The sequence below is a fragment of the Microcaecilia unicolor genome, chromosome 11, assembly GCF_901765095.1.
Source record: "Microcaecilia unicolor chromosome 11, aMicUni1.1, whole genome shotgun sequence".
Lineage (NCBI taxonomy): Eukaryota > Metazoa > Chordata > Amphibia > Gymnophiona > Siphonopidae > Microcaecilia > Microcaecilia unicolor.
The window spans coordinates 51,826-196,004 of NC_044041.1; the positions used below are offsets into that span (position 1 = coordinate 51,826).

The 144,179-nt window shown below is 44.8% G+C and overlaps 2 protein-coding genes across 9 annotated transcripts; one reads left to right on the forward strand and one right to left on the reverse strand.

Moving 5' to 3' along the window:
• The first annotated feature begins 1,814 nt into the window (after positions 1 to 1,814).
• On the forward strand, positions 1,815 to 12,316 carry LOC115480812 (leucine-zipper-like transcriptional regulator 1). Its single transcript, XM_030219735.1, has 3 exons — positions 1,815 to 1,922; positions 3,287 to 3,367; positions 10,786 to 12,316. The coding sequence occupies exons 1-3, from the start codon at positions 1,893 to 1,895 to the stop codon at positions 10,900 to 10,902; spliced, it is 228 nt and encodes a 75-aa protein (XP_030075595.1). The 5' UTR covers positions 1,815 to 1,892; the 3' UTR covers positions 10,903 to 12,316.
• Positions 12,317 to 41,681: 29,365 nt separating this feature from the next.
• Positions 41,682 to 82,102, reverse strand: LOC115480475 (mitotic-spindle organizing protein 2B-like). Of its 8 annotated transcripts, none has more exons than XM_030219182.1 (5): positions 82,026 to 82,102; positions 79,926 to 80,205; positions 74,652 to 74,797; positions 59,870 to 60,061; positions 41,682 to 42,414 (listed from the first exon to the last, which is right to left on the reverse strand). In XM_030219182.1, exons 2-5 carry the CDS (start codon positions 80,177 to 80,179, stop codon positions 42,254 to 42,256), a joined length of 753 nt encoding a protein of 250 aa, XP_030075042.1. In that variant the 5' UTR covers positions 80,180 to 80,205; positions 82,026 to 82,102; the 3' UTR covers positions 41,682 to 42,253. The 8 variants fall into 8 exon arrangements, with proteins under 8 accessions (XP_030075042.1, XP_030075044.1, XP_030075041.1 ...); XM_030219184.1 differs by having other exon boundaries at positions 82,082 to 82,096; XM_030219181.1 differs by having other exon boundaries at positions 82,034 to 82,092.
• Positions 82,103 to 144,179: the final 62,077 nt, after the last annotated feature.

Sequence of the window (144,179 nt, forward strand, 5' to 3'; positions counted from 1 at the left end):
TGCACCTTATTTTGTGAAGTTACATTGGCTCCCTATTGAGGCAAAGTTGTTGTTCACGATGGGATGTCTGTTACTTAAGTTTGCTTATGAATTGATCCACAATATATGCTTTCTTTAGTACACTACTCAATCATTGAACCATTTAATAATACCCTGTTTATCTTTCCTAGTCCTCGGGGATCACCTCTTTTTAATAAGTATGTGTTTAGGAAATGATTTATTATAGTTTATATTTTAAGACTATGTTTTTTGTTAATGCAAATTGTTTTAGTTATTTATAACTGTATTTGACCAACTTTGTCACATCCTAGATTTTATCTTTTCTAGCTTCAACCCACTATGAACTATGATAATGGTATAGTGGACCATAAGAGACCTAACTATAACTGTAGTGTGTGCCCACGAACATACATTCAAAGGTAAAAGCTAATGGAACTGTATGTGATGGAGTTTACTTCATAGTATGGATGCCTGGTAGAGCTGTACGTTCATGGAGTATAATCGTAGTATGGATGCCTGATGGAGATGTATTCCCATGGAGTTTATTTGTAGTATGGATGCCTGGTGGAGCTACATGTCCATGGAGTTTAATTGTAGTATGGATGCCTGGTAGAGCTATATGTCCATGGAGTTTAATTGTAGTATGGATGCCTTGTAGAGCTGTATGTTCATGGAGTTTAATTGTAGTATGGATGCCTGGTGGAGCTACATGTCCAGGAGTTTATTGTAGTATGGATGCCCTGGTGGAACTGTATGTTCATGGAGTATAATCGTAGTATGGATGCCTGGTGGAACTGTATGTTCATGGAGTATAATCGTAGTATGGATGCCTGGTGGAACTGTATGTTCATGGAGTATAATCGTAGTATGGATGCCTGGTGGAACTGTATGTTCATGGAGTTTAATTGTAGTATGGATGCCTGGTGGAACTGTATGTTCATGGAGTATAATCGTAGTATGGATGCCTGGTGGAACTGTATGTTCATGGAGTATAATCGTAGTATGGATGCCTGATGGAGATGTATTCCCATGGAGTTTAATTGTAGTATGGATGCCTGGTGGAACTGTATGTTCATGGAGTATAATCGTAGTATGGATGCCTGATGGAGATGTATTCCCATGGAGTTTAATTGTAGTATGGATGCCTGGTGGAACTGTATGTTCATGGAGTATAATCGTAGTATGGATGCCTGATGGAGATGTATTCCCATGGAGTTTAATTGTAGTATGGATGCCTGGTGGAACTGTATGTTCATGGAGTATAATCGTAGTATGGATGCCTGATGGAGATGTATTCCCATGGAGTTTAATTGTAGTATGGATGCCTGGTGGAACTGTATGTTCATGGAGTATAATCGTAGTATGGATGCCTGATGGAGATGTATTCCCATGGAGTTTAATTGTAGTATGGATGCCTGGTGGAACTGTATGTTCATGGAGTATAATCGTAGTATGGATGCCTGATGGAGATGTATTCCCATGGAGTTTAATTGTAGTATGGATGCCTGGTGGAACTGTATGTTCATGGAGTATAATCGTAGTATGGATGCCTGATGGAGATGTATTCCCATGGAGTTTAATTGTAGTATGGATGCCTGGTGGAACTGTATGTTCATGGAGTATAATCGTAGTATGGATGCCTGATGGAGATGTATTCCCATGGAGTTTAATTGTAGTATGGATGCCTGGTGGAACTGTATGTTCATGGAGTATAATCGTAGTATGGATGCCTAATGGAGATGTATTCCCATGGAGTTTATTTGTAGTATGGATACCTGCCGAACTTTATTAGTTTTCCATAACTTTTTCTGCCTAGCTATCTCTTCTCGGCTCCATATTATTACGGATTCTTCAACAACCGGCTGCAGGCTTACTGCAAGCAAAACCTGGAGATGAATGTTACAGTGGAAAATGTTCTACAGGTAAATTGCTGGCTCTGCCATATAGATGATACGGGTTCCGTTTCAAACGCTGATGACTGATCTGCTGGGAGTAAGATTGTTTTATGGCATTTTGAAGGTGAATAGGTTCTGCTCTTCAAATGATACATAGTGACCAAATGAAGAGTAGGATTGACTGGAGTAAATAACCAGGGTGCATGGAATAGAAATTCCACTTGCAGGAACTCTGAACTGTTAACGTCCCAGAGGAAAGATGGCGCTGAAGGGACACAGAGGCAAATCAGAGTGTCGTCTTGATAGCACTGAGGGCAAGAGGGGTGGACCTCAGGAGAATATTTTCTAGGTGAGGGAAGTATGGGGGCTGGTAGAGGAAATGGGTGTCCAGGGATGGATGTGGAAATCAGGGATTGAAGAGAACCGAGTATGACTTCATGTAACTGAATGCCGTGATTTAGCTGTAGCCACTGGAATTAAATGGTTGCAGCTGGGTGAGATTCAGAAAGGAGGGTGTTGGGTATACCTGCAAGAAAGCACTGGTCACATGTGGAAAGACGGGGCAGAGGGAGGGAGAGGAAAAAAACAAGGCAGGTGGAGTGAAGAGGAGAGGGCACTGACAGGGTTTTCCAGCTGGGAAGAGAGGTAAAAAGGAGCAGAGAAGGGGGTTGGGGAGGGGGGACCTAGCAGGTAATGGGGCAGCATCTGGAAAGAGAGGTTTGGTGCAGGGGCTGATGCAGACAAAAAAGATGAATGAGAGTACACCAGGCATTTGGAGGGGAGGAATTGAGGCTCCAGCGGGGAGGTCACAGTGTGACGAGAGTTTCCTCCGCTGAGTTAGGGAAGTGAGAAGGTGGTGGAGGCATCAGCTGAGACCAGAGTAACTGGTGGGGGCTGGGGTGGCAGCGGCCAGGTACGGTGTGCCCGCTGCACTAAGAGGGAAGGGGAGGTTGGTTTGTACCACTGTGGGATCATATTTGGAAATCCAGAAATTTGATGTGTTTCAGCAAAAATCAATTTTCCCTCAATGCTGCAGCACCTTGAAAAAGATGGACAGATTAAGTGAACTGTGCAGTTATTATCTGCTGTTGGCTTGTGTTTGAATTTTAGTAAAATAGAGGAAGCTTCCTTTCTTGCCAGGGGGTGGGATGGCAGCTCTTACTGTCCACATCATTTATAGAAATTAATTCTATGCTGAAGAGTGTGTACAACTTTGTTGATGGATTTCCAGGGGCTGGCGGTTTGGATGAGGAGTTTGTTAACCTTCTTTCCTTGCAGATCTTTTCAGTATCCTTTTTTTTTTGGGGGGGGGGGGGGGTTGGGGGGAGGCAGGAGTGCATGTGGCCAGCATGGTATGCACAAAAGCCTGATTCAGCTTTTCTGTCCCCTAGATATTAGAAGCTGCTGATAAGACTCAGGCCCTGGACATGAAGAAACACTGCCTACACATTATTGTACACCAGTTTGCCAAGGTTGGTTGGATCTTTTATGGGGCTCTGAGTGTCTGCTGTCCTTTTTCCCTGCCATGGCTGGCACAGACCTAAGCTCCTTCTCGCTCTGGTTCTGCTTGTGCCATGGTACTGAGGGTTGTCCATATCCAGCTGTGCCTTTCTCCTGTGGAAGAGTTTTCTGTTATTTAGTGCCAACAGTCGGTAATAATCCGAGCTTACCTTTCGTCTTTCGCCTTTATGTGCTTTATAATTACATGTGTGCAGCCACCTCTGGAATGAATAGCTTGGCAGCATATTTCTAACACACACAACATTGCATTGCTGGGTACAGAGCTTTGGCCCTTGTTTCCCTGCTGTTTGTAAAGTCAGAGGGACTGCAAACCGGACCAGGCTGGCGCTGACCATGAACTCGTATTCATCAGACTCCTACATGGAGTTAGGAAGCGCCTCAGACATGTACTGATCTATCATATGTTACTATCTAAACTATAAACCCCCCAGAAAGGCGGACTGGACCGTGCATTTTTGGACTGAGTTCCATTGCTCATACATGTCTAGTCTTGGAAATCTTTTTTTTCTCCCACTCCACATGTGTTTCAGAGCACAGGCACTTACGTTTCTGTCTTATGTACATTCCAGAGATGGCAAAGTTAGTTCAACCCATCTTTGCAAGAACTGTTTACTAATCAAAATCTGTTAGCTACTCCGAACTGGAGTCTCAGTGGGTTCTGATACTACCTATCTTTTAAATGATCAACAAAAACCAAAACTTAGGGCATCTGATGAGGGGACCCAGGCGATCTGGAAAGCTTATGATGTGCACCATCTTCTTAACTGGGACGAATCGCAGCCAACTAACTCAGCAGCTCTCTGCAGGACCGGTCTGGCTTTACTTGAGCCGTTTCTAGTGTGATTGTGTGTCTGGCTTTACCCTACATGCAGTCATTTTCACCAGTCCTCTGCTGCACCTGCATAGAAGCTGTCTTACAGTCTTACCAGCAGGCTTCATGTCACATGGACAGTTTAATCTGGTGCTCATTTTGTCCCATTGCATCCAGGGTCTTGTGATTTTAATTTTCTTAGAACAATTTGAAATGGAAGACCAAAAATAAAATGGGCAGAACCAGGACTAGATGAGCAGGGGCCGTGGGTAGCCCTGTCCACATACTGGCTGTAACTTGCAGGTTTAGACAGCTGATGTGGTGACAGGGACCTGGACGCTGGTGTCTGGGAAAGGAGGTTGTCTTCCTTTTTGTAACATCCAGGCCACATTTGGGAAGGAAAATCCACAAACCAAAAAAAGAAAAGGCAGAGCTCTCTTGTCAGCTACAGCTCTGAGGCAGCCCTAGGTTAAAATGTAACTAGGACAGGGATAAGCTGGGAGCACATTGTAAAGGGAACACTCTTCTGTTCACTACAGATAAGAAACTTTTTTACTTTCAGGAAGGTTTGAGGAGGAGGGATTAGAGTTAAATGCAGCAGCACAGCTAGCTTCCAGGATCTTTATCCATCCAAGACTCTTTGTCATCATCTTCACTCTGCACGAGACTACTACTCTATACTACTTAGCATTTCTATAGCGCTGCCAGGGTTACGCAGCGCTGTACAAGTTTAAACATGGGGGAAGGACAGTCCCTAGCTCAAGAGAGCTTAATCGAAAGGTAAAAACTATGTAGTCAGTGTAGGTATCAGGAATGGGGAAGGTGGTTAGGCACAAAAGCAGGGCAGAAGAGATGGGCCTTGAGACCCCGACGCAGGCCGTTTCCCCGAAACACGGACCGTGTCGGGTCTGTTTAATAAAAGTACTGAATTGATGCCTATTATTGAAGGCTGCTTGTGCGTTTTTGCTACTTTGCTCTGTGGATGTGCTTTGGATTCCCTCTCCTCCTTCTAATAGTGAGGAATAGCTGGCCTGTGTGGGTGCTTTGCATGCCTGGCTCTAACTTAAACCTTTCCCCCCCAATTCTGAGCCAAACATCAGTGTCGTTATTGCATTACAAGCTGGGAGACTGAAATAATAATCCACGTACCCTATTTCTATCATGGCATACACAAATATAACTCATTTGGAGACATTCCTGCTGAGAATTGGTTCACAAAGCCAATGAATATTGATTTTCACTGACATTGAAAATTAGTAAAGTCTATTTCCATAACATCTCTCCAGACCGGCACAGATGGCTTATTCACTCCTACCAGCAGATGGAGACTGAGAGAACACTGAACTTGAAGCAGGCAATAAGAGTGGGCTGTACAGTCCCGAGTCCCCTGATAGTCCAGTCTGTTCTCAGTCTCAGCAGATGGTAACAGGGTAAGTCTTTGCAGTCCACTTTGTTCCCCTTAAATTGAAACAAAATATGTATGGTTAGGTAGGTGAGGCCACGGCAAGAGGTTTCGTATTAAAAAAAAAAAAGCAAGTGAGCACCTTTGACACCAATTCGTGCTGGCAGGATTAGGGCTGAGTCCCGTGAGGGTCCTCTGGAGCCTTGGGGGTGCTGCATCCAGATGTCTGAGTCCTTCCTTCCATTCCCCCTCATGGTGCTCTTATTTGGGGGCTGCCTTGCCTGTTTTACATCGACCTTACTTTGCTGTCAGAAGGTCAGGGATCATCAGCTGGTGGAAGAATCTGTTCCTTCTCCATCACAGACGTTTGGAAAGCTTCAGCTGCTTTCAGTTCATATGTTCACGACCCATTACTCCCTCTGTCAAGAATTGTGTTTAGATAACTACCTTGCAAAATGCAGTATAACTCCAGTTGTGCATGTTTTCAGTTTCCTGTTCGTCGTCCAGTGAACTTGTAGTTCAGTTGATTATCTCATAAAATTGCATTGCTAATGCCACTTGTTTTGTCAGATGTTTTTTGTGTGTCCTGATATGTTTTTGTTCTCGTACTTACGCTTGGTGTCACCTGTGATGCTTATCTGGCTTGTCACGATAAAAGCTGGGTAACAGGGGTGGCAAGGATTAATGTTGACCACTAAGGGGTGGGGGGTGGTGGGGAGGGTTTGCACATGCCCAGAGAGGCGCATCTGTTAGGTGCCATCACCTGTGTGTGGCTGGACTTCTCCTGCTGTTTACTGAGAATCCTCTGTTACAGGTAAGCAGGTGGCTGTGTTATTTGGCATTAGCTCACACTTTTTTCAGTAGAAGCTCAAGGTGCGTTACGTTCAGGTACACACTAGGTGTTTCCCTGGAAGGCTCACAATCTAAGCTCATACCTTGAGACACAGAGGAGGGTTAAATGAGCTGCCCAAGAGTACACAGCAGCGGCGGATTTGAACTGGGCTGGAACTCTTAACATTAATTTTTCTAAGCTGCACGGATTGAACAAATTCAGATCAATTTCAGCTTACAAAAATAATAGAGGCAAACCTAGATCTTTACAAACATCCAACAATCAGCAAGAAATTTCTGATAAAGCCAGGTTTTTTAAAGATTTCCAACAATTGAATAATTGAGTTTGCGACGTACATACAGCAGTAGGATATGGCACCATTGGCTGCTTGATACACAAACAGTGGCAAAGTTTGATTTATAGATAACACCTTTAGATGAAGGAAATTGAAGACAGAGATAATGTCTGCAGTTTTTAACACAATTCTTCCCACATCATTATAATTAAAGATGGACAGTTTCCTTAGACACAATAGAAATATATATATATATATTTTTAACCCTTAGGAACAGCTGCTGACATGTCTCTCAGGTCCTTTGGAGTCATCTCTTTGTGGGTCGTAGCCCTTATTACCAGCTCCCTGACCTGTCTTGCTAATTCAGAGGCTCATAGCATGTCTCCTAACTGCCTCTCTCCCATGAAGAGCTACTTTTCCTAGGTCACAAGTCGCAGCTCTCAGCCTTTCAGTTGTGGAAACAAATCCTTACATCATTTAACCGAAAGGGTAGCTTCAGGGTGAGGCTGGAGTTAGCTTTGGCCAGTTTATAAGAGGTAAGCTTATCAATAGAAATCAAACAAAATAAAACACGGAAAAGAAAATAAGATGATACCTTTTTTATTGGACATAACTTAATACATTTCTTGATTAGCTTTCGAAGGTTGCCCTTCTTCCTCAGATCGGGAAATAAGCAAATGTGCTAGCTGACAGTGTATATAAGTGAAAACATTCAAGCATTACTATGACAGTCTGACAGGGTGGGGAGGATGGGGGTGGGTCGGAGGTATGCATGGGGACATCAAAGCATATCATTGATATTCTAACAGGATGGGTGTGGATAGGTGAGGGGTTCCTAGCCCATTATAAACCATAAAGCTGTATGTCTCTGTTGATCACCCCACCCCTCACCTATCCACACCCATCCTGTTAGAATATCAATGATATGCTTTGATGTCCCCATGCATACCTCCTACCCACCCCCATCCTCCCACCCTGTCAGACTGTCATAGTAATGCTTGAATGTTTCACTTATATACACTGTCAGCTAGCACATTTGCTTATTTCCCATCTGAGGAAGAAGGGCAACCTTCGAAAGCTAATCAAGAAATGTATTAAGTTATGTCCAATAAAAAAGGTATCATCTTATTTTCTTTTCCATGTTTTATTTTGTTTGATTTCTATTGATAACCTTAAGAGTGGACTAACACAGCTACCACACTCCTCTACTTAAGAGGTAAGCTGAAAGCAGGCAAAACCACACATTCCTTCTCACTTGCAGCAGATGAATCCAGGAGCTAGTGGGTTAAGTCCGCCTACCAGCAAGTGAAGATAGAGATAAACAAACTAAAGGCAGTGATGCCAGACGGCCAGCTCCTTCCTCAGGTAGTATGTCTCTATCTCAGCAGGTGGTGGACGGCTTTTTCTCCAGCTCCTGGGCCCAAGGCCTCTGAGGGTGCTCCTGGGCCGGTGGCCAGTTTGAGCCATGGGTGGCGGACTGATAATGTCCCCTTTGGCAGCATACACAGTTTCTGGGTCCCTGCTGCACCTCAAATTCCCTCTGAACAGGCTTTTGCTGTTCCTTTCTGCCTCCTCACTAAAAAAAAAAAGAGAACCATAGAATTTATTTAAAAGAGAAACAGACAAGCACAGGGAAGTTTGTTTTTGCTGAGAGCAGGTTTTTGTTATTGCTGTCCGAGTCCTGTTTTCTGTTGCCTGCTTGTCTGAGCCTGCCTCAAACTGGAGTCGGAGAGTTTTTATTTCCTTCGGCTCAGCTGTCAGTTCCCGTGCTTTCCCAGTCCAGGGTAAGTCCTGCTGGGTTCCTGTTCGGGGATGGGCGATGGCAGCGGAGGCGGTAAAACGCTGTTCCCGATGCGGGAAACGGCGTTCAGCGGCAGGCCTTTGCAGCAAGGTGTGCACTGATTTGGCGGGACTTGGTGGAGCAGTGAGCCCCACCCAAAAGCGTGCTTTCCCGCCCAGAGCCTGGCGACTCTCGCGCCATCTTGCGATCGGTTGCGGAGCTGGCTCCGGTAGCGGTTTTGGGCAAAGCTTCTCCACTGGTAGGGGAGTTGGGAGGGGGCCGTCAGGCACTGTGGGCGATGGTGCAGGTGCCATGGCTGCGAAATCCTCCGTTGCGGGGGTAACCAAGAGATTCTGGGGTTTTCCCCATAGGATTTCTCCTCCCTTCAAAAGCCTAGGCTTTCTTTGGGGTCTGAGGAGGGGTCCTGCATACGGTCACCTGCTTCCTCCATGGTGGCTCTCTCAGAGTAGCAGATGAATCCAGGATCCCTCCCTAGTTCAGCCGACGGTTTTTTCATTTTCCGCGCAGTGTGGCTATTTTTTCTTTCCGTGTTCTCTTTTGCAGAGTTCAGACAGATATGGGAACACGGAAAGGATTCCAATTTCTGGATCAAGTTGCAGTTATTTCAAAGTTCTTATTTGGTTCTCTGTTTTTCATAGTGAGGATGGTTTCTGGTTGTTATTGGTTCATATTTTTGGCCTTGGCAAATGCTTATGAATGACGTATTAACTTGAGGAAGGAGCTGGCTGTCTGGCATCACTGCCTTTAGTTTGTTTATCTCTGTCTCCACCTGCTGGTAGGCAGACTTAACCCACTAGTTCCTGGATTCATCTGCTGCGTTAAAGGAAAGTAAATTATCAGGTAAGACATAATTTTATCTTCTGTGCCTCTGCAGAAGAGCAGACCAGGTTAACACAGTGTACAATTGAGAATTAGCCTTGTTCCTGATAGAGATTAGGAGTCTGTGTCCTGCATAATCCCAGATGCCTCCCAGGTAGGTGATTTGTGGGGAGCTGTCATTTGTCAGCCTCTTTGCATTGTATCAGATACCTGCAAAGCTGCAAGCAGGGTGCCTACCAGCAAGAGTTCTGATTGGGTTTTATTCCTGCTTCACCTTGGTTTACTGTTATCGGTAAATGAATACAGTGGGACAAATCCAAAGGCATCCATAACTTAATCTCCAGAAGTCATGCATATTTACTGAGCGTATTCTGAAAACCCAACTGACCAGGTGAGGGTTGAAATGCCACTGGCACAGGGGTGTCCAACTTCGGCCGTTTTACCAGGTCAGGTTTTCAGGATTTCCACAATGAATATGCAAATAGATCTGATGCATATTCACTGGGGAAATCCTGAAAACCCGACTGGATTGCAGCCCTGGAGGACCGAGGTTGGACAACCCTGTGGGGCTACAGATACATGCACTGCTTTTTTAGTATGCAAATTCCTCTCATGCATATTCATTGTGGATATCCTGAAAACCTGACTGGCCAGGTGCTCCCTGAGGACTGGGTTGAAAACCAGTGCCCTGAGGAGTTCTTGTGATCAGACCAGGTGAATACACTGTAAACCTGGAAGCCTCCTGAGAGGTTTGCGCCATCGTGACGGTTTCCTGGCGCTGCTTCTCTTTCTCATACCCCGACAACGGCCACTGCTTCAAGTACTCGGTTATTGTAAATTATCTGGGGAAGGGACTAACCATGTTTGTGTGCTGGTTTCATTGTAAAATGCCCAGGTTCCTATATAATAAATGAAGAGGGTCTCTCTCTTCCCTGACTCCCTCCATTTCTCACCTGATTGCCTTCCTCTCTGCTTTGCGCAGTGTTTGTCTGGGCTGCGCTTGCTGTCTGTGCAGGACCTGTGGGTGGCTGTAGTAGGGTTTACGTACCTTAAATTACTTTGTGATTCCCTGAAGAGACAGAAGAATAAGTCTTTACTATTATCTGGACCATTAGCTGGTACTTTTTCTGTAACTGGGTTTTGTAATTAACAGCATGACCCAGTGGTCATTCCTGACTGTTCCTTTTCTGTCTCTCTATCTCATTTTGACTAAGCCTGACTCTGGTTTTCTGAATCTCCTTTCATGAAGGCAAGTCTGCACCTGAATAGAAACCAGCAGGCCAGAGCTGGTTGTCATTTTTGGGTAGGATGGAGTGTGTTTGGAAAAACGCTAGGTTTTGTTGTTTGACTTTTCATTTATAGCCACATTAATCCCCACTCCTCATTGTTTCCTGTTTTTCCCTCTTAAGGTGTCCAAGTTACCAAACCTGCGCTTCCTGAGTCAGCCCCTCCTCCTTGACATCATCGAATCCTTGGCCAATCATATGACAGACAAGCAGTGTGCGGAGCTGGCCTCGGACATATAAAGAGCAGTGGCTGCTTCTTTCCATCCCAAGCATTTCCCAAAATCCAACCCTTCCTTCTTAGCGAGTGCTGGAAACGGCTTCTGGCTGACTGTGGTGGCTCATCTCTCCTAGCCAGTTGCCTGCTTAGACCTTCTGTACTGCCTCCCTTCCCTCCTCCCTGCCAGGAGCCTTCGATGATGGGAGATCAGAGGGAAAATGGGAGTCTTAGTGCCTGTGATTGAGTCAGTGGGAGGAAATAAAAGCACGTTAAACTTATGAAACACAGCAACCAAAGCAAACGCTTTTACTGTTCAAGTACAGAACAGCTCTCGTCTACAGTCCCAGTGGAAATTTAATGTCAAATGGCAGCCAAAAATCATTAATGCAGTTCAAGTAAATTCTTCCACAGAATATGGGTTTCAGATGAATGTTTGAAGTCAGAATAATATCCCTATTATCACCCTATCCTTTCTCACAGACATTGAATCGGGGTTGGGTCGGTGAATGAGAAGAGGAGCTGGAAGGCCTGAACCCATTCAGGTGTTGTCACTGGAAAAGCAAAATCTGCTCAAAATTGCGAGGCATGGCCTGTGTTTTTTTACCCTTACACATGAGGAGTGATTACATAAGATGATGATGATGACGACATGTGAATGGCTGATTTCTTAAGAATATAAATGCCAGGCTGGGTCACACCAGTGGTCTGTCGAGCTTAGTGTATCAACTGTAGCAGCGACCAGTTGAGGTACTTGAAAATACCAAGTGGACAGAACCATTCCCTATTGCTCCCAGAAGTAAGAGGTAATGATCCCTAAGTTGGCTGGATTCATAAATTACATGTAATGTTCCTCCAGTGCCAATCTTCGTAGCTTTCTTCAACTTGTGTCCTTAAAATTCACACTGATCTTACAATAGGGACGGAGCTCACCCAAGAGCAAAGGGAACCAAATGAACAAGGTCAGAGACTGAAGTATGTAACTTGGACCCCTGATTTATGGGCTGTCAACTCATAACTCAGTGACAGGATGAGGACAAGAGCCCTCAAACCATAGAGTTGTGTCTCTTGAGTGTGGTGTAAGCCATAATCTACTACATTAAGAACTCATGATACCCTATGGCCTAACTTTGATCATCCTATATACACGTATATATAAAGCATCACAACCATATCACGACAGGGGTTGCAACACTCGCCCCAGACATACATTCCTCTATTTTGAAGTATGACTGAATGGCACATGTTTACAATGGAAGAATTAATTCTCCAGCTTAGGCAGATAGCAGACCCTTTCCACGATGTGTGGCCGAGTCTGTCCTGTTTGCTTAAAAATGATTCAAATGGTCTAATCAATATTTAAATAGAATATTTAACATTATTTCTGTAATTTATTTATGTGAACTAATAAATAAAGTAAAGTACACATCATGCAAATTATTTTATTTCTTTCAGTAGGTTTTTAACAAGTAATGGAATTTTTTTAATATTCAGCTGGTGGTGGTCAGCGGGGTTTTTTTGCCGCTGTTGGTGTTATGTTTGGATATTCAATGCTGGCCAAGTCCTGTCCAGGCACTGGAATTGAATCTGGTTAAGTGTGACCTTCAGCACTCACCTGCCTAAATGAAACCAGATACAGATAGGAACGAGTTTCATGTGGTCTGATTTGTTCAGTTAACTTAGGTTGTAAAATGCTGAAGATCAGCACTTCTAGCAAACTCAGCAAAGGTGACACCAAAACAGAAAAGGCTTTAACAATGTACAGAACACACAAATTTTAATTAAAAGATCCAAAGACCAAAACACGAATCGTCCTCTAAAACTTTATTCAAGTTACATAAACAGTGACTTCTGTTTTAGAAATAACAAGTGTACTTTGGGAAGGTCTGTCTACCTTTCGTACTGGATGTAAGTAAAGTGTTGGAGGACATCCATTTAGAAGACTCCTGAAGCAGGCCGTTGTGGTCAAACACGATTCGTGTTTCGGTCTTTGGATGCTTTGCGTTCTGTATAACTTTCTGAGAATTTCTGAGAAAAGAGGACATTTCTCTGGTAAGTGAACACTATTTTGCTTTGTGCTTTGGGAACTTAAAGATTGGGGTTTAAAGGAGGAATTGTAGGTTAGTGATAGAATAAAAATATAAAAAAGCAAATTTTATCAACTAATCTCCATAGTCTTTTCCCCTTAGTTATAAAACTTGAACTTTGTACCACAACATTAACAGATAGAATCTAACAGGCACTGCAGGATCTAGTTTAGTCTTCCCACCCACCTCTAGGACAACTCTTCATTTATAGTCAGTTATTGTAATTAGGGTAACAAGCAAGGAGTGCTCTTACAGAGTTTTAAATACATTTCATTACCATCTAAGAAGGAAACACTAAATAAATCATACAATATACTATATAAACTAAAAGACATTTTCATATAAGGCTAATATCCTTAATACTTTAGCAAGTTTTAAATTATTGAAAAACTCAAAAATACTAAGATGGAGTCAGCAGTCCAGCAGTGACGGGTGCTGTCCAGTCTTTTGCATTGAGTGTCATATGTATGATTATCTCCCAGTTGGTGAGATGTCATATGTCTGTGCCTGATGCAAAGAGCTCCTAGCTTTCAGGGAACGTGTCCATTCTCTTGAGGCTAGAGTAGCAGACTTGGTGGAGCTGAGGGAGACCTATAGGGATGTTGTAGAGAAATCCCACCTCTAGTGTGGTAGCCCCTGTGCTACCTTGGAGGAGAGAGATCTCCCAAGTGCTGCCCAGGAGGGAAGGGTTAGGACAGCTGTTATAGTTGGTGATTCGATCATTAGGCATATAGATAGCTGGGTGGCTGGTGGACGTGAGTGAGGATCGCCTGGTGACTTGCCTGCCTGGTGCGAAGGTGGTGGACCTCACACGTCACCTAGATAGGATTTTAGATAGTGCTGGGGAGGAGCCAGCTGTCTGGGTACATGTGGATACCAATGACATAGGAAAATGTGGGAGAGAAGTTCTGGAATCCAGATTTAGGCTCTTAGGTAGAAAGCTCAAATCCAGGACCTATAGGGTAGCATTTTCTGAAGTGCTACCTGTTCCACACGCAGGGCCCAAGAGACAGGCAGAGCACCAGAATCTCAATGCGTGGCTGAGACAATGGTGCAGGGAGGATGATTTTAGATTTGTTAGGAACTGGGCAACATTCTGGGGAAGGGGGAACCTATTCCGGAAGGATGGGCTCCACCTTAACCAGGGTGGGACCAGGCTGCTGGCATCGGCATTTAAAAAGGAGATAGAGCAACTTTTAAACTAGAAACAGGGGGAAGGCCGACAGTCGCTCAAAAGCACATGGTTCGGGATAACGTATCTTTCAAAGATATTACCAAAACAGGGAAGATAGGGTATCCCGATAGGTTGCAAAAGAGACCATGGTAGATATGTGTTCTTAAATAAAAATCAGACAAAAGATTGCAAATTAATACTGTCAAGTACTGAGCATGATGTAAATAGGAACAACAAACATAGTTTGAAATGTCTATAGGCGAATGCCAAAAGCCTAAGCAATAAGATGGGAGAGTTAGAATATATTGCACTAAATTAAAAATTAGATATAATAGGCATCACTGGGACCTGGTGGAAGGAGGATAACCAGTGGGACACTGTCATACCGGGGTACAAATTATATCGTAGTGATAGGGTGGATCGAATTGGTGGAGGGGGTAGCATTGTATATTAACGAGAGCCTTGAATCAAATAGATTGAAAAATCTGCAGGAAACAAAACACTTCTTGGAATCACTATGGATTGAAATTCCACGTGTAAAGGGGAAAAGGATAATGATAGGAGTGTACTACAATCCGCCTGTCCAGGATGAACAGACGGATGTAGAAATGTTAAAGGTAATTAGGGAAGCAAACTGGGCAACACAATAATAATGGGTGATTCCAATTACCCCGATATTGACTGGGTAAATGTAACATCGGGGCATGCTAGGGAGGTAAAATGTCTTGACAAAATCAAGGACTGCTTTATGGAGCAGCTGGTACAGGAGCCGACGAGAGAAGGAAATATTCTAGACCTAGTCCTTAGTGGAGCGCATGATCTGGTGCGGGAGGTAATGGTGGTGGGGCCACTTGATAACAGTGATCACAATATGATCAAATTTCATATTAGCTTTGAAGTAAGTATACACAGGAAATTAAATATGTTAGCGTTTAACTTTAAAAACAGGAGACTATGATAAAATGAGAAGAACGGTAAAAAAAAAACTTAAAGGAGCGGCTTCGAGGGTCAAAAATTTACATCAGGTGTGAATGCTGTTCAAAAACACCATCCTGGAAGCCCAGGCCAAATATATTCTGCATATTAAAAAAGGAGGACGGAAGACCAAATGACAGCCGGTGTGGTTAAAAAGTGAGGTGAAGGAAGCTATCAGAGCTAAAGAAAATCCTTCAGAAAATGGAAAAAGGAACCAACTGAAAATAATAAGCAACAGCTTAAAGAATGTCAAGTCAAATGCAAAGGAGTGGCCTAGTGGTTAGGGTGGTGGACTTTGGTCCTGAGGAACTGAGTTTGATTCCCACTTCAGGCACAGGCAGCTCCTTGTGACTCTGGGCAAGTCACTTAACCCTCCATTGCCCTATGTAAGCCGCATTGAGCCTGCCATGAGTGGGAAAGCGCAGGGTACAAATGTAACAAAAATAAAATAGATACTATTGGAGATTCTACATGGAATGTTGCTACTATTGGAGATTCTACACGGAATGTTGCTATTCCGCTAGCAACATTCCATGTAGAAGGCTGCGCAGGCTTCTGTTTCTGTGAGTCTGACGTCCTGCACGTACGTGCAGGACGTCAGACTCACAGAAGCCTGCGCGGCCACATTGGTGATCTGCAAGGGCCGACTTCTACATGGAATGTTGCTAGTGGAATAGCAACATTCCATGTAGAATCTCAAATAGTAGCAACAGTGGAGGAGTGGCCTAGTGGTTAGGGTGGTGGACTTTGGTCCTGAGGAACTGAGTTTGATTCCCACTTCAGGCACAGGCAGCTCCTTGTGACTCTGGGCAAGTCACTTAATCCTCCATTGCCCCATGTAAGCCACATTGAGCCTGCCATGAGTGGGAAAGCACACGGGGTACAAATGTAGCTAAAATAAATAAGGAAGGCAAAGAGGGACTTTGAAAAAAGATTGCATTGGAGGCAAAGACACATAGTAAAAAACTTTTTAGGTATATTAAAAGTAGGAAGCCGGCAAAAGAATTGGTTGGACCGCTAGATGACCAAGGAGTAAAAGGGGCGATCAGGGAAGCCAAAGCTGTAGCGGACAGATTAAATTAACTCTTTGCTCCACTGAGGAGTATTTGAGAGAGATACCGGTGCCAAAAATGGTATTCAAAGCTGACAAGTCAGAGAAACTTAATGAAATCTCTATAGACCTAGAGGATGTAATGGGGCAATTTAACAAATTGAAGAGTAGCAAATCTCCTGGACCGGATGGTATTCATCCCAGAGTACTGATATAACCGAAAACTGAACTCGCATTACTATTGTTAGTAATATTTCATTTATCCTTAAAATCGAGCGTGGTACCGGAAGATTGGAGGGTGGCCAATGTAACGTCGATTTTAAAAAAAGGTTCCAGAGGAGATCAGGGAAATTATAGACCGGTGAGTCTGACATCGGTGCCAGGCAAAATGGTAGAGACTATTATTAAGAACAAAATTACAGAGCATATTCATAAGCATGGATTAATGAGACAAAGCCAACATGGATTTAGTGAAGGGAAATCTTGCCTCACCAATCTACTACATTTCTTTGAAGGGGTGAACAAACATGGATAAAGGTGAGCCGGTTGATATTGTGTATCTGGATTTTCAGAAGGCGTTTGACAAAGTACCTCATGAAAGATGCCAGAGGAAATTGGAGAGTCATGGGATAGGAGGTAGTGTTCTATTGTGGATTAAAAACTGGTTAAAAGATAGAAAACAGAGAGTAGGGTTAAACGGTCAGTATTCTCAATGGAGAAGGGTAGTTAGTGGGGTTCCCAGGGCTCTGTGCTGGGGCCGCTGCTTTTTAACATATTTATAAATGACCTAGAGATGGGAGTAACTAGTGAGGTAATTAAATTTGCTGACGACACAAAGTTATTGAAAGTAGTTAAATAGCAAGAGGATTGTGAAAAATTACAAGAGGACCTTACAAGACTGGGCGTCTAAATGGCAGATGACATTTAATGTGATCAAGTGCAAAGTGATGCATGTGGGAAAGAGGAACCCGAATTATAGCTATGTAATGCCAGGTTCCATGTTAGGAGTCACCGTCCAAGAAAGGGATCTAGGTGTCATTGTTCATGATACGTTGAAACCTTCTGCTCAGTGTGCTGTGGTGGCTTAGAAAGCAAATAGAATGGTAGGTATTATTAGGAAAAGAATGGAAAACAAAAATGAGGACATTATAATGCCTTTGTATTGATCCATGGTGCGACCGCACCTCAAATATTGTGTTCAATTCTGGTTGCCACATCTCAAAAAAGATATAGAGGAATTAGAAAAGGTGCAGAGAAGGGCTACGAAAATGATAAAGGGGATGGGACAACTTCCCTATGAGGAAAGGCTAAAGCGGCTAGGGCTCTTCTGTTTGGAGAAAAGGCGACTGAGGGGCGATATGATAGAGGTCTATAAAATAATGAGTGGAGTTGACCGGGTGGATGTGAAGCGTCTGTTTACGCTTTCCAAAAATACTAGGACTAGGGGGCATGCGATGAAGCTACAAAGTAGTAAATTTAAAACGAATCGGAGAAAATATTTCTTCACTCAACATGTAATTAAACTCTGAAATTCGTTGCCAGAAGATGTGATAAAGGCGGTTAGCTTAGCAGAGTTTAAAAAAGGTTTGGATGGCTTCCTAAAGGAAAAGTCCATAGACCATTATTAAATGGACTTGGGGAAAATCCACTATTTCTGGGATAAGCAGTATAAAATGTTTTGTACTTTTTTGGGATCTTGCCAGGTATTTGTGACCTGGATTGGCCACTGTTGGAAACAGGATGCTGGGCTTGATGGACCTTTGGTCTTTCCCAGTATGGCAAATGTACTTATGTACTTGGGATTCTGAATGGAATCTTGCTACTCTTTGGGGTTCTACATGGAATGTTGCTACACTTTGAAATTCTGCATGGAATCTTGTTATTCTTTAGAATTCTAGAATTGCTATTCTTTGCAATTCTACATGGAATGTTGCTTCTCTTTGGGTTTCTGCCAGGTATTTGTGACCTGGATTGGCCACTGTTGGAAACAGGATGCTGGGCTTGATGGACCTTTGGTCTGTCCCAGTATGGTAATACTTATGTACTTATCATTTAGCCTTTTCTTTTTTGGTGTCACCTTTGCTGTGTTTGCTTATATTGCTTTTTGCAAGAGAGTTTGTTCTTCTGTTTTTTGTTGAAGATTGGCACTTAACCATATCCGTGCTGACTACGGCTTTAGTGGTTAGTACGGGTGTTCAGCAGCGATAACCAGTTATCAACAGATCTCCCTGCACAAGCACTGTAAATACTGATTCCTAAATTATGTATATAGTTCAGTAGCAACAGTGAGAATCCTGAGCATTTAATCTAATGTAATAGTCTGAAATACAGTGATCATTGTATTAGTTTCTGGTGAAACATCATTCAAGGTGCTTATCTTAAAGCACCAATGAAACATCCCTGTTTCAAGACAAATGTAAAAGTTGTTTATTGGATAAACACTGGAAAAGCACCAGTTTTCTTAGTGCTCACCCCTGGCTTCTCTTCTGTTCTCCACTACTTTTCAACACTAATAACACTTAAGTGATGCATTTAATTCAACTGGAAAAGGTACCCAGCAATGGAAAAGAAACACCTAATGAAAGCCCTATTGATGAGCAGGCCTGACTGTGTAGAACAGCATGTTATGTTTGCCAGTGGGTCCTTGTAACATTGTCCTGGGGTATATGTGCATAAAAGCTGGACATCTACTTTTCTGTGATATGCTGTGGATGGAGAATAGGAGGTATGGAGAGAAGATGGAACAAAATAAAAGGATCGAAATTAAGAAAAAGGGGATACAGCACAAGCACTGGCAAGTTGGATGCAAAGCATTGATAAGGAAAGCTAAAAGAATTTGAAGCTAAGAACATAAGAATAGCCATACTGGGTCAAACCAAGTGTCCATCTAGCATAGTATCCTGCTTTCAACAGTGGCTAGTCCAGGTCACAAGTATCTGGCAGAAACCCAGTTCGTACCAACATACCAAGCTACCAATCCCGGGGCAATCAGTGCTCCCATCTCCATCTCAATAACAGACTATGGACTTTTCCTCCAGGAACTAGGCCAAACCTTTTTTAGAGTGGAGGAGTGGCCTGGTGGTTAGGATGGTGGACTTTGGTCCTGGGGAACTGAGGAACTGAGTTCGATTCCCACTTCAGGCAGCTCCTTGTGACTCTGGGCAAGTCACTTAACCCTCCATTGCCCCATGTAAGCCGCATTGAGCCTGCCATGAGTGGGAAAGCGCAGGGTACAAATGTAACAAAAATAAAATAGTTACTATTGGAGATTCTACATGGAATGTTGCTACTATTGGAGATTCTACATGGAATGTTGCTATTCCACTAGCATCATTCCATGTAGAAGGCTGCGCAGGCTTCTGTTTCTGTGAGTCTGACGTCCTGCACATACGTGCAGGACGTCAGACTCGCAGAAGTCTGCGCGGCCACATTGGTGATCTGCAAGGGCCGACTTCTACATGGAATGTTGCTAGTGGAATAGCAACATTCCATGTAGAATCTCAAATAGTAGCAACAGTGGAGGAGTGGCCTAGTGGTTAGGGTGGTGGACTTTGGAACTGAGGAACTGAGTTTGATTCCCACTTCAGGCACAGGCAGCTCCTTGTGACTCTGGGCAAGTCACTTAACCCTCCATTGCGCCATGTAAGCCGCATTGAGCCTCCCATGAGTGGGAAAGTGTGGGGTACAAATGTAACAAAAAAAAATCCCAGATCCGCTAACCATTGTTGCCACATCCGCCGACAGCGAGTTCCAGATATTATTGTTTGAGTGAAAAAATATTTCCTCCTATTTGCTTTAAAAGTATTTCCATGTAATTTCATTGAGTGTCCCCTGGTCTTTGTACTTTTTGAAAGAGTGAAAAATTGATTCACTTTTAGCCCTTCTGTACCTCTCAGGACCTGATTTAGAGGCAACAAAAGTTTCAGGAAGTCATGAGGGAGTTCATTACATCATTAGATGATCGCAGGGTAAAAGGGGAGTCAGGGGTAGGTTAGATGAATTCTTTGCTTCTGTGTTTACTGAGGAAAATGTAGGGGAGCCTGCCCATACCAGGAATGGTATTTAATGATGAATATTTGGAAGAACTGAAGCAAAGCTCGGTGACCTGGAATATGTAAGTACAGTAACCCCCAATTCTAGAAAGTTGCATGCCAACATTTCTGACTAGCATGGAAATTTATACATGCAACATACAGAATGTCAGTTGTGCACAGATTAATTAGATGCTAATTGGCCTTAACTATTGGTGCCAATTGGCAGTTACATGTTCATATTCAGGAGGATATCTGTGCCCCAACCCATGAATTGCTTTCTCACGAATAGCAGGGGTTCTTGAAACACTGAGTACAGCAGTAGGAATTCCCAGACTGGAGGGGAGGGAAGGTTACAGATGCCCAGGAAACTTTTCAGGGGCAGGGTTAGTGAAGAGAGAAGTCCTGAGGAAGATGATCTTCCCTGGATCCACCGCCAGTATGTAATGGCTTTCAGCAGGTTCAAGGGGATGGAGTTCCTAACGAGACCCGAAAGGCTGGATGAGCACTTGGCAAGGCTTTTACACTAGAGTGCGTCAGCATCTGGGGTGCTGGTGCCTGCCATACCTCTAGCTTCTGCCCCGACAGGCCCTCATCCTTCGATGAGGTCTCTGATACCGGTACTGCATGCAGCTCTGGTGTTGACAGCTGCCCACGCTGGCTCCCCCTCAACATCGGTGGAGGAAGCTTCGTCAGAGTTGAGGATGGAACTGACAACCCATCTTGAGGATATGGTTCCTCTGTATCGAGGCAGGCTCGGTCTCGGCCCTCCCATGAGGACTTCTTTGTTGACACTGATGAGGATCCACAACACTTCTTGGAGAAAGAGTCCTATGGTAAGTTGCTTGTGCTCTACCAGTCCTGTTGCTAAACGGAGGATTTCGGTTTCCATCATTACCTTTCTGGAACTGATTATACTAAAGAATAGAATTAAACCCCTGCATTTGATCCAAGGTCCCTTCCCACAGAATCATGCCTTGCTCATAAGAATATAAGCATTTCCATACTGGGACAGACTGAAGGTCCATCAAGCCCAGTATCCTGTTTCCAACAGTGATCAATCCAAGTCACTAGTACCTGCCAAAATCCCAAAAGAGTAAAACAGATTTAATTATGCTTATCCTAGCAATAAGCAGTGGATTTCCCCAAGTCCATCCATCTTAATAATGGCTTATGGACTTTTCTTTTAGGAAAGTATCCAAACCTTTTTTAAAATCCTGCTAAGCTAACTGCTTTACTACATGCTCAGGCATGAGGAGTTAATTTTTGCTTCTTCTGTTTCTGGACGTTAGCCAGAGAAGTCCCCTAGATTTCTGCTGTCTGGGGTTTTAACTGAGTGACACATTCAGCATTGCTGGGGTTTCTCAAGATACGATGGAAGGGTAAAAGTTAAACTTTTACCTGTCGCTGAACTTTAAAAGTTCATTAGCATTTGTCCCTGAAATAAAGTCAACAAACCTAAATAATGAACTGTTGTGTAGGACTAGGAATTTGTCTGCAGAGTCAATTCATTACCTGCACTGAAGTTAAACTCTGTCCTGTATTACTAATGTAAGTCCTGCCTCAGGGTGGCCAGTGGGCTACTGCACAGCAAACATTTTTGGCTCAGTCTCTCTTGGGGTCATTGGGTTTGTCTTCAGACTCTGAATTGTTCAGATTATTCTAGTCCAGTACAGTCGGTACATTTTTATCTAACTTGCTGGAAGGCGGATGGCATGACGACACCAGAAAGAGGAGTGAAGAGCATGTGCAGGGCAGTTCCGAACGTTCAGGGCGTCTGTTTGGAGCCTTTTCTCTAAATAATGCCCCTGGGTGTATGGCTTGTGCTAGCCATAGGCCTGGTGTAAATGCTCACATGCATGTGGAACTTAAGTCAGGTGCATAAGGGTACATCCTTGCCCATTTTCTGCCAATGTACATGTTATCAAAGATAACATCATCATTTCACGGTATAGTAATAATGAAAAACACCATCACTTAGTGTGTAAAATCCACTTACACAGTTGTTGTTATTTACATGGGTCCTTGTTCACATATGCAAGTCCTGAAACCAGAAGCGACCCCACTTCTTCACCTACCCAATTGCAGAAACATAACCTACAAATCTATCTACATGGCCGAATTTAACTACCTGGGTTGCAAATGGTGGAATTCAATACCAAAGATCACAAGAAGCATCATGAGCTATCTCCACACCCATCCTGTTAGAGTATCAATGATATGCTTTGACCTCCGACCCACCCCCATCCTCCCACCCTGTCAGACTGTCATAGTAATGCTTGAATGTCTTCATTGGGCTCCTGTAATTCCTCTCAGTCAGATTTTTTTACAATTTTGCATGTTGGTGACATAGTTTGGAATGTTCTCTGTGGGATTTTTGGGAATTAGCTTCAGTCATGTTTCCTTTCAGAGGCTTTATATAATCATCTTCCCTATTTTTTTGGCATTATTGCTGGTGCCACATTAGCAGCTAGAGGCGACCAAATTTCATGTTTGGTTTTGGTTCCGGTGCTGAAACTAGCTCAAAATCCTCCTTCTGCCTGGTTACATCTCAGTCAGATTGGGTTTGACCCCTTTGAATAATCTGAACACTTGTATTAGCGAACATGTTAAACACCCCCAGTCCCAGCGCAATTCTTCGGGGAATTCCATCTCCACTGGGAAAACTGACCATTTACACCTACTTAGTGGTGGATAGACTTATACGGATAGTGGAGGGCAGACTTATACGATCTGTGCCAGAGCCGGTGATGGGAGGAGGGAAATACTGCTGGGCAGACTTGTACGGTCTGTGCCCTGAATAAGGCAGGTACAAATCAAGGTAAGGTATACACATATGAGTTTATCTTGTTGGGCAGACTGGATGGACCATGCAGGTCTTTTTCTGCCCTCATCTACTATGTTACTATGTTCATATTTCCTGTCTTTTTGCAGCTCTCAATAAGATATTGTCCCTGATCCCATGACTTTTTAATTTGTCTCAGGAGTTTCTCCTGAGGGCCTTTGTGAAATATTTTCTGAAAATATAGATAAGGGAGTCGATATTTAGCATTCCTGCCTGGTTAAGTCTCAGGAGCACTAAACAACAGACCGCCACAGAATATTAGACTCCGTGGGTGCTCAGCGTCCCCAGTATTCAGCGAGCTACTACTACTACTTAACATTTCTAGAGCGCTACTAGGGTTGCGCAGCGCTGTACAATTTAACAAAGAGAGACAGTCCCTGCTCAAAGAGCTTACAATCTAATAGACAAGTGAACGGTCGGTCCGATAGGGGCAGTCAAATTGGGGCAGTCTGGATTCACTGAACGGTAAGGGTTAGGTGCCAAACGCAGCATTGAAGAGGTGGGCTTTAAGCAAAGACTTGAAGATGGGCAGGGAGGGGGCTTGGCGTAAGGGCTCAGGAAGGTTGTTCCAAGCATAGGGTGAGGCGAGGCAGAATGAGCGGAGCCTGGAGTTGGCGGTGGTGGAGAAGGGTACTGAGAGGAGGGATTTATCCTGTGAACGGAGGTTATGGGCGGGAACGTAAGGGGAGATGAGGATAGAAAGATAGTGAGGGGCAGCAGACTGAGTGCATTTGTAGGTAAGAAGGAGAAGCTTGAATTGAATGCGGTATCTGATCGGAAGCCAGTGAAGTGACTTGAGGAGAGCTCCGTCACTGTGTCCAGGGAAGGCTAATTTGTGTTGGGTTTGGAAGCTCAAATCATTTGGAAATGTTGGCGCTTATGCTTTAAGCGCTGGGGCACTCTCTGGTTGGAACTATCTTGGGAATCACTGGGCCAGACCTGGAAGTAATCTGGACACCAGAATAACCTCAGACTATGCCTGGAGTCCCTCACAGTGAGACTATTCTTGAACTAGGAGCCCTGAACAGATGCCCCTGCCCCAATCTAACACTGCGCTAGGACTAGCCCTGTCTACCCCACACCAGTGGCATAGCCAAGGGTGGGCTTGGGTGGGCCCAGGCCCACCCACTTTGAGCTCAGGCCCACCAGTAGCAGCACACCTATGATGTGGCCGGCAGAGATTCCCAAGCTGAAAACTCCCAACAACTGTCCCTCCTGCATACCTTATAAATAGCAGATCTTCGCCTGCAGGAAGCAGTGACTGATACATACTGTTTACACCGGCCCCACAGCCTTCCCTCTGATGTATTCCTGCCTATGCGGAAACAGGAAGCTACATCAGTGGTAAGGATGTGGGGCCTACATGAGTAGTGTGTATTAGTTGCGCCACACTGAAAATCTGAAATTTAAAAGGTGTGCAGGAGAGGAGGGATATTTGAGAGACCATATGGCATGCAGGCGAGAGGAGAGACCAAATCACCTATGGGATGGGGTGGGGTTCTTCTGCCCACCCATCTTGGGCCCAGGCCCACCCAAAATTGGGTGTCTGGCTACGCCCCTGCCCCACACAGACACCCCCTAGAATCATCAGGGGGACACGTCTCTTTCATGGCTATTTCTTTTTCATATTCACACTTGTGAGGGTATTGGGAGTTTATTTTCTACAGTACCTGCTGTAAAAAGGCTTTAGAGCATGCGGAAAAGTATTAGTTATAACTCTTCAAAGCCTGCGTGCTCCGAGCTCTCATATCATCAGTTCTGATGTATTGCAGCAGGCTAACAATGCTGGCACTAAAGGGTTAATTTTGCCCTCCTCCTCCTCCTCGGGGTGCAGGTGCCAGGCTCCTCCAGCAGAGGGAGCAGGCAGGCCTCCCAGTCTGTCTGAGTACATCAGGTGGACTCACAGCTGAGCCTGGGGTGAGTCAGGCTGCTTCACCGGTGCTGCCCCTCAAAAGAGCTCAGAGGGCTGGAGCTGATGTGGCCATGAGAGGAAAAAGCTGCTTTGGGCACAGGCTGCTGGCAGGTAAGTGGTCCTTACACCGAGGGCAGACGCTCACTTACTGCCCTTTCAAAGTGCTGGAAAGACGTGGAGTGACTTCAGCACATTCTGCCAGTGTCTGGAGCTGTACCTAGAGGGGCAAAGACTGCTCCCAGCACATTGATGCTGGTGGGTGGGGCAGGGGGAGCCGGTGGGCAGAACTGTACCTCTGTATGGTCCTGTTTCTGAGCTCAGTGGGACCCAGAGAGACATGATCACTGGCAGCCACAGTCAACATTGCTTGGGTCCAGGTCACAGGAGCCAGATCTGTGGGTGCTCAGCACCAGAAGTGTAGCCCGGTTTTGATGTCGGGGGGGGGGGGGGGGGGGAGAGGGAGAGCTCTTTTGGAAAATAGGCGCCAGTGTGAGGCTGAAGGGTCGATCCACATAGGCGCTGTTTCATTCAAAATCTGTTTGGGGGGAAGCGTCTACTTCCCTTGCGCTGCTGTCCCCCCCCCCCCCCCCCCCACCTATGACTCTGCTACAGAGCAAGCTTCTTCACTGTGTCCAGGGAGGGGTAATTTCTACTGTCTTTGGCACCCCAATCATTTTGAAATGTTGACGCCTATGGTCGAGGTCGTGAGGCTCAGACTGATCCAGAATTTGCTCAGTTGCATTGATGGACTTTTTTCTAACACAAGCAGGACCTCGTAAGAGGGACAAAACCAGAAGTGACCGACCTGGAGCTATGAACCGTGTAACTGTGTGACGGAGCTCCACCCCCCCCCCCCCCGCCCCCCCATGTCCTAGTCATTCCCTGGCTGATATGAAAGATAAATTATTACAGAAGCTAAGAAGAGTTTTCCCCCTCTGCATGACAGGAACAAGAAACCCCATCAGGAGGGTAATGCAGGGCTTCCCAAGAAATGGGTCTGGGGTTTATAAAGCTATCCAGAATGAATATACATGAGAACATTTGCATATAGTGCATCGTCCATGAGTCCGGTAGATTTCATTGTGGCTATGCCCGGGACAGGTGTGTGAAGTGCTGGAATAAAGCTAAATCCCTTTGCACTGCCTCACCTGCCCCCTTCCCATGACCTTTGACCCTATCCATGCCGTTCCCTGCTCTACTCCTTATCATCTCTCTTTCTTTCCTTTCTGCTCTCTTCACTTACTGTCATTTTCTGTTTGTAGACTTCCTAGCACTGGCTTTGTGTTACTTAGTGCTACATCAGACTCCTGCTGTAAAGAAAACTAAGCTGAAGAGGAAAGTCAGACGGGACGACCTGCTCCAGCCTCGCTTTTACCCTCTCCCTCCACTTTATAGCAAAGATGCCAAGTTTCCCACATTTTAGGCCAGTTCTCGATTTGTAAGAACCCCACCCTGATATCAAGGGGCAGAATCAGAATAAGGTACCTACTTTATGAAATAGCGCCTCCCCATGGTGCCCTGTTATAAATGTGTCCTCAAAACGTGTTCAAGTTGTAATTTATGTGATGGGAAAGCTGTGCCTGGAGACTGAATTTTAAGCCCTTTTCCTTTGTGCTTGGTGATCATTGTTTGATATCATTCATATACACAAAAAAACATCACATCAATAATGATGAAATCCCCAAGTAATATCTTATTTTAACATGTACTGCAAGTAGAGGGTATGTAGGGGTGAGGACAGGAGGTTGGAAGGACGCTGGGCCCAGGCTCCGGATGCCCATATCTGTCAACATCTCTGCTGGGGGCACGGCAGCAGGAGTGGCAGGTGAACGAATTTAGAACCTAGGACCTGCCAATGTCTTCCTGTTTGCTGGAGCTCTGAGCCGAGTCCTCCCTGACTGCCGCAGAAGTGAAGGTGAAAAAGCGCTGGACCCGTTTACCTTGCAGAATTTAATACATGAATTATAGCTCTGTACTTTTGGCACAATCACAACTGCAGGGCCTGACTAGAGGAAGACACCTGGTCACTTTCATTTCTCCATATCTAGGCTTTTCTCTAGGAGACTGGTCTTTACATATGGAAACAGCTGTAGCCCGTCCCTGTGCAGTAGCACAACTGCCTCCTTTCACACCATCACAAGTAGGGTTACCACACGGCTCCAGAAAAAGGAGGACAAATTGAAAGCAATAGAAGTAAAACCCAGACTGGCTCAATCTGTCCTCCTTTTTCTGGAACCAAATATGGATAAATAATAGCCTGATGGTCCTCAAAAAGACTAAATCAGGTTATTGTGTATAGGAGGAAAGCTAAAAGCAGCTTGAGCAGGACTTCTTCATCATCGGCTTTAAGACGGCATTAAAAAACCTCCTTTTACATTCCTCCTGTTATTCAGTGTTATGGAAAGGTCCTGTGCTGTGCTCTAACAGTATCGTTATAGAACTCTATCCACAAGAAAAATCTAACAGGCTACTTAGCTTCGAGTCATCCTTTTTTGCTCTCAGCTCTTCACTCCTCGCTCTCAATTCAACTGACAGACCGTAACCAACGGTGGGCAGCGTTTCGTCGCCTGCATCAGGGTTCTCTGGTCATATTTTGAGTGGAGAGAAAGCCTCACTGAATACTACTACTTATCATTTCTATAGCGCTACTAGACACACGCAGCGCTGTTTTAGGAAGCCATCCAAACCTTTCTTAAACCCCATAAATTATTTGCCCAAGCCATCTTTTATCTTTTTTTTTTTTTTTGTTCCTGTAAAAGACTAACATTGACCCTCTAGAAAGTACACCTTACTTCCCCCTCCCCCCTCTGCCAATCAACCTTGCTTCACTGGGACCACAGCATGGACAGAGACATCCAATGCCCATCATGCTTGTTCACCTTGAATCAGGAGCATATCTAATTGCAAGTAAGAATGATTTTCCCCAGAAGGACAAAAATCCTTTTGTGATATGTTTTTCCATCTCCACACCCCTCTTTTTCAAACTATTCCATTTCCTTAGAAGAGGATTAAAAAAACTATGCTGTCCCAGTAAAAATAGGTCTTACCTCTCTTCTGTTTCACTGGCTCATTAATGCTTCCAATCACAAAAATCCCCAGACACTCTTCAGGTATCCATCGCTCCCAAACCGAAATGCACAAATCACCTAAGTGATCAAAATAAAATAAAATCATAAAATATGTGAAAAGAAGGATCCTCAGAAAATTTGCTAAATCAAGTGACCACATTTTAATCGCTGGTACCCTCTTAATTATTATTATTATTACATTTGTATCCCACATTATCCCACCTTTTTGCAGGCTCAATGTGGCTTACAATTCATCGTGGATACTGGAAATAGAAAAGAAAGTACATTTGGATTTACAGCAAGTTTTGGTTACATGATGGTGAAGTACATGATAATGTTAGAGTCAAAGGCATTAGGTACAAGAAGGTGTGAGAGCAAAAGACATTAAAGAACATTCCTGGATATCTTGAAGAAAGTAGAGTTACGCGTGTTGTTCATTATGATATATTTTGTCGAAGAGATAAGTCTTCAGGAGTTTGCGGAAAGTGGTCACTTCGTAGACCGATTTCAGGTTACGAGGCAGTGAGTTCCAGAGCTGTGTACTTGTGTAGGAAAAGGTTGATGCATGCATAGATCTGTATTTCAAGCCTTTGCATTTGGGAGAATGAAGATTGAGGAACGTGCGGGAGGATTGTTTTGCATTTCTTAATACACTGTCCACTGATTAATGTGTACCTCAACTGTGTCCAAATTAACTGTGCTTCACAAAAATGATCTGTGCATTATAAACATCGTTATACACTTCTCTTTCTGATCACTCAGAAAAGCTGTACAATTAAGCCACTCCCAGTTTGGCATAAACGTTTCAGTGTCATTCACAGTCTAACGTCCAGAGCTACCCTCCTTCTGGGTCTTACGCTAATTACATCTCGATTCAATTTTAATTTGTCGTAACCTAGACCTCCTTTTGTATCTTTCCCTTATAATACTCCCCCCATAAAAGTATATCATTTTTTATTGTACGCTACTTAGGCCATCTTATTTTATAGCAGAATATCTAATAAGCTAAGCTATAGACCAAAACCTAAACATATACTGGCTTGCATTTTTGAGTATTCCCAAATCCCATGAAGACCCAACTTCACACCATTTCTTGGTTCTGCTGTGCTGAGGTAATTTTATCTTGTTCTTTCCCTCCCCATCCCACTAGCTTGCAGGCCTGACTTTGAGGCCTTTGTATAGCGCATTGCAGTAATCAACTATATTAACCGTTAGCTTAATGCTCTCTGGCTTTTATTTATCTATTTATGTATGTATTTTACTTATTTGGATTTATTAGCTGCCGTTATGATGAGATTGACACAATGTAGTGAACAGACGGTTCAGTTTAACGTCTTACTTCCAAATCAGACAGTATCACCACCTTTATCTACCTCTTAGACCACGATAAATCACTTCTACTTCTCTTATGCGACTTATTGGCTGCATTTGACTTTGTTGACCATTTCCTCCTACTTCAGAGACTCCAACAGAAAGGAACATCAGAGACGGTTTATAATTGGTTTAATTTTTACATATCTAATAGTACTCTGGGAAGATACCTTTCAGCCCCCTTTATAATCAAGTCTGGTGTGCCACAAGGATCTATATTTGCTCCTCTCGTCTTCAATATATTTCAGGCCCCACCTCTTGACTCTTACACAATCTTTTGACCTGACAACATACAAATTCTTAGCCCTTTAGACATCCACTGTCTTAACAATGAACTCAAGGATTGCTAACTGGTTATGTAGCAATTACTTAAAGCTTAATCTAAATAAATTCAGAGTTCTTCTGACATCTGAACAAGGAAATTCATTCTTCTCAACTTCACTTTCAAGTTTCTGGCTCCCAAGTTCCCATTGTTCCTTCACTTGAGATCCTCGGAGTCACATTGTTAGGCTGTGCCCTTACTTCCAGGTTCAGATCTCCTCAGTTGTGCAATGATGTTTCTTTAAATTATGAATGACAGGCTTACTTAATCTTCGCTCAAAATTTTAGTCAATTTCCTAGTCCTCAATTACCTAGAATATTGCAATGCGCAATTCAAAGGTCTCAAAGTCAAGGGTATATGACGTCTGCAACTCATACAAAGCATGGCTATTAAACTTGTCACCGGGGTTGTAAGCTACAATCACATCACCCCTCTACTAAAAGCAGCCCACTGGCTTCCTCTCTCCCACAGGATTACTTACAAAATCATATTGCTAGTATTAAAGATCCATAACTATAGGTTGTCCACTCTTTTTCTCACACCTACTGGTACCTTAATGCCCAGCCCAAACCCTTAGGTTCTCACAACAAAATTCCCTGGTAATCCCCACTTTCAGACAAATAAGATGCAATACTACTCAATACTGCATTTATACCGTCACCGGACCCAGCTTCTGGAATGCATCACTACCCCACTTATGTCTGGAGACTTCCTTCTGGAATTTATTTATTTATTTATTGCATTTGTATCCCACATTTTTCCACCTTTTTGCAGGCTCAATGTGGCTTACATTATGCCGTAATGGCGATCGCCATTTCCGGAATGAGAAATACAAAGTGATATTGCATTAAAGTTCATATTTGCATTAAAGACTCATATTTGGAAAAACTAAATATGAAAGTGCAAAACCCTTAAGAGAGAAACTTCACTGGCTCCCACTTAAGGAATGCATTGCGTTCAAGATCTGCACGATTGTTCACAAAATCATTCACGCAGATGCCCCAATCTACATGCTAAACCTCGTGGACCTACCCCCTCAGAAACGCCACAAGATCATCCTGCAAATTTCTCAACCTGCACTTCCCCAGCTGTAAAGGACTAAAATACAAGCTGATGCATGCCACTACCTTCTCTTACATGAGCACGCAGTTATGGAATGCACTACCTACAGGACTGAAAACAATCGACAAAACAACTATCTTCCACAAATCTCTGAAGACATATTTCTTCAACAAAGCCTACAATGAGAACCGATAACCTCACTAATCCACCTCACCAACCCATTCAGTTATGAAAGCCCACCTTCTATAACTACCCTAATCACTCCCTTCCTTCTTCTCTCTTCCCTTACTTAATCTCTGCACAATACTAACCGTGGGAAAATGTGGGATACAAATGCAATAAATAAATACATGATAGAGTAAATTATAGAGTAAGGTAGATAGTTCATTTCCGGCGTGAGAAATAAAGTGGTAGTGCGTTAATGTTCATTAGTGACATAGTGACTGAAGCAGTCAAGTGGAGAGAGTTCGGTTTTATCTAGTTCTGGAAGAGTTTCGTTGTCTGGTATTTAGGATGGATCATTGTGTTATGCCTTTTTGAACAGGTTGTTTTTTAGCAATTTTCGGAAGATTGCTAGGTCGTGCATTGTTTTTATGGCATTTGGTAATGCATTCCATAGTTGCGTGCTAATGTAGGAGAAGCTGGATACATATGTTGATTTATATTTAAGTCCTTTGCAACTGGGGTAGTGGAGATTCAGGAATGTGTGTGCTGACCTTTTTGTGTTCCTGGTTGGTAAGTCTATGAGGTCTGACATATAGACTGGGGCCTCGCCGTGAATGATTTTATGGACCAGGGTACAGATGCATCACTACCCCACTTACATCTGGAGACTTCCTTCTGGAATGCATCACTACCCCACTTATATCTGGAGACGTCCTTCAAAAAATTCAAAGCTGGGCTAAAAATCTTCCTTTTTAGTGATGCCTTCACTGAATACTACTGACCAATTGCAGACAGAATTCTTTTCTCCTACTTTGTGCTTTGCTGTTACTTTCCCATAATATGACTATAGTCCTTTTTTCCACTTTTCTAACTGTTGCACCTACTAAGATTACTATTCAGCCCTCTGTCTGTCCAACCCTACCTCTCTCCCCTATCCTCTGGAATGAAACCTTGTAAATTGCTCAGATGACTCCTTGATGGACAGAATTACAAATGCTCAATAAACCTGAAACCTAACATAAAACTTGTAATTATGTTAGAAGCATTACAATAGTAACATGACCAACTATAAATACAATCAAAGAGGTAAATTCGGAAATGGCAAATTAAACCTAGAATTAGGACTAACAAAATACAGTTTCAGAAAGATACACATTCAACAGCACTGTAGAACAATCATCTAACAGAAATATGATAAATGTAATTGAATTACAAACGATACCATAATAGACGTCAAGGAAAAACCTTCAAATAACATAGATATAATGCAATGCCAAAATAATGCAAATGAAACACCTAATAAGCACACATTAGAAACATTCAAATAACAGATATAATATGATGTCAGCATAATACCAATGAAACACTTAATAGACATTAGAACATTTTAAATAACAGAGATATAATATAATACATCGTGGTCAACATTCTTTAGTCACCTTATTTTCTAACTCCTCTTACTCTCTTACCTATCTATATGTTCCATCTTTGCTTATACCCTACACTGTCAATTAAAGTGTTCTATTACATATTGTGTTGACATTGTAAGTAGTAACTATGCTATACTTTGTATTGTTACTTGAATATTTTTACTGCTGTAATTGTCTATTGCTCATGTTTGATTTATTCTTACTGTACACCGTGTTGAGTGAATTCCTTCAAAAAGGCAGTAAATAAATCCTAATAAATAAATACATACATACATCATACCAATGGAACACATAATAAGCAGATATTAGAACATTAGAATAACATAGATATAACACGATGTCAGCATAATACTAACGAAACACCTAATAGACAATAGAACATTCAGATTGAAGATATAATATAATACCATCATAATACCAATGGAACACCTAATAAGCAGACATTAGAACATTAGAATAACATAGATAACAGGCTAATTCTGTTCATACAATACAATGAGATATATTACTGTGTAGCTGATGGACCAAGTGCAGATATAGAGAGGTCAAGAAGGGTAGAGCAGAGTTAACTGGCTGAACTCAAGGCAAATTACGTGTACAGTTAAAGAAGATATGAGGAACTGGTCTAAGTTACCGGGTGTGTAGCCAGCTAGTGTAGGTGTGGAGGGAGTGGATAGTCAGTCATCATGTGTGTTAAAGGCTTGGGAGAAGAGCCAGGCTTTCACCTGCTTCCTGAAGTAGAGGTAGTCTCGAGTTAGACGTAGCCCCTCTGGGAGTGAGTTCCAGAGTGCGGGGGCTTTTCTTCTAGGCACCTCTGAAGACACAGGTTTTCATAACTGAAAAGGAGACATGACATGTTAGGGGTTTTTTTTATATCTAATTTTGCTTGTTTTATCTGATTTTTCAGCCTTGCTCAGTGAAATGGTAATTTTGGCCATGCCAAAACTCTCTGCTACAACAAGAATACATTCACTGTTACCTGAATCAGCAGCTATGTCTGTAGTCAATCCAAAAATACCATTACCCTCAACGGAACCTGCAACTGTGCCCACAGGAGATCTAAAAAGACTGTTACCCACAGCGGAACCTGCAACTGTGCCCATGGAAGATCTAAAAACCCTGCTACCCACAGCTAGCCCTTTGCATATGACATCCAGATCCTCCAGAGATAACGAGACTGACTGGCCCAGACCAGCAAGACCTTCTGAAGTGGAGATCTTAGCTATTGTCATGGGATCCTTGATTCTCACTTTTTTAATCAGTAAGTTAATTTGATTCATCGTTATATACTGCAATATTCATTACATGTGGCATAGCATTAGCGTGCTCCTTCTCTGCAGAGCTTACATCATACACATGTTCCTGCCTGGGTTTCCTCAGGAAGCCATCATATGTGGCTTTCCTCCCTATTCCTTCCCATCTGGTTCTCTGCAGGGAGCCATCAGGCACAGCTGCTCTCCTTACTGCCTCCTGTTACTGTGCTCCTTAACCCTCTCCTAGACCCACATCCTGCTGGTTGCGTTATCAAGATTAATACAATTAATATGAATGAGATAAATTTGCATATAGTAACATATGGGTTTCTAAAGCCTCCAGGGGAGGGCTGACATTGCCCACAGTTGGAAACTGGATACTGGTCTTTATGGACCTTCAGTCTGGCAAAACTTATGTTCTTATGATCACTGTCCTGTCAGGCTCCCTTCAGGATATTATCCTGCAGAGCTTCACTAGTCCCTCTGTTCTATCCATTCCTGACTTGTTTTCATCTGGCTGTAATTAAGAACTTGTGCAGGGCCTCCGGTATGCTCCCTGCTTTCTTCCCTCCTATGTGGAGGAGTAGCCTAATGGTTAGTGCAGTGAGTTGAGAACCAGGGAAACTAGGCTTAATTCCAACTGCAGCTCCTTGTGACCCTGGGCAAGTCACTTAACCCTTCATTGCCCCTGGCACAAATTAGTGCCTTTATCAAATATGTATTTAAAATTTGTTTATTAACTTGGGAAGTTGTACAAATGCAATATAGAATGGAACAGTAAAACAACAATTATGTTTACAGAACAACACTCCAAGCACATTTCTACACGTAAAACTTTCCCTCCAATGCTACTCCAACTGCATCTGTAAACTCCAGTGCCTCCTCTTCTATTAAGTTCCCAAATGCTGCTTGTAAACTATCAAAACGTAGAAGCAATGAAAGTAAAACAGGATCAGAAGACATGAATTGTGTTCTTAAACTCCCCAGTCAAACTGGTCTGTATTTAATATGTAAACCGCTTTGAAAGGCGGTTTATCAAACCCCATCCCATCCTCTTCGGTCAAGGCACAGGAAAGAGCAGAGGCGATTCTGAAAGACAAAATGACTGAACACAAGAACAAACTGAGCTTGATGGATCAGAGCCAACATGGCATTAGCAAAGGGAAAACTTGCTTAACCGATTTGAAGGGGGTTAATAAACATGTGGATAAGGGTGAACCGGTTGGTATCAGGATTTTCAGAAGTCTTGAGAAAACGTCTCATGAGAAGGAAATTAAGAAGTACCCAGATTGGTTGAAAGACAGAAAACAGAGAGTAGAGGGTTAAATGACCAGTTATGTCACTGGAGGAAGGTGAGTAGTGAAGCACCACAGAAAACCAGAACTGGAACCTGCGTTTTAACATATTTTACTCTTGGGGGGGGGGGACTTCTTTTCTGTAAAGAACCTCAGATTGGTGGGGCTGAGGGATACCTAGGAAGCTGGTGCAGAAATAATTTCAGCGCAGTCTGTAGCTAAAACTGTATTAAGTCTCCTCCAAATCCCCTTCCAGTGGCACAGAGACTAAGGGGCTCATTTTCAAAGCACTTAGCCTCCCAAAGTTCCATAGAAACCTATGGAACTTAGCCTCCCAAAGTGCTTTGAAAATATGCCTCTAATTGTCCTAATGTCAGGCTTTAACAGTGAAAGGTAATACTAGGTAGGCACAGGAAAATCACATGAAAAAATGCAGATACAGTAGCGTAGCCAGACCTCAATTTTTGGGTGGGCCTGGGGGGTGGACTGGGTGGGCATGATCCACATATTTCCTCTCTGTCCATCCCCCTCCCGTAAAGATAAATACCTGGGCTGGAGGGGATCTCCGGGCCCTGCCAGCTGAAGAATCTTCTGGAGGCCCCCAAGGCTTGAGAAGTCTCATCCCTGCGCCAGTCACCAGCGTGGCGGGAAGCAGTGTTCAGCGGCGTTGCCTGTGTGCCTGCCTACCTTTTAAAATAATTCGTCTCCCCAGGCTCCGCTGCATTTATTTCTTCGCCCATCGCAAAGCGCTGCCATTCGCACAGGCAGCTGCACTCCCCTTTGCCACGTCCATCCAGCCCTCTCTGATCCACTTCCTGTAGTGGATACGTAGGGCCAGATGGACGCAGCAAAGGGGAGCGCAGCTGCCTGTGCGAACAGCAGCGCTTTGCGACGGGCAAATAAGTAAATGCAGCGGAGCCTGTGGAGACGAATTATTTTAAAAGGCAGGCAGGCAACACCGCTGAACGCTGCTTCCCGGACCTGGCGGAGCAGCGGGAGAAAAGGCAGCGACAGCAGCAGGATGTTGGATGGGGGGCTTGGAGGGAAAGTGGCTGGGCCTGGGCCCGTCCAGGCCCGCCCGTGGCTAGGCCCCTGATGCAGCAGGGAGGTTGTTATGAATTGTAATAAAATTCCGCTTCATTTTGCTCCCTAAAAATGTACGAAAGAAGGGATAGTCCATAAAAACAAGGGGTAACAGCTGCACCAAAGTATTAAAACGTTTCAAACGTAGCATAGCCAGAAGGGAATTGGGAACGAGAGGAGAGAGGCAACTAGGAACATGGATGTACACCCATTTCCTCTTCTCTCTCCTTCCCTCCCCCACTCCCTTACCAACCTGGATGTCTAAGCTCCATCAGCTGAAGATATCTGGAGTCCGCACCCCCAGTCAGAGAAACATGGAACTCAATGGCAGCACATTCAGCCAGCACTTACAGCACGCTCACTTCTCGTGCATGAACCGAGCAATATCTGCGGTGAAATCTCTCCTTCCAATAGAGCATCATGCAGTTCACTGACATGAGAGCGAGGGAGGAGAGGAAGGGGTGAAATATAGCTATATCGGCAGTAAAGAGAGAAAAAAAGGAAAATAAATGTTTGAGCCAGATATTGAGGGGGGGGGGGGGGAGGTGGTAAGTGAAGAAGACAGGAGAAGAGAGAAGAAATAGAACATGGAAAGGAGACCCTGGAAAAGCAGTTATGAAAAAAAAGGCAAGATGATACTTTGAAATAGAGTCTGGGACTATCATGTTTGGTAAAAGTGTCAGAACAAAATATAAAACACATTTTCTTTTCAGTTTAGTACTCAGAATATGTGAGTTATGAGCATGTGCATTTGATATCTTTGCTCAGTACAGGAAAAAATGCTTTTCTATCAGCTTTTATTTTTCAAATCTGAACAGAGAGAATTTCACATCACCAGAAAAATACTCTCTGAAATTTCTCTAATGCTTTCAAGGACATACAAGAGCCAAACATAGTAACATAGTAGATGACAGCAGAAAAAGACCTGCACGGTCCATCCAGTCTGCCCAACAAGATAAACTCATATGTGCTAGTTTTTGTGTATACCTTACCTTGATTTGTACCTGTCCTTTTCAGGGCACAGACCTTATAAGTCTGCCCAGCACTATCCCCGCCTCCCAACCACCAGTCCCGCCTCCCACCACCGGCTCTGGCACAGACCGTATCAGTCTGCCCAGCACTATCCCCGCCTCCCAACCACCAGTCCTGCCTCCCACCACCGGCTCTGGCACAGACCGTATAAGTCCGCCCAGTACTATCCCCGCCTCCCAACCACCAGCCCTGGCACAGACCGTATAAGTCTGCCCAGCACTATCCCCTCCACCCAACCACCAGCCCCGCCTCCCACCACCGGCTCTGCCACCCAATCTCGGCTAAGCTTCTGAGGATCCATTCCTTCTGAACAGGATTCCTTTATGTTTATCCCACGCATGTTTGAATTCCGTTACCGTTTTCCTCTCCACCACCTCCCGCGGGAGGGCATTCCAAGCATCCACCACTGAGCTTAGCCGAGATTGGGTGGCAGAGCCGGTGGCGGGAGGCGGGGATAGTGCTGGGCAGACTTATACAGTCTGTGCCAGAGCCGGTGGTGGGAGGAGGGGCTGGTGGGTGGGAGGCGGGGATAGTGCTGGGCAGACTTTTCTTTCTATTAAATTTTCATTTTACACCAGTTTCTCTCATATCCATTTTCTTTATTCTTTAGGTTCCCTTTCTTATCAGCTGATTGTTTTTATAAGAAAGAGACACTCCATGAAGAGAGACAGTTCTGTGTGCATAATCCAGAATGAGATCAACAAATACAACCAGGAACCAGAGACCAGGCTATAGTGACTGGGCCTGAGAAAGAGGCTCATTCCAGGCTTCTATCCCACTTTACATCTTTTGATTCTTCTGACCCGGTTCAAAAGTGGATCTACCTTCATTCAATCCAGCCTGATCTCCCACTGTGACCCCTGTAACGCATTCTACTAATGAATGCCTGCAACTCAAAGAAACTTGTATCTTACATACTGTTGAATGTAAACAAATTTGAGAAGATCATATCAATCATGGCTACCATTTGTACATCAAACCAAATTTAAAATCGTTGTTCTGGCCTTTAAGGATCTCAGTGGCTGAGCTCCCCTCTGCCTGAGTCATTATCTGGACTCTAGTATGTCTTCCTGTCATAGCTGCAGTTTGATAGGGGACATGGAGTGCCCTGCCTCCCACTAATGCTCCAGGTGCTGGTATTTAATTGGCTCCCCTCCCCTACTGCTAATATTAAGTGGGGAAACTCCAACAATGCATCTCATAAGTACATACGTATTGCCAAACTGAGCCAGACCAAAGGTCCATCAAGCCCAGCATCCTGTTTCCAACAGTGGCCAATCCAGGTCACAAGTACCTGGCAAGATCCCAGAAAAGCTCAATACATTTTATGCTGCTTAGCCCAGAAATAAGCAGTGGATTTTCCCCAAGTCCATTTTAATAATGGTCTATGGACTTTTCCTTTAGGAAGCTGGCCAAACCTTTTTTTTAAACCCCGCTAAGCTAACCACCTTTACCACATTCTCTGGCAACACATTGCAAGGTACTCTCTAACATGAAAACTTATGAGGGCACAAGAAAATGTGTCTTAAAATACTTGTGGTGCTCATCTTTTGCACAATGATGGATGTATATTTCCCATTTTCTTTATAAATCAGGGGTTCCCAACCCCATCCTCGGGACACACCTAGCCAGTCACGTTTGCAGGATACCCACAATGAATAAGCATAGCATGGAGGTAGTGCTTGCAAATCGCTCTCTGGATATCCTAAAACCTGAGTGGCTAGATGTGTCCCGAGGACTGGGTTCAGAGCCCCCATTATAAATGTATTCACAGATCTAGATGTGCTTTAGCTGATATAGACTAGTTAGTCTATTATCTTATACTTTATACATTTGTTTTATTTGGATTTAGTTCAATGCACGTTACATTCAGGTAGAGTAGTTGTTCCCCCAGAGGAATGACAAACTTATGTTTAGGTTTACTAAAAACTTGCTATACTGTGTATTCCAAAGAGGAAGATCTAAAGAGTTTACAATTTAACACACAATAAGATAGTAGAAAAGAACCAATGAGACCCAGACATCCAGTTAAACAACAGGCATCATAGGCAGAGACTCAGTAGGATCCCCCTGAAATGCTTAGCCAGCCGTTTCTAAGCCTAGTGTAAGATCCCCTAAGCACTTATTTATTTTATTGCATTTGTATCCCACATTTTCCCACCTATTTGCGGGTTCAGTGTGGCTTACAATACATTGTAATGATGGAAATACAATTTGTTACAACTCGATTATGGGTTACATTGTGAGGAGTTAAGTTAAGACAAAGTCGGAGTATCGTTAAGGGGAATAGAACGTTGGAACAGTGAAAGAACAAAGGATACTAACAGGGCAACAAGACAACAGCAAGAGAGCGTTCGGGTATAACATTTTTTATCTGTAGACTAGGTTTAAATGTGATAAAATTACGGGGGATGAGAGTACAGAAAAGAATGTATTAATGCATTGCTAACAGTGTGTGTGGACTTCATGTGTTTTGATCCTTTCGATAGATTTTTTCAAAGAGATGAGTCTTTAATAGTTTGCGGAAGTCGGTTAGTTCGTAGATCGTTTTCACGTTGCATGGTAGTTTATTCCAGAATTGCGTGCTCATGTAGGAAAAGGTTGATGCGTGCAGCACTTTGTATTTTATGCCTTTGCAATTTGGGAAGTGGAGGTTGAGGAAAGTTCGGGATGATCTTTTAGCGTTTCTGGCTGGTAGGTCTATTAAGTCAGCATCTCAGGGGGAATCCTAGTGAGTCTCTGCCGGTAGTTTTTAAGCCTAGTAAAAGACCCCTTGAGACTCACTAGGATCCCCCGAGTTGCTTAGGGGTCTTTTAAAACGATTAGTGCACGGTATCTGCCATAGGACCCATTTTATTCCTAAGGGCCCTGCATTAATCTTTAGTAATAGACGTCCTAAGTTAGCACCTGAGACAACGGAGGGGTAAGCGACTTACCCAAGGTCACAAGGAGAAGCTTTTGACTCGTAACCACTTGTAACCACTCGCCTCCACCTACCCTCCTCTCTTCCTTCCCGTTCACATTAATTGATTTGATTTGCTTACTTTATTTATTTTTTGTCTATTAGATTGTAAGCTCTTTGAGCAGGGACTGTCTTTCTTCTATGTTTGTGCAGCGCTGCGTACGCCTTGTAGCGCTATAGAAATGCTAAATAGTAGTAGTAGTAGTACTCTCTTGTAATCAGAGGTGATATTGTGATGTCATAATGCCTCAGGCCACCAATAAGAGCCAACCTCATCAGTGATGTCACAATGGCTTGATTGTCCTATACTTGGCTCACTTTTATTACATAGCTCTTTGAGCAGGGACTGTCTTTCTTCTATGTTTGTGCAGCGCTGCGTACGCCTTGTAGCGCTATAGAAATGCTAAATAGTAGTAGTAGTAGATTTGAACCCTGGTTTCCCTGGTTCTCAGCCTGCTGCTCTAATCATTAGGCTACTCCTCTGCTCCACTTCAGATAGGCTCATTTGATGGAAAAGTGTGAACTAATAAAAGCAATACAGATTTAACTTAATTTGAAGACGACTGACCGAAATAAAATAAAGGTGCTGTAGCTTCATGTCAAGTGGAACAAGCTGATGCACTTCTAATTTTGCTAAGGAAAAAAAAAAAGAAAGACTTCTTAATACCTGCAGTGGGTCCTTGACATGGAGCCCCCTTTGGTTATCTCTACCTACTACTACTACTTAACATTTCTAGAGCGCTACTAGGGTTACGCAGCGCTGTACAAATCAACAAAGAAGGACAGTCCCTGCTCAAAGGAGCTTACAATCTAAAGGATGAAAGGAGAAATTAGACCTTACCTGCTAATTTGATTTCCTTTAGTCCCTGTATTTTCTCAGTCTCCACCTACTGGTAGGCGAGCACAACCCAAGAGTCCAATCCTGGTCCGGTCCGGAGGGATGCTAAGGAATGTCAAGTTGATGCAGTCTAGATTTCTTGAGTAGAGGTGTGGTGGTTAGGTGCCGAAGGCGACATTGAAGAGGTGGACTTTGAGCAATGATTTGAAGATGGGCAGGGAGGGGGCCTGGCGTATGGGCTCAGGGAGTTTGTTCCATGCATGGGGTGAGGCGAGGCAGAAAGGGCAGAGCCTGGAGTTGGCGGTGGCGGAGAAGGGTACTGAAAGGAGGGATTTGTCTTGAGAGCGGAGGTAACGGGTAGGAATGTAAGGGGAGATGAGGGTAGAGAGGTAAGGAGGGGCTGCAGATCGCGTGCATTTGTAGGAAAGACTTGGGAAGATGACATCTATAAGAGAATGGTAAACACGAGTAGCAGCATGGAAACGGCAATTTAAATAACATTCATTTTATTGTAGACGTGTATCAAAATTGGTTACATTTCCTGTAGAATTAGGCAAGATGTACACTGCAGATCTGAACAAGATTCTGTATGGACATTACTGTAAATAAAACATGACTTATTAACTTCAAAGATATTCTCGCAAAGAATTGACATGTTGATGGTTTTTAATAAAGTGTAGTCTGTTCACCCAGACTCTGCCTGGATTTGTAAAATTAACGTTGGACAGTTCTGGCCCGAGGCACCAGGAAAAACTGTGCGAAGAAAAACACAGTGAAAGCTACGGAGCAATTAGCTTGTCCACACATCATTCTTCACTAGACAAAAATAAAGCAAAAAGTAACACTAACTTGGTGAAAAATAAACAGAAAACTTGTTTTACTTGATTATTACAGCAGGGCCGTCAACAGAACTAGAAAGTTTTACTGCATTTTTAAGATCGAAATCTGATGCTGGAAAGCAGCCTTGCCAGCCAATCACTGTATTTCATCCATTTATACTAAAGTTCAGAATATATTTGACAGATCCTTCATTTGCTCCAAATAGAAGCGTCAACCAACTGGTTAGGCTTGACCTTACCAGGTCATCCCAAATGCATAAGGAGAGGCAAAATGGCTCCATTATGCAAGACCAACTGAGTCTGTCCTGGTTAAACTCCTATTTATGCAAAGATTCACAGTCTGTTCTGGAAAAAAAAATGAACTCGGTGATCAACTGTAGGACCTAGGTGGAATCTTCGTCATGCCTATCGCCTTGGCCGATGTCAGAATTCGCATGCAAACACTATGTCCAGCCTCAGATTTCTGTCTGCTTTGCGACCCTTTAATATTATTTACAATATCAACACATCACTTACATTCTGTACATGCCATACACTTCTACTTTTTATTAAGAGCTAGACCAGCTTAATGTCCACAGCAGCTCATGAGCCACCACCCCCTGCAGCTTTGCCAGAACTTCCCCCCTTCTGCAGTCGTGTGGCACTGGTCTGCCGAGGCATTCTTTGGCTTGAGCCCTCTCGACTGCTGTTGCGTTCTGCAGGTATCTGAGTCCCACTGACAGCGGCACTGGGCTTATTTCTTCCTAGATGGGAAAAATAAAACGCTTAGCTTTAACGTCACGCAAAAATAGATTTAGTCGTCACATAGGAGTTGCTAGTGTTCCTGGAATGAGTATAATTAGTACTGGGTAACCACCAAATTAAAAGTATTTGCAGACTAATGCATTGTTTTAAATTGTGCTCTGGATTATTTTCAAAAACCATCATTAAAGCTGTGTCTATAAAACCCTGAGTGGTGTAGAATGGGTAAACGTAAATCAATTTTTTTTTTACTCTTTCCAAAAGTACAAAGACTAGGGGACATTTGTTGAGTGAAATAATATTTCTTCCTGTTCAAAGTAAAAGTATTACCATGTAACTTCCTTGAGTGTCCCCTAGTGTTTGTACTTTTGGAATGAGTAAAAAATCGATTTACTTCTACTCAGGATTGTGTAGACGTCAATTGTATCTCCTCTCATCCATCTCTTTTCCAAGCTGAAGAGCCCTAACCTCTTTAACCTTTTCCTCATATGAGAGGAGTTCCATCCCCGTTATCATTTTGGTCACTCTTCTTTGAACCTTTTCTAATTCCGCTATATCTTTTTTGAGATACGGCGACCATAATAGGACATTGCCTCCAATCCCATGACTCTCCAATTTCCTCTGGAGTCTTCCATGAGGTACTTTGTCAAACGCCTTCTGAAAATCCAGATACACAATATCAACCGGCTCACCTTTATCCATGTTTGTTCACCCCTTCAAAGAAATGTAGTAGAGTGGTGAGGCAAGATTTCCCTTCACTAAATCCATGTTGACTTTGTCTCATTAATCCATGCTTTTGAATATGATCTGTAATTTTGTTCTTTATAATAGTCTCTACCATTTTTCACAGCACCGACGTCAGGCTCTCTGGTCTATAATTTCCCGGATCCCCTCTGGAACCTTTTTTAAAAATCGGCATTACATTGGCCAGTACCATGCTTGATTTTAAAGATAAATTACATATTACTAACAATAGTTCTGCAAGTTAATTTTTCAATTCTATCAGTACTCTGGGATGAATACCATTCAGTCCAGGAGATCTGCTACTCTTCAATTTGTCAAATTGAGCCATTATATCCTCCACGTTCATAGAGATTTCATTAGGTTTCTCTGACTCGTCAGCTTTGAATACCATTTCTGGCACCACTATCTGTCCCAAACCTTCCTCGGTGAAGACTGAAGCAAAGAATTAATTTAATCTTTTTGCTATGGCTTTGTCTTCCCTGATTGCCCCTTTTACCCTTCGGTCATCTAGCTGTCTGATTCTTTTGCTGGCTCCTTGCTTTTAATATACCTAAAAACATTTTTTTACTCCAACACAATCCTTTTTTCAAAGTCCCTCTTTGCCTTCCTTTTCAAAGCGCTTTGCATTTGACTTGACATTCCTTATTCTGTTTCTTATTATTTTCAGTCAGTTCCTTCTTCTGTTTTCTGAAGGATTTTCTTTTAGCTCTAATAGCTTCTTCCTTCACCTCACTTTTTAACCATGCCGGCTGTCATTTGGTCTTCTTTCCTCCTTTTTTAATACACGGAATATATTTGGCCTTGGCTTCCAGGATGGTATTTTTGAACATGACCTTCACAGTTGTTCCTCTAAATTTTTTTCTTTACCGTTCCTCTCATTTTATGAGTCTCTTTTTTTTTACATTTAAATGCTAATGTGTTGGATTTCCTGTGCGTACTTACTCCAAAGCTGATATCAAATCTGATCATATTATGACCACTGTTATCAAGCGGCCCCTGCACCATTACCTCCCGCACCAGATCATGCGCTCCACTAAGGACTAGGTCTAGAATTTTTCCTTCTCTCGTCGGCTCCTGTACCAGCTCCTCCATAAAGCAGTCCTTGATTTCGTCAAGGAATTTTACCTCCCTAACTTCCCCCGATGTTACATTTATCCAGTCAATATCAGGGTAATTGAAATCACCCATTATTATTGAGTTGCCCAATTAGTTTGCGTCCCTAATTTCTGATAACATTTCTACTTCCATCCTGGCCAGGTGGACGGTAGTACACTCCTATCACTATCCTTTTCCCCTTTACACATGGAATTTCATCCATAGGAATTCCATGATGTGTGTTGTTTCCTGCAGACTTTTGCCCTCCTTAACATGCAATGCTACCCCTCCAGCAATTCGATCCACCCTATCACTACAATATAATTTGTACCCTGGTATGACAGTGTCTCACTGGTTATCCTCCTTCCACCAGGTCTCAGAGATGCCTATTATATCTAATTTTTCATTTAGTGCAATATATTCTAACTCTCCCATCTTATTTCTTGGGCTTCTGGCATTCGCAAACAGACATTTCAAACTATGTTTGTTGTTCCTATTTAGGTCTTGCTCAACAGTTCACAGTGTTAATTTGCAGTCTTTTGTCTGCTTCTTATCTAAAGTCACCTTGCTATCGGGATAAATTATCTTCCCTGTTTTAGTGATATCTATGAAAGATACCTTGCTCCGGATCCATGCGTTTTTGAACGACTGTCAGCCTTCCCCCAGGTTCTAGTTTAAAAGGTGACCTATCTCCATTTTCAATGCCGATGTCAGCAGCCTGGTCCCACTCTGGTTAAGGTGGATCCCATCCTTCCGGAATAGGCTCACCCTTCGCCAGAATGTTCCCAGTTCCTTACAAACCTAAAACCCTTCTCCCTGCACCATCGCCTCATCCACGCATTGAGACTCCAGAGCTCTGTCTGTCTCTTGGGCCCTGCGAATGGAATGGGTAGCACTTTGGAAAATGCTACTCTAGAGGTTCTGGATTTAAGCTTTCTACCAAGAGCCTAAATTTGGCTTCCAGAACCTCTCTCCCATATTTTTCTATGTACCAAGACAGCCGGCTCCTCCCCAGCACTATCTAAAATCCTATCTAGTTGATGCGTGAGGTCATCCCAACTCCACCCAAGCTGGTGCACACTGTGCAGGTACGTTTTGCATGCATGCAGTTATGTAAATTTATTATTTTAAGAATTTTGTTTCCATATAAATTCAGGTTTTACACAGGAAAATTGCCTCCATGACATTTGTTTTTCAGAAACATAATTTGTCCTCCAGTACAAGGTTTCCTATTATAGAAATGGACAAATGTGCAAATTATGTAATACTGCCGTTACTCCAACAACTAAAGAGTCCATTGTACAAGTGCTAAGTCCGTGGCGAAGAAAACCTAAAACATTTGATTAAACAAAATATACATAAGAGTCAGAGTTCAAAGCATCAAGCCACTTTGCAAGGCCAATACCCCAAATATCTGGGTAAATAACCTGCCTTTGAAGAGGAAATAAAGTCACAGGTTTTTTTTTCCCCAAATACAGGCAAACACAGCAATACTTATGCAGTATTTCAGGGAGAGAAAACTAACAACTTATAGCAGCAGCTTCAGAGAGCATTTTCCATTTCACAGATAGGCTGCAGAGAATACCTTCTCCTGCTTTAGACTTAATCCCGCCCACCCTACCCCTCTACCCACCCACCCCTAGAGTGACATGTCTTATATAACCTCCCTTTCAACCCACTCATTACTTTACCTCACCCATTTCTATTCTTCTATCACCTTCTCCCACTACTCCAACCAGAGTTACACCTAATCACACTGACCACCCTTCAACATCTTCAGTCCTTCTGTGACTGTTCTCTTGTGCTTGACTGCTTAAATATTTTAAATTTAAATGCTTTACTTTTTGTCTATTAGATTGTAAGCTCTTTGAGCAGGGACTGTCTTTCTTCTGTGTTTGTACAGCGCTGCGTACACTTTGTAGCGCTCTAGAAATGTTAAATAGTAGTAGTAGTAGTAGTAGTAATATTAAACCCAGATGTAACCACAGGATTTTTAATGATGGTTTTAGGTAGTTCAGTTTCTTTTCCAATAATCTGTCTGTGATTTAAGGAAGAGGAACACCAGCAGTATCAGATGGGAATTTTAAGAAAAATCAGCTACAATATGGTGTTTTAGCAGCAGGTACTAAGTTAGGAAACTATGACATTTGCAAGGCGGGGAATAATCTACAGCCAAGCAAGCCAACAGCAGCCCTACTATCCTCATAGCTCAAGCCCAGATCAGCTCCAGAAGCACAGCAAGGACTAGAACAGGAAGTTAAATGGTCTGCAATAACATCTTCCTGTACCAGGCCTGGCTCAAGCGTTGCAAACTCATGTCCAGAAAGACCAGCTCCCTTCCCTGAGAATCACAGGTGTTCCCTAGAGAGAGAGAGATCTAACTACAGGACGTATAACAGGCAATCAAAAGACTTGAGCCAGGTAAGTCACCAGGTCCAGATGGTTTATCCTTTAAATTCTATTTAAAAAAACAAAACAAAAACTTACACCGGCTTGGTAGCTCCCCTGCTGACCCTGGTTTTCAACAAAGTGCTGCAAGTGGAATGAGGTCCCTTTGTGATGGAAGCACAGATCACTATCTTGCTCAAACCGGGAAAGGACCCGAAGTTAGGCAGCTCATATTGACCCAAATCCCTTCTCAATCTAGATGTGAAATTGTTAGCCAGTATTTTAGCTACATAGCTAAGGACATTGTTCATGAGGATCAATGTGGTTTTATCCCTGGCAGGAACGCGAGTGATAACATTATATGGACACAGCACTTAAAAACTGGTCGACACAACAGAAGAACATCCCTATGGTACTCCTGCCTATCCACACCGAAAAGACGTTCGACAGAGTAAAGTGGGCTTATATGACAGAGGTCTACAAAATCCTGAGTAGTGAAGAACGAGTAGAAATGAATCGATTTTTTTACTTGTTCCAAAAGTAAGACTAGGTTAAATGGATATATTTTTTCACACAATGAATAGTTCTGGAACTTGCTGCCGGAGGATGTGGTAACAGCAGTTAGCATACCTGGGTTTAAAACAGGTTTGGGCAAGTTCCTGAAGGAAAAGTCCATAGTCTGCTATTGAGATAGACATTGGGAAACCACTGCTTGCCCAGGGATTGGTAGCGTGGAATGTTGCTACTATTTGAGATTCTGAATGGAATGTTGCCACTCTTTGGGGTTCCACATGGAATGTTGCTACTGTTTGAGATTCTGAATGGAATGTTGCCACTCTTTGGGGTTCTACATGGAATGTTTCTACCATTTGAGATTCTGAATGGAATGTTGCCACTCTTTGTGATTCTATATGTAATGTTGCTACTATTTGAGATTCTGAATAGAATGTTGCTATTCTTTGGGGTTCTACATGGAATGTTTCTACCATTTGAGATTCTGAATGGAATGTTGCTACTCTTTGAGGTTCTACATGGAATGTTGCTACTATTTGAGATTCTGAATGGAATGTTGCCACTCTTTGTGATTCTATATGTAATGTTGCTACTATTTGAGATTCTGAATAGAATGTTGCTACTCTTTGGGGTTCTACATGGAATGTTTCTACCATTTGAGATTCTGAATGGAATGTTGCTACTCTTTGAGGTTCTACATGGAATGTTGCTACTATTTGAGATTCTGAATGGAATGTTGCCACTCTTTGGGGTTCTACATGGAATATTGCTACTATTTGAGATTCTGAATGGAATGTTGCTACTCTTTGGGGTTCTACATGGAATGTTTCTACCATTTGAGATTCTGAATAGAATGTTGCTATTCTTTGGGGTTTCTACATGGAATGTTGCTACTATTTGAGATTCTGAATGGAATGCTGCCACTCTTTGGGGTTCTACATGGAATATTGTTACTAATTGGGTTTCTTCCAGGTACTTGTGACCTGGATTGGCCACTGTTGGAAGTAGGATACTGGGCTGGATGAATCACTGGTCTGACCCAGTGTGGCTATTCTTATGTTCTTAAGTTTTACATTGCAAAGGGTTTTGTACCCAACTTTTGCAGATGGGTATCAGCTCTCTACTTTAACCCTACTGCCAGAATTAGGGTGAATGTACTTGGGCTCTTTTCCATTAGCTAGAGGGATGCAGCAAGGTTGTTCGTTGTCCCCTCTGCTATTTTTACTCTCAGAACCCTTAGCAGCCCTTATTAGGTCAAATCCCAATATCAGAGGTGTTTAAGATCTCCTTATTTGTGGATGATATTCTGCTGACTCAGGTAGACCCCGAGTTCTTTCTTCCACTAAGAACAGCCATACTGGGTCAGACCAAAGATCCATCTAGCCCAGTTTCCAAAGGTAGCCAATCCAAGTCACAGGTACCTGGCAGAAACCCAAATAGTATCGTTTATTTATTTGCCCCTACTGCCTCTTTCATGCCTAAGTCAAAAAGGGTAAAAAATATATTAAAAAAAATAAAAAAGAGAAACCATTGAAAGGAACGCAATCCCTGGGCAAGCAGTGGCTAAACTATGGACCTTTCCTCCAGGAACTTGTCCAAACCTTTTTAAAGCCCATATATGCTAACTGCTATTACCACATCCTCTAGTAAGAAGTTCCAAAGTTTAACTATTCGTTGAATGAAAAAATATTTCCTCCTAAGTACTTCCATGTAACTTCATTGAGTGTCCCCTAGTCTTTGTAATTTTTGGAAAAAAAAAATCGGATTCATTTCTACTCGTTCTACACCACTCAGGATTTTGTAGACCTCAATAATATCTCCCCTCAGCCAACTCTTTTCCAAGCTGAACAGCCCTAATCTCTTTAGCCTTTCCTCATACGGGAGGAGTTCCATCCCCTTTATCATTTTGGTCCCTTTTCTATGAACCTTTTCTAATTCTGCTATATTTTTTTGAGATACGGCAACCAGAACTGAACACAATACTTAGGGTGAGGTCACACCATGGAGCCATACATACAGAGGCATTACAGTATTCTTGGCCTTATTTACCATCCCTTTCCTAATAATTTCTAGCATCCTGTTTGTTTTGGCCACCACCGCACACTGGGCAGATTTCAGCGTATTGTCTATAACACCTCAATCTTTTTCTTAGAAATTATTAGGCCAGGTTGGGACGGGATGTTATAGAAACCTATTTAATTTAATTTTAATTATATGCACATATTTGATGGCATTGAGGTACGGCAGAACATCATTTCATTTTTAGATATTTTTGAATATATAAAGCGTTTTTTGACATTGGATGTCTTTCTCGCAGCTATATGTCAGGCATTACATATGGCAGAATTTAATGACACGCTGCTGTTTGAGGTATTGTTCAAAATATGTCTTTCCTTTCCCTTCCTTATAATTTTGGCTTCTTTATTTACTCAGGATGGACTATTGACCATATTTCACAATCCTTTTAGGTAACTCTTATTATCTGAGTTTTTACTGATATTCATGTTTCCTTGCAATTTCAAGCACAGTCTACAAGTGCAGGAATTAATTACTCACTACAGTTCCACTTGATTATGTGCTACGTATTCACACAAAATTCACTCATCGTTTGTCACTTTCACTCTTACACCAAAATTATGGAAGAATTATATCTTTATTTCTTAAGCTCTGTCAATAGTGCAATTCACTCCTATTTATACCAAGAGACAATCACTTTTCACTTCTTATTCAATTGATTCTATTATTTCACGTGCATTCACATCTACCCACATTCACCCCTGAAGGTTTTCTAATTGTTTTTAAATATTATTGTTTATTGTGATTTTGATTGTATTTTTTTATTGTATGGTTTTATTTTGTAAGTCAACTCCCGATGAAGGCTAAAAAGCTGAAACACGGCCTGTGTTGAGTGAGTCTGTCTGAGACTATGTCTTTCTAATTAACTTCAACCAAATCTGAATATAAAGCCATCAATAATGAAATCGTTTTTTCACCACTTTGGATCATCTTGGTGCTTTATCACTTCTATTCCTGAATCTCTTACATCTTCTTCCGTAAAGATCCGAGCAAATAATTCATTCAGTCTTTCGCTATGGCCTTGTCTTCCCCTGAGTACTGTCAGCTATCGTTGTCTAGGGTTGGTCCCGGGGTCCACTTCACAGAGGCAGTGGGTTCCCAAAGAATACGCAATCCAGCAATCCTGACAAGTACCTCTTTTGCTCCTTCATGATCTAAGAGTCCCAAGTGAATACGGCAGCCTCTCAGGTTTTAACATGAACACCACTAAATCTGAGCTTCTTAATCTCTCTTTAGAGCCTGCATTTCCTTTTTTTGTTGGGTGATGGGGTTTATTAAATACTTAGAAGTCAAAATTAACCCGAATTTTGATGACTTATATAAACTCTAATATGGTAACATTTTACAAAAACTCTCCTTGCGTATTAATAGGTGGCATGGGCAATTACATACATGGTTGGGACAAACAGCAATTAGTAAAATGATGATGCTTCCTCATTTCTATCTCTCTGCCAGACCCTCCTCATTTCTTTAGTCAAGGTTGCTTTGGCCTAACTGCAATGTAGAGTATTCTCCTACATTTGAAGAAAACACCCCTACCTTCCAGATTTCAAAAGAGTGTGCTAATGAGGAGAAGGACTGGAGGAGGTCTGGGAGTACCTAGTTTCAGGAGATATAATTCAGGCACTCCTGGAGTAGAAGGAGAGTAATCCAAAGCCTTGGGTATGAATAGAGCAATTCCTGCTAGGTCAGACCCCAAGACAACACTGGTTATGGGCTGTTGGGAAGGTATAAGGAAGAATGCAAATTCTGTTAGGAAATTCTTTACAACTCTGGTCTCAACCTGCAAGTTTCCCTACTACAGAAAAAAAAAGGATTTTCACACTTAGCTTTATTTTCAGCACGTGAGCTGTTTGCCTCCAGCTGGGGTGACCAGGGGTTGGAAACAGAAGTGGATTAGACATCTGCATATAATTGAGTCAAATGGGGTGTTAAGATCATTTCAAGATTTACAGGCTGACCATGGTATTGAACGTAAGGATTTTTATCTTTACTTACAGATATACCACCTATGTCAGAGTTCACATTTTAAAACATGACTGACTGGGCCATTGAGCCCCTATGAAGAACAAAATAACAAAGATACTACTGATAAATCCAACTGGAAGTCAGCCTTCCGAAGCTACAAAAAGGCAGCTGACTCAAAATGCCAAACTATACAGCAGTCTATTAGGTCAAGAAAAAGCTTTTCTCCTTAGTTAAAAAACTAGCTTCCACTAATGATGATCATTCACAAAAAACATGTCCCACCGCCCAAGACTTAGCTGATCATTTCAGCAATAAGATCCTCCAAATTAGGTCCGAACTATCTAAAGCTACACCAACAGGGGAAAATAATCCAACCTTTAGCTCAACATTAATCGCCAGAGATCCTACAACCCAAGGACTCAAAATTGACCAAAACTGGGAATCTTTTCAACCGCTAACAGCTGAGGATGTAACATCAATGCTATTGCTCCCGATTGTGGCCGTGACCCCTCTTTTGACTCACCTTACTTCTGCTGGTCAGCTCATGGGCTGGCTTCTATCTGCATTGTTGTGTTTGTCCTGTGTGTTCCAAACCTCATTCCGATGTTCAGTGTGTATTTCCTGTTTCTGTCCTGTAGGGTTTCCACTTCCTCTGTGTTTCAAGCCTCACTTTGGGTTCTGTGTATTTCCCGTCTCTGTCCTGTTTATAAGGAAGTGGTTGCCTTTCATTCAGGGCCTTTGCAATGCCAAAGGTCCCCAAGTTAGTCCGTGTGCGGTGTGCACTTTTGCCTTGTTATAGTCTGTGTGCTCATGGGCACTTCTGTTTAGATTTCTTGCCTTGTTCTTGTCTGGGTGCCTGTGGGCACTTCTGTGTCTTGTTTTCTTATTTTGGTGCCTGTGTGCACTTCTGCCTTAGTTCTGTTGTTTGTCTGTGTGGGTCAGCTTTGTATCCTGCTTGTCTCTGCCCTGTTTGTCTTCAGCTCCAGTTAGCTTCTGTTCCCCTCCTGTTTGTATCTGCCCTGTCTGTCTTTAGCTCCAGTTCCCTTCCTGCTTGTCTCTGCCCTGTTTGCTGCCAAGTTTGTTTCTAAATCCTGAATCTTGCTTGAGTATCCTGAATCCAGTTCCAGTCCAGTCAAGCTTGTTCCTGAATCCAGTTCCAGTCAAGCCGAGCTTGTTCCAGTATCCGGTTACTGTCCAGTCAAGCCAAGCTTGTTCCAGAATCCAGTTCCAGTCTGGCCAGGCCTAATCCGTTCCAGAATCCGGTTCCAGTCCGGCCAAGCCTAGTCCGTTCCAGAATCTGGTTCCAGTCCAGCCAAGCCAAGTCCATTCCAATCTCCTGTTGTTCCAGTCTGTCTGTTCCAGCCCTGCCTGCCTACAGCTCCAGTCCTGTTAGTCCAGTCTTGGTTGGGGAATTTTGCCTCCTGCTGCCGCTCGTCGACAGTAGGCCAAGGGCTCACGTTGTTCCAGAGTCCATGACTGTTTGTTCAAAGCCTGGGATCGTGACACCATGGTCTGACATTTTCCCCCTCTCTCCCCTGTTCCCTCACTCAAGGTCTGGCATCTCTGAGTTCCCCTCTCCTCCAAGGGTCTAGCACCTCTCTCTCTCTGCCATCTTCCATCTGTTCCCCATGGGTCCAGCCTTCCCCTTCCCCCCTGTGAATCCAGCAGTTCTCATACATCCTCCCTCATTGCCACCGATCATCAAATCTGAGTTATTTGCCAGTGCCAACAGCAGTAACACCCTGCCTGGGCCAACCTGAATCCTTCTTTCTGCAAGGTCCCACCCGCACGTAAAGAGGAAGTTACATCAGAAGGGAAGGACGTTGCAGTGGGAAGGATCCAGGTTGGCCCAGGCAGCATGTTACTGCTGCTGGCACTGACGAATAACTCAGGTTTGGTAGACTGGGGGTGCTGGACACAGTGGGGGGGGGGGGGGGGGGGGGGGGGGGGGGGGGAGGGAGGTTCTGGATCTGTGGCAGGGTGGGAAGGGAGAGGCATGCTACATTATAAACAGGAAAAAAAAATCTGCTCTGTGTGATGGCCCCATGATACAGCAATTGAAGCTACTGCTCTACAGGTAGCTTATAAACGAATCATCTGCCCAGCATGGAGAATAACAGTCTCCCATGGTGTATATGTGGACCTAAGGAGCAGAATGTGCAACTCAGGGGGACTGTTTGTGCGTCTGCCCAGCGAAGATGATGCCTGTCCACCTGAATGCATTGCTCTTCCTTGTAACAGCCAGCTTCCTTGCTGTAATCTGCACTGAACCAGTGTTGCGGAATATAAGCGTATATACTGTATTGTATTTTACTGAATGCTTATAACGTGGACATGCCCCTGACCTGCAATTTGCTTTACCTTGACACTGTCTAAGGAAGGAACCTCAGCAGGTCCTAAGAAACAAGATGGCAAGCGATCCGCAAAATCCAACGTGGAGACAAACAAAGCAGATCAATCAGTGATATGGTTCAAAACTTTATTTTCAGAGATTCGCCCGACACAGACTGTGTTTCGCCCACAAGGGCTGCGTCAGGGGCTAATAGTCCAAGCAGGACATGAGATTGAAACGTAAAAAACCAGCAGGGTGCTTTCCTCAGTCAAGATGAGGACATCAGCTCAATGCACAGGGTAAGTCTCTGGTCGCATCTCTCAGCTGGTTTTTTACGTTTCAATCTCATGTCCTGCTTGGACTATTAGCCCCTGACGCAGCCCTTGTGGGAGGAACCTCAGCAGGCCATCTGTGAGCGCAAAGGAGGAATGCGTTCAGCCTAACTCTTCTGCTGCTTTTCCTTCAATTTTATATCATACCCTGGCACTAATCAAAGGGATAAAAAGCCTTAATTCTAGCCTGATAGATGAAGTTTATTTTTACTAAGCTACAGTAGGAACCAGTGCATGCTTACCACACAACGAGCTCAGGTATCTGATCTGAGCACAAACTGTGTGCTAAAAAGTATTTTTTGTTTCTCTGGGAGGGGGCACATTTGGGGATGGAAAGCGGGCAATTCTGCACTAATCAGTTAGCGTACCTAATTACCATGCACTACTTGATTAGAACGCGAGTCCTTACCGCCTACAAAGTAGGGGGTCAGTAAGTGCTCACGTGCCACTGGCAAAATTCGGCCATGGTCTTAGCGCGAGAAAGACCTGCGTAAGGGCACTTTTTACCGTAGTTTAGTAAAAAGGACCCCTTAGTCTACCACAGCAGAGACGTGAACCTCTCACTTTCATCAACTGAATTTTAGTCTCGGGGAGAGACTTAAAAAGAGAGAGAGAGAGGTTTGTACAGACAGGTTCAGTTTATCTGCTGATGGTGGTACTTTGATTTTGCAACTATTAAATCAGATAACTTACAAGGTAAAATTATGTATAATCATACCTGATAATTTTCTTTCCATTAATCATAGCTGATCAATCCATAGACTGGTGGGTTGTGTCCATCTACCAGCAGGTGGAGATAGAGAGCAAACTTTTGCCTCCCTATATGTGGTCATGTGCTGCCGGAAACTCCTCAGTATGTCGATATCAAAGCTCCATCCGCAGGACTCAGCACTTAGAGAATTACACCCACGAAGGGACACTCTGCCCAGCTCACCACCGCCGAAACGGGGGAGGGGAATTAACCCAGCTCATCCCCACACAAGTGGGGGAGGGGAATCCGTCCAGCTCATCCCCGCGGAGCGGGGGAGGGACACCACACCCGCCGATGCGGGGGGATCTGGCTTATCCTGCAACCGCAACCGCGGGAGGAGCTGACTGACCCTAACACCGCCGAAGCGGGAGGGGTACAAAGTTGCCCTACAGCCGCACGAAGCGGGAGGGAGTGCCGGCAGAATTTATGTCTCAATCCAGCCCCGTAAAACGGAGGGGAGAGGAATGCAGCAGCTCACTGTAACACAAACTCTTCTCAACTCTTGAAGAATCCAAGTGAAAGAAGAACTTGAACACGAAGTCCTCCTGAAGTAACTGAAGGCTAAACTTGAACCTAAAATTCAACCAGAATATAAACAGTACAGATATCTGGGAGGGGCTATGGATTGATCAGCTATGATTAATGGAAAGAAAATTATCAGGTATGATTATACATAATTTTACCTTCCATATCATCAAGCTGATCAATCCATAGACTGGTGGGATGTACCGAAGCAGTACTCACCCAGGGCGGGACATAGAAATCCCTGACCTCAACACTGAAGCTCCAAACCGGGCCTCCGCCCGTGCAGCCACAGTCAAACGGTAATGCTTGGAGAATGTATGAGCCGAAGCCCACGCTGCCGCCTTGCATATCTCTTCCAAGGAGACGGATCCGGCCTCTGCCATCGAGGCCGCCTGAGCTCTCGTGGAGTGAGCCTTCAGCTGGATAGGCGGCACCTTCCCCGCGGCCACATAAGCCGCTGCAATGGCTTCCTTGACCCATCTTGCCACTGTAGGCTTAGCAGCCTGCAGACCCTTACGAGGACCTGCAAACAGGACAAACAGATGATCCGATTTCCGGAAATCATTGGTCACTTCCAAGTATCTGATGATGACTCGTCTCACATCCAGATATTCAAGAGCGGAGTACTCCTCTGGGTAGTCCTCCCTACGAAAGGAAGGGAGACAGAGCTGCTGATTCACATGGAAGCGAGAACCAATCTTGGGCAGGAAGGAAGGCACTGTGCGAATAGACACTCCTGCCTCAGTGAACTGCAGAAAAGGCTCTCGACATGAGAGCGCCTGGAGCTCGGAAACTCTTCTGGCTGAAGTGATAGCCACCAAAAAGACTGCTTTCAACGTCAGGTCTTTCAGAGATGCCCTCGACAAGGGTTCCAAAGGCGGCTTCTGCAATGCTCTTAGCACCAGGTTGAGATTCCACGCAGGCACCACTGAGTGCAGAGGAGGGCACAGGTGATTAACTCCCTTGAGAAAGCGCACCACATCTGGCTGCGAAGCCAGGGAAACACCCTTCAGGCGGCCCCTGAAGCAAGCCAGAGCCGCTACCTGGACTTTAAGGGAACTGAGCGGCAGGCCTTTCTCCAGACCTTCTTGCAGGAACGCCAACACTGAAGAACTTGGAGCAGTGAAGGGAGAAAGTGAGCCTGCTTCACACCATGCTGCAAAGATACGCCAAACCCTGGCGTAAGCAGTAGAAGTAGAGCGCTTCCTCGCTCTCAGCATAGTGGCGATGACCTTGTCTGAGAAGCCCTTCTTCCTCAGACGCTGCCGCTCAATAGCCAGGCCGTAAGACCAAAGGGAGAGGGATCCTCCATCACCACGGGACCCTGATGTAACAGGCCCTGCTCCACTGACAGCCGCAGAGGATCGTCGACTGAGAGCCTGAACAAGTCCGCATACCAGGGACGTCTGGGCCAATCCGGACCCACCAGGATTACCCTGCCGGGATGCTTTGCCACCCGGTCTAGCACCCTGCCCAACATGGGCCAGGGCGGGAACACATAGAGGAGCTCTTGTGTCGGCCACTGTTGGAGAAGAGCATCTACTCCCAGGGATCGAGGGTCCCGTCCTCTGCTGAAAAAGCGCGGCACTTGGCCATTGGCCGATGACGCCATCAGATCTAGGCTCGGCTGGCCCCAGCGCTTCGTGATGTCCAAGAACGCCTGAGCAGATAGTTGCCACTCTCCGGGCTCCAAGGTATGGCGACTGAGAAAGTCCGCCTTGACATTCATGACTCCGGCAATGTGGGCCGCTGAAAGCTGCTCCAGGTTCGCTTCCGCCCACTGGCAAAGACTCATAGCCTCCTTGGCTAGAGGGGCGCTCTTGGTACCTCCCTGGCGGTTGATATAGGCCACAGCCGTGGCATTGTCCGACAGGACCCGTACAGGCTTCAACACCAGTACCGGGATGAACTCCAATAACACCAACCGAATGGCTCTGAGTTCCAGGAGGTTGATAGACCACTTGCCTCTGCAGGAGACTAGAGCCCCTGCGCTGTCCTTCCCAAGCAGTGGGCTCCCCAGCCCATCAAAGAGGCGTCTGTCGTGACGACAATCCACTCCGGGGTCACCAGAGGCAATCCTGCAGACAACTTGTCTGTCTGCGTCCACCAGCTCAGCGCCTTGCGCACTGCTGGGTCCATGGAAGGCGCACAGCATAATCCTCCGACATCGGAGTCCAGCGCAGCAGCAGAGATAGCTGTAGTGGTCTCATATGAGCCCTGGCCCAGGGCACTACTTCCATCGTGGCCGTCATAGAGCCCAACAGCTGCACGTAGTCCCAAGCCCGAATAGGAGAGGCTACTAGGAACTAGTCCACCTGAGCCTGAAGCTTGACAATCCGATTGTCTGGCAGGAACACTCTGCCCACTTGGGTGTCGAATCGAACTCCCAGATACACCAGGGACTGAGTCGGGCGCAGCTGGCTCTTCTTCCAGTTGATGATCCATCCCAGGGAGCTCAAAAGAGCAACTACCCGGTCCATAGCTTTGCCGCACTCTGCATAAGAGGGGGCTCGGATCAACCAGTCGTCCAGATAAGGATGGACTTGTACTCCTTCCTTTAGCAGGAAGGCCGCTATGACCCCCATTACTTTGGAAAAGGTCCGCGGAGCAGTAGCCAACCCGAAAGGGAGGGCTCTGAACTGGAAGTGTCGTCTCAGGACTGTAAAACGCAGAAAGCGTTGGAGAGGAGGCCAGATGGGAATATGCAGGTACGCTTCCTTGATGTCCAAGGAAGCCAAGAACTCTCCTGCCTTCACTGCCGCTATAACAGAGCGGAGAGTCTCCATGCGAAAGTGCCTCACTTTCCAGGCCCGATTGACCCCTTTGAGGTCGAGGATAGGCCGGACAGAATCTCCTTTCTTTGGAACCACAAAGTAAATGGAGTAACGTCCCTTGCCAATCTGATTTTTTGGCACCGGAACGACCGCACCCAGGCGGATCAGGTTGTCCAAGGTCTGCTGCACTACCACAGCTTGACCGGAGACTTGCAGGGAGAGAGCACAAACCCGTCTCTTAAGGGTTGGCAGAACTCTAGCTTGTAGCCGTCTCTGATGACTTCCAGCACCCACGCGTCTGAAGTTATAGTGGTCCACTCGCCCAGAAACGAGGACAGCCGTCCTCCAATCTGCACTGGGGCGTGGACCAAGGCCCCGTCATTGGGTACGAGACCCTGGGGGAGGACCGGAGGGAGCACCTCCGGGACGGCGGTCTCTGCGAAAGGAATGCAGCTTGGGGGAGAAATTCCTCTTGAAGGAAGAGGGGGCAGAGGAACCCGACTTGCCCGGGCGGTACCGATGGGCTTCCTGCAACCGTCCTCTGGAGGTATCGGGACGAGTACTAACCCGAGCCCTGACCTCTGGTAATTTCTTGTGCACTTCCGCAGCCTGGGCAACAGCCCTAGACGCACTCTCAACCGGCGCTCGCAATAGCGGGGGAGAGACATGCTGCGCATCCAAAATGGCGTCCGGCGCGAAACTCCGTGAAGGAGCCGCGCGGGAAGAACGGCGCTTAACTTTAGCCGCTTTTGTGCCGTCGCCCAAATTAAGGGCGTTCATGGCATTAATGTCTCCAACCTCAAGGGCGGCCCCGAAGAAGCCGTCCGAGCCGCGTGGCCGGCCAAGATGGCGGAGGCGAGGAGCGGGGGATGGGCGTTTATGGCGGGGAAAAAACCGCCACGCCGGAGGAACGACCGGGACATTCATCGGTCACTAAACTATCACCCATCAAGGGCGAATCAGGTTGTAAAACCCCCGCATCCCCTCTAGAAGCGCTCCAGCGATCCGGGGAGCGACCCTTTGCGCCCTCGCCCTCCGACGCCATTGCCACGAGGAGAAGAATCGGGGAACCCCCTGCCCGCTATAAAAAGGTAAAATTACCTGCTGTCCGCTCCGAGTTGTAACGACCTGGTGTCCCAGTGAGTAGCTGCAATAGACGCTTAAATAAACGTCGAAATAAACGCCTTTAAGGACGTTCAAAAATTTTTTTTTTTTTTTTAACGGAGCCAGCGGGAGGGGGGAGAAAAGGAGGGACCTGGCACCACCAGGTTTGCACTTGCTCAAAAGAGCCCTCAACCCCAGGCACTCAACAAAACCTAAAAATTAGGCTTGGAGGCCTAGCCAGAGCTGCTGCTGTGTGTGACCACCACCTGCTGAGATAGAGAACATACTGGGGAGTTTCCGGCAGCACATGACCACATACAGGGAGGCAAAAGTTTGCTCTCTATCTCCACCTGCTGGTAGATGGACACAACCCACCAGTCTATGGATTGATCAGCTTGATGATATGGAAAGTATGGATAATACACCCAGACATCTAATTTAACAAACTATGAATCCTTACCTGTTAGCAGCACAAATTGAAAAATAAAGGTTAAAACCTAATCACATTTTTATTTTATAGTATTCAAATGTTTAAGTGAGTAACAATCCATGCTCAAACATGTTGTCTTAATTTTGTAGCAGGACCAAAAAAAAAAAAAGCCCAGAATGGGAGAAAAAGCTGAAAACAGAACCCAAAGACTGCAATTTAACTACTAGGGGGAGGGCTCAACAGTTTTTATTTGAAAAGGCTTTTAATTATTTCTTTTGTAAAACTGAGAATTTTGAAATAAAGCTATTAAGTTCTAGTCAGCTGTCATATAAATGCGTTTACTGTTCTCTGAAATCGTTTGCATCCTGATTCCTAGTGTAATGGAAGCCTGCACCAACCCCAGTAGATAAACTAATAAACGCAACCTGCAAAAGGAGAGAACAGGCAGCAAGAAAACTGGAAGGAACCAGGGGGACCTTGAGAGAGAGGTGAGCAAACATCAGCAGAACTGCAGACTACAATCTTAGAGGCCTTTAGTCTTGGAGGTCGAAGGGCAGAAGAGGAAAAGGAGAGTGGTGCAGGGATTTTACTGTCCTTTGTTGAGACAAATGAGACCTCTAGTTCAAAAGAGAGACACAGAAAAACATTAAAAATACCATAATTCTAACATGAAGCAAACTTTAAGGGTGAATTCTAGCAAATACTCAAAATGTATAAACCCTACAAAAGGTCATGTCTGAAAAGAATGGCTTATATGGATTTCATCCGATATTAAGACACACCAGCGTTTGAAAGCTTGCAATAATTCTTTCTCCTTGCAGTGCAATGAAATGAAATGTTTAACATCCAAAATTAATAAACGTTTCAACACATCCAGAGGAGATTTAATACACCAACTACATTTTAAATTGAAGCTTCAAATCACATATAGCGTATCTTCCTAGACTAGACAGCTCTCGAACTAACAGGAAATATAATTGTACACCTAACAACTTTGCTCTCTAGCTTTAATACACACTGCTCCGGCTTATTTTGCAGCATTGTTACTACTTTATACCTGCTTGGGGTAATTTGAGTGGACACAGTTGGGGTCTCTTATTCAGCTGACTAGCATTAAAAGAATATTCTCTGCATTCCCTCTCCCTCTTTGGTCTTTGCCACAGCTGATATGTGAACCTCGGACTTTTTTTTTTTTTTGCAGCACAAGATTCCCTTATATGCCAATGATGTGCTGATTTGCCCAATCAGCCCCCCCCCCCCCCCCCCCCCCCCTCAATTATCTCCTTGAAGGATACACAGCAGTCTTGGGGTATTGTATTAACACTGCAATGTCTGAGGTCTTTTTGCCAGCTGGGCTGCAAAGTTTTCCAGTTGGCCAGTGCTGGATTTACTCAGTTAGGGGTTCTGGAGGGAACTGTGTCCCCATTATTAACAAAATTAAGAGAGAGCCCTTAGCTGAGTGGACAGGACTGTGGCTGTCTTAAATGAACATGTTGCCATTTCCCTGTGCAGGTGTTTTGGGAACAGGAAAGCTCCCAGGATTGGTTTGGAGATGCTGTATTGATTTGTAAGGAGGCGGAAGGTACTTAAGCTCTATTACTGAACCCCATGAATGTAAAGTGTATGGTATGGAGCCCTTTCAGTCTGATACTATGGACTTGGAAGTGTTCCTTGCCAGAAATAAGCAGGCGAGTGAGTCTGGCTCACGTGCTGCAGGTGTGGAGAACAGCCAGGCGGGAATTTGGGAATAGAAGCTGAAAAGATTTCTCCGATTGCCCTGCTGATCTCTTGGCATGTAAAGTCTTGGATGCAGTGACGTGATGGGGGCGGCACGGGCTGAGTCTTCTGGGGAGCATCTGGGTTAGGAGTCTGCTCTGGAGCACAGTATCCTGGGTACTTATTTGCACTCGTGGGAGGTGTTGCTTAAGGATGCTCAGACCGAGGACATGCTGTGTTTTATTTAAGTCTGATTGCGGTTCTTTGCAAGGGGCCGATGTGTGCGTGACACAGCAGAACGAGGATCTGCAGATCGGAGACTGGAGGAGGGTCATCAGATATCAATGTGCTGCTGCTTCAAATGCTCAGCATTTTCTCCTTTGCTAGTGGGGGTGGGAGAAGGCAATAAAGGGAATTTTCAGGTACTCTACTGCAAGGGCTGTGTTTGGTGGGTGGGTGGGTGGGCTGCTGGTGAGCAACCTTCTGAGTGCAAAACCCAGTTAATACATGCAGCCATCGTGGAAGACCAGGCCATTCTTTGCAGCTTGGAAACAATGCTGTTGCCATCTTGGTGAGCTTGACCTTTGCCAGAAGCCTTATTGGAACAGTTGCGGTTGGTGATTGTCTCCTGAAGAGCAAGGGTGACAATGGGTTGGTGGGAATGTCCATGGGATATTGCTCGGGGGATCATTTGGATCAGTGTAAATGTATACAATACTGGTTGTTGAATATAAAAAAAAGAATCAAAAAATACTTTGCAGTCATATCATTTCAGACTATACTGTGGTCACTTCTGAACGGACAAGCAAACTAGCTTGAAAATTGTATGAAGGTTTCCAAAGGGGTAGAGCAACCAGTGACAACTTTGCCTGGGTAAAACTACAGCACTACTTGGCCAAGGAGTCAGTACTGAACCCAAACCAAGTCAGGAATTTAATGTTCCATTTCTCCTCCCCAATGGACCTCCAGTCTGGCTCCTGGTTTAGTGACAGAATGCAGAAACTGGGCCTTACCTACTCATTTTCTTTCCTTAAGTCCCTCCAGATCAGTCCAGACGGATGGCTTTGTCTCCTCCTACCAGCAGATGGAGACCTGAGAACTACTGACTAAAGACATCCTGTGCAGTCCCAATCCAGTATGTACTTTCATAACAAAGCAGAAAGTTACTACCATATTTTCACATATATAACCTGTGGGTTATATACAATTTTACATTTTGTTGGCAAGAGGTGCAGGGTATACACAAATTTATTTACAAAATCAGTGCTTTTCCATAGGAGTAGTATACAATTTTACGTTTTATTGTAATAAATGCAGGGTATACATGATTTAACTTACAAAATTAGCTTTTTTCTGTAGCATATATACACAAAAATATGATAAGAGCATCCCTTCATAATTTGGGAACCACAAACAAACATTAAAACCTAGAAACATGCAACAAAGACATATATATGTCATCATAACAATTCAGAAAAAAATTGATCTGATTGCAATACAATACATACAAACTCACAAACATTAACAACCCAGGATACATCCTCCCTGTCTCAGACAGCCTGAAAATTCTCGGAGTTACAATCGACCGTAACCTATCACTAGAGACCCAGGCGAAATCCACCATAAAGAAAATGCTTCTCTCAACGTGGAAACTCAAACGCATAAAACCATTCTTCCCGAGGGAAATATTTCGTAACCTGGTACAGTCCATGGTACTAAGTAAACCACGCAGATTACTGTAATGGAATCTATGCGGGATGCAAGGATCAAATCATAAAGAAACTTCAGACCGCCCAAAATACAGCAGCTAGGCTTATATTTGGAAAAACACGTTTTGACAGCGCCAAACCACTCAGAGAAAAACTACACCGGCTACCAATCAAAGAACGTATCACTTTCAAAATCTGCACGACTGTTCATAAAATTATCTACGGCGAGGCACTGGGAGACATGACAGACCTCATCGACCTGCCAACCAGAAACACCACAAAATCAGCACAATCATACCTAAACCTCCACTACCCAAACAGCAAAGGACTCAAATACAAATCCACCTATGCAACCAGCTTCTCCTACCTAAGTGCACAACTATGGAACGCATTCCCAAAAGCAGTAAAAACTATGCTCGACCACCTAAATTTTCGGAAAGCACTAAAGACAGACCTGTTCAGAAGAGCATACCCCACTGACCCAACATAAAAATACCTGGACACTTGCAACACAATGTAACCAAAGACTGTAACAAACATTACCTGACTCTTCTTCCCCCTTTTCCGTTCCCCCCAACTGTACCTACCATAAATGTAACTCATTCTACTACAATAGCACTTTGTATTCATTCATACTATGTATTTGTTCAGACCGTAATCGGTAATGCCGTTAATGGTTATATGTAAGCCACATTGAGCCTGCAAAAGTGGGAAAATGTGGGATACAAATGTAACAAATAATAATAATAATTATCTAGTCTGGAGGTTCCAAATTCATTCCCTTCCTCAAATTCTTTGACTGAAGCCACCAAACTAGATTGCGTCTGGCCTCTCCTTGTAAGGGCAGAACTAAATTCCAATTCTGACCATGGGAAGACCAGCAAGACAGGAGAGCTGCCTGAAAAGGTTGCTTATAAGTTCTGGTCCACGGCACTAGATCCAGTGTGGTTGCCATTGACCCCAAAACTTGGAGGTAAGTCGAGGTAGCCGGTTTAAAACTTAAGAAGATTCTTGATCTGACCTTGTAACTTGAGTATCTTCTGTTTGGCCAAAAACACCTTCCCTCAATGGTGGTGAACCATACTGGGTCAGACCAATGGTCCATCTAGTCCAGTATCCCCTGCTTCCATCAGTGGCCAATTCAGGTAACAAGTACCTGATGGAATCCCAAATAGTAGCAAGATTCATGCTACTGATATCAAGGACACGCAGTTGCTTCCCCATGTCTCTCACAATAGTAGACTATGGATTTTACCTCCAGAACTTGTTCAAACCTTTTTTACACCCAAATACACTAACCGCTGATACCACATCCTCTGGCAACAAGTTCCAGATCTTTACTATTTGTTGAGTGAAAAAATATTTCCTCTTGTTTGTTTTAAAAGTGGTATGATGTAACTTCCTTGAGTGTCCCCTAGTCTTTGTACTTTTTGAAAGAGTAAAAAATCAATTTACCCATTCAACACCACCCAGTATTTTGTAGGTCTTCTCTTTTCCAAACTGAAGAGTCCTAACCTCTTACGCCTTTCCTCATATGAGAGGAGTTTCATTCCCTTAATCATTTTGGTTGCCCTTCTTTGAACCTTTTCTAATTCTACTATATCTTTTTTAAGGGGGGGGGGAAGGGAATGGGACTTGATATACTGCCTTTCTGTGTTTTTTTTGCAACTACATTCAAAGCAGTTTACTTAATATATACAGGTACTTATGTGTACTTGGAGCAATGGAGGGTTAAGTGACTTGCCCAGAGTCACAAGGAGCTGTAATGGGAATTGAACTCAGTTCCCCACGATCAAAGTCCACTGCACTAACCACTAGGCTACTCCTCCACTCATTCCACCAATAAGAGCCAACCTCATCAGTGATGTCACAATGGCTTGATTGCCCAATACAGTTCCCCAGGATCAAAGTCCACTGCACTAACCACTAGGCTACTCCTCCACTTCACCAACTTAATGTAACCTGGGTCTCAGCGTCCTTGGGCACCCCTCAACCTGGGCCACAAGACCAAACCAAACCATAACACTCTTCTTCAATTTCACACAGTTCAGTCTTACATGAGCTTGGGTTTAGGCCGTGGCTGGACTTACTCCAGTAGGCCATAGTGTACTGAGCTGGGTTGTACCTGAATACTCTTCATCAGGTTGCTAGGTCTATGGAAGGGGCTGGGATCCCCTACTTCCCACCTTGAGCACTCCTCCACGTCACGCAGTTAATGCTTTACTGGCTGAAACCTTCCTCTCCGGTCAGCCTTAGATTCTTGAACCCATCCAGGACACCCCCCTCTCCTCAAAGGTCCCGGCAGGGGTAGCGGCAATCAAAATCATTGGTATTGCTTTCCACAATACTAACATTTAACAACTCCTAACTCCTCCCCTACTGCCATTCAACAACCAGAAACATTTTCCTCTGCAATTTACCCAGGAACCCACCTCCTTTATCACCCACAACCTCAGAACTCCCCCCCTCAGTAACTCTGGAGAGTTCTCAGGTCTTTAGAAATCCTGATTACATTGGGGGATTATATTAAGATACGGCGACTAGAATTGCACAAGGTGCCTTAATACTACAGTCTCCATGAGGGTACCAGATTGCTCTTGGCCAAGATGACTACCCAACATAACTTCTCTAGAAGACCCACTACTCGAACGTAGCCTGGCAACTCTTCTGAAATTATTTTTCCCTGATTAACCAGTTGTCTAGATAAGGGTGTAATGGAATTACTTCTCACTTAGAGCTGACCAAAGTGAAAGGATCAGTGCAAATCTGGTGCTGCTCCCGGATGGGAATAAGTACGTCTTGCTGAGGTCCAAAGAGGTCAGGAACTTCCCCCAACAAATCACCACAATCAAGGATTTCAGAATCTCCATGCAAAAACTTGAAACCTTTAGAGCTTGATTTACCCCTCTGAGGTCCAGGATGGGTCAGAAAGTTCTCTCCTTTTTGGGAACCACAAAGTAATGCAATAACAACCCAACCTCTGCTCCTCCTGTCTAAGGTAACAGACATTGCCTTTGCTGTGACAGGAGAATGGCATGGAGACCCCCTCTGTCCACCCTCCCCTGAGACAACTCTCTGTCTCTCCTCCAATCCTACCCAACTACCTGTAGGCCCTCCTCAGGCCTACTTAGGAAGTTCTTGTGGTCAGAAACGAACTCTACTCATTTCTGCCACTGTTCTGATGCAATGGCTGCCACAGGAGGTCCTGGCAGTCAATTTGTGTTTGGAACCAGCGCTGCCACTGAAAGTCTCAGCAGCCGTTGTATCAGAGCAGCGGCAAGAGGCAGGAACAAGTAGGATTCGTTCCTGACCCTGAAGAAGCCACTAGATCACCAGGGCGTACTAGGGTATGTCTGGGGAGGGACTACAGGTGGTCGGGCAGAGAGTGAGTTTTGAGTTTCAGATGAAAATGCACAGGCATTTTTGGCCGAAACACGAATCCAGATTTTGGTCTGGTTTTGGTGCCGAATCTCAAACTGAAACTTGGTCGGCCTCTACTTCTATTCTACATCTGCGAAAGGAACTTTCTTGAGAAAGAAACCTTCCATGCTAAGAAGCAGTGACTGTCTGTTGTGTATCTCCTAAGGTCACAAAAGTGACCTCGAGCCAACTGAGAACGTGCCATCCTCGAGAGGCTTAAAATCTTGGGCCCAATATTCAAAATGATTTAAACGGCCAGGAGACACTCTTAGCTGTTTAAATTGCTTGGTCGGGGCTAACTGGAAATATTCAGCAGCGCATAACCAAACAGTGCTGCTAAATCTTGCCGCCAACCCCTAAATGGAGGGGGGGAGGGGAATGGACAGAGCATGGCCCTAGCTGGTTAGCAGCAATATTCAGACTGCTAACTCTCTAGGTAAACGCATAAAGTTAGGACAGAAAAAAAGATGTTCAAACTTTATGCACCGTTCTGAATATCAGCCGGTGCCTGCTTGTCCCACCTCCTCGTGATCCCCCCTCCCACACCCTGAAGAAAATATAAGATTGCCTCGGTCTCCCCCCCCCCCCCCCACCCCCAACCTCCGTAGGCTCCTTTGGGCCTCCCTGAAGTCCCTGGTGGTCTAAGGGCAAATCAGGCAGCAGCGATGCCCAGTGGCTCCTGCTTAGCAATGGCCTGCAGCTCAAACTGGCTGCTGTGACCTCTAGCAGCAGCCTCATGGTACATGTATCGTGGTACCTGAAGTGCCTTGAGTCTGCCTCGAGTCTTCCGCTAGAGTTCGTGGCAGATTTTACACTGCAGGCCAGCACTGGGCAGGAGTGATTTACCCTAGACCACCAGGGATTTCTTCAGGTAGGCCCAGGGGAGCCTACAGAGGTGAGTGGGGGCTGGGAGAGTCCTGTATTTCCTTGGGGAAGGGAGGGAGATTGGGGTGGTGCGCTGCCTAAACTGTTTTTTTGGGGGGTCTTGTTTGTATTTTTTTTTTTTTTTTAATTTATAGAAGTGTTTATTGAAATTTGTTAACCAGTACAATCATCATGAAACTCAGTACATAACCTTTTGTGAATTTTGTATCAAATCACATTCATAAGTCTGAACATATCTAGACATCGGCAAACAAAAATGCTTAATTCAAAACTATTTCCACTTCAAACTTTTTCCAATTTTTACATGTTATGAATCCCCCCCAAGAGCTATTTTTCCCTTCTACTAACTTGTCCCTCTCCCCCCCTCCCACCCCCCCCTCCCTCTAACACTTGTTCACACCCTTTATCGCCAATTTCCTTTCAAGAATGGTTCCCAAATCCTTGCCCATTTAGTCTTAGTTTTTCGCTTTTCTGCAGTCAATCTCTCCATCTCACATATATAATGCAGTTTTGTTATCCATCGTACCAGTGAGGGGACTTTTGGGGACTTCCAGTGGTATGCTAGGTTCAAGCGAGCTGCATGTAGTGAATCCCTAATCAATAGCCACTGATCCTGTGTACAGCCCTCCGGCCTTTGTCCTAATACAAAAACAAGGGGATGCCACTGCACAGATCGTCCCACCCAGACTTGCAAGCGGTTTTGTACCCCTCTCCAGTATGCCTGTGCCTTTCGGCATGACCACCAAATGTGACCCATAGTTCCCGGCCCCCCACAATTTCTCCAGCACTCCCCCGACACATTAGTATACATGTGATGTAACCGTACCGGTGTCAGATACCATCGGTAAAACACCTTGACAGCGTTTTCTTGCATTGTCACTGCTAAAGAAGATCTCAGTGTCTGTTTTTCTAGAGACTGCCAATTTGTGTCTGATAGGGTGAACTGTAGCTCCTGTTCCCATCTTCTCCTGTGTAAAACAGAAGGTTTGGCATTCGCCCCCTGGTACCTATAGAGGTAGGAAATCAGTCCACGCGAGCCCTTCAGAGCTACACATGCCTCCTCCAGCGGGTGTACATCACGTCGCATAGAAGCTCTATACGTTGATCCTTTCAAAAAATGAGCCAACTGTAAGTAAGCAAAATGATCACTAGGCCTAAGCCCAAAATCATCCCTCAGTGTGTCAAATGTTGTAAGATTTTCTCCTGTGTGTACCTGTCCCATCATGTCCAATCCCGCCTCTGCCCATCTGCAAAAGGTGTTATTGCCAATACCAGGTTCGAACAAGGGATTATCCACTATTGGGGCCAAGCCAGATATTGGGGGCTGCCGTTCTGGGAACATTAAGTCCCAGTAATAAAATGTGGTCTGAACCGTTGGTGGGAACCTATCTACCCGACCTCTGTGTTTGTTTAACATCCACATCAAATGGCCAAGGGACCTGGAACCCGTCAGTTCTTGCTCTAAAGTAACCCACAATTTAAAATCCTCTTTTCTAAACCAATCTACCGCCGCTCTCGCCTGTGCTGCAGTGTAGTACCAGAACAGGTTTGGCACTCCTAGCCCTCCCTGCCTCTTGGACCTGTACAGAAAAGCTCTGGGCAGCCTTGGTCTTCTCTGATTCCAGACAAATCTAATGAGCATATCCTGAAGTCCCGACAGAAAGGACCTGGGCAGTCGCAATGGGAGGACTTGAAACAGGTATAAGAAACGTGGTAGAATATTCATTTTGATCGCGGCAATGCGCCCAAACCAGGATAAACTCATTGTCTGCCATCTGTCCAAATCTCGTTGTATTTCTCTCTTAAGGGCAGGATAATTAACTGCAAACAGCTCAGACAATTGCCCTGAAATCTTCACGCCGAGGTAACTTAAGGCACTAGTTGTCCACTTAAAAGTAAAGGTCTCTTGTAGGGAGTCCCTCACCTCTCGAGATAGATCCACCGGTAGTCCCACTGACTTACTAACATTCAGTTTATAGCCTGAGATCTTGGTATAGTCCTCTATCTCCTTCAATAAATTTGGAAGGGAAATCAAAGGCTTTGTGAGGGACAGGAGCACATCGTCCGCAAACAGGGCAATTTTATATTCATGAGATCCCACCCTTACTCCCGAGATATCGTCATTTTCCCTAATAGCTGCCGCCAAGGGCTCCATAGCTAGGTCAAATAGTAGGGGGGACAGCGGGCATCCTTGTCTAGTTCCTCGTCCAAGGATGAAGGAGCTTGAGGTTCCCCCGTTCACTCTTACACACGCCTGGGGCGAGGAATATAGTGCCTGGATCCATGTTCTGAAAATCTGACCTATCCCCATCCTATGCAGAGCCTTATCTAGGTATCCCCAGTGTACCCGATCGAATGCCTTTTCCGCATCCAACCCAAGCAACACTAAAGGCTGATGTTTTGTCTGAGCTGCATACACCAAGTCTATCGTACGGCGTATATTATCCATTGCCTGCCTCTTTGCTACGAAGCCCACCTGGTCTGGATGAACCAAGCCAGGAAGCATTAGGCCCAAGCGGTTTGCCAGCACCTTCGCCAGTATCTTAATATCTGTATTGAGTATAGATATGGGTCTATAAGAAGCACATTCCGTGTTGTCTTTACCAGGCTTTGGTATTACTGCCACCCATGCCTCCATCATAGACTTTGGAAAAGGAGCTCCCTCTCTAACTGAGTTAATAATTTTCGTTAAATAGGGCGCCAATTCAAAAACGAATGTCTTATAAAACTCGTTTGTGAAGCCGTCCAAACCTGGCACCTTACCCGTCGGTAATGCTTTAATCACCCTTATTACCTCATCTACCCTCACCGGAGCTTCTAATTCTTCCCGTTTCAAGTCTGACAGTTTCGGCAGATTCTTATTCGCCAAATAGTCCTCGATTTGCCCAGTCTGTACAGCAGCATCCTCTTTGTATAACAGCTCATAGTATTTAGCAAAACGGTCTCTGATCTGTGTTGATTTGTGAACCATGTGTCCCTTGACATCCCTAACTCTCAATATGTGTCGGTCAACTCTTAATTTTCTTAATTTGGAGGCCAACAACCTTCCAGGCTTGTTGCTACACTCATAGTAAGTCTGATTCAACCTTGCGTGCACAAATTTAAGACTTGCCTCATGCAAAGCTGCGATTTCCAACCTCTTTGCCTGTAATTTTCGGTAGTCAGACACAGATCCAGACGTCCTGTATCTGAGCTCCAAAACACCCACTTGCTCCGTACATTGCTTCAAGCGTGTTTTATGGACTCGGGCTTTTATACTAGCATGCTTTATAAAATGCCCTCTTGAAACCGCCTTAAAGGCATCCCACACTATGGCAACCGGCGGTCCAGAGTCCCAATTGAGTGTAAAATATTCTCGCAAGACTGGAAGGAAGCTAGCCCGAACCTCTGGGTCTTGTAATAAATTATTATTAAAAGTCCATCTCTTTTCTCCAGCCTCTTCCCTCAGAGAGGGGACAACCCCCCAGACCGGAGCATGGTCTGAGATGGTTATACTCCCTATGGAGGAGCCCCCCCCTCCCTCCGACAATGATCTATCAAGGAAAATGTAATCTAATCTGGAGTACGTAAGATGCACCTGAGAGTAATAGGTGTAGTCTCTTGCTCCTGGGTTATCCAACCTCCACATATCATACAAACCCACCTCCTGCACAAAGTTTTTTAAAGCCTGAGAGAGCTTGCAGTCTGTCGGAGCAGGAGGAGATGACCGGTCAAGACCAGGTTGCATAGTAGCGTTAAAATCTCCCGCCACCAGCACTTTACCCCTGACAAAAGTCTGCAGCTCCCTTTGAAGCCGGATAAAAAAACGCTCTTGCTTCTCATTGGGTGCATATACACACACCAATGTAAACTCCTCCTGCTCCAACTTTACATGCAAGAATAAAAATCTCCCCTCTTTATCTCTTCTCTGATGTAATATTTGTACATTGACTTCCTTATGAAACAAAATAGCTACCCCTCTTTTTTTAACCCCTGTGGTATCGGAGGCACAAGCCACCTTTGGGTATTGCTTAGAGACCAGTAGCCCCTCATGTCTTCGTAAAAGATGGGTTTCTTGGAGAAAAACAACATGTGGTTTTACTAGGCTCAACTCCCGCAGTAGGGCATGTCTTTTGTATGGAGAATTTAGCCCCTTTATATTATAACTTAAGAATTTATAATCTGTCATTTAGGATTCACAAATTGGACCATATATTCGCGAAAAGGTGTGTAAGACTTGTAATAGCCCCGCTCCTATTGATTGATTCGCCACCCCCCTCCCTTCCCCCCCTCTCTGCCTCCCACATTCTCATCCACCAAGTGGCACCCTTAAGCACCTCTTGGGATATTAGAGAAACGCAACCCCCAAAACAAATACCCCCTAGACTTCTCCCCACCTTTTCAACACATAACCCTCCCTCTCTATTTCACATTTACCAATCGCCCCCGTCTCTTCATTAAAGTATAATCTGCTTAGTATTTCCAAGTCATTACTTGCAACCCTGCAATGAAAGAGAAAAATATGAAATCCAGCAACACAGTCTTATTTATACAGTCACATCTTGGTACTTGATGCTTTCGTTTTCTGCGGGACCCTTTTCCACTTCTGTAGACGTGCCTTGGTCATAGGAGCCACCCCTGTAGGTACCGCCTCGACTGCAGTCAGGCCCATCTCGTATAGATTCCTCCAGGCATCTGCCACTTTCCGGCTTCTCCATTGCTTTCCCTTGATTTCATAGCAAATGGCAAATGGAAAGGCCCATCTGTAGGCAATCTTTTCCTTGTTCAGGATCTCAATCACCGGCTTCATCGCACGCCTCTGTGTCAAGGTGAATAGTGAAAGATCCTGAAAAACCGAAACCTGTGCATCCTTAAAAACCAGAGCTGGAAGCCGCCTTGCTTTCTGCAGAATCATTTCTTTATATGCATAGGAGGAAAAGCGAACCAGGATATCTCTTGGTTTATTGTCCGCTCGGGTACCCTGCACTCTGTGTGCTCGATCCATGGTCGCCTCTGCTGGGTCCCAGATCTCCCCCATTATCTTTTCACATAGGGCACGCACCATAACTTGGACATTTTCCGCATTACCTTCTTCTGGGACCCCACGGAATCTCAAATTGTGCCTTCTTCCCCTGTTTTCCAAATCGTCAAGTTTATACTTATAGTCCTCCACTTGTTCCTGCAGCTGAGAAATCTGGATTCCCAGTGCGCCATGTTGTTCCTCCTGCTCGTCCACGCGTTCTTCTAAAGTTTCGACTCGCCCTCCTAACTCCTTTAGGTCCAAACTGATGGCATCCACATGCTCCAATATTTCCACCTTGGAAGCTTTTATTTCCTCTCGGAGTGCTTCTAAACAGCGAGTTAGTTCTTTGGACGGGCTGTTTTTTGACGCGGGACGGCGTGATGCCACGTGGGAGGCAGCCGAATCAGAGTCGGACATCGTCGGGGAAACGGGGCGCGAAAGACTCCTCGCCGTCCGTCTCTTCGCCGTACCCTCGTTCCCTCGCAGCTGCGACGAAGGGAGTTTGCTCATTTTGATCCGTGAGGTTTGCCCCGCGGTTTCTCTATATCGCTGCCTAGTTCAGAGTGTTATGAGCACGACTAAAGCTGATTTGAGGTAGGTGAGTGTCGGAGCTAATCGTCTAGGCGGCCATTTGTCTCCGTGACGTCACTTCCTCCTCTTGTTTGTATTTTTTAATTTATGCAGGTTCCGGCAGATATTCAGCCGGGACTCGCGTTAAGTGTCTTATGCAGGTCCCGGCTGAATATTGGCTGGGAGACGTATTTGCTCCAATGGCCAGGACATCCATAATTGGCATTGGACATTCAGTGCCAGTGCCCAGATATGGCCTGAAACTGAATATCCCAAGCTAGTTTAGTAGCTGGTAATAGCAATTAAAAAAAATCGCTGACCACCACTGGCTCATCTATCAAATTCTTAACCAACCACTCTTGGATTCCTGTCCCTTCAACCACTAACCCTTCCTTTAACAAGTCGGCTCTGTGCAAAAGTAATAGAAACCCTTTTTTGCGGGGGGGGGGGGGGGTAGAACCAGAGTCTGAGACAGAAAATGAATTACCTGTGTCTCAAATGCAGCACTGGCTGTTTTCTAGAGCATCTGACCAGCTAAGGACTTGAGGTCTCGGACTCTCAAAGTGGTCCTCAGTCAGCTGCAGCATGGTTGAAGTCGTAGCAAAAACTGGGTCATTATCAGACCCAGACACAGTCTTACCGAGGGCTCCTCGGGTCTTTTGCAACTCTCGCAGTTCCAATTGTCCGATACAGAAAAACTGCACGTCATGCTCCCTCTGACCACTCGGCAGGAGCCACACTGCACACAGCTCTCGCTGGAAATTTTGGGGGTTCAGCTTGAGCCACTCAACAAGACCCCAGCTCCAGTGCTTGCAAACGAGACTGAGGAGACTTACGCCCCAACTCCTGTCACCCCTACCCCAAACTCTAGCTCCTGTGTTTGGTAAGGAAAACTACTACTGAAAGGTGTGAGCAAATCCAAATAAAAAAATTGTTGAGAGTGGCTCTCAGGGCTCTCATGGGACCTTTCCCTCAAATAGGCGAGACGCACCGAAGGGCAGGCAACCCAGCAGGGAAATTAAAGTGGCATGGCGGGGTAGGGGGGAGGGATCTGGATGTGACACCCCAATCCAAGATGCTCTGAAACTCTACAAAAGCAGGGTTGTTATTTTTTCTTTTTGAAATAAATGTAAATCTTATAGCAATATAATTTAATCTGGAAACAGCCACATTTGACCTGTCCTACTTTACCAACCTAGACTTCACAGGATGCCCACCTGCCATCTCCTGGAGACTGAGAAATACTGACTGGATTGGGACTGTATAATATACTTATAGTGTGATGTCATTAGTCAGTAGCTCTCAGTCTCCATCTGCTGGTAGAAGAAGACAAACCCAACTGTCTAGACTGGTCTGATGAGACGATAAAGGAAGCATGAGTTAACTTAAGCCACCTATTCAACAAGATTTGTCAGCAGTAGCATATTACTGAGGTAATACCCTCAGTCTTGGGAGATAGAGGCCCAACAGTTGTATGCATAAAGAATATTCACAGCTAGTACCATACAGATAATGTGGGATTCTGAGTGGCGTACCTTACAACACCCTGGAGAAAGGAAAACAGTCCTAGGAAGTGAAAAAAGCAGCACAGTACTGGCAAAGGAGGAAAGAACAAGGTAAGTGTGGGCCAGTAACAGAGAACATGGTTAACAAAAGTTCACAACAAGCCTAGAAGATCTGGAAAGGTGCAGTGTTGTTTTTATGTTACCTTTTTGACTTTACCTCTGTAGGATTTAAAAAATCAAACCTATTCTTGTGTATTACATGACTAAAATATTTGTTCTACAGTATCTGAACTATCCCCTTTTTTTGAGATGTTAACCAATGTATAATAATTATAGATTCATTATTTACTAAGGTATTAAAATTCAGAGAATAACTTTGAAATATCATCAGTATTCTAACCTCTTGCATCTGACAGGGTAACAGGTGGGGCAGCAGTACTGGTCTCAGAAGCGGTGTCTGCTAATCTGTGTCCAGCACACATAGACTTGAGCATCTGGAAGACAGCCAGAGGTGCAACGTTCATCTTCAGTAGATCCACTAAGATTCTGTGAAAGACAGCAAAAAAACAACAGAACATCTGGAAAACAACACCACACAAGGGAAGACCTTCAATTTCTGACTGTATAAAATGAGCTCTCTGCATCCAAACTATCATGGCAGATATGTAAACAAGTGGTGAAAGCATGCAGAGCATGGCTCATGGAATTCTCGCTTTCCTATGTGTGCGCATCTACTTTGCATGCTTATCTGTTTTGTGTATGCATGTTTGCATGTGTTGGCATATTTATTTGTTGCATTTGTACCCCACATTTTCCCACCTATTTGCAGGCTCAATGTGGCTTACATAGTATTTATTTATTTATTTATTTATTAATTAATTGCATTTGTACCCCGCACTTTCCCACTCAAAGCAGGTTCAATGCGGCTAACATAGTAATTGGGATTACAAAGTATTGGTGGAGAGAAATAAGTTGAGTATTATCGGAGTAATAAAAGAAATAGGAATGTAGGAATGCAGGGATGAGGAGAGTAGGAGAAGTATGAGCAAGGGTAAGTGAGCAATTGGAGGGTAGATGAGGCGGAGGGGAATGGGCAAGAGTGAAGGGAGTAGGAGAAGTATGAGCAAGGGTAAGTGAGCAGTTGGAGGGTAGATGAGGCAAAGGGGGAATGGGCAAGAGTGAAGGGAGTAGGAGAAGTATGAGTAAGGGTAAGTGAGCAGTTGGAGGGTAGATGAGGCGGAGGGGAATGGGCAAGAGTGAAGGGAGTAGGAGAAGTATGAGCAAGGGTAAGTGAGCAGTTGGAGGGTAGATGAGGCAAAGGGGGAATGGGCAAGAGTGAAGGGAGTAGGAGAAGTATGAGCAAGGGTAAGTGAGCAGTTGGAGGGTAGATGAGGCGGAGGGGAATGGGCAAGAGTGAAGGGAGTAGGAGAAGTATGAGCAAGGGTAAGTGAGCAGTTGGAGGGTAGATGAGGCGGAGGGGAATGGGCAAGGGAGTAGGAGAAGTATGAGCAAGGGTAAGTGAGCAGTTGGAGGGTAGATGAGGCGGAGGGGAATGGGCAAGAGTGAAGGGAGTAGGAGAGGTGTGAGTAAGGGTAAGTGAGCAATTGGAGGGTAGATGAGGCGGAGGGGAATGGGCAAGAGTGAAGGGAGTAGGAGAAGTATGAGCAAGGGTAAGTGAGCAGTTGGAGGGGTAGATGAGGCGGAGGGGAATGGGCAAGAGTGAAGGGAGTAGGAGAAGTATGAGCAAGGGTAAGTGAGCAATTGGAGGGTAGATGAGGCGGAGGGGAATGGTCAAGAGTGAAGGGAGTAGGAGAAGTATGAGCAAGGGTAAGTGAGCAGTTGGAGGGGTAGATGAGGCGGAGGGGAATGGGCAAGAGTGAAGGGAGTAGGAGAGGTGTGAGTAAGGGTAGGTGAGCATTGGGGGAGGGTCGATGAGGCGAAAGGGGATAGAACAAGGGATAAGCAGGTACGAGGGGAGTAGGAGAAGTATGAGCAAGGGTAAGTGAGCAGTTGGAGGGTAGATGAGGCGGAGGGGAATGGGCAAGAGTGAAGGGAGTAGGAGAAGTACGAGCAAGGGTAAGTGAGCAATTGGAGGGTAGATGAGGCGGAGGGGAATGGGCAAGAGTGAAGGGAGTAGGAGAGGTGTGAGTAAGGGTAAGTGAGCAATTGGAGGGTAGATGAGGCGGAGGGGAATGGGCAAGAGTGAAGGGAGTAAGAGACGTATGAGCAAGGGTAAGTGAGCAGTTGGAGGGTAGATGAGGCGGAGGGGAATGGGCAAGAGTGAAGGGAGTAGGAGAAGTATGAGCAAGGGTAAGTGAGCAGTTGGAGGGTAGATGAGGCGGAGGGGAATGGGCAAGAGTGAAGGGAGTAGGAGAGGTGTGAGTACGGGTAAGTGAGCAATTGGAGGGTAGATGAGGCGGAGGGGAATGGGCAAGAGTGAAGGGAGTAAGAGACGTATGAGCAAGGGTAAGTGAGCAGTTGGAGGGTAGATGAGGCGGAGGGGAATGGGCAAGAGTGAAGGGAGTAGGAGAAGTATGAGCAAGGGGAAGTGAGCAGTTGGAGGATAGATGAGGCGGAGGGGAATGGGCAAGAGTGAAGGGAGTAGGAGAGGTGTGAGTAAGGGTAGGTGAGCATTGGGGGAAGGGGGATAGAATAGGGGATAAGCAGGGGAAAATGGGGCGGGAGATATAGTCTAGGTCGTTGACAAAGGCGTTTGCCCAGTCGGTGGATAACAAATACAAAGTTGTATAGTGATCGTATGAGGTATAAGTGGAGGGTCGGAATGGATGAAGATTGCATGATGTCCTGTTCAATCAGAGTCATGCTGTGTTGGTAGGTGAAGAGGGTTACGTGGGGTCGTTGGGGTAGACTTTTGTCACCCCCACCCTCTAGTTTAAATGTCTAGAAACATTCTGTCTGAATTTCTCCCCAAGGATCCTTTTTCCCATCATTACAGTACAGCCTGTTATTTTTCCACGTATTACCCCATGCGCCTATGTGCCTAAAACCTTCTTCTTTACACCAAGACTCAAGCCACTTATTGAATTCCTCTGTTTTGCGTAGTCTTTCCTCTCCCCTCCCCAACGTAGGAATTACTTCAGAAAAAGCCACAGTCCGAACCAAAGATTTCAGTCCCTCCCCAAGCTTCTGGAACGCTCTCTGTGCTGTAAACTTGCTATTATTGGCCGGGTCATTTGTCCCCAGGTGAATTACAACATCAGAGTTTGAAGCCTCGCTCTCTTCTTGGATCACTTTCAGTGTTTGGTCTGTACATCTTGTAGCTGAAGATCCTGGAAGATATTTCACTACGTTGGAACCCCTGAACTGTGCTCCTAAGTTAATGCCTCTGATAATGGAGTCTCCGAGCAGTAATAATTTTCTGCTTTTCACAATTCTGTCATTAGTTGGGGGATGTTTCTGGGGTTTTGCTGTTTTCATTGCCTCTGATTCTACCACAGTACTTCTTTTTTCGCTATCATAATGATGCAACACTGCAAAAGAATTTGACAGGGGCAAAGCTTGGAAGGGCGAGTGTTTCTGTGTCACAGATCTTAGTCTACCAGAGCCTACTGTGACCCATCTATTCCTCTGATGTTTCATTCTGTGAGGCAGTGGTGGTGGTGGTAAATTAGCTGGGAAACGAGTCATCCTGGACGCTTCTTTCATTATAGTTAATTCCTTCTTGGGTTTGTTGATCTCTCCTTTCAAGGCTGATATTTGGAGACAGACAGGACAAGCTCTAAGGTTCCAGATAGTTTGCCTTAGGACTAAACCAGAACATATATTGCACTGAATGAAGGTCATAATGATGTGATTCACAAGTGTGAAAAGTTGAACTATGAGAGGGAATAACAAGAATTAGGATTGACCAATTAAGTGTAATGAAGATAGTTGTCCCTTGATTGCCCTATATAAAGGGAGTTTACCTAAGGGTGGGTGGGACTAGGACACAGGTAACCTCAGTTACCAATCAAACCAAGTCTAAAAATTGATCAGTCCCAAGTGACTACTTGGTGAATTATTCAGAGAGAGAAAAGGAAAAGGGAAATGGGACTTGTTATACCGTCTTTCTGAGGTTTTTGCAACTACATTCAAAGCAGTTTACATTTATTCAGGTACTTATTTTGTACCAGGGGCAATGGAGGGTTAAGTGACTTGCCCAGAGTCACAAGGAGCTGCAGTGGGAATCGAACTCAGTTCCCCAGGATCCTTGTGGAGTGGAGGAGTAGCCTAGTGGTTAGTGCAGTACCAGATCTTCAAGTACCAGATAGGCAGCCCGAGATCAAGAAAATCTGGCAGAAGGATTTAGAACCACTGAGTGCCAAAGGCTTTATTAAGAGTTTCCAAGCACACATGGATAAATTGCCTACATTAGCTACAGAAGGAAGCTGTCTTTGGCAGCTACAGTGAGCATTAGCAGTAAATTTGAGAGACTGAGATCACATACCTCAGCTTAGGAGCGAGATTCATTACTACCATGATATGCGCAAAACTAAGTTGGCGACATTACGCCTGACTGAACCACGTTATCTAGTAACCACTGGATCCTAGATGATCCTTCATCACAATATTCCCATTTGTAAGCACCAGGTCCGTTACTACCACCTCCTAAGAGTGATCTTTTACCAATTATTGTCTCTCCCTGCCGATGTAAGCCACATTGAGCCTGCAAAAAGGTTGGAAAATGTGGGATACAAATGCAACAAATAAATAAATAATTTAAGGATCTTTCTACCTACAAATGACACCTCAGTCAAGATATCATAACAAAAATGATAAAGGGGATGGGACGGCTTCTCTATGAGGAAAGGCTAAAGCAACTAGGGCTCTTCAGTTTGGAGAAAAGACGGCTAAGGGGAGATATGATAGAGGTCTATAAAATAATGAGTGGAGTGGAATGGGTAGATGTGAAGCGTCTGTTCCCACTTTCCAAAAATACTAGGACTAGGGGGCATGCGAAGAAGCTAAGACAATATTTCTTCACTCAACAAGTAATTAAACTCTGGAATTCGTTGACAATGTAGTAAAGGCAGTTAGCTTAGTGGGGTTTAAAAAAGGTTTGGATGGCAGCACAAAATGTATTGTACTGTTTTGTGATCATGCCAGGTATTTGTGACCTGGGTTGGCCACTGTTGGAAACAGGATACTGGGCTTGATGGACTTTCGGTCTGTCCCAGTATGGCAACACTTACATACTTCAGGAATTCCAGTAGAATAACTTGCCTTTTTGTTTAAATTTAGGGGCAGTGAGGGGAGGGGGAGAGAGATTTGTTGCATGGTCTGGATGTACACTCTGTGCCAGTGACTTTTTTTTTTTTTTATGTGTGAGAGACATTTGACAATGAACTGCAGATTTCAGCCACATTTGCATGCTCCTTGCTTGTAACATAGCTGTGGGTTTTTTTGCTTGCGTTAGCTGTGTGGTAGAACTGAGGTGCTGAGCTGGATGTACTGAGTGTGTTTGTAGGAACAATAATGATCACATGGTGTAAGTCAGATTATTACTATTACATGTAATCCACCAGACAACGAGAGAGCATGAGGACAGTGAATATGTGAAAGGCAAGCAGGATTACTTTGAAGCGGAAGCTCAAGCCCAGCCTGCTGGTGTATTTTGGCAGTGATACTGTGCAATCTCAGAGTCTGGAGCGGACTCAGCAGCTTCTCCACTCACTTGAACACCTCCTGATCCATGCTGATGCCAGCGGCCTGCGCCAGTTCGTACAGCTCGGCTTCCTCCGCATTCAGCACCTTCTTCTTCTTCAGTGCGTATTTGTGCAGGGAGCCGCTCACCGCTGCTACCAAGGCTGCCTGCTCCGGCCCAGGGCCGCTGCCACCGCCTCCTCCTACTGCTGGCACTGTCAGTGTCATCCCGGAGCCTGCGCCCAGTCCCAGAGCCTGCTGCTGATGCTGCTGGGGCCCTGCCATCACCGGGGCAATGATCGGGAACGGAACTGTGAAGAGAGCGAATCTCACACATTAGACTGAACTCCCCCTCCCCACCTCTACGCTCACCCCTTCCCCTTGCATGCTGAGCCCACCTCTATGCTCCCCCTTGCATGCTGAGCCCACCCTCATCATGCGAGCCCATTTCTATGCTCACCCCCTTCCCCTTGCATGCTGAGCCCACCTGTACGTTCCCCCTCCCCCTTAAATGCTGAAACCACCCCCACCATGCAAGCGCACCTCTATGCTCCCCCTCCTCCTTGCATGCCGAGCCCACCCCCACCTCTACGCTCACCCCTTCCCCTTGCATGCCGAGTCTACTTCTATACTCCCCCTTGCATGCTGAGCCCACCCTCATCATGCGAGCCCATCTCTACGTTCCTCCTCCCCCTTGCATGCTGAGCTCACCCCTGCCCCCACCATGCGAGCCCACCACTACGCTCTCCCTCCCCCTTGCATGTTGAAACCACCCCACCATGCGAGCGCACCTCTACGCTCCCCCTCCTTCTTGCATGCTGAGCCCACCCCCGCCCCTACCATGCAAGCGCACCTCTATGCTCACCCCTCCCCCATGTGAGCCCACCTCTGTGTTCCCCCTCCCCCTTAAATGCTGAAACCACCCCACCATGCAAGCGCACCTCTACGCTCCCCTCCTCCTTGCATGCCGAGCCCACCTCTACGTTCCCCCTCCCTCTTAAATGCTGAAACCACCCCCACCATGCAAGCGCACCTCTACGCTCCCCCTCCTCCTTGCATGCCGAGCCCACCTCTACGTTCCCCCCCCCCCCTTAAATGCTGAAACCACCCCCACCATGCAAGCGCACCTCTACGCTCCCCCTCCTCCTTGCATGCCGAGCCCACCCCCACCTCTACGCTCACCCCTTCCCCTTGCATGCCGAGTCTACTTCTATACTCCCCCTTGCATGCTGAGCCCACCCTCATCATGCGAGCCCATCTCTACGTTCCTCCTCCCCCTTGCATGCTGAGCTCACCCCTGCCCCCACCATGCGAGCCCACCACTACGCTCTCCCTCCCCCTTGCATGTTGAAACCACCCCACCATGCGAGCGCACCTCTACGCTCCCCCTCCTTCTTGCATGCTGAGCCCACCCCCGCCCCTACCATGCAAGCGCACCTCTATGCTCACCCCTCCCCCATGTGAGCCCACCTCTGTGTTCCCCCTCCCCCTTAAATGCTGAAACCACCCCACCATGCAAGCGCACCTCTACGCTCCCCTCCTCCTTGCATGCCGAGCCCACCTCTACGTTCCCCCTCCCTCTTAAATGCTGAAACCACCCCCACCATGCAAGCGCACCTCTACGCTCCCCCTCCTCCTTGCATGCCGAGCCCACCTCTACGTTCCCCCTCCCCCTTAAATGCTGAAACCACCCCCACCATGCAAGCGCACCTCTACGCTCCCCCTCCTCCTTGCATGCCGAGCCCACCTCTACGTTCCCCCTCCCCCTTAAATGCTGAAACCACCCCACCATGCAAGCGCACCTCTACGCTCCCCCTCCTCCTTGCATGCCGAGCCCACCTCTACGTTCCCCCTCCCCCTTAAATGCTGAAACCACCCCCACCATGCAAGCGCACCTCTACGCTCCCCTCCTCCTTGCATGCCGAGCCCACCCCCACCTCTACACTCCCCTCCCCCTTGTATGCAGAGCCCACCCCCACACCTACCTCTACCATGCAAGCCCACCTCTACATTGCCCCCTTGCATGTCGAATCATCTCTACGTTCCCCCTCCCCCCTTGCGTGCTGAGCCCCCCCACATCCCCCCCCCTTACATTTTGACCTGATGCACTTTTCCCCTCCCCCTCCCTCGCCCCGGTACCGTCTCAGGTCTCAGATCACTGGTGGCGGAACGGAAGCAGCAATTTACATAAACACCGGAAGTTCCTTCCTTCTCCTCCGTCCGATCGTCCCGCCCTCTCTGACGCAGGAGGGTTGATTGACAACAGGAGACGGCATGACGTGAAAAGTTGAAACCACCTAGGTTAATCTAGGTTTCCCCTTCCCCGAGCAGCCGTCATCCCTGTACACTCAAAGCAAACAAACGTCATCCACGTTCCATTTTTCTTCATCCTACTTCTATTTTCAAACAGTCATTTGGAGGGGCTGCTTTAGGGACCCCCTAGCATGTGTTATATTCATGCAGAAGGGTCACTAAACGGACTATGGGACCACTGAGGTGGTTTTGCTTTTTGTTGTCTTGGACTGAGCTGCAATTTTCAAAGCTGGAAAAGTACATTTTGAAGCTATTGTTTACTTTTTGCAAGGTCTGTTCTGCTGTGATAATGTTTGAAGAACTCTCTAGACTTATGGCTATTATGTGTGGCATCTTTAAATGGCTGCTTGGGACATTAAACCATGGGATTTGGGAATTTAAATGGACTGGGAAGCATTCCAGGACTTTCCTTCAACAGTTGCAATTCACTGGCGGGGGGAGGGGGGCTGGGTCTTCCTGATTTATTCCCATGGGTGTCTCTAGCATTAATAAACAGGGTCATTAATGTCACTTGTGCCGCCAGATTGATTTTTAGAAAGAGTAAATATAGTGAGGTTACTCCTCTATTTAATAAATGACATTGGTTGAATTGAATTTCAAGTTCACTTCAAATGTGTTTATGGATTAAATTCAGGAATCATTGGAGATTTACTCCTATTCTCAAAAGATAGACCTGGCTTGACAAGTTCAAAAATATTATTGCTTGGTTTTCCTTCAATTAGAGGGATGTCTCAAAAATCATTATGGGATGGTTCTTTATTTATTTATTTTTTTTTATTTCAAGGTATTAGAATATGGAATGCTTTACCGGTTGAGGTTCGTTTAATTACACCTTATCTCTTATTCAGGAAACCACTACAAACTTATTTTCATTTTCTAAATGTTTATATGTTTAAACAAATTTGAATAGTATTTGGTTCTCTACTTTATTGTAATTCCTTCTTACTAAGAATATACTCTTTTGTAATCTGCTTTAAATTGATGAAATAGAAGCGGAATATAAGTCATAGAACAGAACTTGTGCTGGATAATGACAATACTATTTAAACATAAATGCCTGGTTGGGTATATATTTATTTATTTTTATTAACCATCTTTATGAAGATTTTGCTAATCTCAACACTGATAAATGTTTCAGACATATTCAGCAACTTGCTCCCTTGATGTTATTATTGTTCAGAAAGAAGATAAGAGTTTTGGCACAGTATAAGTCATCACAAGAACAAAATATAAGAAAACCGATGGACTGCATTAGGGACTTACAGCCCATTTAGTTATGTTTCAACAAATTAGATCTGCATGAAACAAAATATTTATTTTTATTTTGACTTATAAAACTAGTTGCCACTGAAACATGCTTGGAACAGAGAAATCCATTTGTGTATCTAAAATGTAAACTTCTACAAAAGAAATGAAGTAAAGATGTGATTCCATGTGCCCCAATGAAAGGAGAGTTTAATTTTACTTCCATTTATCAGACTTCCCAAGGCAGATTACAACAGTTAAGACAAACCCATCAGGAAACAGGATATCTTCACTGAAATATCACAAATTAGCACAAAATACAGAGTTTATTACTGCTGTTTGTACCAGTTACAATAATTTTAAATGCTGTTTTAGTGATTTTCATTTTTATTTCATATAGCACTGTGCTGAAATCCACAATACAGCATTGCAAGTAACAATGCAAGTTCTGGAGCACTGAGAAATACATTTTGAATATTTTTTTATTTATTTAGATCATTTATACCCCGCTTTTTACCACATAACGCGGCCTCTAAGCAGCTTACAATGAACTACAAATTATCCCAAAATTCCTTCTCATCTATTTTACCACCTGACAGATAACTATATTTCTTATCTTGGGCTACTGTCCTACGTATTTCCTGCCAATGTTAGATGAATTGCAGAACACAACGATCTGACCAAAGAATTGGATCCCAAACAGAATCTTTCAGAATCAATAAATTTGTAGGCAAACCCCTCCGAAGGGACACCACCTTGTTAGTGGTGGAGGGGCTTCCATGTTTCAATGACTCAGAGGGCTATGCTGAAGGGCTACCCATATTAGACAAGCCTCTGAGGAGAAACCAGACAAAGAGTGTCCCAAACTGGGAGAGTGGTGAGATGGTGACCTGGAGTTCGTATGCCCAACGGCCCAGCTGCCCTCTGAGGTTCTGTCTTCTTTATGTAAATTTCCTCTCTGCAATTGCATTTTCCTTAACTGAGAGGAAGGGAACAACCGGTGGTCAGCCGCTGATGGCCCTGAGCAGCAAGTGCGGGACCACTGTGTGTAGAACTGCCCACAGATGAAAGGGCTGGCGAGTCCTTTGATTAGCGCCAGCGAAGGAGCGTCGATGCTCTTGGACCTGGAAAAACAACTCCATCGCTCCCGAATTATTCAACCACCATGTCCAAAGGAGTGGAGGAGTGAGTTAGAGGCTTATGTTGAAACAGAGGACGTTTATAGCAGAACCCGAATCGGTGGAACCACTCCTAAACACCTCAAGAGAAATCATCTTGGAGTTTTTGGCTTCCGTGGAGGTCACATTGAATACCATCTGGAAGGCGCTTCGGGACCTAACAGCGGTAGTAAATAACTTTGTTTCAGATATGATCTTATTGGAGAGTTGCATGGACAATTTGACTGAAACCTCTGAGAGTGAAAAAAGTGATATGACAGATGAAGTTTTGCACAAGCAAGAAGTGGTTATGATCTTAATCCTCCCCCCCTTCACAGACCCCGTGAAAACTCCCCCAATTCCCCCCCCCCCATCCCCTCCTAGCAGAGAGAATGCAAAACCAAGAAGTTTACTAAAACAATATAAATCTCACAAGTTTGCTATTGTTTTCAAAAGCGATTACTACGGTTTGGTTCTGACCAATATGGTAGCAAGCTCCACCCACTGCCTTCAGCACAAATAATGGGTGGTATAGGATCGTGCCGTCTCCAGTCATTAAAACTCCTTGGGGGAAAGTGTCGGCTATTCAGTGTCTGCTTTGCCTCTCTCAGCAGCTCCAGATGTTGGAATCCCGGTCCAGCTTCTACCTTGTTGCATCCCATCTTAGGGTGTCAGGATGGGAACCATCCGTGAAACCCCTGGAAAGAACTCCTGATTCGTCCCATCTAGTCCAGTGCTGCACTTTGTGAGAGGAAACTCTGTCCAGTAACGGGCAGTAAAATAGTAACATAGTAGATGACGGCAGAAAAAGACCTGCACGGTCCATCCAGTCTGTCCAACAAGGTAAACTCATATGTACTACTACTACTACTAAACATTTCTAAAGCGCTACTAGGGTTACGCAGCGCTGTACAATTTACATAGAGGGACAGTCCCTGCTCAAAGAGCTTACAATCTAAAAGACAAGTGAGTGGTAAAATTGGGGCAGTCTGGATTTACTGACGGTAAGAGTTAGGTGCCGAACGCAGCAATGTGCTACGTTTTGTGTATACCTTACCTTGATTTGTATCTGCCATTGTCAGGGCTAAGACCGTATAAGTCTGCTCAGCACCAGCCCCGCCTCCCCCCACTGGCTCTACTACTACTACTACTACTCAACATTTCCAAAGCGCTACCAGACTCACGCAGCGCTATACTGCCACCCAATCTCGGCTAAGCTTCTGAGGATCCCTTCCTTCTGAACAGGATTCTTTTATGTTTATCCCACGCATGTTTGAATTCCGTTACCGTTTTCATCTCCACCACCTCCCGCTGGAGGGCATTCCAAGCATCCACCACTCTCTCCGTGAAAAAATACTTCTTGACATTTTTCCTGAGTCTGCCCCCCTTCAATCTCCTTTCATGTCCTCTCGTTCTACCACCTTCCCCTCTCTGGAAAAGGTTCGCTTGCGGATTTATACCTTTCAAGTATTTGAACGTCTGTATCATATCACCCCTGTTTCTCCTTTTCTCCAGAGTATACATGTTCAGGTCCGCAAGTCTCTCCTCATACGTCTTGTAACGCAAATCCCATACCATTCTCGTAGCTTTTCTCTGCACCACTTCTATTTTTTTTACATCCTTCGCAAGATGCAGCCTCCAAAACTGAACACAATACTCCAGTACACGCCTGTGAAATGTCTCCTGGACTCCTGAAGTACAGTGACATAGCCACAGGTGGGCCTGGGTGGGCTGGGACCCACCCAATTAAGGCTCAGGCCCACCCAACAGTAGCACACGATTAGCGGTAGCTGGTGGGAATCCCAAGCTCCGCCAGCTGAAGACTTCCCCCTGATGGTAATGAAAACGCTATTCTCCATTATACTGGCACCTGTGCATGCTCAGTTTTCAGCGCATGCCTGCTGCAGACTACTAAGGTGGAAAGAAGCGTTTTCCCACCAGCTGAGCTTTTTTTTGGTGGTAGGTGAAGGGAAGAACACTTGATGCCCACCCACTTCTTGCCCAGGCCCACCCAAAATCTATTGTCTGGCTACGCCTCTGCTGCAGTGTGCCAAAGTTTATCCACAGAGACAAGGACCTGCACATGCACCGACCCTTCCCACACTGTAAATCTATATATGCAACTGCACGGAAGATTACACACAGACAAGGACCTGCACACGTAGTGGATCTTCCCACACTTTAAATTTGCACACGCAACTACCTTATCACCTATCTTCTTTCTTCCCTCTCCCTTCCTTAAGCGATACACAGTACTAACTGTATCTGATATCCAACTATGACAATGCTATCAAATCTATGTAAGCCACATTGAGCCTGCAAATATGTGGGGAATGTGGGATACAAATGCAATAAATAATAATAATAACTTTACTGTGGTTTATAAACACATTAAGGACCTGCACATGTACTGTAGTTGGCAGTCTACCGGCCATGGTGAGGGTTCTTGCGGGAGTTAAACATGTTTGTCCTCCTTTTAGGGCTACTGTTTTCCAATGGGACCATCATTTGGTCCTCAATGTCCTGGGTGGATCCCCCCCTCATGGGCCTGTGAAGCATCCTACTTTGAAGATGGGTTTGTAGTGGTGATTTATTTGACCAGATGGGTTTCCAAGTTGCAGGCTATAGGATTCCTCCCTGTTTTCTCAGAGCACTCAGTTTCAGGCAGGACTAATCCATCCCTATTACCCAAAGTTGTCTGTCCTATTAATTTCTATCAGGAAGTGCTTCTGCCAGCCTTCAAGCATAGCAGTGGTTCTGACTCCTCCCACAAGGTCTATAAGCTGGATGTATGGAGGTATAAGGCAATTTGAAGGTGACCCTTGCGCAAGCCTGACAAGCTCTTTTGCCTTGTGTCAGAGCCTCGCAAGGGGGAGGTGGCCTCCAAGGCCTCCATAGCACCCTGGATTAAACTGGCCATTAAAGCAGCCTACATAGTGAGGCACAAGGATGTTCACTTGCCCCTGGCCTAAGCAGCGCCCTGGATGGAGTCTCGGGCCATTCCATCTAGGGTTACCATATTTGCTGAGACAAAAAAAAAAAAAAAAAAAAAAGAGGACACAAAATAAAATGCAGCCCCTCTCCCAGCCCCAACCTACCCCACTCCTGCAATGCCCCTGCACTGCACAGTCACCTTGACTCCCCCCCCCCCCCCCCCCGCAGTGAAAATATTGGTAAAGTAACAGAAGTGCATTTTCTTCCATACTCTGCTAAATACAAAATGAAAAGATGTACATTTCCAAAAAAGCAAACATCCATGAGTATCAATATCCCCTTCTCTCCATATTACTACTACTATTTAACATTTCTATTGCGCTACAAGGCATACGCAGCGCTGTACACCAAACATAAAAAAGACAGTCCCTGCTCAGAGAGCTTACACTCTAGAAAGACAAGTAAACAGACAAAACAATTAAGGGTAAGGGAATAAATAGGTGAGGATAAAAGACAGGGCAAGTGAGTAGAGGTTAGGAGTCAAAAGCAGTGGTAAAGAGGTGGGCTTTAAGTTTGGACTTGAAAACGGCCAAAGAGGGGGCTAGACGTACAGGCTCGGGAAGTCTATTCCAGGCGTTAGGTACAGCAAGACAAAAGGAACAGAGTCTAGAATTAGCAGTAGAGGAGAAGGGGACGGATAAGAGAGATTTATATACAGAACAGAGAACCCGAGGGGGGGCGTAGGGAGAGACGAGAGTGGAGAGGTAATGGGGAGCAGCAGAGTGAATACACTTATAAGTCAATAAGAGAAGCTTGAAATGAATACGGAATCGGATGGGGAACCAGTGAAGTGACTTAAGGAGAGGGCTAATGTGGGCATAGCGACTTTGGCGGAAAATGAGTCGTGCAGCAGAGTTTTGGACTGATTGAAGAGGAGAGAGATGGCTAAGAGGGAGGCCGTTGAGAAGCAGGTTACAATAATAAAGACGAGATGTGACAAGAGTGTGGATAAGGGTTCTGGTAGAGTGCTCAGAGATGAAGGGACGGATTTTGCTAATGTTACTACTACTACTACTACTATTTAGCATTTCTATAGCGCTACAAAGCGTACACAGCGCTGCACAAACATAGAAGAAAGACAGTCCCTGCTCAAAGAGCTTACAATCTAGTTGTAAAGAAACAAGAGGTTTTTGCAATCTGCTGAATGTGAGCAGAGAAGGAGAGTGAGGAGTCAAAGACCTCCGACAGTCCCCTGAAAAAGAGGACATGTTCGGGGGAATCTGGATGTATGGTAACTAATTCCATCAGACGTTATCTGCCAAACGATGACCCATTTGTTCTGCTTCTGCATTAATATACAGGAAGTGAGACTATTTCAACTGAAGGAAAGCTCTGAACAAGGGGGCATACGATGAAGTTAAAAGGGAATAGGCTTAGGAGTAATCTAAGAGGACCTTACGAGGCTGGGAGACTGGCGGCGTCTAAATGGCAGATGACGTTTAATGTGAGCACGTACAAAGTGATGCATGTGGGAAAGAGGAACCTGAATTATAGCTACGTCATGCAAGGTTCACGTTAGGAGTCACCAACCAAGAAAGGGATCTAGGTGTTGTCGTTGATGATATGATGAAACCTTCTGCTCAGTGTGCTGCTGCGGCTAAGAAAGCATATAGAATGCTAGGTATTATTAGGAAAGGAATGGAAAACAAAAATGAGGGCGTTATAATGCCTTTGTATCGCTCCATGGTGTGACCGCACCTCAAATATTGTGTTCAATTCTGGTCACCGCATCTCAAAAAAAGATATAGTGGAATTAGAAAAGGTCCCGAGAAAGGGCAACGAAAATGCTAAAGGGGATGGGATGACTTCCCTATGAGGAAAGGCTAAAGTGGCTGGGGCTCTTCAGCTTGGAGAAAAGGCGACTGAGGAGATATATGATAGAGGTCTATAAAATAATGAGTGGAGTAGAACGGGTAGATGTGAATCATTTGTTTACTCTTTCCAAAAATACTAGGACTAGGGGGCATGCGATGAAGCTACAATGTAGTAAATTTAAAACGAATCAGAGAAAAATTTCTTCACTCAACATGTAATTAAACTCTGGAATTCATTGCCAGAGAATGTGGTAAAGGTGGTTAACTTAGTGGGGTTTAAAAAAAGGTTTGGATGGCTTCTTAAGGAAAAGTCCATAGACTATTATTAAAATGGACTTGGGGAAACTCCACTGCTTATTTCTGGGATAAGCAGCATAAAATGTTTTGTACTTTTTTTGGTATCTTGCCAGGTATTTGTGACCTGGATTGGCCACTGTTGGTAACAGGATGCTGGGCTTGATGGACCTTTGGTCTGTCCCAGTATGGCAATACTTATGTACTTATGTAAGAAAGTATTATTTCACAGAAAGGGTGGTGGAAGCATGGAATGGCCTCCCAGTGGAGGTTGTGGAGTTGAGGACTGTGTCAGAATTTAAAAAGGCATGGGATTAGCACATGGGATCGCTTAGGAAAAGCAAGAGTTAGGGGTTACTGAGGATGGGCCATTTGGCCTTTATCTGCCGTCATGTTTCTATTCCTTCATAAAGCTTTACAAGATAGACGTCTTGGCCAAAAAGGATGCAGTCTCTGGCAGGGTAGTCATTCAAGGAGCTTTGTCTTCCCCCTACTGTTATGGGAGTGCTCTTGTACATCTCACTTTTTTTTTTGTTACATTTGTACCCTGCGCTTTCCCACTCATGGCAGGCTCAATGCGGCTTACATGGGGCAATGGAGGGTTAAGTGACTTGCCCAGAGTCACAAGGAACTGCCTGTGCCGGGAATCAAACTCAGTTCCTCAGGACCAAAGTCCACCATCCTAACCACTAGGCCACTGGGACAATGAAGAAGGTAAAAAATTTTTCATATTTGTTAATTTAATTTCCTCAAGGCCTACTAGACCAGCCCTCTAGTGCTAAACACAAGTTTGAAGGAAGGACAGGGAGAGATGCCAGACTATAGGCAGGGGGAGTGGAGGAGATATTGAACAATGGGTGGGGAAAGGGAGAGATGCTGGACTATGGAGGGGAACGAAGGGAGAGGGAGAGATGCTGGACCATGGTGGAGGAAGGGGGAGGAAGAGGGAGATATGTAAGGCTGTTACCCTCTATGCTAGGGTCCCCAAACTACTGTTCTACAGCCTCAGTGGCATTTAGAAGCAAAACAAAATACAGATCTTTCCAAATTTATACCATGGATGCACCAGTAGAAAATCTTACTCATTGGCCCTCAATATCACTCACCGTGGTAGTGAATCTCACTCTTTGGGATGGGTCACGGCATCTCTGTACCTGTACAGCACCCTTGTCCTCTGCTCCACCCCCGCTCCCTCCATGAATAATAATTGCTAAAGATACTGGTAGGGCCATTGCTCCAGTGGCCTATCCCTTTCCACAGCCTATGAGGTGGGTAGACGAGACTCAAGATTAAGCTAAAACGCAGGGGCTGTTGTGGTTTACCGTTCTGACCTGTCCTCATAACGGCTGCAGTTCAGCTGGCTGTGGTGCTGAAGGGTCTAGAGTAGCCATCCCTAACCCAGTCCCCATCGGGATTTCAGGATATCCACAATGAATATTCATCAGTTAGTGTTGCTGAGCTGTAATAGAGAGTTCTATAGACAGCAGGATTGATAAGAGGGAATGAGGATTTGATATACTGCCTTTCTGTGCTTACAATCAAAGCGGTTTACATATTATACAGAGATATGTATTGTGTACCTGGAGCAATAGAGGGTTAATCAATTTGCCCAGAATCGCAAGGAGCTGCAGTGGGAGTCACACCCAGCTCCCCAGGCCACTGCACTAACCATTAGGCTATTCCTCCACTCAAGGCACACAAGTGAGCGATTGTGCTGGGACTCTGAGCTTACACAGCCCCTTCCCATGCACAAGGTCTCTTGGTTCCAAAACTCAAAATAGTTAAGAACTCTTGGGAAGATGGGAATGACCGTGTGCCTTATCAATCCCACAGTCTATGGTGAGCAATGCTGCTTTTTCTGCTGACAAGCAGGATTGAGACAGGCACATACGTGGGTGACTCCCAAGGCCAGCGTGGCTCAGGGTCTTAGATCAAAAAGCAGACCAAGAATCAAAATAGAAAAAGAAGTTCAAGTTTTATTTGCTGCAACTCAAAGAGATCTAAAATTAACAGTTACCCAACATGGCCGTGTTAAAGCCGCCTAAGGACTGCATCAGGGGTTTACAATAAAACAAATTAATAAAAAATAAAAACACACATAAGGACTTATACAAATCATATGAAACCAATGAGAATAAAATCATTCAGCACAATCATTGCTTCGCCATCATTTTGACTGAAAGATAAAAGAACTCTTATGATCCTATTTTAACTTTCCACGATAGAGAATCTCTCACATCAAATCTTCAATGGCACATACAGTTAGGTCTAATTTCTCATGTCCACGCAAAGTGGGTTTGAGTCTCTTCTCATTATCCAGTTAGCTTTATGTTTGTCTCAGTTTTCACTGTCTGGGTGCTGGTTCTCTGCAGTCCCTGCTCTCTCTTCACTAGGACCGAGATGTCTCTCTCCTGCTCCCTGGGACTCTTTTCTTTGCGATTCATCTGAGTTCTTTCTGAACCTAATTTAAAGGAACAGAAGCGGCAGCAGCAACACTGAGAATACGAGATAGAGAGGTACAGAACAGGACTGTGGAGGAGAGGAAGAGTGTTTCCTTATTTCCCAGAAGTGCGAGTTTGGAAGTCAATGTCCTCTCAGAGATGGATCACAGGCCTTCACTTTCTGCCACTTGTGCTTAAGAAGTGGGGAAACGAAAGCTCCTGGAGCTCGTGCCTCTGATGGAAGATGAGAAAAAAGCAATGTGAGATATGAAGTCACACAACAAATGAAAACAGCGCTATATTATGGCCAGGGCTAAAGCCTTAAGCAAAGATGCATTTGTAGCTCTCGTTTACCTCCCCTTGGGATGTTTTCCTGCCATAATGGAACAAAGCAAAAAATGTCCAGGGCTAAAAGTTATGACCACTGAAGGGATTAAGGCATAACCCCCTCCCCCAAAGAAACAGTACATACCAGCCCCTATGACTGCCTCAGATGTTATGGCCAGCAAGCAGGTCCCTGGAGTAGCCTAGTGGTTGGTGCAGTGGACTGTAGAGAAGGGGACCCAGGCCTGTAACTCACTCGAACTGTTACACTTGTGGTGGAAAACGTGAGCCATATAAAACTCATCGAAAACCTATAAGTAACACCTGCAGGCATAAGGGCTATTGTAGTGGTGTACAGTTGGGTATAGTGGGATTTTGGTGCTCACTAGATAATATAAGGGGGTATTGGTGAGATGTGTACCTGGGACCTTTTCTATGAAGTGCACTGCACCCCCTAAGGTGCCCCATTGCTCTGTTGATGTGTCTGTGTGGCCAGTCTACTAAGAATGCTGACCACCACCCCCCCCCCCCCCCTATATATCCCAACAGCTTGTTGACATCTAGCGAATGGCTATTTTCAAAACAAAAAGACATTTTTCGGGTTTGAAAATCACTGTTTGCCACTTGATTTTTGGACATTGTAGCAAAATGTCCAAAATTAGATTTAGACGTCATATCAAAAATGCCCCTTAGTCCTTGTGCTCATTCACAATGCCCCCCCCCCCCCCCTGCAGCTGTTCTGGAGAAGCGTGCTATCTGCTCCGTTCATAGAAAGGAATAGTGGCATTCAAGACCAGTTTAAGGCATTAGCCAGGTGAGGAACTGGCTCAGGGTGCCAAATGCCTGCCTCTTGGCTTACCTTTCGCAGTGGTGAGAACATGCTTCTTTGCTCTTGCAAAACTTGTCTTGGGGCCCCACAAATCCTTAGTGGCATTTTCCTGAGTAAATCTCACAGCTCCTCCCCTCAAAATTGCCCTATTATGTTCTGTCTGCGGGGAGGTAGCTGGGATTGAGTGCATATGTGGGGCACAAAGTTTGAGGAGGTGGGGGTAGTTTGGGCCATAAAGGGATAATTGTGGGGGACTAATTTTTGGGGAGTGGCAATTTGTGTGATGGTGGGGCAGATGGAGAGGGGAGCCTTTTGGAGTTGGGGCAGTTTGTGAGGTGTTGGATGAGTTTTGGCGGTGCGTAGTTTGTAGAGGTAGATATTTTTGAGTTGGTGCAGTTTGTGGGGTGCTGGGGTAACTGCACGGGGGGGGGGGGGGGGTAGTTGGGGAGTAGGTTTCACGATCTGCAAATGTTTTAACAACTTTGAATAGTTTTGTCTCATCTTCAAATTCAATCACCTCACTTGTCGTTCTCATTTCCAGATCATTTATAAATATGTTAAATAGCACTGGTCCCAGTACCGATCCCTGGGGCACTCCACTGTTCACCCTCCTCCACCGAGAGAAATTACCATTTAACCCTACCTTCTGTCTTCTATCCATAAACCAATTCCTAATCCACAATAGAATATTCCCTTGTATCCCATGAATCTAATTTTCTTAGAAGCCTCTCTGTCAAAAACTTTCTGAAAATCTAGATACACTACATCAATGTTTCCCAAGTCTGGTCCTGGAGTATCCCTTGCTAGTCAGGTTTTCAGGATATCCACAATGAATATCCATGAAAGATATTTGCATATAATGGAGGCAGTGTATGCAGATCAAGTTCAAGCATATTCATTTTGGATATCCTGAAAACCTAACTGGCAAGGGGTACTCCAGGACTGAACTTGCAAAACACTTAATTATATCAACCAGCTCACTTTTATCCACATATTTATTACGCCTTCAAAGAAATGAAGCAGACTGGTGAGAAAAGATTTCCCCTTGGCTGAACCCAAGCTGACTCTGTCCCATTAAACCATGTTTGTCAATGTGTTCAGTGATTTTACTCTTTATAATAGCTTGCACTATTTTGCCTGGCACTGGCGTCAGGCTGACTGGTCTGTAATTTCTTGCATCACCCCTAGATCCATTTTTTAAAAATAGGCGATACACTGGCCACTCTCCAATCTTCAGGTCGTATAGACAATTTTAATGTCAGGTTACAGATCACTAACAGCAGATATGCAATTTCATATTTGAGTTCTTTCAGTACCCTGGGGGTATATACCATCTGGTCCAGGTGATTTACTACTCTTCGTCGATTTGGGTCACTACATCTTCCAGGTTGGTTCACTGAGATTTCTTTCAGTTCCTCTACATCATCACCCTTGAAAAATATCTCTGGTACAGGCAGATCTTTTATATCCTCTTCAGTAAAGACTGAGGCAAAGAATTCATTCAGCCTCTTTGCTATGGCCCTGTCCTCCCTAAGTGCCCCTTTTAATCCTTGATGATCTAACAGTCCCACGGATTCCCTCACTGGCTTTCTGCTTCTGATATACCTGAAAAAGTTATTAGTAGGAGTTTTTGCCTCTGAGGCAAGTTTCTCTTTGTATTCTCTGTAGCTTTATCAGTGCTTTGCATCTAACTTGTCAGTTCTTATGTTGCTTCTTGTTTTCTTTGGATCTTTTCACTTCTTCCTTTAACCCTGCTAGCTGTCTGCTTTTCTTTCCACTGTTGTTAATACGTGGAATACATCTGGTGTGGGCCTCTAACATGGTATTTTTAAACAACGTTCATGCCCGATTTAAAGTGCTAAGCTTTGCAGCTGAGTTTTTCAGTTTTTTTCTTTAACCATGTTCCTCATTTTATCATAGTTACCCTTTTGGAAATTAAATGCTGCTATAGTAGATTTTCTTAGTGACTGCACTCCAGTTATTAAGTTAAATTTGATCATGTTTTGATCACTATTTCCCAACAAACCCATCACCGTTACCTCTTGTATTAAGTCCTGCATTCCACTAAGGACTAATCAGTCCTCTGTATCTAAAATAGCTCACCTTCTTGTCGGTTCTGCAGGCATTCATTACGTCTAGGAATTTTACCTCCCTAGTACTCCCTGATGTAGCATTTAACCAGTCAATATTGGGGTAATTGAAATCACCCATTATTATACTATTGCCAAATTTGCTAGCTTTTCTAATTTCTGTAAACATATCTTCATCTGTCTGATTGTTCCGGTCCTATGCATATATTCTTTCCCTTCACACATGGAATTTCTATCCATAGTTGCTGTTTGTTTCACGCAGAATTTTTATTTTGTTTGACTCAATTCCCTCTAACATACAATGTAACTCCCCCCCTCCAATTTGATCCACCCTATCATTGTGATATAATTTATACCCTGGCAACACACAGTGTCCCATTGATGGTGCTCCTTCTATCAGGTTTCTGAGACACCTATATCTACCTCTCATTTAATGCAATATACTCTAACTCTCCTATCTCATTTTTTAGGCTTCAAATTGTGCTTTTTCCTTGCCTCTACAAGATGCTTAGAAGCCGACAGGGATCATTTGCAATCTTTGCTCTGTTCTACCCTTAAACACTCCTGGCTTTCTTTCACCTTTGTGAAACCTCTCTACTGGGATTCCTCAAACACAAGTCTCTCTACAGGTGCTGAATTCTGTGCTAATAAATAAGTAAAAAATAAATATGTACGTTTCACTCTAGGTTTCAGTGCTAGAGAAGCTGGAACTCCTTTGCACAGAACTGCACTGGGCCATGTTTCGGAAAGCTCAATTCTCTGGAACCCCCAAGTCTGATTTGGTTCGTTTTTGAACCCAGGGTGTCTTTTTACTGTTTCATGCCATTCTGTTAATGTTTGTATGCCACAAAAGCTGGAACCCTTTCTCCCACAGAAATGCACTTGGTCGTTTTTTGGGGAGAGATAATATTTCTTGGACCCCTACTTCAATTTGACCCATTTACAAATTTGTGTATTTTTACTGGGTTTTCCTTCATGCTGAGTTTCCTAAAATTAGTGTAATGAGATGAGAGATATTTTGGCCCCAGGCAGACAGAAGGACAGACAAACATTCTCCACCCCTTTTGTATAAAATTATTTCCACTTCCATTAGGTTGGAAAGAATAAAAATAATAAATAAAAAAAAGTATATTGGTACGGTTGGCGGTTCTGTTAGGCCAAGGGTGCCACTAAATCAACTTTGGCTGTTTGTGACATCAGCCACTATGAAGTCTGGGAGGAGATATGGCTGCTATTATGATCCCCCAAACACTGGCTCACCGAGGAGAGCTAACCTTTTCTCTGAAGATACCGCTGTGCTCGCCCCTTAGCATGTCCTGCTCCTCCAGGCTGCTCCGATGGCACATGGTGTTTTCTGCCCGTAGCTCTCGCACTTTTCCTTGGAGATGTCGCAGGAGTTTCAGTGCTCCAAAGTCATGCTGCTCTTGTACAGGTGCTATATTTAGAGATGGTGCAGAGGTGGGAAATTGCAGGAGACCATTCTGAATCTGATCCTGCTTGAAGGAACGGAAAGAAAAAAGTGTTCAGATCGCTAAAGCTCATCCTTTTATTCTTCCACAGAATGAAGCTACAGACATTAATGGTAACTTTAAGCTCACTCTTACGTACCAAGAGGCCAGGAGCATGAGGCTTGGCAATCTCATCCAACATGCCACAAACAGGCTGGCCCAGGAGCATCAGGTTGCTGCTTTGAGGCCCGATTCCCCCAATTTTTGGCTGGGGTTATTTTATTGTCATTTTATTGCTATATAACACAACTTGTGTTGTGTACCTGGTGTTCACCACAAGTCATGTTATGGTTTTTACATAGCAATGAGCTGCTTTACGGGTATTTGTATATTTTGTATATCATTACTATGTATTGTGTGGTGACTTATTTAACGCTGCATTAGGACAAGAAATCCAGAAACTGCATTAAGGGGCTAATAAAGTGGGTTATTGCCCTAACCCAGCTGGACAAGTCCCCTCCTTTGTCTCTTTTGTGCAGTATAGGTTTCTTTGTATGTTTTATTAGGATTTATTTAGTACCTTCTTGAAGAAATTAGTGTTGAGCAAGTATTTCATTCTCAATGAAGTTAAGAGGTTTTTTTGCATTTTCTTTCATGTTAAAGTATTCACTATGCTTTGCAACAGAAGGTGGTATAGAACTGGAAGTCTTCCTAATTATGCAGATTTTTGGTTTACCTGGGAGTATCTTTGGACGCTGGTCTCCAGTCTCTCCATGTTCCTGTGACTATCAGCATGTTTGTTTCTGGAAAACCGTCTATGGAGAGATACAAAATTAGTCACACACTGACTGCTGAAGGATGTTCATTTCAGTTTTTGGCTGACCTGAAGTGATTTGGGTGATGCCAGGAAAGCTCCCTCCCTCCCCAACTCAGCAAACGTGTCTATCGGGATATCTCATTATTTCTCTAGGCAGGGCTGCTGCTACCTTTTTGCCTGTTCTGTCCAAATATTTGTGGCCTGCCTGCTCATTCACAGGCTTCTCTTTTCCCTCCAACATTAATCTTAGAAGCATCTGAATTCTGTTTACAGGTGTGATGAGGTTGGAAAAAGGCTATGGATCTAGAGACTGTGATGGAAGAGGCTGATTTAGATTTAGTGGCGATTACAGAAATGTAGTTCACAGAGAACCAAGACTGTGATATAGTTAAACCACGCTATAATCTGTTCAGGAAAGACAGGGTAGGAAGTAAGGGAGGAGAATTGGTATTATATGTTAAAGATAATATTAAAGCAACAGAATTGCAGGACTTATGGGGTAAGAAAGAGGCACTGTGGGTCATTCTGGAAAGAGAGATCTGAGACATTCAAAATATAGCTATGAGGGGGAAGTAAATAGATGATGTTCCAGAATTCAAAAAGGCATGGGATAAACATATGGGATTGCTTAGGAACAGGAAGAATAAGGGGTTATCTGCCGTCATATTTCTATGTTAATATGCCAGATGTTGATTGGGGTATCTCTCTTGTAGGGTCATCTAGAAGTAGGGTAAGCCTGGAATTTTTACAGGGAGAACTGTTCCAGCAGTTGGTAATGGAATCCACATGGGATGGGGCCATACTGGGGAGAGTTTCTGATGTTAGTGGGTGATCATCTGGCATCCAGAGATCACTGCAAGGTGTAGTTCAGTATTAAGACAGTTGGGGAGAGACTTCATGCAAAAGTGAAGGTTCTAGATTTCAAAAACCTTTGTTGAGACAGGGAAATACCTCAAGAAGTTGTTAGCTAGATGGGAACATCTGGGAGAAGCAGAAAAACAGTGGGCAAAACTAAAAGGAGCAATAAACCTTTTTGTAAGAAAAGTAAATAAAAGTAAGAGAAAAAGAGAGCTGCTTTGGTTTTCAAAAGTAGTAGCTGAAAAGGTAAGAAAAAAAAGTTAGCCTTTATAAAGTACAAGAGACTGCAGAAAGAGGAAGATAGTCGACAATATCTAGTAGTCAGAAAAGCAAAGATAGAAATGGAAGAAAAACAGCCAATACGGTAAAATGGGGGAACAAGAACTTTTTAGATATGTTAATGACAGAGGGAAGTGCAAAAGTGTCATTGTGAGACTCAAGGATGAAGGGGGAGGAATACACAGAAGCTAATAAGGATAATGCAGAATTGCTTAACAAATATTTTGTTGTGTTAGAACAAAAAAATATAAGAATTGCCATACTGGGACAAACTGAAGGTCCATCAAGCCCAGTATCCTGTTTCTAATAGTGGCCAATCCAGGTCACAAGTACCTGGCAAGATCCCAAAAGAGTACAGGAAAAATTAGCTAATTACCTAATAATTTTCTTTCCTTTAGTCCCAAAGGATCAGTCCAGACAAATGGGTTGTGACCATCGCCAGCAGATGGAGATAGAGAACTCTGAGTTGTGCCTCATAAGCTCCTGCTCTTAGCAACCAAGCTAGTATTCAATAACAAAGCAGTGAGAGTGACTTCCAGAGAAAAAACGCCAGGCTCCAGATAGAAAAGAACTATGAAATAAAGGGCAAAACTTGTGCCTTAGAAATAATGGAACAAGGGAAAAATACAAAACACCCGAAATTACATAGAACCAGGAAAAGCCAAACCATCACAGAAGGGCAGGCTCTGGACTGATCCTTTGGGACTAAAGGAAAGAAAATTATCAGGTAATTAACTAATTTTTTCTTCCATTATGTCCCAAGGATCAGTCCAGACAAATGGGATGTACAAAAGCAATCCTTAAGAGCAGAGGGACTGTGATATCCCTGTAGCGAGAACCATTGTCCTGAAGGAAGCATCTGCATGGTCAGACTTTGCCAAAGACCTGGTAGAATAAGCCTTGACGTTCATGGGAGCAGATCTACCCCTCAAAATGTAAACCAAAGAAATAGCTTCCTTAAGCCATCGAGCCACTGTCACTTTGGAGGCTGGCAAATCCTTCCGGAGTCCTGCAAAGAGGGCAAGAAGATGATCAGACCACCTGAAATCATTGCTAGTAAGATAGCGCATAAAGACTTGTTCATATCTAACAGTCGCATGGAAGCATATTCTACAGAACAGATCTCCCTGGAAAAAGAAGGAAGAAACACAGTCTGATTGACACAAAAAGGAGATACAATCTTCGGCAAAAAGGATGGAACTGTACGTATGGAAACTCCCAAAGTCAGAAAAGCAGAGAAAGGGATCCCTGCAGGAGAGGCAATTAGAAATACTACCTTTAAAGTAATATCTTTGATAGTTGTCAAACGAAGGGGCTCAAAGGGAGCCGACGGAAGAGCTTTAAGAACCACTTGAAGACTCCACCGAGGACAAATATTGCAGAAAGAGGGACTCCATTGAGGAATTGCAATATATCAGGGTGGGCAGCCAATGAGGCATTCTGTATCTTGCCTCTATGACACGCTAACGCTGCCAACTGAACCTTGAGTGAATTGAGAGCCAAGCCTTTTTTGAATTCCTCCTGAAGGAAGCATAAATTCTGAGACAAGGACGCACAAAATGGAGGAACACCATTCTGTGCAGACCAGCTCTCAAACGTTCTCCACACTCTAGCATAAAGTGAAGTGGTCTGCTTTCGGGCTTGCAGCAAGGTAGTAATAACATCATCAGCAGCATAACCCTTCTTCCTCAATCGTGCCCTCTTAAGAGCCAGGCCATAAGACAAAAGTGGGAGAGATCTTTCATAAGTACTGGACCTTGGTGCAATAAGCCCGTCTGTGGAGGAAGAATCAACCGAGCAACGATTTGAAGGCGGATGAGGTCTGCATATCAAGGATGTCTGGGCCAGTCTAGAGCTACAAGAACGACCTTCCCTGGATGAAGTGCAATCCTATGCAACATCCTTCCCACGAAAGAACACTAAGGAAACACGTAAAGGAGGCCAAGGCTGTACCAGCAGAAAAAGAGAGGTGATGATCTGCACTTAAACATAGCAGCAAACAAAAGCAGACCAAATATATAGGAGTGCTGGGCAGATTTATTAATACAATTACCCGACATGGCCACGTTGTGCCATAATAAGGGCATCCAACTTAGGCAGAGCAAACTGCTCTAAATCAGAAGGCAGAAGGGGATATAAGGGGCCAGACGTTCAAATATTTGAAAGGTATTAATCCGCAAACGAACCTTTTCCGGAGATGGGAAGGCGGTAGAACGAGAGGGCATGAAATGAGATTGAAGGGGGGCAGACTCAAGAAGAATGTCAGGAAGTATTTTTTCATGGAGAGAGTGGTGGATGCTTGGAATGCCCTCCCGCGGGAGGTGGTGGAGATGAAAACGGTAACGGAATTCAAACATGCGTGGGATAAACATAAAGGAATCCTGTGCAGAAGAAAGGGATCCTCAGGAGCTTAGCCTAGAATGGGTGGCAGAGCTGGTGGTTGGGAGGCGGGGCTAGTGTGGGCAGACTTATACGGTCTGTGCCAGAGCTGGTGGTTGGGAGGCGGGGTTGGTGGTTGGGAGGTGGGGATAGGGCTGGCCAGACTTATACGGTCTGTGCACTGAAGAGGACAGTATAAATAAAAAAAGTAGCACATATGAATTTATCTTCTTGGGCAGACTGGATGGATCGTGCAGGTCTTTTTCTGCCGTCATCTACTATGTTACTATGTTAGAAGGGGATATAATTTGGACATAGCACGAGTCACACTGAGGTTAGAATCAGGGGTCTCCCACTGAGCTGCAATAAGCTCCTGCATTGCCTCATGAATACGGAAAGATACAGAAGGTCTCTTAGTATCATAATAGATGGAGCAGGACCAGAGGACTAAGAAGCAGGAGAAGAAATGTTTAAAGCCTCCATAGATTTTGTGATCAACAGTGGCAGCTCCACTCTCAAAAACAGCCTAGTTACAGTAGGATCATCACCCCCGTCTGCCTCGTGCGGTTGCATTATCCTGCTTAGCCTGTCAGCCAAGTCGTTATTTACACCCGCCAGATACGTGGCTTGGAGAAACATGCCGTGTTGGCGAGCCCAATGCCATATCTGGATGACTTCCTGACACAGAGGGTGAGATCCAGTGTGCTCCTGCTTGTTGATGTAATACATTACAACCTGATTGTCTGTTTGCATGAGAATAATTTGATGGGCCAGCCGATCTCTGAAAACCTTTAGAGTGTTCCAGATTGCTTGGAGCTCCAGGAGATTGAAGATTCGTTTGCTGGAGGGACCATGCTCCTTGAGTGTGAAGCCCATCTACATGAGCTCCCCAACCCAGGAGAGATGCATCCGTTGTCAGCACTTTTTGCGGCAGATGAATTTGGATGGAAGTCCCAAGGTCCATTGAGCAGATCTCATGTGTAGACGTGCCATGGGTGTAACATAGACTGTGGAAGTCATGTGGCCCAACAATCTCAACATCTGCTGAGCTGTGACCTGCTGTGATGTCCGAACCTTGGACGCTAGGGAAAGAAGGTTGTCTGCACGCACCTCTGGGAGGTAGGTTTGGACAGTCTTTGTATCGAGCAGGGCTCCTATGAACTCCAATTGTTGAACCGGATGGAGATGGGACTTGGGGTAGTTGATAATGAACCCTAGTAGTTCCAGCACCCGAATAGTCATCCGCATGGACTCCCGAGCACCGTTCTTGGAGGTGCTCTTCAGCAGCCAATCGTCAAGATAAGGGAACACATGAACTCCCAGTCTGTGTAGTGAAGCTGTGACTACCGTTAGACACTTTGTAAAGACCCTGGGAGATGACGCGAGGCCAAAAGGCAACACGTGGTACTGAAAGTGATATGTTCCCAGCCAAAACCGAAGATACTTCTGGTGGGCTGGAAGTATCGGGATGTGTGTATATGCATCCTTCAAGTCCAGAGAGCATTGCCAATCTTTTTCCTGAAGGGTGCCCAGGGAAACCATCCTGAACTTTTCCGGACTAGGAATTAGTTCAGGGCCCTTATGTCTAGGATGGGACACATCCCACCCCCCTGTCTTTTTCTGCACAAGGAAGTACCTGGAATAGAATCCCTGCCCTTCTTCCCCTGGTGAAACAGGTTCGACCAAATGGGCTTTTAGAAGGGCTAAGAGTTCCTGTGCAAGTACCTGAAAGAATGGGCTCTTGGTGGACAATCTGGAGGTTTGGAAAGCAAATTGAGGGTGTAACCGAGCTGGTCTACTTGAAGAACCCACCATTTGGAGGTTACAAGAGAACACCTTTGGTGAAAAAACGTTAACCTCCCCCCAACCGGCAAGTCATCTGGAATGGACACTTTGACTGTGGCTATGCTCTGATGAAGCCAGTCAAAAGCTTCTCCCTTGCTTTTGCTGGGGAGCAGCAGGGGCCTTGGGCGCACACTGCTGACGAGAATGAGCATGCTGGGGCTGAGCCTGAGCAGGCTGGCGAGCCGCAGGAGTGTACCTATGCCTAGAATAGGAATAGGAATAGGGAGCACTCCGCGGCTTACCAAAACACCTCCTCAATGAGGAGGCAGTTGCAGAAGACACCAGGCGGGAGAGAGAAGACATAGCATCAGTATGCTTCTTGATTTGGTCAGCGACCTCCTCGACCTTCTCTTCAAAAAGATTATCCCCCCAGCAAGGGGCATCCGCCAACCTCTGCTGAACAGAATGTTCCAGGTCAGAAACACACAGCCATGAGTCTGCACATTTCTATACTTTGGGCAGAGATCCTGGATGCCACGTCAAAGGTGTTGTAAGTGCCCTTGGCCAAGAACTTGCAACACGCCTTCTGCTGCTTGACCAACTGGCGAAACGGCTCGGCCTGCTCCAGAGGGAGTGCATCGACTAAATCTGACAGCTGCCGCACCAAGTTCCACAAATACACGCTCGTGAAGAGTTGGTATGATTGGATACGGGTGATGAGTATACAGGCCTGATACATCTTCCTCCCAAAGGAGTCCAGGGTCCTAGCTTCCCTATCTGGGGGAGCAGAGGCATGGTCCCTAGTACTCCTAGCTCTCTTGAGAGTGGCATCCACCACCATGGAATCGTGAGGTAACTGAGACCTTATCAAACCAGGTTCCCCATGGATCCGATACTGGCTGTCAATTTTCTTGGGGACCACAGGGACAGACGGGATGCCCAGTTCCTAACGAGGACTTATTTGGAGCCATCACTGCCTCCTTAGGAAGGGAGGTGTAATCCAGGACCTCGAGCATCTCGGCCCTGGGCTCATCCTCCACTTCTATGGGGAATGGAATGGAATGGCATCAGCCATTTCCTGCACAAAAGAGGTGAAAGAGAGGCTCACAGGTGGAGACAGTCTCCTCTCAGGTGGAGAAGGCTCAGAAGAGATCCTATAGGACTCAGAAAAGTACCTGGGATCCCAGCACCGAGTGTCGATGGAGATTGGTGATGGTGCTTCTTGGCCTTCACCTGATGCATGTCACCTATGCTCCTCTGTGCCAATGAGGACGATGTTGAATCCTTACGTTGCCTCGGGGTTGGGTCCGATGATGGATGGTTCTGGGGGGCCTGCATAGCAGGAGGCCTTGAGACAGGTGCAGACCTACTTGATGCCTCACTGCTCCAAGTGTCTCGAAGCAACTATCCCTACCGTGACTCCCGATGCAACACTCGATGTTGATGCCGACGCCGCTGACCTTGATGCCGATGTCATAGAACCAGACCAGGCTCCAAAAATCTTCTCGGATTAAGCCTCCCAGGAAACCTGGGTCCTTTTCTTCATAAGAAGACAAAGGACACAGTTGGCAGTGCTATAGTCGGGCCCTAGGCACCAAGAATGAGTGTCCTTCCCTGAGATGGTCCGGTTGCACCAGGTACAACGGTTGAACCACTGGGAGACTTCATGGACATGTAAGGAAAAATGGCTTTGGCGAAATTAAAAGTTGCGATGGTGCCTAAAAAATAGGAAAGGCACAAAAGGAGAGACCCGACCGGGCAGACCTAAAAGTGGCCCGTGTTGAAAAAGAAAGGAAATTTAGACATGGGGCGAATAAACTAGAAATAAAGGAAAAAGCTTTTTTTTTTTCAACATAATGAAAGAAAAAGAAAGAAAGAGGGTACAAAAACTGCCGAAAGGCACTCACAAAATTCACTCTACTGGGCGTGTGAGAAGAGCAGAGAAACACAGCTGCTTCTCATGTGGAAAAAATGAAACTAAGGGGCGCATTCAAGCGGGAAGGCGCATGCGTGCTGGAGCATGGTGCGCGCTCCTTAAAGCTCTAGATTTTTCCTCTGGCAATTTTGCTGGACCGAATGACGCGGGATCGCATTTACCCACTTGTGAGAATATTGAAGCCTGCTTGTCCTTGGAGAACAACTATCTCCAGTTGTCCTTGTCCCTGCCTCCTGAGAAACAGCTGCATCACTATGGCAAGCCAGGTAAGATGCATTGATCTCAATTGCAAACCTTTTAGACAAGGCACCCTCCAGCTGCTGAACAACCAGCCCAGGACCAGCCCACCCCACTGGAGAACATGGGACGAGGTGCAGATGGACCCTAGGAACTGGGAGGTGCTACCCCCCCCCCTCCACAACCTGTGCAGGCCGAAGAGGGGGATGACCCCTAGAGGGACATGCCCCCACTGAAGGGGAAAGAACAGGGCAGGGACAGCTCCCTCTACCTACGCTAGAAGACACACTGTTCTGGGCTGCATTTCAACATCTGGCATGATCCCAAACTCCAGCTCCTGCCGCAAGTCTCAGCCATGCAGGACTTGTTGCAGGAGCTGGCAGCACAAAGACAAATACTGGAGCAGATTGTAGCCCAGCTCCAGAAGTTCCATGAGGAGTGGCCCCACCCTCAATGACGGCAATGGACTGGGACTATCCCCACAGTGATGATACTTATGTTTAAATGTTGAGAAATACAAGGTTTAAATAGTTTTGCATACAAAGATCTGTGTCTCCACTATAACAAAATGTGTTGGTATCCTGATATACAAGGCTGGCAGATGCTGTGATGGCACCACTACTAGGCAAACCCTGGGAAAGGGAGACTGCAGAGCCAGGGGAGGGGAGGGGAGGGGTTCCAGACAGGGAGAGAAGTGTCCAAATGGCTCTCTGTATCCACAATCAGAGCAGCTCCCTCTGAATGTCAAGTGCTCAACCAGAGGGTTCTAATGGGCCCTACAGCAGAAGACGGGCCCATGGGATTCACACCTGCCCCCCCTCAAGATCCCAGCCCATACCCCAAACCATCATGCTGTGAACAGAAGAACATAAACATAATATCAAACTGATATTGAATATTTGATTATCGAAGGACTGTTCATACTATCAGTTGTCCTCTTCTCCATAGCATATAAATGGACCATTTTGGTCTCCTTTATCTCTACTCTTCCTTTCTTTTTCTCCCCTCCGTTCACTTATCTGTTTAAATATTGTATTTGTATATTCACTGGTTTGGCGATAGCCACTTTGAGCCTGCATCCTGTGGAAAAAGGTGGGGTATAAATGCAATAAATAAATAAATAAATATATGTTGTCAGACCCCTAATGCAGGCAATTGTTGGGTTCATAACTTGTTGGAATAAAGACTTTTGGTTTTACAAAGTGTTTCCAGTTCCTCACTTTCTTTGCTTGCAGAGATTTGTTTCAGTTTCTCTGACTCATCAGAACTGAATACCATTTCTGGCATCTTCCTCAGTGAGATCGAAGCTTGCCAGGTGCCCTTGGCCTGAATTGGCCGCTGTCGTGGACAGGATGCTGGGCTCGATGGACCCTTGGTCTTTTCCCAGTGTGGCATTACTTATGTACTTAAAGAATTAATTTAATCTCTCTGCTATGGCCTTGTCTTCCCTGACTGCCCCTTTTATCCCTCAGTCATCTACACTGGAAAGAGGGTGTTCACCGATTTCTATGAAGAGCCATCAGGTATTCCATCAGGGCAAACCCACCAATAAGAAATGATACATCTTAAAACATCACACTACATGCCATTCTACACGTGTCATTTATGCGTTGAAATGCCCCTGTGACAAGCTGGAGACAAATAAAGCAGATCAATCAGTGATACGGTTCAAAACTTTATTTTCAGAAATTCGCCCGACACAGACTGTGTTTCACCCACAAGGGCTGCATCAGGGGCTAATAGTCCAAGCAGGACATGAGATTGAAATGTAAAAAACCAGCAGGGTGCCTTCCTCAATCAAGGTGAGGACATCAGCTCAATACACAGGGTAAGTCTGGTTGCATCTGCGACCGGACTTACCCTGTGTATTGAGCTGATGTCCTCACCTTGATTGAGGAAGGCACCCTGCTGGTTTTTTACATTTCAATCTCATGTCCTGCTTGGACTATTAGCCCCTGATGCAGCCCTTGTGGGTGAAACACAGTCTGTGTCGGGCGAATTTCTGAAAATAAAGTTTTGAACCATATCACTGATTGATCTGCTTTGTTTGTCTCCACGTTGGATTTTGCAGATCGTTTGCCATCTTGTTTCTTAGGACCATGTGACAAGCTGTACATTGGCAAAACTAGAAGGACTTTGCATGTATGTATTACAGAACATAGATCCTGTTTAGCAAGACAACGTTTGAGTGCTCCCATTGTGCAACACTGTGTTGAGAAAACCCACAATTTTTTGGATTTGTTTTATCATTGATCGCATTTTTCCCTCCAAATATAGAGGAGACATAAATCAAGTATTACTGCAAAGAGAAATATCAACACCGAGGGTTGCATACAAGACTCTTTAACAAACATAAAAATGGAGCGTTGACCCGGTGGCCGATGAGACCTTCCCCGCTCCTTTTTCCTACAAGCTAATTAATTTTGTTTAAACACATGGTGTTATATCAGTTCAGCTTGCTGATATTGTTGTATTTTCATTGGATTGATTTTTCAGCCTTATAACGAACAAGTATTAAGTATTCTAAATGTGCCAACATTGTCCATTTCAGCATACTATTAGCCGCGAAGTTCATACAAAGTTAATTATGTTCAATGTAAAATAAATCTGTTGGCTCAGGCTGCTTGCTATGTGAATATTCCATCACTGTTTCATTATTGCTACCAATAATTACATATTAAGGGCATTAGCTTTAAACTTTGTTTTAATTCGTTTATCCAGTCCTTACATGCACATGTTTTGCTTTTTAAACCCAAAGGTGAATCCCTAAGGGTGGTAGAATAATTAGGTGTAAACTGTGTTTATTTTTATTTTTGTTACATTTGTATTCCACACTTTCCCACTCATGGCAGGCTCAATGTGGCAGGCAATGGAGGGTTAAGTGACTTGCCCAGAGTCACAAGGCGCTGCCTGTGCCGGGAATTGAACTCAGTTCCTCAGTTCCCCAGGACCAAAGTCCACCACCCTAACCACTAGGCCACTCCTCCACTATGACTTTACTTATTTTAACTGCTTTGGGTCCTGCTGATCTGTACATCTGCTGCATGGAATTTTGGAAGATGGAAATGAGAAGATAATAATTAAGTTTTTGGATGTATTATGCATATGTCAGTTTTTGAACGTGCATGTACCAGAACTGGTTTTAGACATGGCTGGAGCCCACTCATTGGCCTTCAATCTCCAGAATAGCAGTGGTAAATCTCCAGCTTTCAGATGGGCCACCCTTGGCATCTCTGAAATCCTTTACCTTTGCTGGCAGGGATACCGAGCCCCACCAGCCAAATAAATGTCCCGCTGCTGCTTCCCGCTGCTTGTTTCTGGCTCTGAGCAGCATGCCAGGACTTTTTGTGCAAGTATGCATGAAAATTCCTACTCAGAGTCAGAAACAAGCAGTGGGGAGTAGCAGCAGTCCATTTATTTGGCTGGCTGGGCTCGGCATCCCTGCCAACAAAGGTATGCCTAGCATGCCTGCATGGGGAGAGGGAGGAGAGAGAGGAATGTGTTGCTCCCTTAGTCCACCTTGGGGGCCCCCCCCCCAAAAAAAAAAAAAAAAATTACAGGCTGGCTGTGCTCAGAGAGACAGCCTGTTAAAAATTTCCCAGCACACCACTGGCTTGGTGCTTGGGAAAATCTCACGTTAGCACGTGCTAAGCCCATGTTTTGAAGCGGCTTCCTAAAAGGACCCCATAGAAACATGAAGGCAGATACATTCTGGCCGTTTTTCTTCCTGCCTCTAGGAAGTCATTTTGCTATCTGTTTCGGGCTGGAAACACTTATCACCTAACATCGCCCCTGCCCACGAAATGACCCTTCTGGGAACGCTTTCTTGTAAACGACTAGCGGTCTTGGGCTTTTTTTTCTCCCTGTTTGATAATATGCTTTAGACATTTTTCTGCTAGAAAAACACCTAACTGCCCGTTATGAAATTTTTTGGATGTTTTTCTGTTTTGAAAATGAGCCCCCAAAAGGACTAAAGGCTGCCCTAAATCCTTTCTTCAGATCAAGGGCCCATCCAGACCATATCCTGCTTGCAGCAGTGGCCAATCCAGGTCACAAGTACCTGGCAGAAAACCAAATAGTTTATTGTTTGGTGCTGTTCTAAAATAATCTAATGATGTTGAAAAAAACAAGAATTAAACAAACTTCTATGCAACTAAAAATCAAACATCAAAGACTACAGCTAACACTGAGCTAACATAAATTACTAGAAAGCACATTAAGACCTAGAGTTAAAACCACACTGAGTGACGACAGGACCATTTCTGGCTGGTAACCGGCTGTTAATTTCCTATTGCTAGAGATATGCTATTAGCAGAAGTCAATGCTCATCCACAGACTGTAAAGTTTGTCACCTATACAACTTAGTAATGTTAGTAACAACCAAGCCTGTAAAAGTCAGTTACATTCACGCGGGGACCGTCTGTAAATAACCACAGTCAAGTTTCCCTGTTTGTCTTCTCAGAGTCCAAGAGTATGGTATAACCCAGAACTAATGGTGCTGATCTTTATTGGTTAATTAGAAAAAAGGTTCAGGAAATACTGCATCCAGACTAGTCTTATTCTTAGGCAATAAAGACGCTCTGTTATGGGGCTCTAAATTTACACAGGGGCAATTCTCACACTGTCTATATTGGCACAAAAACCGTGTATACAGGCTTGACATTACTTCCGAAAGCAAAGTCGTTGCCTACTTTTGAACTGAAAACTCGCTGCAGGTACAAAGACCACATGATCAGTTGCCCCTGTTGTTCTTTTGGACAGATTTCTGCTGACAAACTATGCAAGAAGATTTGAAAACAGCCCATGACCACCTCCTCTCAATGTGGCTAAAAGTATTCCTGAAGTGGAATATGGAAGGAGGGAACGGTCTAATAGTAAATGACAGCAGATAAAGAAAAATGCAGATTACCCCCTCCCCCATACAATTTTTTTTCGTGGAGTTAGTTCTTGAGTAGAAACACTCTTTTAGTTTTAATGTGTATCTGTGGGGGGAGGGGTGTCATTTATATTGCACAGACTTTATGTTTATTGTATCTGTTATTTGAATGTACTCTTTAGAGCAGTGTCTGCAAATGATCTCAGTTCTCAAATATACTGCTAAAGCTCGTCGTAGGACTTGCGTTGCACCAAAGAGAGTTTCCTTCTGCAGTTGATAAGATGTACCATATATAGGTAACTTATCCAGGTGTGCTTGTGAATTCTTTTGAATTAGGCATGTGGTACCTTCTGCCACATTTTCTTGGTCTTAAGACTGTATTTCTCTCTGTTCATGATTCACACACTGATACCCTTGTGCTCAATGCTGTCCTGCTGTTTTTCTCTTTCCTTCTGTGTCCAGTTTCCTTGCATCCAGCTTTTTATCAAATGGAATAGGCATGTCCCATGTGTGATCATAACCTCTTCATTCTCCATAATTCTCTTAGGGTCATAATCCCAGTGCTTTTCCAGTAAAGTGATGTAATGTTGACAAAGTTTCTAGTGACTGAGATGTGCCATTGACAATTTACGTATCCTTATCTGGAAACATCCCAGAGCAAGTCTCTGCAGACTTTATTCCTGCCTATACCAGTGAATGGGTTTAGCTTTCTACCAGGAAGATAATGGTAGGTAACAGGAAGGCTCAGCCAGTGAGCAATTCAAAAACAGTGCTTCACTTTTAGCAGTTCCCAATAACAAAATATCTGTTTAGCAATGGAAAACATTGGCATGAAAAGAAAGCTTCTCTCTGGTTCTCCCTAGCAAGTTAGAATAAGAATAATATTCTTAACATGGAAAAAGGCCTCTATTTCTGATTGCAGAACTTATGTCCTGTGGGATTTGCAGCCCCTCTTCTTTAAATAGTAAGAGGGCAATTACGTAACCGGGCTCATGCAATTGGTGTGTCTTAAGTAGAGACTTAGGGATCCTTTTACTAAGGTGCGCTGAAAAATGACCTGTGGTAGTTTAGGTGTGGGTTTTGGGCGCGTGCAGAATTATTTTTCAGCGCACTTGTATAAAAAAGGCCTTTTAAAAATATTTTTGCTGAAAATGGACGTGTGGCAAAATTGCCAAGCGTCCATTATGGGTCTGAGACCTTACCACCAGCCATTGATCTAGTGGTAAAGTCTCACACAGTAACCGGGCAGTAATGACCTACATGCGCCAAATGCCACGCGTCCAAAACGCCCTGCAGAAAATAAAATTTATTTTTTGGATGCGCGTATTGGATGTGCGGCGAAAGTGAAATTACTGCAAGAGCCACATGGTAACTCCATTTTGGCGAGTGTAGACGCTTACATGGCTTAGTAAAAGGGTCCCTTAGTTTGCACTGATTGAATATTGCTACCCATTTTCTTTTGCCTAATATTGAAGACCTTGTGAATGTCATTTCACATTGTGGTGCCCCCCCTCATTCCTGCTTAGCTTTCTTACTCCTTATAACCAGCATCTTCTTGTCATCCCTTCCCCGCTTCAAATCCGTTCCCACTCGGTCCGATCTTCTTGTTCCTGTGTTGTTGCTCCTACTCTTTGGATTTCACTTCCTTTGTGTATTTGATCGCCCTACTAAAAATGTACTTTTCTCCCGTGCTTTCCCTTCTTCTGTCCCTTAATCTATCCTGGTAATTTTCTGCTCCTCCAGTCATACAGCAGTTAACCCCTTGGGTCCCACTTCCTCTCTTGTGCCTCACTAATCTGGCTCATAGTAGTATTAATGGTTTTACCTCTTCTCCCAATAAATTGATTGTAACCTCGTATCTTCTTTTGTTTCATTTCCTTTTTCCCCTCATAATTATTTGCTAGACTTCTGTAAACCTCTCAGTTGCTTTTGCTATTTGTGGTATATCAAATAAAGTTGAAATGTGTACTTGTACGAGCTGCTATTCTATAATGGAGTGAATAAGTGTGATAGCTTGTAACTCAAGGGGGCTTACATATGCTAGTAACCTGGGCAGGACAACACTGGCATGTCTCCTTCCTATATGTGCACCTTATAGAATGCTAAAGTTGCACACACTGCAATGGTTGACTAAGGCGCATCAATGTACAAGAGACATAGTCTTTGCACTGGTGTGGCTAAATGTAAGTGCGTTGATGCAGACTTAGGGGTAAATTTTATAAATGGCATCTGAAAAATCAGTGCAGAAAAATCCTGTTTAAGCGGTATACTATAAGCCATGCTTAATGTTCAGCACAGTTTATAGAATATTTAACCATCTCTCTGTCCTCATGTGCTACTTTCTTTAGTCAGCTTACTTTCTAACTCCTCTTACTCTCTTACCTATCTATATGTTCCATCTTTGCTTATACCATACACTATCAGTTAAAATGTTCTATTATGTATTGTGTTGTAAGTTGTAACTATGCCATACTTTGTATTGTTATTTGAATATTTTTACTGCTGTAAATTGTCTATTGCTCATGTTTGATCTATTCTTACTGTACACCACCTTGAGTGAATACCTTCAAAAAGGCAGTAAATACATCCTAATAAATAATAAATAAATAAATTCTATCCTGTGTATATATATCCCACTCCGTTTTAACCCCCGCTATCTCCTGTGGAAGAGCATGCCAGCCATCCGCCAAGATCTCCATGAAAAAGTATTTCTCCGTTTTGCTTTTCAGCTTCCTCTAGTTCTACAGTGCCCTTGTTTTTGGAAAAGGTTTGTTTGTTCATGTATATCTTTCAAATATTTAAATGTCTGTCCCACATCCTCCTCCCTCTTCTCCTCCAGGCTCTACATATTTAAATCTTCAAGTCCTCATACCATTTTGGTTGCTTTCTTCTCTGAACAAGAAAGTCTTTGGGGCCAATATTCAGACCATGGGAGGGAACCCGGCTAACTCTTGCGGTCGGCAGTCAGCCCGGATATGCAATGCCGGGCCATTTCCAGTGACCAGCATTAAATATCCGGTTTATTTTTAGCTGGTTTAAAGTTACCTGGCTAAGTCGATATTAGAAGATAGCCAGTTAACTTTAAACCGGCTAAAGATATACCAGCTATTTCAATGCCGGTCACCAGAAACAGCCCAGCATTGAATGTCCAGGCTCAGCGTCAACTGTGGTCTGAATATCGGGCCCCATATGGCTTATCTAGTCTGCCCATCTATACCATCCATCAACACTTGCTGGTTGTTCCAATATATCTCCAGATCCATTGGGAAACATCTGTTTTAGTATTTCAGCTCCTACCCTGTGGAATTCCTTTTTGTTTTACATTAGACTGGAGTCATTGATTACTCAATTCAAGTCCCCGCTTAAGACTTTTTATTTGTGAGCCGCCCTCCCTAAACCTCAGCCTCTGTTCTTTGGTGGCTTGTGTGGAAAGAGACACACACACATCCTGCCTCCCTTATTGTTCTTTCCCTTTCTCATTGGTCTTGTCTGTTCTTGTTATCATAAACCATTTTTGTTCCTTGTCTTTCTCACTGGTCTTGTTTGTTCAGTTTGGTATATCAAATGGCTCCTTCTTTCTGCTAGTTATGACTCTCTGTATGCAGCCAAACATACTTCTGGCCTCGATCACTGCCTTATAACATTGTCACCGTGAGATCCTCAGACACTAATCACCTCACCTCATATCACATAGAGCTCCTTTGGGTTTCGGTACCCCAAATGCATCACTCTATATTTCTTCACATTGTAGCTTAACTGCCAAACATTCACCTATGCTTCTTATTTTTGTAGTTCATTTCTCATTCTTTCCACTCCCTCCAAAGGTATCCACTCTGTTGCCAATGTTTGTGCCATCCTTTAACCTTTCAACAATATCAGTCAGAAAAGTATTGGATTGAATTGGACCCAGGACAGATCCCTGTTGCATTCAACTACTCACTTTTCTTTGGCATGAATTACATTTACCATCACCCTCTGTTGCCCGTCAGTCAACTACTTTCCACTTTGGATCCCAACCTCAAGCTGCTCAATTTATTCATGAGCCTCCTATGAGGAGGTGTATCAAAGGCTTTACTGAAACCTAAGTAGAACACATCCAGTGCATGTCTTTGATCCAGTTCTTTTGTCAACCATTCAAAGAAAGTAACCAGATTTGTTTGGCACAATTTATCGTTGGTGAAGCCAAGTTGCCTTGGATCTTGCATCCTATTGGATTGTAGAAAGTTCACTATTCTTTTGATCATCAGCATTGCCATTATCTTTCCCACCACCCAGGTTAGACTTACTAACCTGTATTTTTCCCGCCCTTTACTTTATTCTCATTTTTGTGAAGAGGGATCACATCATAATTTCTCCAATTCCATGGAACATCCCCTGTTTCTAAGGATCTATTAAACACATCCTGGAGAGGACTTGCCAATATTTCTCTGAGCTCCCTCAGTATCCTGAGATGTATCTCATTGGGCCCCATGGCTTTGTTCACTTTCAGTTTATCTTCAGTGGTAAATGGTTGAGTATCTACACCATTCCCATATGTATCTTTGTTAAAAATCTGTAGACTTTCTTCAGGTTTCTCAGGAGAAGTTTTTTCAAACGGATTAGTTTTGCACATACTATTTATTTAGATTTTTGCTCACATCTTTTTCAGTAGTAGCTCAAGGTGAGTTACATGCAGGTACTCTGGATATTTCTCTGTCCCTGGAGGACTCACAATCTAAGTTTGTACCTGAGGCAATGGAGAGTTAAGTGACTTGACCAAGATCACAAGAAGCAGCAGTGGGATTTGAACCGGCCACCTCTGGATTGCAAAACCGGTGCTCTAACCACTAGGCCACTCCTGTCAGGGTATGTGGCGTATGATCTCAGTCTCTCTAATTTACTGCTAACGCTCGCTGTAGTACTTGCATTGTGCCAAAGAGAGCTTCCTTTTAGAGTTCGTACAATGTTACATGTACAGACAATTTATCAAGGTGTGCTTGGAAATTCTTTTTGATCAAACCTGTGTGGCACCCAAAACAATGGAAAATATTTCCATATCTTTCTGCCAAATTTCTTGGTCTCAGACTGTATTTCTTGATACTTGAAAATATTTTCTCTCTGGATCTGATTCACTGAGTAATTGCTTGGGACTGACACTTCTATAATCAATGCTGTTCTGCTGTTTTTCTCTGGCACTCAACTTTTTATCTGTCAGAATGGGGATGTGCCAGGTGATCATAACCTCTTCATTCTCAATGATTCTCTTAGGGTCACTGCCTTTCTAGCGCAGCGATGTAATGTTTCCAAAGTTTCCAATGGTTGTTGTGTCTTTCCGTATAGAGTTTTTTCTGCCATCAGAACTGAACAGCAAGCTGAAGTATTCTGCTTTCCACACACTGGGCTTCAGCTCCTTTACATCTCATAATTCCAACTCTGGTTTTCCTCCTTTCCTTAATGTCACCTCACTTTATGTTTAGCCGTTTTTACTTGTGACTCTGCTTTTTCCATCCGGATTTCTTTCTTTGACGTTTTCAGTCTTCTTTGTGTTCCTTTTTTGTGATCACTACTGTGTCATTGGTGAACCCTAACAGTTTGCTTTTATTTATTTTTCTTACATGAAGATCAGGAGCCCTCTTTATAGCCCTTTTCAGTTAAGTCTGCTGACAATATCAGGTTCATTTTCAAACTAATCCGTTTGAAAAAACTTCTCCTGAGAAACCTGAAGAAAGTCTACAGATTTTTAACAAAGATACATATGGGGATGGTGTAGATACCCAACCATTTACCACTGAAGATAAACACCCAGCTGTATCTCTCCACACCAAACATCACCGCGGAGACCCAGGCAAAGATATTGGCCTGCCTATCCGACATTGCTGCCTGGATGTCCAACCGCCACCTGAAACTGAACATGTCCAAGACCGAGCTCATCGTCTTTCCACCAAAACCCACTTCTCCTCTTCCTCCACTTTCCATCTCAGTTGATAACACCCTCATCCTCCCCGTCTCATCTGCCTGCAACCTCGGAGTCATCTTCGACTCCTCCCTCTCCTTCTCTAAGCATATCCAGCAGATAGCCAAGACCTGTCGTTTCTTCCTCTTCAACATCAGCAAAATTCGCCCTTTCCTCTCTGAACACACCACACGAACCCTCGTCCACACTCTCATTACATCTCGCCTTGACTACTGCAACCTACTCCTCACCGGCCTCCCACTTAGCCATCTATCCCCCCTTCAATCTGTCCAGAACTCTGCTGCACGTCTTATATTCTGCCAGAACCGATCTACTCATATCACCCCTCTCCTCAGGTCACTTCACTGGCTTCCAATCAGATACCGCATACAGTTCAAGCTTCTCCTCCTTACCTACAAATGCACTCAGTCTGCTGCACCTCACTACCTCTCTACCCTCATCTCCCCTTACATTCCAGCCCGAAACCTCCGTTCACAGGACAAATCCCTCCTCTCGGTACCCTTCTCCACCACCGTCAACTCCAGGCTCCGCTCATTCTGCCTCGCCTCACCCTATGCCTGGAACAACCTTCCTGAGCCCTTACGCCAAGCCCCCTCCCTGCCCATCTTCAAGTCTTTGCTCAAAGCCCACCTCTTCAATGCTGCCTTCGGCACCTAACTCTCACCTATTAGGAAATCCAGACTGCCCCAATTTGACTACCCCTATCGGACTGACTGTCTTTAGATTGTAAGCTCTTTGAGCAGGGACTGTCCTTTATGTTAAATTGTACAGTGCTGCGTAACCCTAGTAGCGCTTTAGAAATGTTAAATAGTAGTAGTAGTAGTAGTAGTAATTGTTGATTTAATCTAGAATTGAGAATCAATGTGACTGTTGGGCAGACTGGATGAACCATTGACGGTCTTTAAGGGAAAGGGGTTGGGATCTGATACATCGCCTTTCTGTGGTTACGATCAAAACGTTTTAGTTTATGGGTGCGTTTCTTAGTAATCTGATTTTTACAGCTTGGTTATGTTCTTAATAGTTAGATCTTGTCAGTATCATCGGCCCATCCACAGAGCCGCTGTGCAGCCACCCAAAAGGCAGTTGTTACCTTTGCTTTATTAACTCTGCCTTGCATCTGTAGGGAAACAAACAGTCACTTTACTGTATAAACCATGACAAAAGATACAAAGCTGCAGAGGAATCTGAGACAAGATGGTCCAGAAGGCCCAGTAAAATCCCTCATGCATCTGAGTATTGGTAACACATCCATAAAAGTTAGTGTATCTAGAGATTACCAAATCATTACCCAATGGATTCATGCAGAGACTTGTGGGTACCCTAGGCTCCAGCACCCTCATTCTTATTGCTGAGGGCACCAGACAAGCTACCCCTCACTACTAGTAATGAGGTCCTTTCTGTGGAGTTATTCAGTTATTCTGTGGTGTCTCACTAGTAACAAGACCCTCTCTATAGAGCTATTCAGTGATCCCCGAGTTCTGTGGTGTCTCACTAGTAACAAGACTCTCTCTATAGAGCTATTCAGTAATCCTCGAGTTCTGTGGTGTCTCACTAGTAATAAGACTCTTATAGAGCTATTCAGTGATCTTGAGTCTTGAGGTGTCTCACTAGTAACAAGACTCTTATAGAGCTATTCAGTGATCTTGAGTCTTGAGGTGTCTCACTAGTAACAAGACTCTCTCTATAGAGCTATTCAGTGATCTTTGAGTCTTGAGGTGTCTCGCTAGTAACAAGACCATCTCTATAGAGCTATTCAGTGATCCCCGAGTTCTGTGGTGTCTCACTAGTAACAAGACTCTCTCTATAGAGCTAGTCAGTAATCCTCGAGTTCTGTGGTGTCTCACTAGTAATAAGACTCTTATAGAGCTATTCAGTGATCTCTGAGTCTTGAGGTGTCTCACTAGTAACAAGACCCTCTTTATAGAGCTATTCAGTGAACCCCGAGTTCTGTGGTTTCTCACTAGTAATCTCTCTATAGAGCTATTCAGTGATCCCTGAGTCTCATGATGTCTCACTTGTAACAGGGCCCTCTCTATAGAGCTATTAGTGGTCCTCAAGTCTCGTGATGCCTCCTCTTGATGTCAATGGAATCTTCTTCATGTCAAAGGCTGTCACATTTTCCTGGATTGTACTGCTCAAACTGTACAGCGTATAGCTGAACACATACACTGACCCTTGCATGGACATGTGATGGATTAAAATTCACACTTTCTTCTGCTAATGCTTGCCCCTCCTTCCTTTTTCTCTACAACAAACAATTTCAAATATTAATCCTAGTGCTCTTATGTCTTGTCTGTGCGTCTTCAACAGATCATGAGCTCCATGGAGCAAAGACAGCCATTTGAAAGTGTCTGTACAGTGCTGTGTACATCTTCAAGCACTACATAAATGTTTATGTTATTGGGACCCTGAAAGAGCCACCACTGAACTGCTGGCTCAGCCATATAGACTTGTGAAGGGCTTTGTAGTTATGTTTAGAAACATCTTCCCACTATCCCAGCAATAGAGTGATGTAGGACAGAGGATCTGGTGAATGACTTACTTTTCCAGTTCAGCATTAAGCTCTTCCTCAAACTTGTGGGCCAGCTTTCCAGCTGTCTCGTCCTTCCACCGTGCCATGTTTCTCTGGATGGCTCTCAACTCATTATCCTTGTCACGCAGCTGCTGGCGTAGTATCTGGTTCTCACTTCCCCTAGACTCCCGCAGCTGGTTGCGTTTCAGGGCTGTGATCTCCTCAATGTGTTCCTGGAGGATAAGAAGACACGTACAGATACTGTTGGGAGGAGGCACAAGAAATTCAAAGGACATTTTCTCTTTTGCAGCCAAAATTGTCGTCACTTTTCATTGTCTTCCATCAGCAGCAGAAAGGAAGTGCCGATGCCCCTGTGTCATTGGCGAGGCCATACCTGGAGTACTGTGTTCAGTTGTGGAGGCCGTATCTTGCTAAGGATGTAAAAAGACTTGAAGCAGTTCAGAGGAAGGTAACAAAATGATATGGGGCTTGTGCCAAAAGACTTATGAGAAGAGACTGGAAGACATGAACATGTATACCCTAGAGCAGGGGCTCTCAACCCAGTCCTCAGGACACACCTAGCCAGTCAGATTTTCAGGTTACCCACAATGAATATGCTTGAAATAAATCTGCATGCAAATCTATCTCATGCATATTCACTGTCGGTATCCTGAAAACTCGACTTGCTACTGTGTCCCGAGGACCGAGTTGAGATTGAAAACCCCTGCCCTAGAGGAAAGGAGGGTCAGGGGAGATATGATAGAGACGTTTAAATACCTGAAAGATATTAATACAGGAACAAATCTTTTCCAGAGGAGGAGAAATGGTAAAACTAGAAGACATGAATTGAGATTGCAGGGTGGCAGACTTAGGAGTTATGTCAGGAAATTCTTTTTCACAGAGAGGGTGGTCGATGCCTGGAATGCCCTCCCGAGGGAGCTGGTAGAGACAAAAACGGTGACAGAACTCAAAATGGCATGGAATGAGCATAGAGGATCTCTAATTAGAAAATGGATGGTATAAAAACAGATACAGTTAAATAGCTGCATATGTGTGGATATATCGACTCCGGCTGTGATGAACTAGGGCCAGTGCTGGCCATACTATAGGGTCTGTGTCCTGTATATGGCAATCTGGATTAGGATGGGCTGGAAAGGGCTTCAACAGCAACTCCAGTGCTGGGCAAACTTTTATGGTCTGTGTCCCACAAATAACAAGACAGATAGGCTGGAGTGGGCTTTGACAGCAACTCCAGTAGTTGGAACGAAAGAACAGGGCCAGGTGGACTTCTATGGCTTATGTCCCAGAAACACCAAAAAGAAGACCATGATCAAGTATTCTACATCACATTCATTGTTGATTTAATCATGAATTGATAATGACTGTGACAGTGGGCAGACTGCATGGCCTGTTTAGGTCTTTATCTGCAGTCACCTACTATACTACTATGTTAAATGAGTAGTGAAGGGGTGACAGTATCTCATACCTTGAGTTTCTAATGACAGGAAAAGTAGAACTTAAAATCCTGTACCATCAGTATCAAAATTCTTTCAGTCTCTTCGAACCGATAATAGGCAGATTCAAAGTTCCCAGGATCAAAAAGAACAATCCTGTAATAAATTAAATAGTGAGAGCCAAAAAGGGAAGCGGGTGGGGAAACAAGTTTGGCTGAAAGCTGCAAGGTAATCTAACAGAGCATCCATTCATTTCAATATTTATACAGGTACTGGATCTGTTCCTAGTGGGCTCACAATCTAATAAGGACATTGTAGTACTGTTGTACCTGGGGCAATGGAGGGTTAAGTGACTTGCCCAGGGTCACACAGAGCTTCTGTGTCCATGTTGGAGGAGCCTGAGGATGAAGAGGACTTTGAGGATGTTGGGAGCTTGCTAGGCAACGTCTCCCTGGAGGAAGGTGAGTTATTCATTTCATAGTGGGATGAACAGCCAGTTCTGCAGCTTCTCTGGAAGGAGGAGCTGGAATCTTTCATTCTACAGGTACTTCCTTCCAACCTCCATATATCTGCCAGGTCCCCTCCACAAAACATCAGGTGATCCCTTGGAATCACCCAGTTGTGTGGCTGCATTCCCCCTGTCTGGCATCGGAGAAAGTGAAGTTGCTTGCCTGTTAACAGAGGTTTCCATAGACCACAGGGGAATACGGACACACTTTTCTGTCCCCCTCATTAATGCGGCAGCTTTGTTACTGACTGGAAGGAATGGATTAGACTGCATTTATTGATTTTATATACCACACTTATGATACAGCATCAAAGTAGTTTACAAATTAATAACACTAAATACAATGGGCCTGATATTCAGCTGGCTGAAGGCAGCCCACATAAGTTAAGTGCCGCGGTTGGCGCTGACCTCGGATACTCAATGCCAGGTCATTTCCCATGATCGGCATTGAATATGCAGGAATTTTTTGGTTGGCATTAACTTAACCTGTTATGTCCATATTCAGAGCTGATCAGTTAAGTTAATAGCGGGCAAACATAGGATTATTTATGCGGTCTGATTTGCCTGCTAAACCTTAGCCAGCCAGCGCTTGGATATGTGCGATACAGTCGGTTTGCTGGCTAGAAGCCATTCCTGGCTGGTTAAACAGCAGTGAATACCGGGGAGAACGAGCATATGGTTCCATAAGTAACATATCAATTCACGTTAATTAAAAATATGTGAAAATAGCCAAGTTATTAACAATTTACGAAAGACCAAATAGGAAGAAACACCAACACTTTTCAGGTAGGGAGTTCCAGAGTGAAGGTCCCACATGATAAAAGGGATGGAACTCCTCTCATATGAGGAAAGGCTAAAGAGGTTAGGGCTGGAAAACAGATGGCTGAGGGGAGATATGATTGAGGTCTACAAAATCCTGAGTGGTATAGAACGAGTAGAAGTAAATCGATTTTTTACTCGTTCCAAACGTACAAAGACTAGGGGACACTCAAGGAAGTTAAATGGAAATACTTTTAAAACAAATAGGAGGAAATATTTTTTCACTCAACGAATAGTTAAGCTCTGGAACTCTTTTCTGGAGGAGGTGGTAACAGCAGTTAGCGTATCTGGGTTTAAAAAAAGGTTTGGACAAATTCCTGGAGGAAAAGTCCATAGTCTGCTATTGAGACAGACATGGGAAGGCAGCTGTTTGCTCCAGGATTGGTAGCATGAATATTGCTGCTAATTGGGTTTCTGCCAGGTACTTGTGACCTGGCTTGGCCACTGGAAAACAGGATACTGGGCTAGATGGACCATTGGTCTGACCCAGTATGGCTATTCTTATGTTATGTTCTTATCTGAAAATGCTCTTTTCCTAGTTGCTGAGAGCTTAATAACATCAAGACCTGGAAGCTGCAGAAGGCTTTTTTGTGATAAGTGAAGATCTTTCTGAGAAATGTACTTCATCAACGTGTCAGAAAGTCAGACTGGAAGTTTCACCCCAAATGATTTATATACCAAACACATCAACTTAAAAGTAATTCATACGTCTACAGGCAACCAATGCAGTTGATACAGAACAGGTGTAATATGTTCAAATCTCTTAGACCCAGCTATTAATCTAGCTGCTGTGTTTTACATCAGCTGCAAACATTGCAGATTGGATTTTCTAAGTCCAACTAAAAGACAACAAGGACATCTGGGTTAGCATGGGAATATCCACACCCTCCTCCATTGAGAGAAATGGTCATTTAACCCTACCTTCTGTTTTCTGTTCAATAACCAATTCCTAATCCACAACAGAACCTTATCTCCTATCCCTTGACTCTCTAATTTGCTCAGAAATCTCTCATGAGGAACTTGTCAAAAGCTTTCTGAAAATCTAGATATACATCAACCAGCTCACCTTTATGCTATAGGCTATGCTACGAGAGTTTTATATCCCACAAAATCCCTTTCCGGGTTTAGAGCAGGTTACAAAAACATAACAGCAGCTTAATACACAGCCTAGATCAAAACATACATACCAGAATAGTATCAAAATAGTTCTCAAATAACTGTGTCTTAACTTTCTTACAAAAGACAACATAGGTTGATCTCTGATAAACAGCTGAAGATAAAGAGTTCTATATCAGCTGAACAATAACAAGATCCTGAGTGCATTCTACTATACCCAATACCTTTGCATGATGGAAAAAGCTCGCTATTTCAGTACTAGTATGCTCTCCCAACAATTTAATTAACAAAGGAAAATTATTGGGTACATCCTATATAATAAAACGCACCTCCAACGTTCTGAAGCTGACTGTGTGGACATAAGTACATAAGTACATAAGTAGTGCCATACTGGGAAAGACCAAAGGTCCATCTAGCCCAGCATCCTGTCACCGACAGTGGCCAATCCAGGTCAAGGGCACCTGGCACGCTCCCCAAACGTAAAAACATTCCAGACAAGTTATACCTAAAAATGCGGAATTTTTCCAAGTCCATTTAATAGCGGTCTATGGACTTGTCCTTTAGGAATCTATCTAACCCCTTTTTAAACTCCGTCAAGCTAACCGCCCGTACCACGTTCTCCGGCAACGAATTCCAGAGTCTAATTACACGTTGGGTGAAGAAAAATTTTCTCCGATTCGTTTTAAATTTACCACACTGTAGCTTCAACTCATGCCCTCTAGTCCTAGTATTTTTGGATAGCGTGAACAGTCGCTTCACATCCACCCGATCCATTCCACTCATTATTTTATACACTTCTATCATATCTCCCCTCAGCCGTCTCTTCTCCAAGCTGAAAAGCCCTAGCCTTCTCAGCCTCTCTTCATAGGAAAGTCGTCCCATCCCCACTATCATTTTCGTCGCCCTTCGCTGTACCTTTTCCAATTCTACTATATCTTTTTTGAGGCATTCGTGCTTCTGTATCCATCTCCAGAAATGATGACGTCTTCCACTTCCAATCACAAAATAGCACCGCGAGCAACCTGCTACTGCACATGAACAACGCCCACTATCAGCGCGAGACTGACCTGGCGCGTTTCATGCTCTTCAAGCCTATCGGCCTGCTGGGTGCCCTGCGCGCGCTCCGTGCTGGCATGGTGATGAGTGTTTGCGCCGTATGCTACCGACGCTCCCTACGTCTGCTGCAGCATTCCGAAATCCACACACGCCTCCTCTGCTGGGACGACAAGGCTTTCTGTGTAGAGCAGCGCTTTGTCACGCCCGCCGACAGCTTCGTGTGCGCCGTGCTGCTCAGCTGCCAACATGTCCAGGGTAGTAGCCCCGAGAAGGTGGTGAAGTACATATTTTTGGGGTGGGGGTGCGGCGTGAAGGCAGTGTGCAAAGCTTTAGCACAGGGGTAACCCAGTGTTACTAACACTATGGAATAACAATACTGAAGGGTTTCAGCTCTGGTTTTCACTCGCATGGAAACCCTTATTGCAATTGCGTTTAAATACATACAAATTTGTTCTAACAGCCTCTTTCATTTCATCTTTTAACCATGCTGGCTGTCATTTTCTCTTCTTTCCACTGTCCATCTGCTGCAAATGAATAAGTTGCGATTTTTGAAAGGCAGAATTTGGACATTTTACACTGCAGTTCATCCAAATAGCAAGGGGGGCATGTTGGAGGCATGTTTTGGGTGGGACTAAGGCAGGCCCAAAATTAGGATGCCTTTCAGCGATAATGAAACTGGAAGAAATGCCCAAGGCAAAAAAGAAGCCATTTTTATCTACACCTGTTTCAATCACATCTAAGGTACAAAAAGCTGCCCTGATTGAGCAGCTGACCACTGGAGGGATGACCCCTCCTTAATCTGCCGGTGGTTGCTGACCCCCCTCCCACCCCCTTAAGAAGTGAAAGTGACAGTGGATACCAGGCTCTATGACAGCTTCAGGTATTATGGTCAAGTGTAAGGAGTAGCCCTGTGGTCAGAGCAGTGGACTTTGAACAACAGGACCCAGGTGCATCTCCTACTTTAACTCTTATTGTGAGTCCTCTTGGAACATATACACTCAGGTACAGTAGGTATTTGTAAGACACCTGCCAGAGTGATGCTATTGTAGTGGTGAACCTTTAGGTACAGTAGTTTTTTTAATTGTTCCTGGAGGGCTCACAATAAAACATACAAAAATTAAGGTGGGGTTTGTACCTGGGTCCCAGTGTTTGAAGTCCACGAACCACAAGGCTGCTTTGTAGGGCCATCTGTGTGGCCAGTTTTATATAAATGATGCCAGACAGATGTTTTGTGCCTGGTTTTTTTGCGTGGAACCCCGATATAATGTGATGATTGGGATCCATAAAATATCAATACGCTAAATGCAGGGTCCCGTTATAGCAGGGTCAATAGACCATGAACACAACTGAACCAAAAATTGATCTGTTGCAAAAGATTTATTTGCTAAAAATCAAGACAGCATTCACACAACTGTTGCATTACGGCTGAACTACTGTATATACAAAGTTAATGGAACATACAATTTATTTGACATTCCTTTTGCTAGACGTAGTTCTTGCTTTTCTCATACATTACGACTTGGCTACCCTACTCCTAAAAGTATACATTTTAAGTCTATTTTTGAATACTCATCTCCGTTTCAGGCGGCAAGGATCTGGCACATTCTTCCTTGGGAATTAAAATGCATGCCATCACATTTATGCTTTAGAAAGGCTTTGAAAACGTTTTTATTCAAAAAGTAATATGATTTTATTGCGATAACTGTATATTCTTTAAGTGTATTTTCCTGTATTGAAGATCTACTTGTCTGTTAACTGCTACGAATCCTTTGGAGAGCAGGCGGTATATAAAACAAGAATAGAATAGAAGAATAGAATAGAATACTGTACTAGTACAGGAACTTATCTAGAATGGTCTGTTTTCTTTGTGCAAACTGTTGACTTCTTGCAAAATCATGAATGTTTTGTAGCTGTCCACATCCTGGGTTTCTAGTCATCTCAAACTTGTCTCCAGATGTTCTATAACCTCTGATCCTTTTGATGGAGGAGCAGGAGGCACACCGCCAACATCTTCCTCATCTTCAGTGTTGTCTTCCGATGGCATAGCTCTGACCTTTTGTTGAACATTTGCCATAGTTTCTTCATCAGTCATACACAGTTTCCTCTATGATGAGGGGAGCCCTCCAACTGTAGTGCTACCAGAGGGGGGGGAGGTGCTTCAATATTGTATTTTCAGTCTCTGGAGTCCCCGGAGTCCTGCAGAGCTTGCCTGTCCCTTGCTATTGAAAATGTGATAGAGAAATAGAACCCCCCCCTCCCCCCCCACTGGCAGGACTGTAAAAGTGGAGAACTGCTCAGCTTAGAGGGAATAGTGTAGTCACATGCTCATAAGTGGGGCACTCATCAATTAAAACCCAATTCAGGATATCATTATGCACATGTTCAAATTATTTTAATGCTTCTTCAGCTAACCACATAGCCTCTGGAGAAAAGCCAAAAAACGGTTCCTCGTGGGCATCTTCTTTATCAATTGTTGGTGAAGGGAATATGGATCCAAACCCCTTCGTCCAGCATCGCTCAATACAAGTCAGTGGCGTTCCTAGGGGCGCTGACACCCGGGGCGGATCGCAGATGCGCCCCGCCCCCCGGGTGCAGCACCCCCCCCCCCGGGTGCATGCCACTGGGGGGGGGGGGGGGTGCCGCGGGCCTGTCGGCTCTTCGTTTCCATGCTCCCTCTGCCCCGGAACAGGAAGTAACCTGTTCCGGGGCAGAGGGAGCATGAAAACGAAGAGCCGACAGGCGCGTGGCACCCCCCAGCGGCGTGCACCCGGGGCGGACCGCCCCCACCTTGGTACGCCACTGATGCAAGTTTCTGAGACAGCATCCCAAGCCATTCTTTTAGGTTGAGTGATGCCTGCGCTGCATCAACTGTGGCAGTGTTATCTACCACCATCCTCAATCAATTCATTTTGGTAGTTTGATTTAGACACTGAAATAATGCCCTGGCCCAGGGGATTTGACCTCCAAAGTCGTATTCTTTGGTAGATAAGACAATTTGATGTTACCATCATGGCTCACAAGCTCTTCTGCTGGAGGTTTACTTTTTGGAATCTTGCCAGTTATCCAGAAGAAGGATGGCCTTTTCCTCTGGTTTAAGTTTACGTAAATGAGCTCTAACAGCTGGAAGAAAAGATTTATGAAACCGGACTGTAAAGACTGAAGAGTTATCCAAGCATTCTTGCTGTTTGTATATTCAAGAGGCAAAAAGATTTAATATTTACATGGTAAAAACACCTGGGTGATTTGGACTTCCCAATCATGAGTGTCTTTACTTTATGACTGCCAGATTTATTCACACAAAAAGAGAATGGTCACTCTATCCTTCCTTTGTTTAAAGTCTTCCTGTTTATGTACATCATCCTTGGCTGCTAGTGTACGATCAGGTAACATTTTGAAACACAGCCCTGTTTCATCGCAGTTGTACACTTGATTCTCAGTATTCCCTCCTTCTTTCAGCAGTTTTTTAAGTTCTCTTGGGTAAGAATGTGCTGCGTCCTTGTCAGCCGAACAGAGCTCCCCTGAGACAAGGATTTGACTGATGGCATACCTCTTCTTAAATCTGTTGAACCATCTGTTACTGGCTTTGAATGTAGACTCTTGGCCATTTAGCTGTCATCAAATTTTTTTGCCTTTCATGATGGGGCCAGAAATAGGGATTCCCTGGGATCGAGCTTGGACGGACCATTAATATAACACTGAATCTAAGTTTTCATCACTAGCCACTTTAATTTTTTTTTCTCTGTAGTCAAACTTCCTCTTCTAAAATACAGGACAAACTTCACAGCTTCTTTTCTTTACCCTCTCAGTAGATTTGTTGATGCCAAGCTCAGGAGCTTGTTGCTTACCAGACTTCAGTTGATCGAGTGCAGATAACTTTTCTTGATTAGTGAAAACTTTCAACTTACAAAATGGTTTCTCCATCATGGGAGTGGCCTTCAGTCGTGTAGACAGAGCTCACAAAGTTGTTTTTATGGTGGGGGTGGGGGATGAGGTTCCACGTCTGGAGGGCTAGACCCTAATGTAGCTAGACATTGACTGTAGTGTTTTTCATGCAGGCACAGGGGTTGAGCCCCACCCCGCTGTAGCTAGACACTGCCAACAGAGGAGCTGTATATAAAAAAAAGGGAGCCAAGACACGATTGCATTATATGGAGATTCTTGTTATTGCAGGGCAAATTATATTGGGGTTCCACTGTATTTTGGACATTTCAGTTTGGGAAATGGCTGTTCATTTTTGATGTTTTCAGCGCAAGAACATTCTTCTCACGTATTTTCGAACAGGCTGTGAGACGGATGGTTTTTTTGGTCATTATGAGCTGGATGTCACGAGAGGCACGTTCCAATTCTGACTAGGACATTCTTTCAAAAATGCTCCTCTATGTATCTTCTTCCCTCAGCCTCATTTTATATAATTTCTTTTACAATTCCTAAAGCGTTTTAGTAGTCTGAGATACCATTTGAAGACACAGCTGGCCTGGTGGTTTTTCCCTCTGATATGGTCAGCCTGGCTGCTTATGCACTTTTACAGTGACTCCTGTAACCCTACACTCTCTTTCCCACATATGTTCTATGTCCCCCAGCCCATCATCCCCAGCTCTTCTCCACTACACACTCTTTTTAATCCGAACCTGAACCAGGCACTTTTCTCCATATCATGCCTCCACCTTCAGTTCTTTAATCCCCTTTCTATTTTCTTCCAGCAATGTCAGGTTGAACCACCCCAACTCCTGCGTTGCTCTTTCAGTCTCATTGAGAAGTCTGGGAATTTGGGGAAGTACATGGTTCAAACTTACAGGGGGCTACATGGCACATGTGGAAAACATAACTGTTGTGCAGACTGCCACACTTTCAATGGCTTCCGGATCTTATCATTTAGGTCTAAGGTGCTCTACTGCAGTGTATTACTCCTGTCTCTAAGGATTCTGGGGTGGTTTCACTCTGCAAAGCCCAAACTCCCAGGCACTGTTCTAAAGGCAAAGGAAGGGGAAGAGGACACTGTCTCACCTTAACAAGCCTCTCCTTAATGACATTCACAGCTGCCTCCTTCTCCAGGTGTAGCTGCTCTCGCTGCTGCTTCAACTCCTGTTCCTGTGGGGACATAGCACTGTGAGTGTTAATATAGGACATTAGGGAGAGGTTGGGCACAAAGTTGTCGTTATAAAGCAAAACCTTGAAGCACATTTCTGGCACCATGTTACAAGGTTGTGTAAAACTCTCTTACCATTGTGCTGGCAATTTTTCAAAGCTGTTTTCACAGACACGTTATTTGAAAGTTGATAGTAAAAGCAAGCAGGTTGCAGAGCAGTGCACGTACTTTTACTCACATTCAGTGCAGGCATTTTGAGGGCTGGGATTACGCCAGGGATTCCACGACTCTTGTGTACTTTTGCATTTTCCAAATTACACTCATTATTTCAGGTGTAAGAGGAAGATGCAGGTGTCTGTGGTGACTCTTTCCTTAGCTAATTTTCAAGTGAAAATATACATGACTGCTACTAAAACTGTGCCTAGGACAATGCAATGCGTGTGGTTTGAAAACCGCCCTTTGTGGGATAATTCTAGGACTGTATTCACGTGTAAAAGGTATGATGATTTTTTAAAAGGAATCTATTTGTATATTATCAGAAACATTAAGGACATTGGTTTCCAGATTTGGGTCTGCCAAAGATTTAAAGATTCCTTTTTTTGCTACTGGCAAATAATAAATACGAGAAACTGATGGTAATGACTAGAGTTACCATATGGCTCCAGAAAAAGGAGGACACATTGATCCAGTTCGGGTTTTGCTTCCATTGAAAGCAATGGAAGTAAAATCCAGACTGGCTCAATCTGTCCTCCTTCTTCTGGAGCCATATGGTAACTCTAGTAATGACATTTGCAACTTTTCCCAGACAGATTCTCTGCATCCCAGATAAATGATTTTACAATAATCCAGAAGGGATTGTTATTCTGGACGTGAGCTCTTGAGCCCAGGTCGAGGCCTAGTATAGAATTTAGGCCAAGGCCTAGGGTGCACCAAACAGGCCCCCAGCCACCAAACCCCGCACACTCACAATAACCAACAGGCACCACCAGAAAGGGAAAGATAGAGCATTCAGGCGGGCCTCACAGCCTATTGGGAACCCACTCACGCAGAGACCAAGCAAGCGAGCTTCACGGCCGACCGGGAACAGAGTCACACTCTGGGAAGGGGGAAAGAATAACAAGGGTTCCACACAGTGCAGGGTAAAACCACAGAGAAAAGGGTGAGAGGCAGAAGCCTGTAAGGGAAAACAAAGCTGTGCCACAGGTGAGCAAGAATACAGGAAGCCCCAGAAAGAAACACTCTAGGCTTAAACAGTACAGCACTCAGGAAAAAGCAAACCAACTATAGGAATATACTCTAGACCAGTGATGGCGAACCTTTCAGAGACCGAGTGCCCAAACAGCAACCCAAAATCTAATTATTTATCGCAAAGTGCCAACAGGGCAATTTAACAGGTGGTGCATTCCCCCCTCCCTCCTTCCCAGTTCCAGGGTCCCCCCTCCCTCCGAATTTTAAAAGTCATCTATCTTACCTCGTCGGGGTTAGGGCGGCAGCAGCGGTAAAAAGCATGCAGGCTCGACTCGGTGCTTAGCAGTGTTGCCAGGTACTCGGCCCCGAAACCCGCCCAAAAAGTTCACACCCCCACCCCCGCCATCATCAACCCCACCCCCGCCGTCATCAACCCCGCCCCCGCTGTCATCGACCCTGCCTCCTCCGTCACTGGCCCCGCCCAAAACATCACTAGCCCCGCCCAAAACGGCCCGAAAAACCGCACAAAAACCACCGAAGAACCCCAAAAACCAGCCCAAAAAACCGCGACCCGCAGCGGGCAAAAATTTCCTGCTGCGGGTTGCGGAAAACCGCCCAATTGGCAACCTTGGTGCTTAGTTCAGTTTTCCCTTCTCTCTCGCTCAGCTCTGGTCCCGCCCTCATTTCCTGTTTCCAGAAGGGCGGGACCAGAGCTGAGAGAGAGAAGGGAAAACTGAACTAAGCACCGAGCCGAGCCTGCATGCTGCCACCCTAACCCTGATGAGGTAAAATAGATGACTTTTAAAATTCTGAGGGAAGGGGCCTGGAACTCAAAGGAAGGAGGGAACAAAATTCCGGTGGCTGAGGCTATGGCATGCGTGCCAACAGAGAGAGCTCTGCGTGCCCTCTTTGGCATGCGTGCCATAGGTTCGCCATCACTGCTCTAGACTGAAACAACAGAGCACTCAGGGATAAAGGAAACCAACTATAGGGATATACTCTAGGCTGAAACAACACAGCACACAAGGGAACAAGGCTGTACTTACAGCACACAAAGGAAAAGGGAGAAACTACCTAAGGAATACACAAACTGGCCCCACAACCCCCAAGGGAAAAAAGAAACCACTAAAGGGAAAGAACAGGTCAGAGCACTCTGCAGACAAGGGGAGAGTAAACAAACAGAGGAAGCTGCCTTGACACACACAGACCAGAACAGGAACGCTGTTCTCCACACACAGGAGACAGCTACAGCAAACAAAAGAGAACTGAACAAACAGGAGCAAAAATACAAGGACAAGGGAAGGCAGAACCACAGGGAGCAGAGCAGCAGCTCAGCACAAGCAAGGGAACACTGAAGGAGAGAAAGCTAAACAAATAAACTGAAATGATTGAAGGCAACAGCTTACCCCAGACAGCACAACATTAGAGCAGGAGAAGCAAACCAGGTGGGGGAAGTGAGGCAATCAGGCTCATGCTGGGAATACCCAGCACACACACACACAAGCAGCAAGCAGGAGGAGAAAGGCTAAAGCAAATGATTGCAAGTGAAATGCCAAAGCAATGATTGCAAGTGAAAGGCAGGCTTAAATGGATCAAGCTTCTGACATCTGCTGGCTCAGCCCCTGACAAGCCAATCAGGAGTGAGTCCCAAACCTTCCCCTGCCTATCCAGCAGAATCATAACAGGGATAATATCACAGTTTGTACAATAAGTCAGAAGAATTTGGGATCCAGATTAGATCCTAATAAGGTTACGTTTTCTTATTATCCTAAAAACTGTCATTGTAACCGTCTATGCCTGAGATTCAAAGTGAGAAAACGGTCAAAAATAATCCTTAAAATTTTTAGTTGTGGTTCTAATTTGGATGTGATTCCATCAACTATTACATCTTTGATAGAAAAAGGATGAAAAGCGCTGCTCAATACCAAACATTTGTTTCTTTTCTCTGTTCAGTTTCAGTCTAAATGTTGTGCTCAGATTTTGATAACATTTAGCCCTTGTTTGATTTACAGAAAGATTCCCTGTAGATCTCTGTCAAAGGGGATATAACATTATCAGCATATATAAATGGATGAAAACTCATGACTGACAATTTTGTTCCCAGTGGTGCCATTAGGATATTGAATAAGACTGGTGAAATCGGTGATCCCTGTGATACTCTACAATTGGGTCTCCAAGTGGAGGACATAACTTCAGTCACTTTTACCCGGTACGATTGACTAGTCAGAAAGTCCTTAAACCAATCAAGTACAACTGCTCCTACTCCACAGATAAGGGCCAAATAGCTCATCCAGTCTGTCCATTCTCAGTAACCACTAACTCCTTTTCCTAAGAGATCCCACATGCCTGCCCCACGCTTCCTTAAATTCTGACACAGTCTTCGTCTCCACAACCTCCACTGGGAGGCCATTCCACACATCCACCACCCTTTCCATGAAGGAGTATTCTCTTAAGATTCCTCCTAAGCCTATTTCCTCTCAACTTCTTCCTACACTCTCTCATTCCAGAGTTTTCCTTCATTTGAAAAAGGCTCACCTCCTGTACATTGTGAGGTTTTTACATGCCTTTGTCATATCCCCTTGCCCCCAGAGTATATGTGTTGAGGTTCATAAGCCTGTCCCCATATGTTTTATGACGGAAAATGCTTACCAATTTTGTAGCCGCCCTCTGGCCCGACTCCATCCTGTTTATATCTTTTTGTAGGTGCGGTCCCCCTCCCTGCCCATCTTCAAATCCTTACTCAAAGCCCACCTCTTCAATGTCGCCTTCGGCACATAACCATTATACCTCCATTCAGGATATCTAGACTGCCCCAACTTGACATTTCGTCCTTTAGATTGTAAGCTCCTTTGAGCAGGGACTGTCCTTCTTTGTTAAACTTTACAGCGCTGTGTAACCCCAGTAGCGCTTTAGAAATGTTAAGTAGTAGTAGTAGTAATTGCAGGCAGTACTCTAAATGGGGCCTCGCCAGAGACTTATACAAAGGCACTATTACCTCCTTTTTCCTGCTGGTCATCCCTCTTTTTGTGCACTCAACCATCCTTCTGGCTTTGACCGTCGCTTTTTCTACCTGTTTGGCCACCTTCAGGTCATCAGACACAATCACCCCCAAGTCCTGCTCTTCTTTCATACACAGAAGAACTTCACCCCCTACATTGTATCTTTCCCTTAGATTTTTTTAACCCAAGTGCATGACCCTGCATTTCTTAGCATTAAATCTTAGTTGCCAATTACTGAACCATTCTTCAAGCTTCACTAGATCCTTCCTCATGCTAGGCACACTCTCCGGGGTGTCCACCCTATTACAGAGTTTGGTATCATCCGCAAAGAGATAAACCTTACCAGACAGACCTTCCGAATATCACTTACAAAGATGTTAAATAGAGCCAGCCCAAGGGCCAACCCTTGCAGTACACTACTGATAACATCCCTATCCTCATAGCAAGCTCCATTTACCACTACCCTTTGTCTCCTTCCATTTAACCAGTTTCTAACCCAGTCAGTCACTTTAGGTCTCATACCGAGGGCACTCAGTTTATCAGTCGCCTGTGTGAAACTGTGTCAAAGGCTTTACTAAAATCCAAGTACACCACATTTAGCGCCCCTCCCAAGTCTAACTGTTTGTTCACACAGTCAAAGAAATCAATCAGATTCGTCTGACACAACCTACTCCTGGTGAAGCCTTACTGCCTCGGGTCTGCAGGCCATTTGATTTGAGAAATCTCACGATCCTCCACTTCAGTAGCGTTTCCATTAATTTACTCACCACCGAGGTCAGACTGACAGGCCTGCAGTTCCCAACCTCCTCCTTACTTCCAATCTTGTACAGAGGGACCACATCCGCCTTTCTCTAGTTGTCCGAGACACCACCAGACTCCAGGGAAGCATTGAAGAGGTCAGATAGTGGAGATGCCAGGAATCTGCTAGTTCCTTGAGTACTCTTGGAAGTATCCCATCAGGCCCCATCGCTTTGTCTACTTTTAGTTTAGCTAGCTTCCCATATGTAGATAAAAATATCATAAAATAAAAACTGAATATCACTAAAACGGCTTCAGGCAGTAATACATGGCCAAATTCCAGGATATCCTGTTTACTGATTTCATCTTAACTGTTGTTGTGATCTGCCTTAGGAACCCTGGTGTTATAAAGATTGGAAGTAAAATTAGTCTCTCTGTTTCACTGGGGCACATGGAATCACTTCACCACACATCTCTTTTATACAAATGGATTATTCTGTTTTGAGCATATTTCAGGGACAAGTGATAAGTCAAAGTAATAAAAATAAATATTTTCTTTCATGCAGATCTCTCATTTGTTTAAACATAAGTAAAACGGGCTATAAGCCCCTAATGCAGTCCATTGGTTTTCTTATATTTTGTCCTTGTGATGACTTATACTGTGCCAAAACTGGAAATACAGCGAGACAGAATAATAGAATTCAGTAATACAGGGGCGTAGCCAGACCTCGGCGAGAGGGGGGGGCAGGGCCTGAGGTAGGGGGGCACTGTTTAGCCACCTCCTGCCGCCCCCCCGCCGCCACAACCACAATCCCAACCGTCTCCGCCCCTGCCCGCCTGCCCTGCCGCCGCCGCATCAGGTACCTTGTTAGCTGGCGGGGTCCCCAATCCCCGCCAGCCAAAGAGTCTTCTTCAGCGCTGGTCAACTCCGGCGCCTTCGTTGAGTGATCATCTGTTTCTGATGCCTTACGTCTTGCACCGTGCACGTAGCCCCATGCAGGACGTAAGGCGTCAGAAACAGATGATCACACAACGAAGGCACTGAAGAAGACTCTTCAGCTGGCGGGGATTGGAGACCCCCGCCAGCAAACAAGGTACCTAATGATGATGCGGCAGCGGGGTGAGCGGTGGCGGCAGCGGGGAGGTCAAATGTAGAGGGGGCCAGGGCTTAATCTGTGGGGGCCCATGCCCCCGTGGCCCCACGTAGCTACGCCCCTGCAGTAATATCCAAAACTTATCAATTAACATTATAATTGTGTTCACAGTTGGGTAATAACTGAGAAAATGCTGTTAAAAATTATATTAGAAATCATGATTTTAAATGCTCCCAGGTTTCAATCTAATTCATGTCCCTATAACCAGCCCCTCCAAATGTTTTGATGCTAAACAGGAAGTTGCATTAAAGCAGATGGGAAACGGCAGGAGGAAGGCTACGGAGAGCGTCTCTTACTGTGAATCGCTGCTGGTAAGCGAGACCTGTGGGGAGGAAGACAGGAAGGGGAACAAAACTTTTTACCGTTCCCACGGGGCGATAAATGGTTTTGTTCCCCCATCCCTCTGAAATGAGCGCACAATGATTTTATGTTGGCGATGCTCTAGATTTGTATAAGCGATCACTCACACGCTCACCTTAGAGGGAACAATGCCTGGCGCCTAAGTTTTGCAGCCCTGAGAACATGGGATTTTGGACAGGGCTGCAGGAAGCAAAGTAGGTGGTAGCAGATCTCTACTCTTCCCTCCTTCTGCCCCAGAGCAGCACTTCTGAAGCAAATGCACAAGAATGCACACAGCTCTATCCCCCACGCACACAGCTCACCCCCTCCCCTCCTGGCACTGATTAGAAATGTAAGGAAAGAGTCGACCGGTACTGAACGACGTAAGTTTGAACCACAAGGAGGAGCAACAACTGAATGTCTGTGTACCGGGGGGGGGGGGGGGGGGGGGGGGGGGGGGAGAGGACGGGCTGGGGGAGTAGCAGGATCAAGAACTGAATGTTTGTGTGCCAGGAAGGTTGGTGGTAACGGCAGGGGAGCAGGAGGGAGCAGAAGGTGGCCGTCTGTGTCCTTTTGGGGGGGGGAGGAGACTTTTGGGGGTTGGACAGGGAGACAGCTGTTACATCTGTGTGTCTCAGGAGGGAGAGAGAGTGGGTGGAGGACAGAGATATGGAGAAATTCAGGTTTGAGGATAGTGTGAGCCACAGGAGGGTATTGGGCTGGTGGTCATCAAAAGAGAAGAACTGAGGAGTTGTGGGCTGTAGGGAAGGCAGAGAGAGTGTGCACGCTGTGGAGAAAACAGAAAGAGCACAAGCCAGCTGTGGGAGGGCAAAGAGCCAGAGCGATTCACTCTGCCTTTCCCACAGCACAGAGAGAGACAGCGAGCACGCTGTGGGAGTTTGTGGGCTGGAGTTGGGGGGGGGGGGGAGGCGGAGGCAAAGAGAGAAAAAAATTGGGGGGTATCCAGCCTGGAATGGCAGCCCACATGGAGCCCTCTGCATCAGGCCTTACGTGCACAAAAAATAAACAACTAAAGGAGGACATTTGGAGCCCTAGCAACAGCAGCATTACTGAGGAGGAGATTCTCCAGCAGATCCGTTTGCAGGATCAATTTCAATTTTTAAAGAATCTGGGTTGTTTTCTTTTTGGGGGGAGAGCAGTAGCCGCTTATCCACTCCTTTCCAGCTACTTTAATAAATAACTTGCTGTGCATCACCTTGAGCACACGATGAATATATGATTTATAAATGTGCATAAATAAAAATTCCAGTTGTTCCAAGTTTGGCTCCTAGATCCTTTGTCAAGCCCTGCCATAGTGATGTACAAGTTAGGAGAAAGAACACGGAGAGCTGGCTTAAATTTAATTGTTTAGTTGCATTTGAAGGCCTTTCGAAAAGACCTCAAGACTCACCTCTTCCAGAAAGCCTACCCAGCAGACCCGAACTAATTCATGAACAATGCATCACATCTTTCGAGCTAAGAAATGAACAATATCCCTTCCACATAATCCTATTACTTCAAACTACGAATTTTACCACTCCAGTTATAATTTCTACCCTTATCCTACTCTGTATTGCTCACTAGAAGCTGTAGTCCCATCCCCGGAGACTTAGTAGCCTCGTTGGGATTACTTCTCTCTATATTGCTACTATATATTCGTCCCAGAGTTGTTTTCTCTTTTCCGGAACCTTATTAGCTTCCTTGCACCTACTGTTACTCTATTTTCCACTCCGTATATATTCCCGGAGTTGGTACTCTCCTCTCCGGAACCTGTAAGCCACATTGAGCCTATTGCTATGCGGGAAAATGTGGGATAAAAATGTAATAAATAAATAAATAAACAAACCGAGGACTATTTTCAACAGAGAGTTTGAATATTAAGTAGGCCAAGTTTAATCTCTTTCAAAGAAGAGACTGGGAGGTTTTAAGTGGTTGGAAAGAATGGGGTATCGGTGTCTAAGAATCAGATAGATGTCTTTACCTGTTGTCTAAGAGAACACTGGCAATAGACAGTAATCTTGCACCCCCAGGTAAAGGCATACATGACTAGGATACTGCTGTTTAGCATGAATTAGACGGTTCCTTACAGAATTATCCCCTTTATCTGCAAGCTTATGCCTATTCCCACTGCAGGTTTATAAAACATTTATCTACAAGGTAAATGTAAATAAATAAGAATGGTGCAAGCCACTCCTAGTTTTCAGCTGTACATATGCTGGAATCAAGGAACAATATCACAAATTACACAAATCAGAGCGGAGGGCTGGTTCAAATTGTTGATAATGGCTTGGAGCTGGCTGTTCGGTTAATGCAACCGCAGGAAAAACCCAACTGCTGCCACCCTCTGAACCAACTGGAGGCCATAGACAATAATTCTGCCTCTCTGTCACCGTTCCCCTCGGCCTCTCTACCTGCTGCTTCTTTTGCCTCGTTACCTTCTCTGTCTGGATGTGGCGAGCTGTGTTCTTCAGTGCTTCTATCTCTTGCAGTAATTCCTGAATATAATGGTTGATGTCCTCACTCACTTCATGCAGGATCTGAAGCACTTGACTGGGGGACAGTCGCGAGGGACTCCTGGGGAAGATAAGTTCAAGTAGCAATTAGAAGAGCTCCAGGCACAAAGTGCAGACTGTTCCAGGCAAAATTTTAATTATCATCTCAAAGCTTTTTGGGAGACCTAATTTGGTGTTCATTGAGTCCAGTATCTCTCTAATGTGACGTGAGTGAATGGGAGAAGCCAACAGGAAGAATGTAACATTTGGTGGAGAGGTTGATTCTTTACTGTGGGAAAACGTCACATTTCAATTTCTTACTAATTGTAAGTTTATTAAGCACCACAGACAGTAGGACCCTAGAGTCCCCTAAATTCAGCATTCATGATCACCCTAGAGCGATCCTGTGGAGGGTATTTTCATACGGGGCTGCCCAATAGGTGCTGAGCTGACTTTATAAAATGCTAGTGTAAGTGGTTTTAGGCATGGACATTTACACCTGCTCTGGAGCCCGTTCACTTGTGCTCCATCCATGCTTCACCCTGTATATGCCATCATGTCAGCTGCTATTTTACGAGACCATTTACACAAGTATGTGTCCACATACATGACTAGCATAGTTTGCATATTTGTTAGGTGGCCACACCCACTTCCAGCACTCAGGTCTGACCTTAGCCCCACACAATGCCCACCCAAGTCATGTCCCTTTTAGATGATGTAGCCAAGAAGGCAGCCTCCAGAAACCCATGTAGACAGCAGCGATGTCATGAAAATAAAAGTTGCAACAGAAACAGTGGTTCTTCATGGACAGATGATCTTCCAGTCACACAAGAGGTGACATTATGGTGATGGAGAAAATACGGTAGATTCCAAGCATAGAAATCTCTCAAAGAGACTTTGGCGCATGAGCAGGGGGTTCCTGGCGTACTGTATCCACTGTCCATAGAGAATCCTGTCTATTCATCCTGAAGCTAGCTTCAAATCTGGGTGGGTGGGTGGGTGGGTGAGGCAGTGGCATAGCCACAGGTGGGCTTGGGTGGGCCAAGGCTCACCCATTTATGGCTCAGGCCCACCCAACAGTAGCACATGTTTAGTGGTAACTGGTGGGAATCCCAAGCTCCGCCAGCTGAAGATTTTTTTGTTTTGTTTTGTTACATTTGTACCCTGCGCTTTCCCACTCATGGCAGGCTCAATGCGGCTTACATGGGGCATTGGAGGGTTAAGTGACTTGCCCAGAGTCACAAGGAGCTGCCTGTGCCTGAAGTGCATAGGCGTAGACTGGGGGGGGCGAGGGGGGGCAGTGCCCCCCCAAACGACGCGAGGCGCTGCCGCGCCATTAGTTAAAAAAAAAAAAACACATGCAGGCACGCGCTCCTCTCCATCCGATTGGCTTCCCTGCCCTCTCTATCTGCGTCCCGCCTTCCTCTGACGTCATTTCCTTTCGGGCGGGACGCAGACAGAGAGGGCAGGGAAGCCAAGCGGACGGAGAGGAGCGTGTCCATCTACCCCTCTCTCTTCCTCCCTCCCTCCGGCGCAGGCAGCAGTCTTCCAGCATTCCTGGCAGCGGTAGCGTTGTACACGCTGCCTTTGGCTCTGCCCCGAAGCCTTCTCTTCAAGTTCCTGTTCCCGCATAGGTGGGAACAGGAACTTGAAGAGAAGGCTTCCGGGGCAGACCGAAGGCAGCGTGTATACGGTGTATATCGCTACAGCTGCCAGGAACGCTGGAAAAGACTGCTGCCTGCGCCGGAGGGAGGGAGGAAGAGAGGGGGGTAAACGGAGTCACCATCTTGGACCTCGCGCGGGGGGGAGGGGTGGGGAGCAGAGGGAAGATGGATAGTACTGGGAGGGGTGGGGAGCAGAGGGAAGGAGCAAGAGATGGATGGGACTGGGAGGGTGGGAAGCAGTGGGAAGGAGCAGGAGATGGATGGGACTGGGAGGGTGGGAAGCAGTGGGAAGGAGCAGGAGATGGATGGGACTGGGAGGGTGGGAAGGAGCAGGAGATGGATGGGACTGGGAGGGTGGGAAGCAGTGGGAAGGAGCAGGAGATGGATGGGACTGGGAGGGTGGGAAGCAGTGGGAAGGAGCAGGAGATGGATGGGACTGGGAGGGGTGGGAAGGAGCAAGAGATGGATGGGACTGGGAGGGGTGGGTGGGGAGCAGAGGGAAGGACCAGGAATTGGATTGGACTGGGAAAGGAGGTGAGCAGAGGGAAGGAGCAGGAGATGGATGGGACTGGGAGGGGTGGGGAGCAGCGGGAAGGAGCAAGAGATGGTTGGGACTGGGAGGGGTGGGGAGCAGAGGGAAGGAGCAAGAGATGGATGGGACTGCGAGGGGTGGGGAGCAGAGGGATGGACCAGGAGATGGATGGGATTTGGAGAGGTCAGGCACAGCAGAGGGAAGGAGCAAGAGATGGATGGGGCGGAGGGATGGTGAGCAGAGGGAAGGAACAGAAGATGGATGGGACTGGGAGGGGTGGGGAGCAGAGGGAAGGAGCAAGAGATGGATGGGACTGGGAGGGTGGGGAGCAGAGGGAAGCCTACTGGAAAGAAGACACTGCATAAAACAGAAGACACTGGGATCAAAGCGAATAGAAAAACTACATGATCAGACAACAAAGGTAAATAAAAGTTTATTTTATTCATAATTTATTAATTGAAATGTCAGCTTTTTGAAATGTGCATCTGTGATATTTTGCCTGTAAATTTCATTTCCTTCCTCCATATTAGCATATTCATTTGCATATGTATATATGCAAATGATATGCTAATATGCTCCGCCCATTTTTGCCCCCCCCCCCCCCCCCCCAAATGAAACAGTCAAACTACGCCTATGCTGAAGTGGGAATCCAACTCAGTTCCTCAGGAGCAAAGTCCACCACCCTAACCACTAGGCCACTCCTCCACTTTCCCCCTGATGGTAACGAAAATGTTACTCTCTACAACACTGGCACCTGCGCATGCTCAGTTTTCAGTGCATGCCTGCTGCCAAGGTGGAAAGAAGCGTTTTCCCACCAGCTGAGATAAAGTTTTTATGGACGGTGGGGGGGGGGGGGGGGGGGGGGGGGGAGAGAGAACACTTGGTGCCCACCCAATTCTTGCCTAGGCCCACCCAAACTCTGTTGTCTGGCTACGCCCCTGGGGTGAGGGAGGGAGGGAGGGATTAAGTGGTTGAAGATCATCTGCTCAAAGAGACGCACCTTTACAGCTATCCAATTAGATAGTGTCTGTTTAGAGATGGGTTGACCCCTTCTATGCGGTCGAAGAGAGAAAAAAAAGTTGGGAAGGTCTATTGTTTATAGAAGTCCTCTCCAAAAAAAGAGAGGACGCTCTCTTACAATCTAATGTAGGCCTCTTGTGTACTGTTGTGAGGTGGAGCGTAGAAAACTGGTAAACAGACTGGTTGACATGGAAGTCAAATAATTTTACGAACTAATTTGGGATGTGTGTGCAAAAGGACCTTATCATAAAGACGTTGTGTAAACAGTGGATAATGTACTAATGCTTAAATCTCTGACATTTGAGTAATTAGAAATAGTGTCTTTCAAGCCAAGTGTTTAATTCCATGAGACAGTTAAGCACAAGATTAGATCACATGCAGGAAATGGATACCTAATCAGTGGTTTTAAGGCCTTTCGTAAATAGATTGATGAAAGGGAAAGGGGATGGGATTTGATATATTGCCTTTCTGTGGTTACAGTCAAAGTGCTTTATATATTATATAGAGGTACTTATTTTGTACCTGGGGTAATGGAGAGTTAAGTGACTTCCCAGACTCACAAGGAGCTACAGTGGGAATTGAACCCAGTTCCCCAGGATCAAAGTCCACTGCACTAACCACTAGGCTACTCCTCCATTCCTTACTCTTTAGGATTCCAGAATCTTGCTATTCTTTGGGATTCTACATGGAATGTTGCTACTCTTTGAGAATGTGCCTGGAATCTTATTAATGAGACTTGATACACCGCCTTTCTGGGGTTTTTGCAACTACATTCAAAGCAGTTTACAGGTATATATAGGTACTTATTTGTACCTGGGGAAATGGGTTATTTGTACCTGGGGGGGTTAAGTGACTTGCTCAGAGTCACAAGAAGCTGCAGTGAGAATTGAACCCAGTTCCCCAGGATCAAAGTCTGCTGCACTAACCACTAGGCTACTCCTCCACTCATTCCACCAATAAGAGCCAACCTCATCAGTGATGTCACAATGGCTTGATTGCCTGATACGTGGCTCACTTCTGATATTGTGATGTCATAAGGGAAAGGGAAATGGGACTTGATATACCACCTTTCTGTGGTTGCAGTTTACATATTATATACAGGTACTTATTTGTACCTGGGGCAATGGAGGGTTAAGTCACTTGCCCAGAGTCACAAGGAGCTGCAGTGGGAATCAAACCCAGTTCCCCTGGTTCTTAGGCCACTGCACTAACCACTAGGCTACTCCTCCATTCCATGTTTCATCAGAGGACTTGACGAGAAAATTGTGGAAAACTGATAATGCTGCTAGGTGAACCTTGACTGATGAGATGGCCAGGCCGGTATCTGAAAGGTATAAAACATAATCCAAAGCTTTAGATAATATACTTCACACAAACGCTTAAACCTCTTCCACTTAGAAATATAAGATCTTTTTGTAGAATCCTTCCATGAGGCTAACAAAACATCTTCCGCACCCTAGTACAGTCATTAGTGATAAGTCACTTGGTCTACTGTAACACTCTGTACGCAGGCTGTAAAGAACAGACCATTAAAAAATTCCAAACAGCCCAGAACACCGCAGCCAGACTCATTTTTGGAAAAACTAAATACGAAAGTGCGAAGCCCCTAAGAGAGAAACTGCACTGGCTCCCGCTCAAAGAACGAATTGAGGTCAAGATCTGCACAACCGTTCATAAAATCATCCACGCAGATGCCCCTAGTGGACTTACCGCCCAGAAACGCCAAAAGATCGGCCCGCAAATTCCTCAATCTGAACTTCCCCAGTTGTAAAGGAATTAAATACAAACAGTCATATGCCACTACTTTTGCGTACAAAAGCACACAGATATGGAACGCACTACCCATGACCCTGAAAACCATGGACAATCTAACCAGCTTTCGCAAATCTTTGAAGACACATCTCTTCAACAAAGCCTACAAAAGACATCCTTAATGAAACAAATCATTCCTTAAACCACTCAGGTTCATCAAAAAACACCTCTCACACGACCTTACCTAACACCTTCCCATCTAAATCCTCATATACCTTCAGCCTATTATCGATTGTATTTAAGATCATGTAATGACTACATCATAACAACACTCTGTAAGTCACATTGAGCCTGCAAAAAGGTGGGAAAATGTGGGGTACAAATGCAATAAATAATAATAATTAAGTGCTCCCTGTGAAAAACAAGGTTCTTTCAATTGTGAGGTTCGAGCAACCATGTGGTGAGATTCAGACAGCTTAGATTTGGGCGTAGTAAGTGATTAAGTCCTCTTCTAGAGGTAGAGGTATTGGGGCCTGATGGGACATCTGGTTTAGAAACGGGAACTAATCTGGAGCTATTATGAGCTTCTTCTGAGTGGGCTTTCTAAATTGTTCTGGAAACTAATGGAAATGGAGGTTATGCATATAGGAGTCCCTGTTTCAATGAAATCTGAAACGCATCTGCCGCTATTCTGTTTACAGCCAGATGTTCTAACATAGTAACATAGTAGATGACGGCAGAAAAAGACCTGCACAGTCCATCCAGTCTGCCCAACAAGATAAACTCATATGTGTATCCTTACCTTGATTTGTACCTGCCTTTTTCAGGGCATAGACCGTACAAGTCTGCCCAGCAGTATTTCCCGCCTCCCAACCACCAGTCCCGCCTCCCATCACCGGCTATGGACAGACCGTATAAGTCTGCCCTCCTCTATCCTCACCTCCCAACCACCAACCCCTCTTCCCCCACCTGCTCCACCACCCAATTTCAGCTAAGCTGCTGAGGATCCAATCCTACTGCACAGGATTCCTTTATGCATATCCCACGCATGTTTGAATTCCGTTACCGTTTTCATCTCCACCACCTCCCGCGGGAGGGCATTCCAAGCGTCCACCACCCTCTCTGTGAAAAAATACTTCCTGACATCTTTCCTGAGTCTGCCCCCCTTCAATCTCATTTCATGTCCTCTCGTTCTACCGCCTTCCCATTTCCGGAAAAGATTTGTTTGCGGATTAATACCTTTCAAATATTTGAACGTCTGTATCATATCACCCCTGTTCCTCCTTTCCTCCAGGGTATACATGTTCAGGTCCGCAAGTCTCTCTTCATACGTCTTAGAACACAAATCCCATACCATTCTCGTAGCTTTTCTTTGCACCGCTTCCATATTTTTAACATCCTTCGCAAGGTACGGCCTCCAAAACTGAACACAATACTCCAGGTGGGGCCTCACCAACGACTTGTACAGGGGCATCCTTTAGATTGTAAGCTCTCTTGAGCAGGGACTGTCCTTCCCCATGTTTAAACTTGTACAGCGCTGCGTAACCCTGGCAGCGCTATAGAAATGCTAAGTAGTAGTAGTAGTCAACACTTCCTTTCTTCTGCTGATCACACCTCTTTCTATACAGCCTAGCAACCTTCTCGCTACGGCCACCACCTTGTCACACTGTTTCGTCGCCTTCAGATCCTTGGATACTATCACCCCAAGATCCCTCTCCCCCTCAGTACCTATCAGACTCTCACCGCCTAACACATAAGTCTCTCGTGGGTTTCTACTCCCTAAATGC

Bases quoted from the DNA above. Each gene is read 5' to 3' on its own strand.
- LOC115480812 (XM_030219735.1), top strand. From the start codon at position 1,893: ATGAATGTTACAGTGGAAAATGTTCTACAG. The intron at 1,923-3,286 runs GTAAATTGCTGG...TCTGTCCCCTAG, and splicing joins CAGTGGAAAATGTTCTACAG to ATATTAGAAGCTGCTGATAA. The intron at 3,368-10,785 runs GTTGGTTGGATC...TTCCCTCTTAAG, and splicing joins TTGTACACCAGTTTGCCAAG to GTGTCCAAGTTACCAAACCT.
- LOC115480475 (XM_030219178.1), bottom strand. From the start codon at position 81,919: ATGCAAGGGGGCAATGTAGAGGTGGGCTTGCATGGTAGAG. The intron at 80,206-81,879 runs GTAGGTGTGGGG...CTCTCTTCACAG, and splicing joins GGTGGGCTTGCATGGTAGAG to TTCCGTTCCCGATCATTGCC. The intron at 74,798-79,925 runs GTGAGTGGAGAA...TGTCTTTCACAG, and splicing joins ATGGATCAGGAGGTGTTCAA to AATCTTAGTGGATCTACTGA.